The sequence below is a fragment of the Megascapheus bottae genome, chromosome 22 (assembly GCF_031878675.1).
Source record: "Megascapheus bottae isolate mThoBot1 chromosome 22, mThoBot2.hap1, whole genome shotgun sequence".
NCBI classification, from domain to species: Eukaryota; Metazoa; Chordata; class Mammalia; order Rodentia; family Geomyidae; genus Megascapheus; species Megascapheus bottae.
The window spans coordinates 17875265-17997160 of NC_143530.1; the positions used below are offsets into that span (position 1 = coordinate 17875265).

The 121896-nt window shown below is 41.3% G+C and overlaps 6 protein-coding genes and 1 non-coding gene across 12 annotated transcripts in view; 3 read left to right on the forward strand and 4 right to left on the reverse strand.

Annotated features, from left to right (window-relative positions):
• C22H6orf62 (chromosome 22 C6orf62 homolog) overlaps nucleotides 1–5394 on the forward strand; it is a 12158-nt gene extending 6764 nt beyond the window's left edge. For both annotated transcript variants that reach the window (XM_090356292.1, XM_090356291.1), the window contains exons 4-5: nucleotides 2388–2522; nucleotides 3998–5394. In XM_090356292.1, the coding sequence (XP_090212418.1) occupies nucleotides 2388–2522; nucleotides 3998–4123 (261 nt within the window). In that variant the 3' untranslated portion in view covers nucleotides 4124–5394. The remainder of the gene's footprint in view (nucleotides 1–2387; nucleotides 2523–3997) is intronic.
• A 3695-nt stretch (nucleotides 5395–9089) lies between these two features.
• On the reverse strand, nucleotides 9090–18208 carry Acot13 (acyl-CoA thioesterase 13). The gene is made up of 4 exons (XM_090356299.1): nucleotides 18088–18208; nucleotides 17795–17914; nucleotides 12415–12599; nucleotides 9090–9327 (listed from the first exon to the last, which is right to left on the reverse strand). The coding sequence occupies exons 2-4, from the start codon at nucleotides 17864–17866 to the stop codon at nucleotides 9171–9173; spliced, it is 414 nt and encodes a 137-aa protein (XP_090212425.1). The 5' UTR covers nucleotides 17867–17914; nucleotides 18088–18208; the 3' UTR covers nucleotides 9090–9170.
• On the forward strand, nucleotides 18195–31800 carry Tdp2 (tyrosyl-DNA phosphodiesterase 2). The gene is made up of 7 exons (XM_090356298.1): nucleotides 18195–18453; nucleotides 18531–18616; nucleotides 20375–20548; nucleotides 24236–24327; nucleotides 27921–28039; nucleotides 29089–29259; nucleotides 30692–31800. Exons 1-7 carry the CDS (start codon nucleotides 18301–18303, stop codon nucleotides 30968–30970), a joined length of 1074 nt encoding a protein of 357 aa, XP_090212424.1. The 5' UTR covers nucleotides 18195–18300; the 3' UTR covers nucleotides 30971–31800.
• Nucleotides 31801–37132: 5332 nt separating this feature from the next.
• On the reverse strand, nucleotides 37133–50232 carry Aldh5a1 (aldehyde dehydrogenase 5 family member A1). 3 transcript variants are annotated; one of them, XM_090356303.1, is made up of 10 exons: nucleotides 49888–50232; nucleotides 47032–47115; nucleotides 46170–46340; nucleotides 45265–45381; nucleotides 44483–44626; nucleotides 43865–44008; nucleotides 42969–43127; nucleotides 40619–40788; nucleotides 38166–38224; nucleotides 37133–37413 (listed from the first exon to the last, which is right to left on the reverse strand). In XM_090356303.1, exons 1-10 carry the CDS (start codon nucleotides 50230–50232, stop codon nucleotides 37208–37210), a joined length of 1599 nt encoding a protein of 532 aa, XP_090212429.1. In that variant the 3' UTR covers nucleotides 37133–37207. The 3 variants fall into 3 exon arrangements, with proteins under 3 accessions (XP_090212429.1, XP_090212430.1, XP_090212431.1); XM_090356304.1 differs by lacking the exon at nucleotides 44483–44626; XM_090356305.1 differs by lacking the exon at nucleotides 37133–37413 and having other exon boundaries at nucleotides 40568–40788.
• Nucleotides 49918–94319, forward strand: Gpld1 (glycosylphosphatidylinositol specific phospholipase D1). 2 transcript variants are annotated; one of them, XM_090356301.1, is made up of 27 exons: nucleotides 49918–50140; nucleotides 55377–55460; nucleotides 55766–55969; nucleotides 59996–60051; nucleotides 63532–63610; nucleotides 65478–65575; nucleotides 66101–66211; nucleotides 67126–67174; nucleotides 68237–68291; nucleotides 72166–72273; nucleotides 72511–72538; nucleotides 72627–72766; nucleotides 76231–76296; nucleotides 77772–77892; nucleotides 79092–79231; nucleotides 80511–80697; nucleotides 83474–83584; nucleotides 85313–85387; nucleotides 85495–85651; nucleotides 87080–87221; nucleotides 87941–88046; nucleotides 88129–88222; nucleotides 88840–89016; nucleotides 89389–89549; nucleotides 91184–91210; nucleotides 91331–91381; nucleotides 93636–94319. In XM_090356301.1, exons 3-27 carry the CDS (start codon nucleotides 55873–55875, stop codon nucleotides 93720–93722), a joined length of 2523 nt encoding a protein of 840 aa, XP_090212427.1. In that variant the 5' UTR covers nucleotides 49918–50140; nucleotides 55377–55460; nucleotides 55766–55872; the 3' UTR covers nucleotides 93723–94319. The 2 variants fall into 2 exon arrangements, with proteins under 2 accessions (XP_090212427.1, XP_090212426.1); XM_090356300.1 differs by having other exon boundaries at nucleotides 49919–50140; nucleotides 77769–77892.
• Nucleotides 94320–97699: 3380 nt separating this feature from the next.
• Nucleotides 97700–112923, reverse strand: Mrs2 (magnesium transporter MRS2). 2 transcript variants are annotated; one of them, XM_090356307.1, is made up of 11 exons: nucleotides 112619–112923; nucleotides 111090–111151; nucleotides 109394–109430; nucleotides 108046–108158; nucleotides 106606–106779; nucleotides 104834–104964; nucleotides 103173–103289; nucleotides 101101–101253; nucleotides 100768–100885; nucleotides 98680–98793; nucleotides 97700–98248 (listed from the first exon to the last, which is right to left on the reverse strand). In XM_090356307.1, exons 1-11 carry the CDS (start codon nucleotides 112821–112823, stop codon nucleotides 98138–98140), a joined length of 1335 nt encoding a protein of 444 aa, XP_090212433.1. In that variant the 5' UTR covers nucleotides 112824–112923; the 3' UTR covers nucleotides 97700–98137. The 2 variants fall into 2 exon arrangements, with proteins under 2 accessions (XP_090212433.1, XP_090212432.1); XM_090356306.1 differs by having other exon boundaries at nucleotides 111078–111151.
• LOC150048329 (small nucleolar RNA SNORA40) lies at nucleotides 111336–111459 on the reverse strand. The gene has a single exon (XR_016539375.1). It is a non-coding gene; the product is annotated as a small nucleolar RNA SNORA40 (small nucleolar RNA).
• Nucleotides 112924–121896: the final 8973 nt, after the last annotated feature.

Genomic DNA, 121896 nt, shown 5'->3' on the forward strand with positions numbered 1-121896 from the left:
GCCTCAGCACCACTTCCGGCTTTTTTTTTCCTATGTATGTGGTACTGAAGAATCTAATCCACCTGGGTCTTCGTGCATGCTAGGCAAGCACTCTACCACTAGGCCAAACTCCTGGCTCCATGAACACAAGTTTTTATAAATGCTAATTTTTGCTGGGCTAGTCTCATAACTTTATTCTCCTAACTTTTGCGAACCTGGGATTACTGGTGTGTCTCAGGTCATCTGATGGGATCTTTCTCCTTTCCAGCTTGTTTTTTTTTTTTTTTTTTTTTTTGCTGGTTATTTGTAGATAAAGAGTCTCATGGAGTTTCTGGCTTTGACTGGAAAGATCTGTTTCCTGAGTAGCTCAGGCTTTTGTCTGAGTCACCTATTCCTGTTTCTCTTTTCTTTTTTTTCTTTCTCTTTTTATTTTTTTTGGTAGGATGATCTGAGGCTTAAATCCTGGACTTCCAGCTTCTTTTGCTTGTTGACTTATGGTGGTGCTCCGTCACTTCAGTCATATCTCCAGTCTGGCATTTTTTGTTGTTTAGAATTTGCCTTTGGGAAAAATTTTTGTATTTGAGTTTCCAGTATCCTTTCCTTTATGATGCCTTAGTTGAAATTAATAGTCTTGTCTTAAGTCATGACTAATCCTTGAGAGATGGTGTATTGCGCTTTCTCCTAAATCTTTTTTTTCTTTTTTCTTTTTTTTTTTTTGCCAGTCCTGGGCTTGAGCTCAGGGCCTGAGCACTGTACTTGGGTTTTCTCAAGGCTAGAGCTCTACCACTTGAGCCTCAGCACCACTTCTGGCTTTTTTCTATGTATGTGGTACCGAGGAATCGAACCCGGGTCTTCATGCATGCTAGGCAAGCACTTTAACCACTAGGCCAAACTCCCGCCCCTCTCCTAAATCTTTTCATGAGGAATTTAATTTTTTTTGGCCAGTCCTGGGCCTTGAACTCAGGGCCTGGTCACTGTCCTTGATCTTTCTCAAGGATGGCGGTCTACCACTTGAGCCACAGTACTTCTGGCCTTTTCTATGTATGTGGTACTAAGGAATCAAACCAGTGTCTTTCTGCATGCTAGGCAAGTACTCTATTTTTTGGTTGGTCATGGGGCTTGGACTCTAGGTCTGGGCGCTGGCCCTGAGCTCTTCAGCTGAAGGCTACCGCCCTACCCCTTGATCCACAGTACCACTTCTGGTTTTCTAGTGGTTAATTGGAGATGAGTCTCTGTCTTTAGTGCCCAGGCTGGTTTTGAATCTCGATCCTCAGATCTCAGCTTCCTGAGTAGCTAGGATTACAGGCGTCAACCACCTCGCCTGGCCGTATTTTTTTTAAATTGTATTTTATTGTTGGTATAATGTATAATGGGGTTACGGTTAAATTCATCAGGTGGTAGGTTCATTACTTCTCGAACCTTGCTACTCCTTCTCATGGTTTTGTCCCCTTTCCCGCTAGTAGCTTTAGTATGCCCTTGTTTCTGGGCGATTGGGTAAATGCCAAGGAGTGGGATTGCTGGATCATAGGAGAGCTCTATGTTTAGTCTTTTAAGGAGTTGCCATACTGCTTTCCAGAGTGGTTGAATGAGTTTGTACTCCCACTAACAGTGTAGTAGCGATTCCTCCTGGCTACATCCCCACCAGCATCTGTTGTTATTTGATTTCTTGATCATAGCCATTCTAACTAGAGTGAGGTGGAATCTCAAAGTTGTTTTGATTTCATTTCTTGTATGGCCAGAGATGTCGAGCTTTTCTTCATGTGTCTATAGGCCATTTTTATTTCCTATTCAGAGAAATCTCTCTTAAGTCTTTAGGCCACGTTTTAATGGGATGGTTGCTTCTTTGAGGATTCGTTTCTGAGAGAATCAGTTTTTTGAGCTTTAGGTATATTTTAGATAGGAGGCCCATGTTGGTTGTATGTCTAGTGAAGATCTCCCACTCTGGGCTTTCTATTTTAACTTGCCATACAGAAGCTCTACAGTTTAATGCAGTCCCATTTGTCCAAAATTGTGTTTCTGGACCTTTATTAAGAAAGTTTTATCCTGTGCCAATGTATCTAGTGTATCTCCTGTTCCTTCCTGTAAAGTTTTGAGGGTGTCTGCTTTTACCTTGCCTGGCCTGGTTTTTGTTTTTTAAGACAGGTTCCTGTTGAGTAGCCTAGGCTGGCCTGTGAATTCTCAGCCTTCAGCCTCAGCCTTCAAAGCACTGGGATGGAAGTGTACACACATGCGCCTTCACGTCTGTCACAAAATGAATTTTAAATTGTGTGTAATTATAACTGAGTAGCCATATGTAGCCATTGGCTCACATTGAGTCAAGCAGATTATATGCATATGATGTATGGAGTAGTTCTTTCAGGTAGTCTAACATTTAAAGTTATACATAAATGTATGTATTTTGTAATTAGGCCAAATTTGAGTTTCATCATGGTGACTATGAAAAACAGTTTCTGCATGTACTGAGCCGCAAGGACAAGACTGGAATCGTTGTCAACAATCCCAGCCAGTCAGTGTTTCTCTTTATTGACAGACAGCACTTGCAGGTAAATTTTGGTGTGTTTGTTTTTTAAGACTACTTTAAGGCTTATTCAAGAAGTCTAATGGTTAGCATACTTTTCTGAATAAGATACATAATTCTGTTTTGCGCCCTTAACACAGGATTAATTTTGAACTTACTAGAAAACAAAGAACAGATATCCTTTTTTTGGGGGGGGGTAGTGGTCATGGGGCTTGAACTCAGCCTGGGCACTGTCCCTGAGCTCTTTTAGCTCAAGGCTACCGCCTTACCCTTGAGCCAAGCCCCACGTCCCCTCTTGTAGAGGTTAATTGGAGATAAGAGTCGCAGGTCAGGTCCTTTTGTGCCGGGCTGGCTTTGAACCTTGATCCTCAGATCTCAGCCTCCTGAGTAGCTAGTGTTACAGGCCTGAGCCACCGCCAGCCAAGAAGAGATATCTTAATCCTTATTCTAGAAGTTCTAAATTATTATTACTTTTTTTTTTGGTTCTGACACTGGAGCTTGAAATGGGCTTGATACTGTCCCTTAGGTTTTGCTAAAGGCTGGTACTCTGTCACTTGGAGCCACAGCTCCACTTCTGACATTTTGTGGCTTAGTTGAAACTAAAAGTATCACAGCTTTTCCTACCTCAGCTGACTTCAAACTAAGATCCTCAGATCTTAGCCTCCAGAGTAACTATGATTATAGTATAAACCACCATTGCCTGGCTCATATTTGTATTTTAAAAGCATTTCCCTCTTAAGCAGTAGTTTATTTTATTTTTTTTGCCAGTCCTGGGCACTCAGGGCTTTAGCACTGTCCTTGGGCTTTCTTAAGGCTAGGGCTCTACCACTTTTGCCTCAGAACCACTTCCGCCTTTTTCCATGTATGTGGTACTAAGGAATCGAGCCTGGGTCTTCCTGTATGCTAGGCAAGCACTCTGCCTTTGGCCTTGTATTTTTATTTTTATTTTTTATTTTTGCCATTCATGGGGCTTGAACTCAGGGCCTGGGCACTGTCGTTGGACACTTTTTGCCCAAGCCTAGTGCAGTGCCACTTGAACCACACATTACTTCTAGTTTATCCTGTGTATGTGGTACTCCTAGCTACTCGGGAGGCTAAGATCTGAGGATTGCGGTTCTTTAGCCAGCAAGAAAGTGTGTGAGACTCTTGTTTCCAATTACCAAAAAGCCAGAAGTAGAGCTGTGGCTGAAGTGGTAGAGTGCTAGCCTTGAGCAGGGAAGCTCAGAGACACTGGCAAATAATCTCTTGAGTTCAAGTGCCAAAAAACAAAAAAGTAATACTTAGAGATAGATTTACTTGATAATACTTTCATTTTCTTTTTGTCCTTAACCCTGAGATCTTGTATGGTAAGATTGTTCTCTTCACTAAACAATAAACAGGTTTGTCCTTTAGATTGTAAACTTTATTATTGTACTCTAGGTTCTTAATAAATTGTATAGAAGATTGACTTCAAGTTAAAATTATGTTTTTACATTAAAATTATTTTTCTTTCTCTCCCAGACTCCAAAAAACAAAGCTACCATCTTCAAGTTATGCAGCATCTGCCTCTACCTGCCACAGGAACAGCTCACCCACTGGGCAGTTGGCACCATAGAGGACCACCTCCGTCCTTACATGCCAGAATAGAGTATTAGCCAGCAAAATGGAGAAGATCAGAGAATGCAGCAGCATTTATTTTTCTTGTTTTCTTACCACTTTTATTCTTTCAGTTGTTTTAAAGAAAATGGACTCATGCACAGAACACTATGCATTTTGAACCTTGTTCATCCTGGATTTTTTTTTTTCATTTGTATCGCAGAACTTAAAAAAAATTAGATGTCTTCTGCACGGACTGTGTGAAGGAAGATGCTTTGCATGTCTACTGTACTGCATCAGCATCTTACTAAAAATGTGAAATGAAAGGACTATTGTACACTGAAATGCTTAAATGTATCTGAGAGCACAAGGTGATACTCATTTTTGATGGTCTTCCCATTTGTGCTGGTTTTTGCCTCTTTGACATCTGTCATCAGTATTTAGAGGGTGAGAAGTGAATGTAACAGGTATAAATAAGTTTGGTATTTTTTTGTTTTTAAAAAGCTTTGCTATAATCACCATTGTTTCAGAGCACTGTCAGATTCATTTTATGACTAGAAGTGGTTACTTAAAAAAAAAATGCAACCATGGGAAAGAAATCTTAAATGAAAAACCATCTCATTGTAGGCATTCTTGCCTCATGTTCTTTTTTTTTTCTTCCTTTTTTTTTTGATACTTATTAACATTTTTTTTTTTTATTCCCCAGATCTCTTTCCCCAAGTTACTGTTTTGAAAGTATTCTGCTGAGTGTATGTATGTATGCACTCTAAAGCAGATCTGGAGTCTGAAGTAGCCAAAGCAGCTATAAAACTGAGAAATACATTCATAGCTGCAGAAACCATGATAGGTAGAGGACTTTACATTTTTTGTTTTAGTTTTGTTTTTTTGGTGTTAAAGAGAATTTAATTACAAAAATAATTCAGTAAATTGTGCAGAAATACTTGTTTCTACACCAGCCTAAAAGAAAAGGAGAGTTTTTTGGTATAGAAAAAGTTATAAAAGTTGGGATCTTAAATTGTAAAAATAACCAGAGTGTCAAAAGTTCTAAAAGCAGAACTCATTTTGTGCAATGAACATAAAGAAAGACTACTGTATAGTTTTTTTGGTTTTTCTTTTTTTCTCCTTTTAAATGAAGAAAAGCTTTGCTTTAAGGGTTGCATACTTTTATGGAGTAAGTCTGAATGATCCTACTCCTTTGGAGTAAAACTAGTGTGTAACTAGTTTCCAATTGTATTTAGCTTTTTCTGGTTGGAATTTGAAAAAAAATGAAAACCTAAATAAAATAGGTGGAAGTTCCCTGACTATTCAGGTGAATATACAAAGCTTGAAGTGGTAACTTTATTTCAAGTCACTGGGTAGATAGATGTTGCTGGTCACTTTAGGGGATTATTTGGTCTATAGCTAAACAAAAATTTGGCAATTGAATTTGTGACTAATACCAGTAGGAAGCAAAGACCTTTCAATAGATAGTAGTCTGCCCTTATGCTTTGCTTTATGGAAAAACAAAACATGTCACTCTTAATCTGAAAATGTTTCTTCTTACAATCTATTTTTTTTTTTTTTTGAGGGTCATGGGGCTTGAACTTGGCCTGGGCTTTTGTCCCTGAGCTCTTCAGCTCAAGGCTACCACCCTATCCTTGTTTTCTACTTCCCGTCTTCTAGAGGTTAATTGGAGGTAAGAGTCTCAGATCCTTTTATACTCAGGCTGGCTTTGAACCTTGATCCTCAAATCTCAGCCTCCTGAGTAGGTAGGATTATGGGCATGAGCCACCGCACCTAGCTGAAATGTTTTTTATAACTACTGTTCTAAGGTCTTGTCTTACTCTTTACACTCCTGACAGTGAAAATACATGCACATGTTACTTGCCTAATCCAAGTCATAAATAAGGGAGGAATTAATTTAAGCCACCTGTCTCTTAGCCATTTTCTATAATTGAACTATACTTGTTATAGTCAGTATACTAGGTAATTCAGCCAATGCATTTTGGAATAATTTTAAAAAGTTAACAGTAATAGAAAATTTCCTTATAATCTCTGCCCGCGTTCTAATCATTGACACATTTATTTCCCTTCTTTGTATACTTGCATTTGTGTATGTCTTTTGAATCATTTGAGTTTATTGCATGCATTGATTCCTTCCCTTATGTACATTGGTTATATAGGTTCCTGTTTCATGTCCAAGGCTACTGTGGTTGTTGGTTAAGTTATTATGCAAAGTACAGTGATCAAACTCAGGGAATTTAGCACTGATGTACTTTCATGAAAGTTCATATTCTAGTTTTGTTAGTTTGAATGTATTTTCTATTTTTTGCTAGTCCTGGGGCTTAAATATCAGGGCCTGGGTACTATCCCTGAAGCTTCTCTTGCTCAAGGCTAGCACTCTTACCACTTGAGCCAAAGCTCCACTTCCAGCTTTTTCTGTTTATGTCGTTCTGAGAAATTGAACCCAGGGCTTTGTGCATGTTAGGCAAACAGTCTACCACTAAGCCATCTTTCCAGCCCCTTATTCTTGATATCTTTATTTTTAATCCCCCTGATAGTATGAATCGTTGTGTAGTTGTCCCTTGGTAAAAGACCTGGAATAGACACTTAGCCTTTATAATAATGCCATTTGGGGGGAGCAGGGGAGAATACAAGACAATTGCTCAAGGAAACTAGTGCTCACAGCCTTTAGGCCACGCTCTCGGCCCTAGAAATGTTATAAGCTATATCAATGTTTTTTGGGGGGAAGGGGGTTGTATGGATACTGGTTTGAACCTCAGGGTTTTGTGTTCATGCTCTTGCTCACAGCTGATGCTCTACCTCCAGTCCAGCATTTTGCTGGTTAATTGGAAAGTTTCATACTTTGCTGCCATGGCTGTATTTGAATCTTTGTCAGGTCTCAGCCTGGCAAGGATTATGGGCTTTAGTCACAAGCATCCACTTTTACCAGGGATTCTTGCTGCTGGACTAAACCAAACTTGATGGTTGTAAATTGGTGATTTTCCAAGTTCACCCACGCTTCGTTTTTTCTTCGCATTTTATACTATGAAAGTGCTATTTTTTTCTGACTGGAAGTATAGACTTGATTCCTCTATCATCCTGTATTAATGCCTCTTTTCATTTTCCAGAGATAACTTACAGCTTCTGTTGTGTACTAGCCTCTAGTACTAATGAGGAGCTTAAGTTCATTCTAGTGTGAATACTAGAAATTAAGATATGAGTTTCATATATGTTCACTGATACTAAGGAATGGTGTCCTAGTGAACAGATCGACATGAATTCTAGTTCACACACAAACACACACACACGTATTTGTCTTTAGTTTTTGTTGTACTTTGGCATTTGTGAGGCAAGTGGTAAATGTTCAAGCTAATTCCCTGGTCCTCAGCATGCATTCTAATACAGGTAATGTGTTAACATAGCTGTTTCCAGTCACTAAAACAAATACAATTTATGAGTTCCACAATCTAGAGAACTTTTGAGAAATTTGTTTTGTTTTTTCACTATAACAGATGAGGAAATTCAGTAAGGCTTAATAGATGCCAAACTAGAACAGAAAGAGGTATTTAGGTCATTTCTGGTACCACTAATATGCTTTGCTTCAAACTGGGCCACATAAATCGAAAATGGCATGGCATTTTAGAGCTGCTGTAGTCTGAGTATATTGCCCTAAGAATCCAAGGTGATACTTTTAGGTCTTTGGGGGGCTTTTTTTTTGGTGCCAAAATTGGCCCATGAACTCAGGACCCTGGGCCCTGTTCCTTGAGCTTTCTCAATGTTGGCACCCTACCACATGAGCTGCAGCACTACTTCTGGCTTTTTCCTGTGTATCTGGTACCAAGGAATGGAGTCCAGGCTTTTTTTTTTTTATTAGAGAATTTATTAACGTTGATTTTTACATCATATTTTAAATGACAAGTTTAACAAACAAGTGTTCAAGGAGGAAATCTATTTACAATCACTGGGGCTTAGAATTTAGAACTTAATCAAAATTAGGCTAAGGGTTTGTATGTCATAGAAACAATTTATGAAATAAAACATCTATAGTCTCATAGGTTTTTATGTCTATATAGTTATGTTTATATTTCCATTACCATGTCCATAGCTTTGGGTATGCAGTTATTGAGTCCTCGCTCTTGTACTCTTTGGATTTAATAGCCACATATTAAGGATACCATGCGCCTTTTGTTCCTTAGGTCTTGACTTGTTTCACTCAACATGATTCGCTCTAGATTCATCCACTTCCCTGCGAATGCCATTATTTTATCTTGTCTGTTGGCTATATAGAATTCCACTGTGTATATATACCACATTTTCTGTATCCATTCATTTGCAGTAGGGCATCTGGATTGTTTCCATAGCCTGGCTATTGTGAATAGTGCAGAGATGAACATAGCTGAGCAGGTGTCCTTATATCCTAGGTCATGATGTTCAGGATAGATGCCCAGAAGTGGTATGACGGGATCACAGGGAAGATCTATTTTCAGTTCTTTAAGAAACCTCCACACTGCTTTCCAGAGTGAGCCCAGGCTTTTTGCATGCTAGGCAAGCACTCCCAGGCCCTGGGAAGCACTTTAAGTAGCACCCTCATTAGACTTCAGAGAAACACTCCTTGATCATGTGACGCTCAACTTAAAGAAGACAATATGCTAGACCTTTTTAACCTCCAGAACAGCCCCTCCCAAAAATATCAATTTATATTTCTCTTTAGTGTTGAACATTAATCTTAGGATTGCTAATAAGAATGCTTTCTGTTTTGAAAATGCTTGAAGTTTTAAAAAAATAAAACTGAAGATACTTCAAATGAATAGACATGCCCCACTTTTTTTATACATTGTTTTCCACAAAGAAAAAAATATGTTTTTTGCCAGTTCTCGGGCTTCAACTCAGGGTCTGGGCACTGTCCCTAGTCTTTTGCTCAAGGATAGCACTCTACCACTTGAACCACAGCTTCTGTTTATGTGGTACTGAGGACTCAAACCCAGGGCTTCAAACATACTAAGCAAGCACTTTTATCACTAAGCCACATTCCCAGCCCAAGAAAATATTTTTTTGTTTTATTTTTAAGCTTGTTCATAATTTGTATTTAAATTCCTTTAAGTCATTTTGCGGTTTCTCAGTTTCCCAGGTGTTTTGTGTGTCGACCTTGTGCTACTAATTTTCCTGTGGCCTTGTTGATCAAATCTACAGAGGCAAATGCAAGTGTTCTTCCTTGCTTCAGAATATGTGCTGTAATCACTACTTCTTCTCCTATTTTAGCAGGTGACATGTACCTTTAAAGGAAATATTTCAATATGGTTAATGGCAAACTTAAAAGGGAAGTTTGTACAAACTTAACTGCTTTCCTATGTAACTTATTCCTAAAATTTCAAGCTCTCCTACCATATATGAATGGCTGTTCTTACTCTTATCCATCCCTTATTCTTTTCCTTCTTTTTTTTTTTTTAAAGGAAGTTGTTATTTTATTTATTTATTTATTTTGCCAGTCCTGGGCTTGAGCTCAGGGCCTGAGCGCAGTCCTTGGACTTTCTCAAGGCTAGAGCTCTACCACTTGGCTTTTTTCTATGTATGTGGTACCGAGGAATCGAACCCCGGTCTTCACGCATGCTAGGCAAGCACTTTAACCACTGGGCCAAACTCCTAGCCCCTTCTTTTCCTTCTTATATAATCTGTTTAATTTCCTAAGTGAAGTATATCTTGGTGTATATCTATCTTATCAATATTTAGACTTCACTAAAATGGAGAATAGTAATGAATATGAATAGTAATGGTGAAGGCTGGGAGTGGTGGCTCACGCCTGTAATCCTAGTGCTCAGGAGGCTCAGATCTGAGGATTACAGTTAAAGCCTGCCCAGGCACTAAAGTCCTTGAGACACTTATCTCCACTTAACCATTAGAAAAGGAGAAATGGTGCTGTGGCTGTAGGGATAGGGCAGTAGCTTTGAACTGAATAGCCCAGACAAAGCCCAGGCCCAGAGTTCAAGTCCCATGACCAACCAAATGGGGGGGGAGGGAGGGATATAATGATGAAGTCCTTAGAATCTTGGTAGGAAAAGTTGTGCCTTCATGAGTGACTGAAGTTTTTTTGTTTACAGTTCAAACAACTCATTCCAATCCAGCTGTATACTTTATATCATCTCTAATTAAAATATCTGATAGGCTATAAATGCTATGGAAGTAAGAGTGTATTGTTTAGGGAATAATGATAGGAAAGGTGAACATTTTAGAAGTTAAAGACATTTTCCAATTGAAGTTGGTTTTGTGGATACAGAACATATGGATAAACTGGAACTGGGTTCCCTTTGATTTGTGTTTGCATATGTTGATACTGGGCTTGATTCAAGGCATCCTCAGGTTTTTCGCTCAAGGCTGGCATTCTGCCACTTGAATTACACCTCTACTTCCAGCCTTTTGCTTTTAAACTGGAGACAAAATAAGTCTTGTGAATTTTTCTTCCTGGATTGGCTTTGAACAGCCATCCTTAGGATCCTGAGTAGCTAGGATTACAGGTGGAGCCACCACTATCAGAGACTTTTTTTTGCTAATTTTTAATTGTTACTATAACTAGGGAAAAAACAATGTTAATATTCTAAATGGAAATTTCTTTACACAATTTTTTTTTGCCGGTCTTGGGGCTTGAACTCGGGGCCTGAGTGCTGTCCTTGGGCTTTCTCAAGGCTAGAGTACTAGCACTTGAGCACCATTTCCAGCTTTTTCTGTGTATGTGGTTCTGAGGACTGGAACCCTGGTCTTTGTGCATGCTAGGCAAGCACTTTACTCCTAGGCCAAACTCCTAGCCTACAACTTTTTTTTTTTTTTTTTGTGGGTCATGGGGCTCGAGCTCTGGGCCTGGTCACTGTCCCTGAGCCCTTCAGCTCAAGGCTATTGCCCTCCCGCCTTGAGCCACAGTCCCACTCCCTGTTTTCTAGTGATTAATTGGAGATAAGAGTCTCATATTCTTTAGTGCTCAGGCTGGCTCACCTTGATCCTTAGATCTCAGCTTCCTGAGTAGCTAGGTTTACAGGTATGAGCCACTGTACTCCGCAACAAAATAATTTTAATCTATCTTTTATTATAAAGCAAGGACCTTTGAGAAATTAAATAACTTAGCCATATTCAAAATAAGACTTGTGTTTATGTCTGGGAGGTAAAAGATAGTTCAGACTATTGCTGGAAAGAACAGACTAATTAAAATTTATGTACTTCAATTTAAAGGAAATATGTGCCTACTTTTCATTATCTCCCCTATATTTTTTCCCCATAAGTCAAGAAGTTTTGCTAGTAGCTATTAAATGAAGGTAAGGAAAGCCAGCATAAATGAAAAACTGTTAAATTAAGAATTCTGGAAGCTGCCACTCTGTCTTATCCTAGAATTTCCTTTTTTCTTTTAAACCTTAACTTTTATCCAAGTCAGTCTGTGGCAGATAAGTCCTGTATATGTAATCTAAGACATAATATGGGGCTTGGAATATAGCTCAGAGTTCGAGTGCTTGCATGAGGCAAGGTTTAATCTTACCACAGGGGGGTAAAATGTGCAAGAGTAAATATGGTATCCTGAGTGGTGTATGGCACATGAGGCATTCAGTGACTGAAACACTTTTCAGATTTCCATGACTTATGACTACTTCCTCTAGACCATGTCTGTCCAGTGAATCAAATTTTAAAACTTGTAGCTCTTGGTAGCCAATGTTTTGGCAAGAGGCCTTATTCTTGAGTTACTAACAGTGAAGCCAACCTGGGCAGGAAAGTCCATGAGACTTTTTTTTTTTTTCGAGTCCTGGGCTTGAGCTCAGGGCCTGAGCACTATCCTTGGTCTTTCTCAAGGCTACAAGCTCTACCACTTGAGCCTCAGCACCATTTCTGGCTTTTTTTCTATGTATGTGGTACCGAGGAATTGAACCCGAGTCTTCATGCATGCTAGGCAAGCACTCTACCACTAGACCAAACTCCCGGCCCTGAGACTTATATTCTGTTAACCACTAAAAAACTGAAAGTGGTAGAATATCAGCCTTGAGTTCAAGCTCTAAAAGGGAGCACATCCGCCCCAAAATATAGGAGGATATGTGTTGAATGCATATATGTATGTGTGTAGGATATTTTTAGATATGCCATTGTACATAGATTAGATTTCTTTCTCAAGGTCTTGGGGCCAATCACCCAAAGATATGGAGGGTGTGAACATAATTAGAAAAGCCTTACTTCTAGGTTTGAAGATTATGGTATATGGCTATGGATTTATAGCTGCATTTAAGAAAAAGTAGCTAATTGTATTTCATGCTTCATTATCAAATGTATTTAGCCTTGTATAAAGTAAGCTATGGAATATTTAAAGCTCCGTTGGGCATCGCTTGGATACCTACGTTATATTCATGTCAACACTGACTCCTGGCGCTCCTCTTTCTGTGCATATCAGAGCTATGGTTGATATGGAATCTATCAAGGTTGCTGTCAGACCACCGTGGAGAGTGCCGAACTTATTAGTGTGCTGTTCTTCTACTTTCATTTCACAGACTAGCTTCTCAGGAGCAGCAGATACAACAGTCACCTAAATGTTTAAAGAAAAAGTAAAGAAAATTAGTTCTGTGTCCTTAGAAAAAATTCAGTCCATTGTGAGCAATCACTGGATGAAACTTAATTTCCCCCAAAAGTTGATTCAGAAATTCATTTAAGCCAGCCGCCAGTGGCTCACGCCTGTAATCCTAGCTATTCAGGAAGCTCAGGTCTGAGGATCGCTGTTCAAAGGTAGCCTGGGCATCAAAATCCATGAGACTCTCATCTCCAATTAAGTGGCTCTGTGGCTCAAGTGGTAGAGCGCTAATATTGAGCTAAAGAGCTCAGGGACAATGACCAGGCCCAGAGTTCAAGCTCCATGATCAACCAAAAAAAAAAGCTAGAAGTGGACTTGTGGCTCAAGTGTTTCAAGTGCTAGAGCATTAGTCTTGAGCAAAAGGGCTAAGGGATAGGGCCCAAACTCTGAGTTTGAGCCCTGCCCTAGGTACTGACACAAAACAAAACAAAAAGCCGGCCCGGTTGCTTATGCCTGTAATCCTAGCTACTCAGGAGGCTGAGAACTGAGGATCACAGTTCAAAGCCAGCTTGGGAAGAAGAAAAATCTGAGAGACTCCATCTCCAACTAACCACCAGGAAACCAGAAGTGAAGCTATGGCTTAAGGGGTAGGGCATTAGCCTTGAGCTGAAGAGCTCAGGGACAGTGTCCAGGCCCAAAGTTCATGTCACACAACCAACCCAACCAACCAACCAACAAAAAACCCACTTCAGGGCTGGGTGTGGTTGCTCAAGCCTATAATTCTATTTGGAAGGTGGGTATTGGGGCAGTTGTGGTTTGCAGTTAGCTTGGGCATAAAAAAGTTCTCAAGACTCAGTGAATGCCGTGTGCAGTGTTGAGTGCCTGCCATCCCTGGTCATGCAGGGAAGCACAAATGGGAGGATCGTGGCCCAGACATGCTGGGGCATAAAATGAGGCCCTATGCTATACACTTTATTGTCGGGGTCCTTTGTCCCCGGTCCCCCTCTACTAGTAGGGGGATGGGGAAAAACACACCCCGACCAGGCCAAGACACAAGAGGAAGGGGCCCAATGTCCTCCCGCACCCAGCCTTCTTACCCCGAAGCACGAACAGAGACGCCACACAACTTCATCAAGGCAGGAAGATCACTCTCTCTTTATTCCCTAAATCCCTCCTCATATTGGGTGAGGGAGCCTATCAGTATACAAGATGGATAGGACAAAGAGATCCACGTGTTTTATCCCTACTACAAGCCTCAGCAGAAAGTTATTAGACATGGCGTTACTCGGCCCCCAACACTTTATAAATAACACTAAGGGGGAGGTGCTAGAAACAGCACAAGTTGTTTAGCAAGTTCAAGGCCCTGAGTTTAATCTTCAGTACCATAAAAAAAAAATAAAACAATTCACTTAAAAATGAGTATTTTGAGAAGAAAAAAGAAAAAGCATGCTTGGCCTTAAAAAAAAAAAAAAGTCTCTGGTGTTGGTGGGCTCGTGTGGCTCATGCCTGTTTTCCTAGCTACTCAGGAGACTAAAATCTGAGGATCAGGTTCATAGCTAGCACAATAATAAAAGTGAGACTCTTATCTCCACCAACAAAAAAGCTGGCAGTAGAGCTGTGGTTCAAGTAGTAGAGCATAAGCCCTGAACACAAAAGCTTAGGGACAGTGACCAGGCCCTGAGTTCAAGCCCCAAGACTGACACAAAACAACAACATACATATAAATAACAAGTCAGGGTCCAGTGAGGTGACAAAAGCCATATTAATAGTTTAATATAATTTTATTGAAAAATATTCTGTATTACTGCATAATACAATGTTAATATAACGTATTTTTCATCCTAGCATATTAATATGCAACCATATGTTAATCTGCTGTCACTACATTTTGCATACTATGCAAGTATGGCATAAAAGATTTTATAAATTTCTTGGTACTAAGATTGAACCCAAGGCTTGCACATCTACTTATGAGGATATGAAGAGATCCCACAATTTGAAATAACGCAAAGTTCAATGCCAAGACAGTGCATATTTAGGAAAGGCAGTGCCAATTTAAGTAGGTTTTTTGTTGTTTTGCCAATCCTGGGGTTTGAACTCAGGGCCTGGGCACTCGTTAGGCTTTCTCAAGGTTAGTGCTCTACCACTTGAAACATAGCACCACTTCCATCCTTTTCTGTGTATATGGTACCAAGGAATCAAATCCAGGGCTTTGTGCATTCTAGGCAAGCACTCTACCACTAGGCCATACTCCCGGCTCAATTTAACTAGTTTTGACTCCAAGAAAAATCAAGAAATTTAAGAGAATAGTCTAAGTCAAGGTTCTCAGGTTTCTATCATTTAGAAAATTATGTGGTCTAAGTGACCCATGCAAGTTTGTGTTCTGTAGAATGTTAGAATTTTCAGCCTGTACCAATTAGACACCAGTAGCATCTCTCCTGCTCTATTTAAATTGCAAAGATCAAAAGTGTCTCCAGCAGAGCACTGGTGGCTTATGCCTGTAACCTTAACTACTCAGGAGACTGATATCTGAGGATTGTGGTTCAAAGCCAGCCCAGGCATCAAAGTCCATGAGACTCATCTTCAATTAACCAAAAAAACCAGAAGTGGTGCTGTGGCTCAAAGTGGCAGAGCTCTCTCTAGTCTTGAAAGCTCAGTGACAGCATTCAGGCCCTGAGTTAAAAATGTCCCCAGATAATGCCAAATGTACCTTAGGAAGCAAAATCATTTCCAATTGAGGACCATTTGTCTAGTAATGACCTTAAAATTTTCAATAAGAGGGGTCATGTCTACAATATGAATCACTATGCTTATATACCTTAAGCCCTAGCTTATCTGCCTACACAAACATAAATAACCAAGTCTTTTAGATTACCAAATACAGAGCATTTACTAAGATATGAACTGTGGTTTAATAGTCACTAGCTACATATCAGTACTGAGCACTTGCAATGTTGTGAGTCTGAACTGAGAAACAGTGCAAAGTACACATTGAATTTTGATGATTAAGTATGAAAACATTCGATCCTTTCTTTTCTTTTGGAGACAAAGTCTCAATAAGTAATGGAGGCTGGATTCAAATTTAACATCCACCCCTCCTAGCCTCTCAAGTGCTGGGACTACAGGGGTTTGTTACTTCACTAGGATGAAGTATGAGGATTTTTAAGTAGGTATCCATAGGTAATCACCTTATCATAAAATGATAGAGATTGCTGAAAGCTGTAGACTAAAAATTCTAGAGGAACCACAAAGGTTTTTTTGGTTTTTCATTTATTTTTTCATGGACTAGAACTGGAACCCAGGGCCTCACACTTGTAGGTGTGCTAACTTTTTTAAATAAGTAGCCCCTCTTTCTTTCTTTCTTTCTTTCTTTCTTTCTTTCTTTCTTTCTTTCTTTCTTTCTTTCTTTCTTCCCTCCCTCCTTCCTTCCTTTCTTTCGCCAGTCCTGGGCTTGAGCTCAGGTCCTGAGAACTGTCCTTGGACTTTCTTAAGGCTAGAGCCCTACCACTTGAACCTCAGCACCACTTCCAGATTTCTGGTGGTTAATTGAAGGTAAGAGTTTCACGGACTTTAGTGCCCAGGCTGGCTTTAAACTGCGATCCTCAGATCTCAGCCTCCTGAGTAGTTAGGATTATAGGTGTGAGCCACTGGAGGGAGGCTTTAGCCATAGAATTTTTATGGAATTCAAATTTCTCCTAGGCCATTACATCCTTTTCTAGATGATACATTTTTTTATTGTCAGGATAATGTATAAAGGGGTTACAGTTACATTCATCAGGTAATAGGTGTATTCTCACACACTGATAGATATATCTTTCTAAAAGATATAATATGCTCTTGGATCTTACAGAACTTTCTATTTGAAAGCATCAAACACAAAAGCCTGAATATTATTCCTGTTTTTCAGACTGATAATTATTACACTGTCCAAACACATCCTGATAGGTTTGTTCCAGGAGAAAAACCTATGAATAATTTTAGGTCATGAACAGAGGTATACCAGTAACAGAAAGCTAGTAACAGATTTAAGATTTCACTGTCATTTTTTTCTTTCATTAATATATATGACCTTTGTAGGATCAGATCTATGGGCAATGCTCTGCCCAGTGTCCTCTCTCTGTGTCCAGAGGTTTAAATGCTGGGCACTGTCCTTGAGTTTTTGTTTATTTTTGTTTGCTTAAAGCTAATGTTCTCGAATTTAGGCCAAAGCTCTGCTTACAGTTGGTTAATTGGAGGTAAAGAGTTTCACCTTTCACCCACTTTCCTGTCCAGGCTCATTTCAAACCAGTCTCAGACTTCGGAGTACCCAGGATTACAGACAAGAGCCACTGCTGCCACCACCACCACCATCCACCTCCTTAATCAGAAAAATAATCATGCATTAAAATATTCAGAACACACTTTCAGAGTTCTTAGGCTGAGTCCTTCCACTCTGACTGTGCACTTTTATCATGGATGCTTCTTCACAAGGGCTGCCAACACCTCCTCTTAACAGTGACATTGATAATTAACCTAGGTTTAGCTTGATTCAGTGAAATGGGACAGAGACACGAGTCCTGCCTAACTCAATAGCCTTTTTTTCTTTTTTTTTTTCTGCAGAGCCTGAGCCCTGTCCTTGGGCTTTCTCGAGGCTAGAGCTCTGACACTTGAGCCACAGCACCACTTTTCTATGTATGTGATACCATAGGAATCGAACCCGGGTCTTGTGGTGCATGCTAGGCGAGCACTCTACCACTAGGCCAAACTGCCGGCCGAGAGCATTTTTACCTCGCTGCTTCACCAAACACTTCAGTACCTTACAAGTACAGATCTCAAAGCTCACCTTTCCAAGGAGCTGCCTGAACACGCCGCGGGAAACCTCCCAAACTGCAACCGCACAACTTCTCTTCTCCCACCCGGCCTACGTGTCCTTGGCTTTCACAGCCAATCCTGACTACCGTGTAAAATGTACACGGCTTGTCTTTTGTTTTTTTAAGTGGGCACCCCACCTGCTCGTTGGAAGGCTCGAACTGGGTCTCCACGAGCGACCACCACACTTTACCTGCACGGAAAGCACCTGTCCGGAAAGACCCGGCCCATCAGAGGCTCCATTTAGTCGGAGTAAATCGACGGCTAACGTGGAGCGAAGGGGCAACCCCACAGAACCGGGTACGCCGCGCTCCCCGCCCGCTACACGCACGGAGCTCGCCTCCCCTTCCTGCCGGATTCAATACCTTTTCCAAAACTCGATCAAAGCCAGGAGCTTTGGCCATGACCTTCATTATTTCCCGCACTTTCTGTGCCATGGTGGACGGGCTGCAAGCTTCAGGGCTCCGGGAGGGAATGAACTTCACCTGGGACGTTCCAGGGGAAAATGGAAAAAAAAAAAAAAAAGACAAGGACGCCAAGGGTCAAAAGACAGGAGGGACTCGGCGCCCCTAGACGAGCATGCGCGTTCTCGCAGCCCGCGTCCCCCCCACCCCGCTCTAACGTTCCGCCCCTCCCTCCCCTCCACTCCCCTCGCAACCTCTGTGACCGAGTGCGCACGCGTAGTTTGTATGGGGTCGACCGTGGCAACTGAGTGGGCCGGGCCTATCGCCGAGCACGCTTCCTCGCCGGCTTGTTGATTCTGGAGCACTCGGAAAGCAGACGCGCCTGCGCAGAATCAAACGCCTGCGCAGAAGCCAAGCGTCGGCCGCTCCAGTCTCCGGTCCCGGCTGGGTCAAGACGCGGCGGACTGATGGAGCGCGGGAGCGGTCACGAGGCGGCGCAGGGGGACGGCGAGCCCGAGGTGAAGAAGCGGCGGCTTCTGTGTGAGGAGTTTGCCTCGGTCGCCAGATGCGACGAAGCGGTGGCGCAGTGCTACCTGGCGGAGAACGAGTGGGAGGTGGAGGTAGGTGCCGGGGGGCTCCGGCTGGGGCGTGCGGGGCGTCGCGGGCCTCCTCATCCCGGTGCCGTTGTGCTTTTCAGAAAGCGCTCAACTCCTTCTTCGAGCCGTCGGCGGAGGAGGACGCCCTGGACGCCGTCCCTGCGGGCGCGGCGGGGCCCGAGACGTGGTAAAGGAGGCGGGGAGGGGCTGGGGGGACGACGGGCTGCGGTGGGGTGGGTGGGGTGCGGTGGGACGGGGTTGGGGCGGCTTCACTTCGGCCGGCGTCCGGGCTGGGGGCGGGGCGGTGTCCGGGCGCGACGGCGGGGGTCGGGGAAACGGTCCGCGGGCCCGCGCGGGGCCTGGCGGTTTTCCGTCGGTGGCGCCGGCCGGCGTTCCGGCCTTCGGGCCGCGGAGCTGGGGGGCAGGTGGGGGGGGGGTGTCGAGGCGGCGTCCGCGTCTCCCTCGCCCGGACCCAAGTTCGTGCCTCGCCCCGGGACGGGAGACCCAGCTGGCGGTCGACACCGCCGTTCCCGACAACCTAATGGCGTGGGCCTGAAACGCCCGAGTGGCATTTTGACTTAAGAAACGCGTAAGCCCAGGTCTGTAGCCGAGCACACAGGACAAATTCTCTGCAGAGGAATGGTGGCTTGGAAGTCTCCTCTCTCCCTGTAGTGCCACCTCCAGGCAACCCAAACAACTTGTGTGTTTACATATGCAAATGTGCACAAGTGGTATGTTTACATGTAATATTAACTTAATACCTAAGCATGTGCATTGTGAATATGTAGTACACAAATATATTCTGCTTTATAAATTATAGTTATATATTTATTAAAATATAATTTCAGGGAAACATACTAAGATATGTTACTAATGGCCACAGAAATACTGTGTTTTAATATGGTGCCGCGAGTATTACTTTACAGTATAGTAATATAAGTACTAATAGAGTGCCTCTTTATGAATGTCTTATGAACATAGTAAATGTATGCATATGTGTTTATATTGTATATTATGCAATATCAGTTAAGTAATATTGGTTATATTGGTCTGTTGTCTCGTAGAACTTGCCTGCTAGAATGAGGTTTTAACCTTTTTCTTTTCGAGGGGGTGGGATTACAAGTATGCACTACCAGACCCAGTTGTAAAATTATGCTAATATGTATGATTGAAGGAGATTGTGTCCACTCTAACTGAATTGAGCGAACATAGGAATAACAGTTTCCTAAGTCATTGTCTTTTCCATGCGCAGATATTTTTAGGACTCTTAAATTTTATTTATTTTTGGGTCGGTCATGGGGCTTGAACTCTGGCCCTGAGATGTTGTCCCTGAGCTCTTCAGCTCAAGGGTAAGGGCTCTACCACTTGAGCCACAATTCCACTTCTGGTTTTCTGGTGATTAATTGGAGATAAGAGTGTCATGGACTTTCATGCCTGGGCTGGGTTTGAATCTTGATCCTCAAATTTCAGCCTCCTAAGTAGCTAGGATTACAGGCATGAGTCACCGCCCGGCTTAAAATTTATTTATAGGTTGGATATCCCTTACCCAAAATGCCTGGGGTCAGGAAGTTAGCCTTTTTTTTTAATGAGTTTATGGGGCTTGAACTAGGCCTGGGTGCTGTCCCTGAGCTCTTCAGCCCAAGGTTAACTGCCCTACCCTTGAGCCAAGCCCCACTTCCCATTTTCTAGAGGTTAATTGGAGATAAGGGTCTCAGGTCTGGTTGTGACCTTGATTCTCATATCTCAGCCTCCTGAGTAGCTAGGATTACAGGCTTGCGCCACCTGTAACCAGAAAAAAGTAGTTAGCTTTTGAAGCAGTTTGGAATTGGGTTTTCTGAAAATGGATGCTTAATCCCTGTTATATTCTAAAGGAGGGTGACAAATCAAAAAAATATGTCGATTTGTAGATTATTTGCAAAGTTGTATTTCATTCTGATCTTGCCAGTGTTGACCTAACCAATGAAGATACAACTGATTCAACTAGTTCTAAAAGCAACTCACTTGAAAGTCCTGAAATAGAAGATAAAACCATGTTTTCTTTCATTACCTGGAATATTGATGGACTGGATATAAATAATCTTCAGGAGAGGGCTCGAGGGGTATGTTCCTACTTAGCTTTGTAAGTATTGTCATTTTTTTTCGAAATGTTATTTTTGTTTTCATTTCCTTTTAGTTCAAATGCTAACATATTATTTTGAGATGATTATGGTTGGACAGGTAGTTATAAGAAATACTTCAAAGAGACTTCTGTTCCTTCACTTAGTTTCTCCCGCCGTACATCTTGCCAAGCTACTGGGCTATTTCACAGCAGGACTTTGCAAGATACCATCAAGGGATGGTGTTTCCATTGCCATGAGAGTTTTTCATTTTACTTTTCCATAGCCACAGTCACCAAGTCCCTGCCCCACTCTTTCCTTATTCTCTGGACACTGTCAATCTCCACAATTTTGTCTTTGCAGGCTGGACCCTCTGGGGATTGCCTTGATGCTTCAGAATCTTTGAAGATTCTTTGAAGATTGTCACATGTATCAATACTTCCTTTTTTTTTGCTAAATAGTATTCCATGACATGGATATACCACCATTCAACTATTTACCTGTTCAAGGATATCTGAGCTATTTCCAGTTTGAGCCACACATATTAATATGCACTATTTTGTGAACATAAAATTTTATTTCTTAAGGATCAGTGCATGAGAAGGAAATTGCTAGGGCATATTGTAACTGCACATCTAGGTTTTTATTTTCCAGATGGCTGCACTATGTTACATGTTCACTAGCCATGTCCTGGTAATGTTCATTAGCAGATGGAAGTGTCACTGGTTTTTATTTTAACTGTTCTTACAAGCATACAGTCATATCTCATGGTAGTTTTAATTTGCATTACTCTAGTAGCTATTGGTGATGAAATGATTTTATGTTTATTGGGCAGCTGAGATATCCTTGCATGTCTTTGGCTTATTTCTAAATTGGATTGCTTCATTTCTTCAAAGGTTGAGTCCTAAGTTGTTTTTTTTTTTTTTATATGGATTCTACGTTCCACTTCTGTCCGATAGATAATTTGTAAGTCTATTCCCAGTCTGTAGCTCATCTTTCTACGTCCAGCCTAAAGCCTGTCACAGGACAAAAGTCTTAAATAGTGACATAGTCCAATTTATCTTTTTTTTCTCTTTATGGACCAAACTTTTGGTGCCAATTCTAAGAACTTTCTGTCTAGCTCTAAATCCTGATGATTTCTTTGTCCTAAATTTTGTTGTAAATGGTTTATAACTTTATATCCTTACTAGTTTAAAATTGTATATATATATATTGTTTGGTATGTCCAATTTCTCCAGCCCAATTTGCTGAAAATGCTCTTTTTTCTCCATTAACTATTGCTACACATTTGTCAAAAGCACTGAACATGGTTGTTTGGCTCTATTTCAAGATTCACTCTTCAGTCTTGTTGATCTATGTATCCATCCTTCCACCAAAGCCCAACAGTCTCCATTTCAGTAGCTGTGAATAAGACTTGTAAAGCTGAATCTCATTTTTTTTGTTTTAAATATTTTAATAAATCCAGATTTAATTCCCCTGTAAATTAAAATTCCAGCTTCTTTATTGTTTTTGTACCTATTGAGCCAGGGTTTGAACAAAGGCCAATTGCAGTATTTCTGAGCTTTTTGGTTCAAGACTAGTAGTGCTTTATCACATGAGCCATAGCTCCTCTTCTTATATTTGTGGTGTTTAATTGAAGGTAAGAGTCTCAAACTTTTTTTTTTTTTTTGCCAGTCCTGGGCTTGAGCTCAGGGCCTGAGCACTATCCTTGGACTTTCTCAAGGCTAGAGCTCTACCACTTGAGCCTCAGCACCACTTCTGGCTTTTTTCTATGTATGTGGTACTGAGGAATCGAACCCGGGTCTTTATGCATGCTAGGCAAGCACTTTAACCACTAGGCCAAACTCCCGGCCCGAGTCTCAAACTTTCTTGCCAGGGTTGGTTTCAAACTATGATCCTCAGAATTCAACCTACTGAATAGCTAGGAGTATAACCTTGAACCACCAGCAACCTGGTTCACAATTTTATGCTCTTATAGCACGTAATAATTGCAATGAACAAGAACTTTTAGGATAAAATTTCCTAGGTTTTTCCTCTCCAATGTTATAAAAGCACATTTAAAAAAATTTTAAGCTGCTTTTTAAAATTTTATTTTAAAGGAGACATTCAGTAAGAATTGTACTTATTTTCTTATTTATGTAACTATAACCCCTATATATATCACCTTTATGCAAAGTTTTGAGTAATACATTTTTTCCATGCTTCTGTGTTGTTAAACATGGTACTTCATCTTCCAGTAGTACCATAGCTTTTCATTATTAGCTTGTTATTTTACCTCTGGATTCACTTATTCAGATATTTCACTATTTCCATCTGCAAGTATTGTCATTTTTTAAAAAGTAGTTTACTTTGATAATTATCTACGAAGTTAGAGGTGATGATCTCTTGAGTTAGGTGTCTGGTTGATATAGTACCATTTTTTTTTCTAGAATTGTGTTTTTTCTAGAATTTCTGTTTTCTAGGATTTTAAGTTCTCTGGCACTCACTTTCCTTTATTGTAGATGACAAGCCTACCTACCTTCCTCTCTCTCTCTCTCTCTGTCTCTCTGTCTCTCCCTCCTTTTCTCTCTCTTTCTTTCCTGCCTCTTTCTTTCTTTTCTTTTCTTTCTTTTACTGGGGCTTGAATTCTTTCTCCCCCCCCTTCTCCTCTCCCTCTCTCCTCTCCTCTCTCTCCCCCCCCTTTCTCTCTTTCTCCCCCTTTTTCTTTCTCTCTTTTTTCTCTCTTTCTCTTTCTCTCTCTTTCTCTCTCTCTCTCTTTCTCTCTCTCTGTCTCTCTCTGTCTCCCTCTCTCCCTCCCTCCCTCCCTCCCTCTCTCTTCCCCTCCCTCCCTCCCTCCCTCCCCTCTCTCTCTCCCTCCCTCCCCCCTCTCTCTCTCTCTCTCTCTCTCTCTCTCTCTCTCTCTCTCTCTCTCTCTCTCTCTCTCTCTCTCTCGTTCGTTCTTGGCTTGAATTCCAGGCCTGAACACTGTCCTTAGGCTTCAAGGCTAGTGCTCTACCACTTGAGCCACAGCACCACTTCTGGCCTTTTTGTGTATGTAGTATGGTGGAATTGAGCTTGGTGCATGCTAGACTAGCACTGTACTGCTATGCCACACTCCCAGCCCTGTGGATAATGTTTTTAAAGATCAAAAGAAATAACATTGATAGCATTGCAGGCTCTCAGTGTAGTAGTTTCCATTTTCATCACTGTTGCCTTGTTTGGTGCTGGAATTGGACTCAGTGGCTTTACACATATATGCAGACAGAGTTTTACCAAAGGCCCCCACCCCTACTATTTTTGTTGTTGTTGTTGTTGTTGTTGTTTGCTGGCCTGCTTGAACTCAAGGAGAGAGCCTTAGCTCTGTCCTTGAGCTTTCTGGGCTCAAGGCAAGTGCTCTATATTACTTGAGCCACAGCTCCATTTCCAGCTTTTTTTGTGGTTAATTGGAGATAAGAGTCTTAAGGACTTTTCCCACTGTGGCTGACTTTGAACTATGATCCTCGGATCTCAACCACCTGAGTAGCTGGGACTATACATCTCAGTCGCTGGTGCCTTTTTAATAATCGCAATACTGTGTGCTAAATAACAGATCTTTTATATTTAGAAATAGAAACCTTGAATGCTAGGTGCCTTGGAGGGTAACAATGTGTGTTTCTTTTGTCTTGGAATTTCCTTCTAGATAGCTAGAAATGAAATAATATGTTGGTACTTAATTTGATGCTTTTAATTAGGTACTGTCCAGATGTGGTATTTCTACAGGAAGTCATTCCCCCATATTATTGCTACCTAAAGAAGAGAGCAACTAGTTATGAGATCATTCCAGGTAACAATTTTCCTATAATTTAACCCGTTTTTTTCTTTGAAAGAAAATAGATCAATGGAAGTGATAAAGTTAACTGACTGGACTGGAACAAGAGAAGAAAATGCACAAATAAATGAGAAAAATGAGCAAGGCACAGGATAGTATAAGAATTAATGGAATATTTGCAGCTAATGGGAAAATGAATGTGAAAAGGATTGAAATGAAGGATTTTTCAGAAAATACTAAAATTTGAGATACTAAGTTGCATCTTACTAAAATTAGTTGCTAATAATGTTTTGTGTACCTCTCTATATATACTGCGAATAAAACCAATAACCTTGTGCATGCTAAGCCTGTATAATGACTGTTCACTCCCACAGCTCTATTGTTAAAACTTAAGAGTGTGAGCCAGGTGCCAGTGGCTCATATTCTGGAATCCTCGTTACCTAGGATATTGAGATCTGAGAATGAAGATTCAAAGCCAGCTGGGTAGCCACTCTTATATTAAAGCATTTAAAAAAAAAAGTCAGAAAGGGAGCAATTGGGTCAAGTAGTAGAGCACCAATCTTGAGTGAAAAGCTTATATGAAACAGTGCCCAGGCTCTGAGCTGAGTACAAGTATACACACATAAAAAAGACTTCAGAAAGTATTAATTTCTTCTCTCCCCCATTTTTTTTCAGCATGATTTATTTTCCGTTGACTTTGTTTTTGCTAAATACATATAAAAGTAGCACTTTAGGGTTATCTAATGACTTTCATCTATTGTTTTATTTTGTTTTATGCCAGTGATGGAGCTTAAACTGTAGGTCTGGATACTGCTCCTGAGCAATTTTTGCTCAGGTCCACTGCCACCTAAACCAGGAGAAGAAAAAAGATTGGTTACAGAGCAAATTGCTTGTTCACTGGGATAGAGACTCTCAACTATCAGTGTGTCAGTATATAAAGGCATTTCATCTGAGGGTATTGAATTTCTTAAAGAATTCCTAGCCAGAGCTGGGTGTGGTGGCTCATGCCTGTAATCCTAACTACTCAGGAAGCTGAGATCTGAGAATCATTGTTCAAAGCCAGCTGGGGCACAGTCAGTGAGACTCTTATTTCCAGTTAACTGCCAGAAATCCAGAAGTGGCACTGTGGTTGAAAAGGTATCGAGATAGCCTTGAGCTGAAGAGCTCAGGAACAACACGTAGGCCCACAATTCAAGCCAAGATTGACCACAAAAAAAAAAAAAAAAATTCCTAGCCAGGCATGATATGTGACATGGCATGGCGTGTCTATATTCCTGGCTTTTCAGGAGGCTGAAATATGAAAAAAGACAAGTAAAACCATTGAGGATAAGATCTCAAGACCAGCTGGACCAATTAGCAAAACCTCACTTCAGAAATCAAACAAAATGCTGGGTGGGTGGCTCATGCCTGTAATCTTAACTACTCTGGAAGCTGAGATCTGAGGATTACAGTTAAAAGCTAGTCTGGGCGCTAAAAATTTTAGTCTGTGAGACTCTTATTATCTCCAATTAATCACCAGAAAACCAGAAGCAGCACTGTGGCTCAAGGGGTAGGGTGGTAGACTTGAGCTGAAGAGCTCAGGGACCAATGCCCAGGCCAAGGGGTAGGACAGTAACCTTCAGCTGAAGAGCTCAGGGACAGTGCCTGACCCAGAGTTCAAGTCCCATGACCCACAAAAAAAAATCAAAATGCCAGGTGTCAGGCTTGTGCCTGTAATCTTAGCTACTCAAAAGACTGAAGGTCAAGGTTTGAAGTCAGTTTAAGCAGGAAAATGTGACACTTGTCTCTAACCACCAAAAAATTAAAAGTGGAGCTATGGCTCAAGTGGTAGTGTACTAGCTTTGAGTGCAAAAGCTCAAGGACAGTGCCCAGCCCCAGGACTGGCCTGTGTGTGTGTGAGTGCGCGCACACATACACACACATAATAAAGCAAAAATAAAAATAATATTCAAGATTTTGAGGGGTGTGTGGTTGTCTTGCCTACCTGTGGAAACAGGTCAAAGAAAGAAGCAGCTCCCTGTCTTAAGTATGCTTTCATTTAGTTGGTTTTCAGTCCCATACCTCAGCTTCCCCCCGCCCCCTTCAACTTTCCTCTAAAACATACCCTTTCCAGTAGCTTGTGACTATCTGGAGCCTCTAAAATTTAGTCTCTAGTTAGTAGATGAGTGATCACTTTGTTATAGAGGTCTGGGGAAGACAACTGGATGTACTTAACCCAATATGCAGATGTCAAACTATGTACTGTTGATACTCAGCACATTACCTTTTGTTCCAGTGGTTTTTCTGGATTTTGGTAGCCAAATCTACTGGCTCTGCTATAAAGCACTCAAGTGGCTTTTTTCTGTTCTGATGAAAATTTGCCTTGGTGTTTTCTGAAAAAACTTGGATAATTTCATTCACTGTCCCTCTACTCTTTTAGGTTTGTTTTTGTTTATTTGTTTTAATTTTAAAATTCATTTACTAGGGGCCAGGAGTTTGGCCTAGTGGTAGAGTGCGTGCCTAGCATGCATGAAGACCCCAGTTCGACTCCTTGGTATCACATACATAGGGGGGAAAATGCCAGAAGTGGTGCTGTGGCTCAAGTGGTAGAACTCTAGCTTTGAGAAAGTCCAAGGATGGTGCTCAGGCCCTGAGTTCAGTCCCCAGGACTGGCAAAAAAAAATCATTTACTGTAGTTTTTCTTGTAGAAAATCAACAGTGAATGCCTGTTAGTTTTTCTCAGTTTTAAGTTGCCAGAGCTCTTGTCAGAAATTTCTCACATTTTCTCATTGGCTATTAATAGCAAATTAAAACTATATTTTGGTATTCATATGCATATACCACACACATTTTTTTCTGGTGCTGTGGCTTGAGCTCATGGCTTCCCACAAGGTAAGCTAATTCTACTGAACGACGTCCCTTGCCCCATTCCTGGGGTTTCAGCTCAGGGCCTGGGCACTGTCTTTTGCTCAAGGCTAGCGCTCTACCACTTGAGCCACAGCATCACTTCTGGCCTTCTCTGTGTATGTGATACTGAGGAATGGAACCCAGGGCTTCATGCATTCTAGAGGTAAGCACTCTTACCACAGGGTCACACTCCTGGTTCCCCCCACCTCTTTTTTTTTTTTTTTTTTTTGCCAGTCATGGGACTTGAACTCAGAGCCTGAGTGCTGTCGCTGTCCTTGGACTTAAGGCTAGAGCTCTGCCACTTAAGCCACAGCACTACTTCCAGCTTTTTTCTATGTATGACATACTGAGAAATCAAATCTGGGCCTTCATGCATGCTAGGCAAGCACTCTACCACTAGGCCAAACTCCCAGCCCCTCCTTGCCATTTTTTAAAAAAAATTCCATATTTCTGGTTAAATGCTGGGAAGAGACAGGTAGATAATGAATTTGATTGGCAAATTGAGTTATTTTGAATTAATAGTTTAAAGTTTTAGGCCATCTATGTATGCATATCTATATATGGATGTATATATATATATATATGGTAAATGTATGTGTATGTATGTTCATATGTAGGTGGATATCATATATATCCCGTTACAAAGTCTTTAAGTGGGGAGCTTGGGGTAAACTCAAATTACCCATAACTTCAGCCTAAATTTTTTTCACAAACACTTGAAGGTCGTGAAGATGGATATTTCACCGCTATAATGTTGAGGAAAGCAAGAGCGAAATTAAAAAGCTATGAGATTATTCCTTTTCCAAATACCAAAATGATGAGAAACATTTTGTGTGCTCATGTAAGTAATTTATATATTTCAGTTTTCTTTCTTTCCTTTTTTTTTTAAAAAAAAAATCAGTCATGGGGCTTGAACTCTGAGCCTGTGTAATATCCCTGAGTTTTTTAGCTCAAGGACCACACTCTACTACTTGAGCCACAGTTCTACTTCTGGTTTTCTAGTGGTTAACCGGAAATAACAGTCTCCTGGATTTTTGTGCACAGGCTGCAATCTGAGCTCCTGAGTAGCTAGGATTGGAGGCATGAGCCACTGGCATCTGGCTTTGTTTTTCTTGAAAAATTAAAAAATAAGAAACTTTTAAAAACAATTCTGTGGTGTCCTTTTATATGCCTCTAGAGAAAAATTTGTTCCTTACATGTAGTTTTTTTGTTTTTTTTCTTTTTTTTTTCTTGCCAGCCCTGGGGCTTGAATTCAGGGCCTGAGCACTATCCTTAGAGCTTTCTGAAGGCTAGAGTCACTTGAGCCACAACACCACCTCCAGCTTTTTTCTATGTATGTGGTCATCAGGGAATCAAACTCTGGTCTTCATGCATGCTAAGGAGGCACTCTATCGCTAGGCCAAACTCCTGGCCCCAGCTGTTTTAGTTTTATAGAACTTTTATAAAGTTGGCAAACCTGTAAGAAATTAGTTATTAATCTGTTAAATGATGCTCATTCATTCACTTAACATGTTTTAGTTACTCATATACTCTAGACTTAATGTGGCAGTAAGAAAGAATTATGCATGTTTACAAATGACTCATGGCTTCATAGGAGGGAAGTAGCTGTGCTTTTAATTCAGACTGGGGACATTAACAGCAGTCTCTCAAGTATCAGTAGAATTCTAGAGAAGTGAGTCACTGAAGTCTTGGGGATACTGTAAGACCCATTGATAGTAGAGATGAATTGTGGACTGAATCTTGCTTTACACTTCTTTTCACCTGGAGTGATAGTAGTGCTGGCTATACTTGTGCAGTTGAATAAATAACTACTGTTTGAGTAGGTTGGTAATTTTGTTAGCAGAGTTGAACATTGGTGATTAGTGACTGACCAGTTTAATTCTGTTGCAGGTGAGTATGTCTGGAAGTGACTTTTATCTTATGACTTCCCATTTGGAGAGCACCAAAGAACATTCTAAAGAACGAATGAGTCAGTTAAAAATGGTTTTTAAGAAAATGCAAGAGGCTCCAGAAGAAGCTACAGTTGTATTCGGTGGAGATACAAATTTAAGGGATCAAGAAGTGAGTAACAGGTTATATTACTATATTATCAGAAAATATTATTACAGTGATATTGAATTTAGGTTCTCTTTTTGGTGCCAGTAGGTAGAGCACTAGCCTTGAGCAAAAACATTCCAGGACAGTGTCCAGGCCCTGAGTTCAAGCCCAGTATTGGCCAAAAAAAAAAAAGGAAGTACCTAAAGTAGTTATTTGTACACATGTTCACAGCAAAAGGATGCCAGCAATTGAAGTGTTAAAAGTATGGATATAAACAAAATATAGTCTGTTACATACAATGAATATTATTCAGCCTTTTACAAAAGGGAGTTTTGATATGCGCGACACACAGGTGAATCACTTATATAAGGTTAACATAGTCAACAAAGGAAAAAAATGCATGATTCCTTTTATATGAATTTCCTAAATTAGTCAGATTCATAGACAGAAGGAATGGTGGCCACTAAAAACTGATAAGATAATGGCGAACTAATTTTCAAGGAATGTTCCAATGAGAGAAGAGGAAAGTGTTCTGGAGGTAGATGATGGTTATATATACAAGAGTTATAAAAGTATTAGTCCGGCAGTTGTGCATATGAAAACACTAAAACGATAAAAAAAAAAATGTTTTGTTGTTGTTGGTCATGGGACTTTGAGCTCTGAGCCTGGGCAATGACCCTGAGCTCTTCAGCTCAAGGCTGCCGCCCTACCCCTTGAGCCACAGCACCACTTCCGGTTTTCTAGTGGTTAATTGGAGGTAAGAGTCTCTCTCATGTACATCATGTCTGGGCTGGCTTTGAACCATTGATCCTTAGATCTCAGCCTCCTGAGGAGCTAGAATTGCAGGTCTGAGCCACCAGCACCAGGCTAAAATGATACGTTTTATATAGTGTTTACCACACTCAAAATTTTAGGCTTTTTTTTTTTTTTTTTTTTTTTTTTTGGTGCTGGGACTTGAACCCAGGTTATCACACATGCTAAACATGTATCTTGCTGTAAACTTACAATCCATAAAGTTTTAAAATCCTGTAGTGCTAGTGAAAGAAAGCAGAATTAATATTGGTAATTAAAATAGAACTGTGAGAGTAATAGATATTATGGGGTTGTAGAAAGGTTACACTTGTAAATGTATATAATAATGTAGTGTAGGAATTTTTTTCAAAAGTTTAGTTTTTAAAAACCAATAGCAATAACAGTTCAGTCTTTTGAATTGTATCTGTATGCAGTTATGTACCTGCTTACAGCTAAGGCACATATTGCTACCTTCAGCTTTTATATTATGCTTATATTGTCTACACTGTGCTACCATGCAGCAATATACTTTTAAAATATCTTACTTAAATTTTTTGACATTATGGTTTAAAAATAGCACTTATAGAGGTATTAATGACCAAACACACCTTTTTAAATTGTGGGAAAAGATGTAAATCTTCAACAACATTCTTTTTATTTTCAGGTTACTAAATATGGTGGTTTGCCTGACAACATTATGGATGCCTGGGAATTTTTGGGCAAACCTAAACATTGCCAGTACACATGGGATACACAAATGAATTCTAATCTTGGAATACCTGGTGTTTGTAAACTTCGTTTCGATCGCATATTTTTCCGGACCGCAGCAGAGAATCCCATTATTCCTCGAAGTTTTGATCTCCTTGGGATGGAGAAACTGGACTGTGGGAAATATCCTAGTGACCACTGGGGTGTTTTGTGCTACCTGGATAAAATATTTTGAAATGCTTGTCAAATGTAACTTCCAGATGTTTTGAGTAGTTCTGTTCTGACTTTTGGCAAAAATAAGTTCTATCTATCTGGAAAGGTAGGCTTAATATGGAAAAATTAATGTAATGGACCATTATTACAGAAAAAGCCTAATGTTTATTTACACTTAAGCATGCCTGTGTTTCAAATGTAATGAGGCCTTTTGATAAGAGAGCACTAAACTTTGTCAGCTCATATCTGGATTCCATAAGGGCCCATATTGTCTCAGGGTTAACCTTTATAGTATTTATTATTTCTATTAGGCACCAAGATTATATTTTTTAAAAAGTACCAGAAGAAAAAGTCAGAAGAAACTGATTTTAGGGACTGGATTTAATCATACTTCACAAATTCAAATAATCTTAATTGAAAAGGCCATAATCATCTGCAATTAAGTGGATGACAACTCTCCTACATCAGACCTAATTTTTGTCAGTGACTATATAATTTGTATAATTGAAATCTTAAAAATTTAAATCTCTTATTTTCTGATTCATGTTTGTAGTGAAGTTGCTAACAAGCAAAGTTTGGCTTGATAATGATTAAAATCTTTTATGATGTCAGTTTTTTTTTCTAGCACAAATACGTTTGTAAGAAATAACGTTTTAGTTTTGCTACTTGTGAAATGCAAGTACTTTACAGGAAGTGAATTTTTTTATTTCTCACTTATTAAAATATTAAGGTGTACAGAAGGGTTACCATTCCATAAGTTCATTCTTTTTTTTTTTTTCCTTTAGGGTAGTTTAAATGCTTTAAAGAAAAGCCCTTAAGAGAAATGTACTGTAAATAAATTCCTTGTTTATAGATTGGTTTTGTGTGTCTATGATGGAAAACAACTGTGGGGAAAATTAAAATGAGAAGTGCGATGCTGATGGCTTAGACCTGTAATCTTAGCTATTTCTGAGGTTTCAATCTGGGTATCTTTGAAAGTCAACCCAGGGGAAAAAACAAGGTGGAGGTGTGGCTAAGTAGTATGTAGAGTGCCAGCTTTGAATGGAAAAAGCTAAGTATGGATTTCTATGGAATGCTGAGGAAAGCCATGAAACCTAGCATGAGCTCCAGTAGGTTGCCATTGGTAAGAGTGATTGGAAGGAGAAAATAGGCACTATAATAGCCAACTAAGGAGCAACCACATTTTCTGTGATTCATATTTCTTCCCAGAAGATACAAGTGTAAGCAGAGTGCACACTGGCCACCCAGATTAAAATGGGCAAGGCCTAATGGTCTGATAATGTTCCTGTACACAGATATCCTCCATCTGAAAGCAGCTTGTGCTCAAAAGAAGATGTATGATTCAGAGGCCCTGAAGACTGGAGGAATTGGTATGTGGTGACTTTTTTTTTTTGCCAGTCCTGGGCTTGAGCTCAGCGCCTGAGCACTGTCCTTGGACTTTCTCAAGGCTAGTGCTCTACCACTTGAGCAGCCATAGCACCACTTCTGGCCTTTTTCTACATATATGGTACTGAGGAATTGAACCCGGGTGTTGTTAGTGCATGCTAGGCAAGCACTCTACCACTAGGCCAAACTCCCGCCCCCCCCCTTTTTTTTTTTTTGCTTGAACTGGACTTGAACTGGGTCTTGAGCTGCTTTTGCTCAAGACTAGTGCTCTACTACTTGATCCAGAGTCATTTCCGGCTTTTTGTAAGCAGTTAATTGGAGACGAGTCTTAGTGCTTTTCCTGCCCCTTGCTGGCTTCGAACCCTGACCCTCAGATTTTGCCTTCCTTAGTTGCTAGATTACAGCCATGAGCAATCAGATCCTGGCTGGGGTGACTGGTGGATGTATTTGCAAAGGATGTTTGCCTGTGGCATGGGAGTAGGAGTGTTTACCCTCTAATCTACTAGGAAGCACGGCAGTGGAGAACAGGTTGGTGTAGATGTGGGAACTGACCATCTACCTGGCTGCCTGGCTGTGGGAGGTGGAGTGGGAGCGCTGGCTGAACCCAGCGGCATGGTGTGCTTTCCTGGCCCCCGCTGAAGCTGCCCTGGGGGTGGGCAAGGTCTGTTAGAGGTAAGTTGGCAACAGCATCCCTGCCATGTCTGGGGTGTGCTCCAGTCACTTCTGTGCCCAGGCCCCCTGGGGAGAAAGACAGGGCTCTGCTCTATTGGGTGGGACCCCTGGTTGCAGACATCTGCAAAAGGGTGTGTTACTCTGTGCATGTGTGTGTGTGTGTGTGATTGGGGGCGGGCAGGACCACGAAGAGCAAGTGTGACAGGTGAGGGATGCCCCCATGCAGTAGCTTACTTCCCAGCCCAGCCAGCTGATGGCCAGCCAGGGAGGACAACCAAGGAGGCTGGTGATGCCCTCAGCTTGTTCTTTACTTCTAGGAAAAGGCATTTCTTGCATAGACGGTTTTATCTATAGTTTCTTAGTGGAGTGGAGTCCAGAAAATTTGTATTTTCCTAGCGTCATGAACTTCATTTCTTAGAGTTCAAGAATCATTTTGATTAAACTCCATTGAGTACTTGGCTTACATTTCCTCTGTTTCTGTAATCTAGTTTAAGACTCAGGTGCGTGTGTTGTGTGTGTGAGCACACGCACTCAGGGAACTTTGTTAGTCATGGGGCTTGAAATTGGGGCCTGGGTGTTGACTCTGAGCTCTTTTGCTCAAGGCTCGTGTTCTATCACTTTGAGCCACAGCACCACTTCTGGTTTTCTGGTGGTTAATTTTAGATAGGAGTCATCCGGACTTTCCGGCCCAGGCTGGCTTTGAACAATGATCCTCAGATTTCACTCTCCTGAACAGCTAGAATTACAGGCGTGAGACACAAGCACCTGACAGGAACTTTATTTCACTCACATCCAAATGGCCACCTGGTAGAAAAAGCAACACCTTAACACAGAATCAAGAGATTTTGTTAAATTTGCCATTTATTAATGCCACACATATTTCTAATGACACTGAAACCATATCAAAAACTAGAAAAATGAGTTCTGTGCACATGTTTTAAAAGCAAAATATATTCACATTTCACTAATTCTCAAGTTTTATCCCATAAGGAAAAGTAAGAATCACAGTCATCAAACTATTATTCAAGTAAAATGCTATTTACCATAGCTGAGGAAAAAAAGTTCTGTGGCACAATTTGAAGGTCCTGTTACGAGTTTATGATAAAGTGGGGTTGTGGATATCTGCTTCTGATCTTTATCTTCATGCAAAAAAAATTAGGAAGAGAGAACAAACATGAACTAAGATGAGATTTACATCCCTCAAACGAATGAAGACCCAGGTAGAAAGAGACTAGCTCTTGAAATGGACCCTTCACGGCCAGAGGAAATAAACAGAAGTGTGTTTATCAGGACCAGTAGCCCCGTTACCTGGGTAATTTCATCTGTGTTATGTGACTGGGAAGTTCTTGTGAGAATGTGCCATAGCAATGGCCAGAAAAGTACACCACACAGGAGGTGTTCCCTAAAGCTGGTAATGCCCAGTACACCATGGGGAGGTCCATGGCGCCTGCCTGCACTTAACCAAGGTCTGTCAACCTTTTTCTTGAGCTATACTGGGGCTTGAACTCAAAGTCTTGTGCTTGGCAGGCAAGCCCTTAGACTTAAACAACAACAAAAAAAATAACGTTACTTTTGGGGCCAGGAGTTTGTCCTAGTGGTAAGAGTGCTTTGCCTAGCATGCACAAAGGCCTGGGTTCAATTCCTTGGTATCACATACATAGAAAAAAGCTAGAAGTGGTGCTGTGGCGCAAGTGGTAGAGTTCTATCCTTGAGAAAGCCCAAGTCAAGGCCCAGGACTGGCAAAAAAAAAGTTACTTTCTTAGATAGGGTCTACTATTTGCCAGAGCTGGAACAAGGACCTTCTTACCTGTGCCTCCTGTGTAGCAAGGATTAAAGATGAGACCCACCACATCATGCCTGTTGAGATGGGTTCTTGCTAAGTTTCTCGAACCATAAGCTTCCTGAAACATAAGCTTCCCAATCTTGATTTCACAAGTATAGATATAAGCCAGTAATCCCAAAGTTTCTGGCCAGATTGTCTTGTTCCAACAATTCAACTCTTATCAGGCAAGCAGTCACCGACTATTCCATAAGTGGATGAGTACAGCTATATTTCAATATAATTTTATTTATGGACATTGAAATCTGAATTTCACATACTTTTCTATGTTACAAAATAATGCTGCTCTTTATAGTTTTCCTCAATCCACATGGAAATATAACAAAACTTTTAGGTCATGTGTTATACAAAACAGGTGAAAGGTTCGATTTGGCTGGTAGGGTTTGCCCTGTTTTATCCAGTGTGTGTGTGTGTGTGTGTGTGTGTGTGTGTGTGTTTAATGTATTATATATGGTTACTTTTATTAAAACAATAACAGAAAACATTCAAATATACTTCTGGTCTGGTTTTCCCAGCTTCTTGGGAGGCTGACATAGGAGGAAAACTGGAGCTCACAAGTTCAAAGGCAATCTGAGAAACATAGCAAATTCCCATTTCAAAACAAAATAAAAAACACCTTTTTTTCCTATAACCAGAACCATTTTACTAATCAATAAGCTATTTCTTTTTCAAATCTTTATTTTCAATTTTTTTCAGTGGTGCTGGGGCTAAGTCCAGGCTTTTCCACCAAATCACAATCCCAGCTACCCTAAATTATTTAGAGCATGAAACTGAGTTCAGATACTGATATGACAATAAGTCTCTGACCCTCAGTTTATGAACCCAGTAAGTGAAATATGCAAGAAAACTAAAAATTGTGCAAGGAATTTTTTCTAAGAGATAACAGAACACTTTTCTAATTCTTAATTGAGAAAAGATATACACATACAAATGCCAAAATATTAGAATAGCATAGAAAACCACTTAAAAATTATACTGACACAGAGCAATAATGAGCTGTCCACACGCTGTGGAGGTGACTCTCACAAGGCTCATTGCTGCTTTTTCTTCCTCAGGTTTTAGGGAGACGGAAGTTGTCCTGGCATGCAGCAGCAGGATTCGAGACACCCCCGTGTGCACAGGACATTACACTATATGGACAATGGCTTAGTGAGGGTGTTGAGGACTGGTGGGATTCAGGAATAGCTGCGACTGGCACTGCCCTTGAGTTTCCCTCCTCCACTCTGAATCCAAAGTGGCTCAACCCACAGAGGGAGAGAAGGGGAGGGGAGAGAGGGAAGGGATGTGATCACTGCCGGCTGGAGCCAGGCACAGCCTCTAAGTAGATAGGAGGCTTGTCTAGAATTGTCCTAGTTAAAGTTTTTATTTTAGAGTAAGAGACAATTCCTTGGTTTGGGATTATGGTGGTGCAGGTGGTTTGTGCATTTGCAAGTGAAGATGCCATCACAGCCACGAAGACTTCTCAGGATCAGGCCTACCCCACTGTGGCAAAGCCACTGCCAGTGCACAGGTGGGAGCTGCCTGTGAGCTCAGGATGAAAATCACCTGCCCCTGGATGACCACTAATTCCACCATTTGGGGAAGTGCTGTCTCACTTTTCAGGCTCACAGTGTGCACAGAAAACCCAGCTGGAATCTCCATGCTGCGCTAGCGGTGGGCAGGGAGAGGAGAACAGCATGAACCAGGGAACAAAGTGGCTGAGATCACCAGCCTTCCCTCATGCCACAAGCATGGCTCGTGCTCATCTTCTAGAGGAAACACAACGAAGCTTAAGACAGCGAGACTTCAAAAGCAGCCCAGAAACAAGGCAATGCATCTTCATTATGCACAGAAGAGCAATTCTGTGCAGTTTAGAAGGGCTTAAAACAGAAAACATTAACTTCGCCTCTGCCCTAACACCTCCTACATGCAGTATGGATCTTCAGTGCTGAGCTACCAGATGACCCATCATCTCTGGGCCTGAGTTCTGGTCAGGAATGGGTTAGCAATGACTAGGCAGTGACCAGGCCTTTGTAATGGGCCTGGGGGCTGGCATGTGGCACGCTGCATCCTGTTCTGAGGCAGCCAGAGTTGTGCTAGGGTCCCGGGCTCTCTCTATGAACACAGTACGACTTCTCTCAGGGTCTACAGTGACAGGCTTGTGGCATGGATTGGTCCCTGGTTAGGTGATGAGAGGGGCAGGTTTTAAGAGGGCAAGGACTGACTGAGCTTTGGACAAGTTCCTACTTCTTAGAACCTACTAGTTTTTTTGTGTGTTGTTTTTGGTTTTTTTTGTTTGTTTGTTTGTTTTTAATGATGGATGGCATGTCCCCATTTGTGTCAGCAAGCTTCTTTGTGAAGTGTTTCAAGACCCGAAGACTCCTACACGCTTCCGTAACACACATACTTGACTTCCAGATACTCATCGATACCATATTTGGAGCCTTCTCGCCCAAGGCCAGACTGCTTCACCCCTCCAAAAGGGCACTCCACCGAGGAAATAATGCCTTCATTAACACCCACCATGCCCACCTCTAGCTGTTCCGCCACTCTCCAGATCTGGGCTGGGTCTTGAGAGTAAAAGTAACCTGGCATGGAGATAAAAGGAATACATGCATCTGGTTGCAGGTGGCACGCACCTGTAATCCTAGCTGATCAGGTAGCTGAGATCTGAGGATCAGGGTTCAAAGCTGGTCCAGACAGGAAAGTCTGTGAGACTCCAATAAGCTACTCAGAAAAAGCCAGAAGTGGTGCTGTGGCTCAAGTGGTAGAATGCCAGCCCTGAGCAAAAAGAAGCTCAGGGACAGCCATAACCTGGCCTTGAGTTTAAGCTCCAGGACTCGTAGGAAAAAAAGAAAGAAAACAAAAAAAGAAAAAGAAGAAGAAAAAAAGACATGCTACATGGAAGACTCCTTGGAGACACTGTGCCTAAAGTAAAGGAAACCACTGTTTGCCTAGTTAGTATGAGAGTCTGGTAAGACCTTGCGGAGGTCCTGTCCACTTCATCCTTAGACTCTCTTGCTCATGTTCCTCTCTTGCTGGGCTCCCATCTTCAACCCATCCTGCAGTGGATATTTTTGCCCAGATCTTTTGGTGATTCCTCATTATCTACATATTGGGCTAAATTCCTTAGTAGAGGACCAAACCTCCTTACTAAAGTATGGTTTTGATCAGCTTTACCATCCCCTAATCTTCAACCGTCATCACCAAAATGCCTAGCCCTCATTCTCTCCCTTTCTTACTTAGCTTCTGATCTCCCTCCCCCCACCTCTCTATCTTTAAGCAGAAATTGCTAGAGACCGTGAGCAAGTGCTGCTGCTGAATGAGGATCAACTCCTACCTGCTAACCCAACATCAGTTGCATTGGCGATTGCAATGGCCTCTTCCTCTGTATCAAACCTGCCAATGTTAAAAGAGGACATGAGCAAAATCTGGGAAGAAACGAGTATAGAAAACTAACTCCCGTTCCTCCTAACTTGTTCCCCAAATAATGACAAAAAGCAAACCAGTGTTTGGCAAGGACAGCCAAGGACAGAGTAAAAGAAAACAGCAGCAATCCCTGAGAGCCTCACTGCTCACAGCGGCCATTCAAAGTACAAACTGTTCTAAGTGAATGAGGTAAAAGCATGCCAGCATGCCAGCAGAGCCTGGACCCAACCAGACCATCAGACATCCTATAAGAAAACACAGCAATCTTGGCAACTCTTTAGGTGCAATCATCATGCAGAAGGAATCCACAGGGGTTCAGCAGCCTCTAAAACAGGCTCAGCCACCTCCTAGCACTGAGCCCTGTCAGGGTGCCAGGGGTCTGTCCCTCTCTAACATGAAGGCATTAATGCAGAGTTCTCTGTGATAGAACGTAAGGACAGAGGAGCAAAGCCTGAATGACACCTATGTCAACTAACTCCATAGATGACATCTTTCCAGTATCCAACTGACACATCCAGTTCACTCTCCTTTCGTTAAAACAGGACAAACATTCTTCAAGTGGTGCATTCTCCCACTAGGGAAGTAATACATGAAGGAAGGAACAATCCTGCTCCTCACAAGGTCCTCTGGTCCTGGACAGAACGCCACAGCCAGCAGCACCAGTGCACCATGTGAAACCTATGCCAGAGACACCAGATGAGAGAGAAGGAGAATCATGGCTCAACAAACACACACTCAGTCACTGATATTGACAACTGCAAACTCCTCTGGAGTCCAGGAAGGTGACTGGGTCTTTGAGGGAGTGAGGCCTCATGGGAGAGAGCTGGGAGGCCACCTGTGTGGAGAGTATGCACAGTAGGGAGGGCCACAGAGCCTGTGGCAGTAGAGGGACTGCACTTCCCATCCCATCAGGGGATCAAATGCCTGGATGTATGCTATGTAGCTAGTGCCTGAGTCCCTACGAAACAAGTGTGGGTAAAGGCGGAAGGCAGCAGCCTCTGTCCCCAGCCTGTCACAAGAGAGAGAATTACTTTTATCTGGGGCTGAGGGAAAGCTACCTGAGCAACTTACGTGGAAGTTGAAACTGAATTTTAATACTAGAGGTGTTAACATCTCCTCCCTGCCTAAGGCTCAGTCTTTTGCCTTTTCCAAACATATCAGAAGGAGCACAAATGGAGAGTTGAGCTCTTCTTTTAGCACAATCTCTTATCACCAATGACAAGCCCAAGGCTGCTGTTGGTTCAAAGATGAAAGCTGATTTCCCAAAGAAAAATGACATCTACAGAGCTGCAAAGCTAAGGACAATAATCAGCAGCACAATGGAATGGCATAAAGTGGAGGAAAATGAAAATCTCCACAGCAGGGTGAGGGAGGATAATGAAATAGGAAATGTTGGTTATGGGGAAAAACCAACTGGAACCATCAAGGCTGCAAAAATTAGTTGTGGGATTAAAGAAGTGCATCGCTGGGTTGTGTGGAGAATGAATGAGTAAGATGGCAGGTGGATGGAGAAACCTGGAGAAGTCCTGGGCATGAATAGAGAGATGGGTGGGCAGACCCGCTAAGGGAATGGAGGACAGGATAGGGAAGCATCACTTGTAATGCAGTAGACAATAATGCAAGGAAAGAAGAAAAATATTTAGAGAAAGAAGGAGCAAGAGTTTCTAGGACTGAGAAAGCACATTAAATATTAAAGAAAGATACTAAGGATCCCAGACTGGATGAGCTCCCAGCATAACATTCTAAAATTATTATAGCAGTAAAATGTAAGAATGTCAAAGACCAAGAGAAATTCTAAAATTCTCCAAGAATGTCTGGTAAGATTGGACATCAGATTTCTCCATCATAACCCAGGATACGTGCAGATAAAGGAGTAGCATTTTCAGAGAACTGGACCTAAAATTTTTTATCTAAGAAAATTATCATTTACTTGTGAATATGAGATGAAAAGACCATAAAAGGTTGTGGACAATTCATTTCCTCTGGGTTTCCTCAAATATGTACTGCATTAAAAAAAAGGAATAATAAGTTCAGCAGAAAGGAAGAAGAAAATAAAGAGTTGGAATGATTTTGTGCTCTTTGCTGGATGGTAGCACATGCCTATAATCCTAGAATTTAGGAGGCTGAGGAAGGATTGTTAAGTTTGAGGCCAGCTTAGGATATATACAGTTTAACGTCCTGTCTCAAAAATCAAGTCAACCAAACAAAAACAACCATAAACTGAAATCTCCCCTTTCATGGTCTGGCCCAGCCCCCTCAGTGTTCCCTCCTTCCCCATTCAGCCCTCCAAGTAGCACAGCCATTTCTCCTTACATCTGCTTTTCTACAGTTTCTCCTGTCTTCCTTCTGACTGCAGGATCTTACTTGATAACTGGCGCCAGAGGCCCAAAAGTCTCTTCACGGGAACAAAGCATGTCCCCAGTGACATTGCTGAGCAGTGTGGGCTCAAAGAAATTTCTTCCATACTGGTGCCGCTTCCCGCCTGTCACAATGGTGGCCCCTTTGGACACAGCATCAGTCACGTGTTTCTCTACCTGCGTAATGAGAATAAGAAGCTGGGGAGGTTGGCTTATGACACTGTCTAGTGGGGCACACGCTTAGCATGCTTAAACTGCAGAAGACAAATTAGGTTTCTTTCTTATTCTTTTAAAATCAGCTAAAAAATGAGCCACCCTGGTTCCTTAGGACCAACAATGACAGAAATATAGGTAATGGGAAGGAACATGATGACTACCCATCTTTGTCCCTACCCCCTAATTTCCGGGCTGTGTGTGGTCTATGACATACGGATTTCTTTTTCAGCTGTTTTCCTGGGCTTCACTTACACTGCGCATTGGGAAGTTTTCCAGTGTCTTGGATGCCATGTCAGTCTTTTCCTGGGCTGTACTTGCCAGCGTTTCGATATATCTTCTTCAAGCAGTTACCCACTGCTCAACAACAGACATGCATCCTGTCCCCACAAATGTGTCCCTGCCTTATTTTGCCTGGCTGATGTTTTATCTTTTACTCCACCTAACTGATAATTTAGCTGATTATAGAATTTTGACTCGAAATAATTTTCTTCAGAATTTGGTGCTGGGAGTTTGGCCGAGTTGTAGAGTGCTTGCCTAGCAGGCATGAAGACCCAGGTTCAATTCCTCAGTGCCACATACTAAGGAAAAGTTGGAAGTGGTGCTGTGGCTCAAGTGGTAGAGCTCTAGCCTTGAGAAATCTCAATGACAATGCTCAGGCCCTAGGACGGGCAACAAAAATTCTTCAGAATTTGAGTGTATTTCTTCTAATATTGTGAATGAACCATTTGAGTCAAATATACTGCTTCCTCTTTTTCTGAGGCAGCTTCATCCTCCCAAGTGGAGGCTTCCAGGATCTTTGTTATGTCCTGTTTTTATTGGCTAATTGGAGATAGAGTCTCATGGATTTTTCTGTCAGGGCTGGCTTCAAACTGCAGTCCTTAGCTCTCAGCCTTCTAAGTCGCTAGGATAACTAAACAATCAGGAGAAATTTATCAGAGCTCTGTCAGCCTCAGTGCTTCCTTGGGGAAGGTGACAGGTTTGGGTTCCGCTGACCTGACTGCACACTGTCAGGGCAGCCACGGGTCTGTCCTTCACCCTCAGGCCCTCAGGTGGTCAAGGACTAGTGGTCAGGCTGTGAGCCCTGGGTCTTGAACTCATAAACCAGGCTTGAATTCAGGGCCTGGACAGTGTCCTTGGACTTTTTGCTCAAGTCTAGTGCTCTGTCACTTGAGCCACAGTAACACTTTTGGCTTTTTTCTGAGTATGTGGTACTGAGGAATCGAACTCAGGCTTTCATGCATGCTAGGTGAGTACTGGGCTAGGCTCCCGGCCCTGCACCCAGCCTTTTTTTTTTTCTACCTACAAAGACATCCTAAATGTTTTCTCTTTGTGGCTGTCTCTAATCTCAAATGTGGCATCTATAGTTCTATATCCCTCTGTTGGGATGCTTTCCTCAGGAATCCTCTAGAAAGGCATTTTGTCATCAAGGGGAGAATTATCACCACTGTAGCAGAAAAACTGAGGGAGGACAGCATAAAGGACTGGAGGGACCAATCTTACATGGACTCAGTGTAATGACCAGACACTGCTCCCATCCACTACTTGATGTAAATTCATTAAAAAAAAAAAATATTCCATGGGGCCGGGAGTTTGGCCTAGTGGTAGAGTGCTTGCCTAGCATGCACGAAGACTAGGGTTTGATTCTTCAGTACCACATACATAGAAAAACGCCGGAAATGGTGCTGAGGCTCAAGTGATAGAGCTCTACCCTTGAGAAAATCCAAGGACAGTGCTTGGGCCCTGAGCTCAAGCCCAGGACTGGCAAAATAAATAAATAAATAAATAAATATTCCTCCAAGCCAGGCACTAGTGGCTCAGGCCTGTAATTCTACTCAGGAGGTTGAGATCTGCGGATTGCAGTTCAAAGCCAGCCTGGGCATGAAATTCCATGAGACTCGTATCTCTAATTAACCACCAGAAAACCTGAAGTGGTGCTGTGGCTCAAAGTGGTAGCCTGGAGAAGCAGAGCACAGGGACAGCGCCCTGGCCCAGAGTTCAAGTCCCCCAATCAACAAAAAACAAAACAAAAATATTTCTCCAAAAGAGCTGGCTGGAAACTGTACCAAAGCGTATTTTGCTTGGTTAAGCTTTTGGTTTTGAAACCATAAAATTTCTGTTCACAGACAATAAAATGAACTTACCTTTTCCACTGCTTTCTCATTAATTAGTGGGCCTTGAGTAGTTCCCTCCTCAAATCCATTACCTACACGCAGGTTTGTATTTATTGCTTGGGCAAATTGTTTTACAAAGGAATCATGGATGCCCCGTTGCACTAAGAACCGGTTGGCACAAACACAAGTCTAGACAGAAAAACAAAACAAATCCATGGAGTTAGGTTTTTCAGAAGTCAATGATTCAACCAAAAAATGGGGCCATGCTACCACCTCACAACTTCACTTTGAAAAAATGTCTCTTATCTAGAATTGATCGTATCAGCTCAGCAGAGAAAAGTTCAGTAGAGAAACTTATGAAATAATCAGCTTTGGGCTGGGATATAGCTCAGTGGCTTGCCTTGGAAGGGAATGTCTTGGGTTTGATTCCTAGTACCAAAAATAAAAGAAAAACAATATAGTTAATAGACAAACAAAAAGAAAAGAAGATTTAACTAGACTAATTTCTAGTTTAAGAAAGGCTTTACTTCTATTTGGACTCTATGCCTAGCAAAGTACCTACCACGAAAGAGGCACCAATTGGATGCATGCTGAAGAAAGAAAAAAGGAGGAGGAGGAAGAAGAGGAGGAGGAGGAGGAGGAGGAGAAAAAGCAGGAAGTGGAAGGAGAAGAGGAGGACAAAGGACAAAGAAGAAGAGGAGAAAGGAGGAAGATGAAAGAGAAGAGGAGGAAGAGAAAGAAGGAAGAGGAGGAAGAAAAAATAGGGAGGAGAAAAGAGGAAGATAAAAGAAGAGGGAGAGGAAGATGAGGAAGAAGAAGGATGGAAGGAACTCAGGAGATGAACAGATGCGCAGGTGGCCAGATCTTTGTAAAACACACACATCTATTTTCCATCTCTAAACCCTGAAAACCCCTCTGTCACTCACCTGTCCAGCATTTCTAAATTTGGATGCCATGGCCCCTTTGACAGCCTGGTCCACATTGGCACTGTCAAAGACGATGAATGGGGCAAGGCCCCCTAGCTCCATGGAGACCCTTTTCACAGAGCTGGCTGCATGGTGCAACAAAATCTGCAGGAAGGGAAAATGCTGTAAGTAGGGAGACCACCTGCCAGGGTGTTTGGGTTTGGATATAAAGTATCCTTCTGCCCCCCCAAAAGGCACACGAATTGAAAGTGGTCCCCAACTGAGGCACTATTTAGAGGTGGCTGGATCAGGCGGTCAGAGCTGAATACTCCTAGCTGGAGGAAGTAGGTTGCTGGTGTGTGCCTTTGAAGAACGGATCTGGCTGGGGGCCCTCCCTGACTGCTTCCTGGCTGCCCAGAGGTGAGCAACTTTCCTGTACACCTGCCCATCCACCATGATTATCTCATGCAACATCACAATAGGGGACTACACCTTCAGCAATTCAGGGGATGATCAGACGCCACTACAGGAGACCTTTGAACACTTTGCTGAAAAGTCTTTCTAAAACGGGTGATCAAGATAAAAGAGGAACATTGTGCTCTTAAGACATTGGATTTGTTGGAGACTTCACTCTCATACTTTGCCTGTTGCTGTTGATCCAGTGAAGGAAATTTTGGACACCAGTGGGTCAGTGCAGAGTGCTTCCCCAACTTCCTTGGCCTTGGCTCTGGAGCAGGGAACAACATTGTAGACACCAGGAGGGATTCCTGCTTGGTTTGCCAGCTGTGAAGACAGCCAGCAAGCACATGTTAACTAAGTATTGACTGGAAAACATCAGAAAAAGAAAAAATAGATGGCTCATCCAAGTAGCATGAGGCCCTGAGTTTAAAAACCCTTCTTTTTTTTCTCTACATGGAGCAACAAACATCTGACCTAAAATAATTGCCAGCAAAGTAAAGCATGAGAATACACATGTGGGTAGGCAAATATGGGGACTCCAAAACTGTTTCTGTCCCTGATAAAAATTCACTGTGGGCCCAGGACAAGCAATTGTAGCAGCTCAGGAGGCAGAGATGAGGATGACTGTAGTTTGAGGCTAGCCTGGGCTAAAGTTAAAAAGAAACTTTCGCCATGAAAAAAGCCAAGCATGGTCACATGCACTTGTCACCCCAGCTATTTAGGAGGCATGAAGTAGAAAACTTGGTCGGGCCAACTGCAGGAAAAGCAATACAGTGTGTGTGAGTGTGTGTGTGTGGTTTCAATGGTAGAGACTCTGAGTTCCAATCCCAGAACTATGAGAGAAAAAAATCCACATGGAGACTTGTTTGGTTCTGAATACAAAGACATACATAAATATGTACATACATACATACATACATACACACACATACATACATACAGATACACACACACACACTCACCTGGGCCAAGGCCAGGGCGGAGAAAGGTGTATCTTCAGCAGGTTTTACCACCACTGTGCAGCCAGCGGCCAGGGCAGCCCCCACCTTCCTGGTTATCATGGCACTGGGGAAATTCCACTGGGATTGAAAGGGCAAAGGAAGTATGTGAGAGGACTGCCGCATTATCCACCTCAAGGCAGGTCAGAGAGTCACTTCCCAAATTCCATTGCACAACTGACTGGCAGGCCTGTTCTCCACCTGCCCAGGTGAGTTCTCAGAACACCTGGCCCTTACGGGAGATAAAGGCTTATAAAGACAAGATACATTAAGACATTTGGGATTTTTTTAATGCTTTGTTTTTTTTTAATGCTCTGTCACAACTACTCAACTAAACATAATTTAGTTTTACAAACTATGGTGTGATAAAAAAAAAAGTAGGGGGGCGTCCTAACTTATTGGGTGCTGGTGATCTGAGGATTGCAATTCAAAGCCAGACTAGGCAGAAAAGTCCATAAGACTCGTATCTCTACCAATAAGTTAGAAAGAGAGCTGTGGCCCTAGCTACTAGCTAGGCCCTGAGTCCAAGCCCCTGTTATCAACACAGAAGAAAAATGGGTCCTGTCTTTAAAAACAAAAAGATTCTCAAAGATCTTTCCAGTGGTACTAGGCAACGTGGGTCAGAAATGCCGTTGGGTCTTTATGTGGTCAGCACAGGGCAGGCAGGCCTCACCCTGCCTCCCATCCACAGATATCTCAGAGGAGGCGGAAACCAACCTCTGCATCCAGCAAAGGAATCAGAATATCAAGGAAAGGTGATGAAGCCAACAGCCAGGGCACACTTGCTCACCTGGAAGAACAAGTCATTTCCTGCCTCTCCACCCAGTTCCCAACCCTGGGACCACGAAGGTCCTGACATCCTGACATACCGGCGTGATGATGGAGGCCACACCCAGGGGCTGCTTCAGGACCAGGGCTCGCCTGTCCTTTGAGGAGGTAGGAATGATGTCTCCATAAACGCGACGAGCTTCCTCTGAAAACCACTCTAGGAAAAGGGCGGAATAGACCATTTCTCCCTGCGCTTCTGTCAATGGCTTTCCCTAAATCAGATCAGAAAAGAACGCTTATGGCCTTCTAGTAAGTAAACATGACTGTATTTTTCAATTCTTCAAGGCTACAAAGGAATGTAAAACTCTCTCATTAAAATGCACAGGGTTTGGGGGGAAATTTAGAACTTTGGCATGAGTCACAGACAGCAGAATTACAAACAGTGCAGGGGAGGATGGTGGCTGAGGATTCATCCACATCCTCTGTGCCTTCACAGCAAGGGAGGGTCACTCAAGCCATCTGCTAATTGCTTCCCCACTTCTAACATTGAACTCCTAACGGTTGAAGTATGGTATAAAGTCACTGGCTTCCATTAGTGTTATTCTGTAGCTAAAGAACGTAGTTCACCAGGCACTGGTGGCTCATGCCCATAAACCTAGCTACTCAGGAGGCTGAGATCTGGAGGAGGGTCAAGGATAAAAGCCAACCTGGGTAGAAAAGTGCAAAAGACTCTTCCATTGAACCAGAAAAAAATGTTAGGTTGGAGGCATGCTCACATGGTAGAATGCCAGATGAACAAGCAAGCTGAGCAAGCTTGAGGATCTGAGTTCAAACTCTAGTATCAGCACAACAAACACATTAGAACACAAAATAGCATGAACAGAAATAAGAGGCCTTCCCAAGCTTTAACCTAAAACCTCCAGGATTGTTCCTGAGGACACTGAGGCAGGATCCTGAACTTACACTCTCAGCTGTGATTATTTTTGCAAGGTCGTCCTTATTTTGCATCATTAAATCATACCATTTCCGAAGTAATGAACTCCTCTCCTGAAAAAGAAATAACAAGGCAGAGAAGTAATAAAATGTGGAATAGAAGACGAACTAGTAAATATTCTGCTCTTTCTTGGCATACTAGCTGTGTGGCCTCATTCTTGGTGGGATGGTTCAGCTGGCACATTAATGCTAACCCATTTTAGACTTTTGACAGTTAACACCACATGAGAACAAAATCTATATTGTTTCCAGCTGCTAAGCTTGTGGATTTTTTGTTTTTAAATAGCAGCCACAGGATGCTAACACCTAACCATCTGAGGTGGCCAGCAGATGCCAGTTCCCTTCCTTCCATGTCACCTATGAGTTCATGAGATAAAGGTCAGGAAACACATGAACAGAGGGTAAAGTTTATGGCCCAAGGCTGGGGGTCTTTCTGCCTCTGACAGGTTCAAAGGCAGAAGTTCCGCATGAATAGGCCTTAAGGGGTGGGATGTGAATGGCACTGGAGAAAGGAGAGAAAACCGGACCTGGGGAGAAAGACATCACGGGCCCAGAAGTAACAGAAGTGTGAACCACAGAGCTACCTTCCAGATAGTATTCACCATTCCCTAGCTTGTACCCCACTGGCTCCCACCTGTGTGGGAGCCCTGAGGGAATACAGCACTCCTCCTCCCTTAGCAGATGACCCAGGATTCAAGACTCCCTCCTTTCAAGAAGGTTGCTTCCTTGTGAAGACTGAGACTTCTTGTAACAGGGAAGCCATGATGTGTTCCATGTTGAAAGGGCACAGGCCTCAGGATGGGTGGTAAGATCATAGAACCATACTGGTTCCAATCACAGCCCTGCAGTTGCCAAACCATCCGTGCACAGTGACATCACTGTGTGGTGGCCTCTAAGCTAATGCTAGAGAGCCCAGGAATCAGGCCTGACACCTCCCCTTCCCCTCATCCCCACAGCTGGGATACACACCTAGTACATTGATGCATATCACCCATGTTTATATCTCTAGCTCAGCATTTGCTTCCAGACCCCAGCTTGTACATCCAGCCACCTGCTTTCCATCCTCATTGTGGGGGGGATTCTAACGGACATTCTAATATCTCAGAAGCAATGTGTCCCAAGCTGAGCTTCACACCAGGCTATTTCACTCATGCCCTCCCCCACCTCAGCACGCCATTACTCCGAATTTCCCTTTCAGTTGCTCAGGCTAAAAGTCCTGGCTTCAACATCAATTTCTCTTTTGCTATCACATCCCTTAAGACTCCATCAAGAAGTAACTCATCCTTCAGAATATTTCCCTTATGGGACCACTAGTCAACACCTCTATCACCACAACCCTGGCTCAGGACAACACTATTTTTCACCCATATCATGGGGTTAGTTTAGACATTGGTTTGTGCTTCAAGAGTTCTTATGCTTGAAGCTTGGTCCTCAGTGCTGGGACAATAAAGGGTCAAGTCTTGTCAGTCCTTGGGTCATTTCTAGGGTGTATGTGGAAGGGATTAAGGTAGGTTTCATGGGCTCTCAGGAGTTAGAGCTTGAGAATGGGAGCTGTTATAACATGGAGCTGGATCCTATGTGATCACAAGCTCCCAGGCCTGCTTTCACCATGATGCCATCTCCAATAAGGCCTTCACCAAAGGTGAACTCTCTGGTGGCCTCCTGACCTTGGACTTCCACCGTCAAAAGAGTGTGAGCAAAATAAACATCTTTTCTGCATTAAGTTTGGCCTGCATCAGGAATTTCCCCATCAACAAAAGTCAGACTAATACAACTCCCCTCTTTCAGTTTATCCACAGCCCTGGGCCAGAGTGTCCTTTCAAAATGTCAATCAGATCACACCTTGGCCCCAGGTATTATGTTCCCTTTCTCAGTCCACTGTGGCTTCCTGGCCACTCTGCAAACACCACAGACATGGACCAGCCTGGTATTTACCTGAAGTCCTTACCCTTTTTTTTGGGGGGGGGGTGGTCAGTCAAGGACTAGGTGCAATCTCTTGAGCATTGGTGCTCAAGGTTTGTGCTCAACTACTGTGAACCACAGCTCCACTTCTGATATTGTGGTGGTTAGCTGGAGATAAGAGTCTCATGCCCTTTCCTGCCCGGGCTGGCTTTGAACTGTGCTTCTCATATCTCAGCCTCCTGAGTAGCTAGGATGACAGGTATGAGCCACCAGCCCCTGGCCCATAATTCTTTTCAATCTTTCTACCTAGGAGGTCTACCTTGATGCTATGGATTGAAAACTGTCCCTCCCAAAGTCTTACATTCTTCACCCTCAGTAGCTCAGAATGGGACTCTTTGGAGACAAGTTCTTTAAAGAGGCGATGAAGCCAAGGTGAGGTATATATCATCCAGTGACTGGTGGCCGAAGGTGGCAATTAAGACAGAGATATCCAGAAGACACAACATACTTGTTTGCCTTGTTATGAATAGTTTGGCCCTCCGGTCCCCTCCCCTCCTCAAAGCAGCTTCCTGGGGCAGCCTCTCGTTGGCTAGAAGCACATCACCCAAGCCCCTTCACCAGTGTGTGACACAGGCCACACACATAGGTCCACAGTCGCAGGTGGCCAGACTCCGATCCCGTGTGTCAAGTGCAAAACCTCTTTCCTCGGGGGCAGTCCACATGGTGAGGTTTGTACCTGAACCCACAGGCCGAGGCTCCAAAGTTGTGTGTGTGTGTGTGTGTGTGTGTGTGTGTGTAACCCTGTGCGTGCTGCACCCCGGGAAGCGGAGGGGAACGAGGCACACTCCCCCGCTGGATTCACTTTGGGGTACCCCCATCCCCTCCGCGGGGGTCCCCGCGCTGCCCGCCCAGGCCGGCGCTCACCTTGGCCGAGACCCCTCTCCAGCTGTGGAACGCCTCGTAGGCCGTGCGCACGGCGGCGTGGGCTTCGGCCGCCCCGCAGTCGGCCACCATGCCCAGCGTGGCGCCGCTGGCCGGGTCGGTCACTGGGAAGGTGGCGGCGGCCGGGAGCCAGCGGCCACCCACGAAGCTGTCGGTGCGCAGCAGCTCGGGGGAAAGGCCGGCGGGGCCCCGGGCATAGCTGCGGAGCTGGGCCCGGTCCGGAGCGGGCCCGGAGGTGAGCCCCAAGCAGCCGGGACTGGGACGGAGGCGGCGTCCCGGAGGCACCAGCGGGGCCTTGAAACTCCGTAGCCGTAAGCAGGTCGCCATGGCGGGGACCGCGGCGGCAGCTGGGGCCGCAGGAAGCCGGCGGGCAGGAGCGCGCGGAGGAGGGCCGGGGTGCGTGCGGCGGGAGCGCGCGCGGCAGGGGGCGGGGACGGGGCAGGGGCGCCGGCAGCAGGCATGCGTGGGGGCGGGGGATGGGGCAGGGGTGCAGGTAGCGGGCATGCGCGGGGTGGCGGAGTCGGGGACCGAGGGGCAAAGGTGGCCGAGCCGCCAGCGACCTCTCTGGGCACTGCGGAGAACATTGACCTTGGTCGGATCTGGAGGGCAAAGATTGGACTGGGGATGGGGAAAATGACGTCACGTTTTCTGCTGTGGGGTGGGGGGGAGCCTGCAGGGGGAATTGTTCCCCTGTAAGACCCCCAAATCCTGGGACCACCGAAAAAGCTGGAAGGGAAGCTGTGGCTCAATTCGTAGAACATTAGTTTTGAGTGAAAATAGCTCAGGGACAGCACCTAAGCCCTGAGTTCTAATTCCAATATCAACACACACACACTCACAGACACACACACACACTAGTCTTGGGTGAAAATAGCTCAGGGACAGCACCTAAGCCCTGAGTTCTAATTCCAGTATCAACACACACACACACACTAGTCTTGGGTGAAAATAGCTCAGGGACAGCACCTAAGCCCTGAGTTCTAATTCCAATATCAGCACACACACACTCTGACAGGAACAATACTGCATAGTTCATTGTGAGATGAGATATACTGGTCATGCTAACTGCTCTAGCTCAAGACACAAGGATAAACTTTGGCTATCAACGAGCAAAGAAATCATTCATCAAAATAGGGCCAGCAGATAATAAAAGGCTGAATGTACTGTGATCATTTAAACTACATTCTTTATCTATTCAAAAACTAGGCCTGGGGGCTGGGAATGTAGACTAGTGGTAGAGTTCTTGTCTATTATGCACAAAACTCTAGGTTCAATTTATTGGTACCACATACAAAGAAAAAAACCGGAAGTGGTGCTCAAGTGGTAGAGTGCTAGCCTTGAGAAAACTCAAGGACAGTGCCCAAGCCCTGAGTTCAAGCCCCAGGGATGGAAACAAAACAGAACAAGCAAAATTCCCTAGGCCTGGGCTCCAAATTCTGGAAGCAGATAGAAGATAAAGAAAACTGTCTATACTCAGTATATGTGATTTGTACCACCCTATCAGCCCCATGCATTGATCAATAGTTCTAATGTGTCTTCCACACTCAATTACTACAGAGTTGTGAGTGTTATTACAGGTTCAGGAGCCTGTGGGCTCTTTTGCCTTTCTCTAGGATTCTATATTCTCAGCAAAATGCCAAGGCATTTTTGACTTTATCCAAGTCAGATTTACTCAATCTTGAACCAGTCACATCTGGCAGAAGCGGTAACAGCTGAATTTAATTGTGTGCATATATTTCAACATTTTTTGGTATATTTTAGTGTAGTAATTGGAGAGAAAGAGGAATACTGATCATTGTAACCTCCAGTGGCTGTCACAAAAGAAATTGGGGAGCCGAGGGGCTCACAACAAGGGGTAGAGCTGTAGCCTTGAGCTGAAGAGCTCAGAGACAATGCTCAGGCCCAGAGTTCAAGCCCCATGACTGACCCCAAAAAAAGTAACAACTTTAAGTGGAATATTATTACATAATCTTTATTCCAATGTAGATGGCTACTTATTATTATTATTATTATTATTATCATCATCATCATTATTTATCTTATGAAGGATGAGGCTCCCAACAGGCAAAAGTGTCAACAACCTAAGGAATCCCTAATGTGATCTTTCTCATTGCTATCATGTTTCCTGCTACATGTGACCCCCCATTTAGAGTGGGAAAATTCCTTCCTGATCCCTGTCTTTCCAGAACCCTGGTGATGTCAGCATGGCCAGGAAAGCTCACTAGGCGCTACAGAAGACAAGTTGGGTGATGGAACTTTCCCTCCTTTTCTCCTTAGACTGCTCTTATCCTGATCACCCTCTCAATCCCACTTTTATCCTCTTCCTTATTTTCTATAACGATCCTCTGATGACTACAACATACTAGACCTGTGTCACAGTGAGATATAATGATCTGCTTTAATCTCAAAAAAGTTTTGGACACTAAGTCACATTTCATTTATCTATACAAGAAGGAGATGTTACATTACTTTTCAATTTTGCTTTATACCAGCATCTAAATTATTATAAAAAGATATGATGTTGAATATTTGTGGGAGAGATATGTTTCTTTTCTTTTATTTTATTTCTTTTATTTTTCTTTTTGCCAGCTCAAACCCAGGTTTGAGCTCAGGGTCTGAGCACTGTCCTTGGACTTTCTCAAAGCTAGAGCTCTACCACTTGAGCCACAGCACCACTTCTGGCTTTTCTATGTATGTGGTACCGAAGAATTGAACCCGGGTCTTCATGCATGCTAGGCAAGTACTCTTCCACTGGGCCAAAATTCCAGCCCGGAGATACCTTTCTTGATTACAAAAAAAAATGTTGGGCTGCACCAGAAAAAAAAAAAAGTCAGCAAATGAGCTGGGTGTGTAGCTCAGTGGCAGAGGTGTTAGCTAGTATGCATAAGGCTCCAAGGTTCAGTCCATAGCATTGCAAAAAACAAAACCCAACAAAAAGGTAGGTACTTAATAGAAACCTGTGGTGAATCTTTTCTGTGAGGAAAATTTCCTTTGGTTAATAGTCAATCAACATCTCTTGAACTCTTACTGTTTGCAAGATTCTATTCTAGATATCTTAGATATACTTAAGGAATGTATCAACTCTTCACAATGAGATATAAGGCATACATTTTATAATCTACTGTATTATTGGTTATTATTTCCATTTAATAAATAAAGAAATAATAGTATACTGATTTTTTTTTTTGCCAGTCCTGGGCTTGAGCTCAGGGCCTGAGCACTGTCCTTGGACTTTCTCAAGGTTAGAGCTCTACCACTTGAGCCTCAGCACCACTTCCAGCTTTTTTCTATGTATGTGGTACCAAGGAATCGAACCCAGGTCTTCGTGCATGCTAGGCAAGCACTCTACCACTAGGCCAAACTCCCGGCCCTAGTATAGTGATTTTTAATGACATGTAAAGATTACATAAATAATAAGAAACAGAACAGAGATCCAAATGAAGCCCCTATTTACCCACCGATTCCTACTAAGACTTCTGACTTGACTTGCTATCTGGCCTCTGAAGAGGCTTCAATGATAGCGTCACACTATCTCTTAATAAACACACCTGTATGGGGAGAGGGGATGTGATTCATTATTTGTCAGATAGTTTTCTTAATCCCATGAACTATACTTGAAGGCACAGCTTTGATTTTGTTTTTGTTTTTCTGTTGGTTGTAGGACTTGATCTCTGTGCCTGGGTGTTGTCCCTGAGCTCTTCAGCTCTACCCCTTGAGCCACAGCACCACTTCTGGTTTTCTGGTGGTTAATTGGAGATAAGAGTCTCACAGATTTTAGTACTGGGCTGGCTTTGAATCAAGATCCTCAGATCTCAGCCTCCTAAGTAGCTAGGATTACAGGCGTGGGCCACTGCACCCAGCTTTGCTTTGATGTTTTTGAGGTCCCAAAAGTCATACAAACTTCATAAAAATGCAAGCAATATTATCACATAGAGTGATTTGTAATTTACATCATCCTGAACTTTGTTGTTAAACAGTTTGTCTTGTCTACTGACTAAATCCATTTCCTTTTTTGGTGTTTTTGGATGCATTGTTTTTATTAGATCTGTTTAGATACCCTTTTCTGAAATATTCTCACCATCCTGCCTCGGAGCCTCTGCAAGCCTATTTCTGGTTTTATTATTGATTGGTTATTCTTGGGTGCTGGGAGTTTGCCACAGCAAATTGCAATTTGCAATGGCAACCCTGTCATCTCTGGCTTTAGGAGGCACAGAAAAGAGACAGGCAAACCCAAGTCTCTGGTGTCCAGAAGGGTCATGGAAATGCAGACGCGGTGTGTGGAAGCTGAGCACAGAGGATGTGGAGGAGAGCTCACAAGGGAATGGCATTTTAAGAAGCCAGTTCTCTTAATGTATTTAAATAATTGATCTCGATTTCTCTGTGGAATTTTTTTTCTTTTTTATTTAAAAACTTGACTTAAATTTATAAATCACCATTAGCCAAATGAAACATATTCATTTGTGGCTTCTGGCCTAAAAATGGTTAGAAGCAGCTCAGCCTAATTCCCCCAAGGTGAAGAGGAAAGTGCTTATTGTTTAGGGCTTTGTACCAGGGCTTAATTAAGGTTTTAGAGGATTGGAAGTGTGGACTGAAGTTCCTGCCTAGCAAGTGCAAGGTCCACAGTTCAAGGCCCAGTACCAGCAAAATAAGTAAGTAAATAAATATTACCGCACAATACTGACATAAGTGTCTCAAATCATCAATTTTTGTTCTTTCATCTCTTCCTAACCCCCAAATAAATATGGTTCCCTCCCACTTATGTGTTTGTGTGTGTGTGTGTGTGTGCCAGTATTTTGACTTGAACTCGGGGACTTGAATTCTCACTTGGCTTTTTTGTTCAATCTAGGCATGCTACTAGTTGAGCCATAGCTCCATTCCTCCATTCATGGCATATTCTGTCTGTCTGTCTGTCTGTCTGTCTGTCTGTCTGTCTCTGTCTCTCTCTCTCTCTTATACACACATACACACACATGTTTATTGGAGGGCAGAGTCTCATGGACTTTTTTGCTTGGGTTGACTTTGAAGTGTGATTCTCAGATCTCAGCCTCCTGAGTGGCCCCCAGCTCCCCATCCAGCTTTTACTGTACACACTATACATAATTACAACTTTAATATCACCATTCTTTCCATGAAGAGCTTGACCTAAACCTTACCCCTCCCATGGATTACGGACCATTCATTGGCTGCCTCATGAGATGTGCATTCAGCATCTAATATTTTCGAAACCTTTGTTTTCCTGGTTGGAATCTGCTGCTTGTCTCCACCTCTCAAGTGAGATGAGCATCTTCTACTGGGCTGTAGGAATCTGATCTTGCAACAGGTCCCAGAGAAGCCCTAATGGAAGAGCCAGAGATAGAAGACCAGGAGTGGCTACACTTGTGTAATCCTACACAAGTGTTCATACCTGTTGCCAAATACTGAAAGAGAGCCGGTTCTGGCTGTCCAGCTGATCACTATAAATGCTTTCCCAGAATGCACTTGCAGCTGAGGAGGACAAAGAAGCAGGAGGGCCTGATAAGTGTGTGGAAAGGATGTTGAGACATCATCCACGTAAGGTAAGACTGAATAATAGACTATCAGTTTGCATAGGTGACTCTAGCTTAGAGAGCAAGACTAGATGCATATTAGTGGAAAACGACTTTCCTCTTCCTTTCATGTTACAATTAAATCCAGGGGAAACCTCAGTCCCTGGGAAGATGGAGAGCTTTCTGGCTAGAAGCTTTTAGGTGTCGGTGGATCATTTGTTCCCTAGTCCCAGGCAGACAGTCTTGTTTGCTTTGTGGCAAAGCTAAACAGTAGCTGAACAGTTGGCTTCACTGGAAAATATTATTTCGAAATTCAGCTTGGTTTCTTGTGTCAGTGATCTGCAGAGAAGGACTTGCCCGCTCTGTGCCTGGAGTTTGGAGTGGAGTTGCTGCACTGCTTGGAGTGGTCCAGTCGCCAGGGGAACCTGGGAGGAATGACAACATGTCTGCTTTCAGTCTGTGGTCTGCCCTGCTGCTTATGCTGGCGTTTTTCTGCTCTACAAGTTCACCGTGTGGTCTGTCAACACACATAGAAATAGGTAAGAACTGGGGTCGTGATGTGGCAGTAGGAGTAGAGATAAAACTTTCTCTTCCCTGGTTGAGAGGCCTCACTGTGGAGAAAAGAAAGCCAAGAATGGAGTCCTGAGGGGATCGGGAGTGGGGGGCCCCCTGGCAGGTAGGTTGTGTGGTGGTGCAGCTAGGCAAGAAAGCTAGAGCCAAAGTGTCTGTGAGTGGCTGAGTGGGTGGGTGGAAGGGGGACAGCAAGGAGTTTGATAAAGTGAGATTGTAGAAAAGCAGAGGAGAGAGGATATGATGGGCGGATTAGAGTGGGAGTGAGCGGTGTATATTTGTTCCTTTGCATTTCCAAGATAGGCAGTTCTAAGTATTTGGAGAAGGGCACACATAGGTGTGTGGGGTCTCTCTGACAAGTGGTTTTAAAGGTGTGTGGCTTGTGGCAAAACAAGAAGGCAGGAGGTAGGCAAGACAGGGGTACACTGGGTAAGGGGAGAAGAGAGAATGATAGGAGATGCACTCTACTCAGAAGTTGTCATGTGGGATTTAAAGATAACTTAAAATACTCATCTGAAAAAAATGGGTGGTATTGGGAGAAATGGGGGGAAAGGATGGAAGGGGTGAGATGGACCAACATGTGTGGTGCTCAAACTGAGGTTGAAGTAGAAACCCTTTTGTAGAGCTGCTTAAAGATAATTTTGTTTTAAAGGACAAAGATACATAAGCTAGGGTCCTTGATCTCATGGACAACGATATAGTAGGCAGACACACATTCACACACACACACACACACACACACACAGAGACAGGGAAAAAATAAGATTAGATGTAGGTAGGTAGAAGCACAGAAGTATTCAATTTTTTTTCAGCTTAGGTGAGATACAATTGATAAATACAGCTTGTGTCGATTTAAGGTGTGCGATGTGATGTTTTGAATAGCATGTATGTTGTGAAATGTTTGCCATCTGGAGCTAATTAAAATCTCCACAGATTCACATAGTTATCATTCTTAGCCTGTGTGGTGAGAACACTGAAGGTTGTCCTTAACAATTTAGTTGTTCGTGTGTGTGTGTGTGTGTGTGTGTGTCTGTCTGTCTGTCTGTCTGTCTGTGGGTCCAGGGGCTTGAACCCAGGGCTTAGGTGCTCTCTGAGTTTTTTGCTCAAGGCTGGAGCTCTACCATTTGAGCTACAGCTACGCTTTTGGCTTTTTTGGTTCTTAAGTTGGAAATAAGAGTCTCATGAACTTTCCTGCCCAGACTGGCTTTGAATCTTGATGCTCAGATCTCAGCCTCCTACCTGGATTATAGGAGTGAGCCACCAGCACTTGGCTTGATTCTTAAAAAAATATTATGTATTATCTTTAAGGAACTGTACAAAGGGATTATCATTCAACACATAAGTTTTATGTGTAATAAGTTTAAGTGATCAATATTGCCTTTTCATCATTCTTTTCCAATTTGGTTCTTCTATGAATTTGGATTTGTAATATTTTTAACATGGGAAATATGAGCCAAGTCATAGGTAAATTTATCATTGGGATGATTATATGATTACAAATATACTATAATTTCTGGGTTTTCTTTAATTCTAGTAAATATACTATTTCACCACCTCCAGAAATAAAAATACAAATAAAATATGAAAATTTATCAGTTCGAAGTTGGCCTAGAGCTATAGCAAATAGAACCCATGAGCTCCTAAATTTTAACTGTTTGAAGGACACAGCAGAGGTCACTGAAGCCACGTCCTTTTGCAGACAAGGAAACTGATTCTATGGAGTTTCATAGCTGCCTTGCTTATGTGTAACACTGAGCAATCTGGCCTATAGCTCCACATCCTGACAGCTCCAAATCCTGACAGCAACTGCAGTGTCTGTTACACATTTGTTGCCAGACGGGAGTCAGGACATACTTGAGAAAGTCAGCCTGTGGTTATTTTTTTTTTTTTTTGCCAGTCCTGGGCTTGAGCTCAGGGCCTGAGCACTGTCCTTGGACTTTCTCAAGGCTAGAGCTCTACCGCTTGAGCCTCAGCACCACCTCTGGCTTTTTTCTATGTATGTGGTACCGAGGAATCGAACCCGGGTCTTCGTGCATGCTAGGCAAGCACTCTACCACTAGGCCAAACTCCTGGCCCAGTCAGCCTGTGTTTTAAAACTTCACTGCTGTCAACCAGACATGGGGCTCAGAGCCATCTCTGCATCTCTCAGTCCCTCCATTAAGAAATGGGAGACTTGAACTTCTCATTGAATTCCAGAGTCTTTCAACCATAAGCTTGGTGAAGCTGTAATAACTAAAACTATTTAAGCTGAAGAGGAACAAACATAAATGACAATGCTCAAGTTTTTAATTTTAGAATTAAAAAAAAGTGTACAGGAGACATGCCAAGGAAAAGTCCTAAGGGTTATTGAAAGATACCTGCATGTGCATATATTTGGGCATAATTAAAGATATCTCCTGAATAGCATCCTCACAGACACTAAGAATTTCTCTGTAAGAAGAAACTGAAATGCAAGCCAGGTGTGCTCATGCCTGTAATCCTAGCTACTCAGGAGGCTGAGATCTGAGGATCATGGTTCAAAGGCAGCTTTGACACTAAAGAATGTGAGACTTTTATCTCCAATTAACCACCAGAAAAACTGGAAGTGGTGTTGTGGTTCAAGGAGTACGGCTAAGGGACAGAGCCCAGGCCCAGAGTCCAAGCCCCACAACCAACAAAAAAAGAAAAAAAAAGAAAAAGGAAGTTCTATCATCCATTTACTAATTGCCTTACGTGATGCCATCAATGTCACAGTTGACATTTTCCTTGTCATGGAATTTGTATAACATTCATGTAAGCAAATTGGCATCATTCAGGTGTTAGGATTTGTAAACCATCAGTTTTCTATATGAATTGTTTATGTTCTAACTTGCCTCATGATATCAAAGCTTACGTTATACACTTATGTTGAATGAATTTTAAAACTAGAGGCTATTCACCATAGATATAAGTGTTACCTTTGCATGTTTGTGCCCAGGAGTGTTAACTTTGTTTTTAACTAGGGGTTTGAACTTGCTTGCTCTATTGCTACAGAGACACCTCCATCCAGCCTTTTTTTGCTTTGGTTATTTTTCAGCTTGAGTCTTGTATTTTTTATTTTTATTTTTTCTGCGGCTAACCTTGGACAGATTGTTCAATCTATACTTCCTTTTTTTTTTTTTTTGCCAGTCCTGGGCTTGAGCTCAGGGCTTGAGCACTGTCCTTGGACTTTCTTAAGGCTAGCACTCTACCACTTGAGCCTCAGCACCACTTCCAGCTTTTTGCTATTTATGTGGTACCGAGGAATCAAACCCGGGTCTTCGTGCATGCTAGGCAAGCACTCTACCACTAGGCAAAACTCCCGGCCCCTCAATCTGTACTTCCTATGTAGTTGGGATTCCTTGCATGACCCATCATGCCAGGCTCACTACCTTTTCTTTCATCTTTTTTATCTTTGCCTCTTCCATCGCTGGATGACAGGTGTGAGCCAGGAATGTTAGTTTCACTCGTGGTTCTGTTTGTATCTTGCTGTGTATGCAGAGTAGGTGGCCTTCTGAAATTACTTGGTCTTCCTAATGAGTTCCAATGATGATCATTTGGGGACTATGAATTTGCCTATGGATTAGGGCTTGTATTTTCTATTTACGTTTATCCTGAGACAAAATACAATAGTGAGTGTTTCTTGAGCCCCTCCCATTGGAGCTTGAGTGACAGTTTCTTTTCTGTGGTTTCTCTCACTGACCCTTTAAGGTAAGTATTACTGCCTTACTTGTATCTAGGCAGGAACTGAAACCTGGAGAGGCTCAGTTTACCCAAGGCCACAGAGCTAGTTCACCAGAAACTGTAAATCATCATGAACATTTTATTGTATTCTAATAATATAGGCATATGTACAGAAAATTCCCAGTGAGCCCAAATTGATTTTCCTTTTCTACTTCCTGGAGAGTTTTCAAGTTCACAGTTAATACATTTCATCTCCAAAATGATCTCTGAAAGTACAGAGGAACTTAATCCAGGTATGAACTGATTTCTTTCAGGACACAGAGCTCTGCAGTTTCTTCATCTGGAAGATGGGCGTGTTAACTACAGAAAGGTAGAGATCTTGACTGTTCTCTGAACACCTACTCCCCCAGTGGTTTCCACAGATACTTGAACCAGTTTTAGAACTATGTTTGTTTGTTTTTTTTTTTTTTTTTGGCCAGGCCTGGGGCTTGAACTCAGGGCCTGAGCCCTGTCCTTGGGCTTTCTCAAGGCTAGCACTCTACCACTTGAGCCACAGTACCACTTCTGGCTTTTCTATGTATGTGGTACCGAGGAATTGAACCTGGGTCTTTGTGCGTGCTAGACCAGCACTTTACCACTAGGCCAAACTCCTGGCCCCTATTTGGGAGTTTAGGCTAGGGGTATCCTATTGATGCCAGCAGTCTTACACTTTCAGATAAGGTCAGGGGTGAAGTTTTCCAGAGAACAAAGAGAGATCCCGGTGTGGTGGGTGATCAGTGACCCACGGGAGCAACGAGAAGTTAGGAGAGCAGGGCAGGTTCCCATCATAATGTTACGGTTTAAAAGTGTATGTTTCCACCAATGCCACTGGAGTTTAAAACTGGGCGTGTGTGTGTGTTGGTGGGTCTCAGGGCTTGAATTCAGGGCCAAAGCCCTGCCCCTGAACTTTTTGTGCTCAAGGCAAACACTCTACCACCTTATGCCACAGTTCTATTTCCAGCTTCTTGGTGGTAAATTGGAGATATGAGTCTCATGGAGTTTTCTGCCTGGGATGGCTTCACATTGTTATCCTTAGATGTCATCCTCCTGAGTAGTTACTATTACAGGTGTATGCCATCAGTACTCTGCTCTCTTTTTTGTTGTTGTTGTTGTTGTCCTGGGAATTTTGTTAATCTGATAAAACTCCTTTAAATGCACAAAATGATGATATTCTTTTTTTTAAATTGTAATGTATAGAGGGGTTACAGTTATATTCACCAGATAGTAGATGCATTACTTCTCACACATTGATACTCCTTCTCATGGTTTTTTTTTTCTTTTTTTTGCCAGTCCTGGGCTTAAGTTCAGGGCCTGAGCACTGTCCTTGGACTTTCTCAAGGCTAGAGCTCTACCACTTGAGCCTCAGCACCACTTCCGGCTTTTTTCTATGTATGTGGTACCGAGGAATCGAACCCGGGTCTTCGTGCATGCTAGGCAAGCACTTTAACCACTAGGCCAAACTCCCGGCCCCCTTCTCATGTTTTTGTATAGAGGGATTATAGTTACATTTGTCAGATAGTGGATGCTTTACTTCTTAGCCATTAATACCCCTTCCCATGCTTTTCTCCCACTTTCCCTCTCCCCACCCCTCCCCAATCATCTTGTTTGTCCCCTTCCCTTCCCAATTTCAAATCTTTTTCTTTTTCCTTCAGATTTCAAATATTTTAGCAATCAGAATCATTATTTGAAAGTGTATCGTTAAAATGTTCTCTCAAATATATCTTTATAAAAAGGGAAATCATACTTAGAGAAATTGCTTATTCTCTATTCTTTATTGTGGTGTGTTTATACAATGTCATCAGGAGGAGCCAGGAAATTTTCATTTAACTTTCCTATTTTATTTTGTGTTGCTGGAATTTGAACACAAGGCCTTGCACCTGTGGAGCAAGCATGGTAGTTTGCCTAGTCTCAGACCAGGAAGCAGATGTCTTGAGATCCTCTCTCTCCTCCCACCACACTTCTGGCAGGACTACCTGAGGACTCACTTCTACTCATTCACACTTTAGTTGAACCCGTTCTGACCCTGTGCTAAACAGTATCCAGGGTCGCAGACTATTTTAAAAGACTTATATTTGATAGGAGTATGATAATTTCTGATGTCAACACTGTGGTAATTCCGTATGACATCAGAATTAGATCAAATTACGACTAGTAAATCTTGATAATCCAGTGGGGAAAGCAACATTAAGGGAATGGAAACATTATATCCCCAAGTCACTGAATCATAAGAGTTCTGACTTCACAATGTAACCAGCCTTATAGAAAAGCCTAGCTTTTGTATCTTGATTGACATTTTTGTTGACCTTGATAGAAAGTACATCCTAGCTACTCATGAGGTTGAGATCTGAGGATCATGGTTTGAAGCCTGGACAAGAAAGTCTGTGAGGGGCTGGGAGTTTGGCCTAGTGGTTAAAGTGCTTGCCTAGCATGCATGAAGACCCGGGTTCGATTCCTCGGTACCATATACATAGAAATAAAGCCGGAAATGGTGCTGAGGCTCAAGTGGTAGAGCTCTAGCCTTGAGAAAGTCCAAGGACAGTGCTCAGGCCCTGAGCTCAAGCCCAGGACTGGCAAAAAAAAAAAGAAAGTCTGTAAGACTCTTTAATACACGACCAAAAAACTGGAAGTAGTGCTTTGGCTCAAAGTGGTGGAGCGTTAACCTTGCATGAAAAATCTCTGGGACAGCATCTGAGTTCAGGCCCCACAACCAAAGGAAAACAAAACAGAAAGATAAATGGAAAAAGCTTTAGTTATACAAAGGAATTTCCATGCAGCAAAGCAGGTTATAAATGTCTTGATCAAAGTTACCTCTTGCATCATTTTCCCCTCCCATCTAAACTCCTCTCCTCAATTTTATTAATTTTGTAGAACCTGTTGAATTTTATGATGGTATTTGTGCCCCAAGATTTGCACTTTTGGGAATTCCACTTTGTTAGTATATCCAGATTGGTTTTCTACTGTGTACAGAGTGTCTGTTCCCCTTTCAGCTCCTTGGGGTCTGCAGCCAGCAGCAACTGCTTCTCACTGAGTAAGGATTAAAATTTAAAGCCAGCTTGGGCAGACAAATCCCAAGAAACTCATCAATTAACCAGCCCCAGAAGTAGAGGAGTGGCTCAGTGGATACAGTGCCAGCCTTAGACGAAAAGCTAAGTGAGAGTGGGAGGTATTGAGTTTAAGCCCAGTACTGGCATGCCGGGGCACACATGTGCTTGCATACACATGCACAAGAACCTGAAGTTATATGCTGTAGGGTGTTTCATATATATAGTTTGTGGGTCTTAGAACTATGGGCCTGGGCGCTGTCCCTGAGCTCTTCAGCTCAAGGCTAGGACTCTACTACTTTGAGGCACAGAGCCACTTCCAGTTTTCTGGTGGTTAATTGGAGATAAGAGTCTCACAGACTTTTGTTGTTCCCTGGGCTGGCTTGGAACTGCAATCCTCAAATCTCAGCCTCCTGAGTAGCTGGAATTACAGGCGTGAGCCATCAGCGCCCAGCTATCATGCATTTTTTTCCCCAGTCCTGGGGCTTGAACTCAGGGCCTGAGCACTGTCGTTGGGCTTTCTCAAAGCTAGTGTTCTACCACTTGAGCCACAGCACCACTTTTGGCTTTTCTATGTATGTGGTACTGAGGAAAAACTCCCAGCCCAGACTATCCATAAATTTTGATGAGTGATTTCCTTACCCCTGCCTGCTTTTTCCTTTGTGCCATCACCCCTGAAGTTCTGGCATCTCCTTGCTGCGAGTTTGAGAGGCCACATTTCCCAAGTTGCTGACTCCGCCCCCTAATCTTATGTGTTTCCTTCTCTCCAGCTGCTGTTAGAGCACCAGGATGCCTATCAAGCTGGGGCTGTCTTTCCTGACTCCTTCTACCCTGAAATTTGCAAAGGAGGTAAGAGGAAGATTTATAGACGGGACCATAGCACTTTTAACTCTGTAATACGATTGGAGATAGATTTTAAAAATGGGCAATAACAACGTGGTATGTTTTCCACTATTGTGAGCCAATGATTTACCTGTGTAAATATAGAATTTTTGAAAATTTTGTTTTCTGGTGAAAAACTTAAGGAATTTGCCTATGGATTTATCTTAGATTTTTAGGGTTTTTCCTTCTAAATCTTTTTTTTTCATATAATTTTTATTGTAATTAATAGAAGGGTTACATTATATTCACCAGATAGAAGGCGCGTTACTTCACAAACATTGATACCCTTTCTCATGTTTTGGTTCCCACCTTCCTCCCTAGACCCCCTTCCTTCCAAATCTTTTGTCTTCATACATATCTAATTTGGTAGCAGCTTTTTCTTCTCTCCTGATTCACTTCTATTGTGCCTTTTGGAAGTATGTGACTTTCTTAATTGCCAGAGGAAAAGCACATATAAACCACCATATTTGTCTGAAATCAGATTAATTGATATAATCAATTTAACAAGGATGAGTGATCTAAATGGGTTTAGAAAGAGATCCAGGGGGGGCCTGGGTGGTGTAAAGTAAACCAGCACAGACAGAGGAGATGCGCTTTGGCCTTGGGGTCAGCATCCAGTTCACCCAGAAGAGCTGCTTTTGCTTCTAGTCTGCAATGAATTGCAAACTGAGTCCTAAGATTACAAGCATGAACCACCAGGCTCAGCCTGATTTGTCCTCTAAGCTGAGATTGTTCCAAAGAATAACTTCTATGTTTAATTCTACAATTTTTCTGTATTTGGGAGGCATTTACATTTTTACCTCTAACAAACCTGTAGCAATCAACTTTTTTTGTTCTAGCTTCTTTGAAAATCATTTTCAGGGGTGAGTCTGGTCAAGGGACCTTGTTAAGCATATGTAGACATGTCCAAATGAGTTCCCCCCATTCAACTAATTGATACTAAGAAATGTGGGGAAAATTAAATGATTAATTTTTTTTTTCCTGGGGCTGGGAGTTTGGCCTAGTGGTAGAATGCTTGCCTAGCATGCACGAAGACCCAGGTTCAATTCCTCAGTACCACATACATAGAAAAAAGCTGGAAGTGGTGCTGAGACTCAAATGGTAGCTCTAGCTTTGAGAAAGTCCAAGGACAGTGCTCAGGCCCTGAGCTCAAGCCCAGGTCTGGCAAAAAAAAAAAAAAAATTCCTGAAAGGATTTGAGCTATGGATTGTTGCTTTCACTGGGTTTATGATTGGCACTCCATAAAGAACCTATGACACTTGGGAAGTTTAGAACAGTTTGAGTGTCACACCCCTGCTGGGGGAAATAAGATGGTACACGGGGTACTAAGCCCACTGCAGTGGTGTTTGGGTAAAATATTCACTGGAGCCTGTGCAAATTATAAACAATTACATATTTCAAATATTTCAAAGTCTATGGATTTGCTTTTGTGTATGTCTGTGCTCTTAAGTAGCACAAAAAAAATGTTGTTCATGAAGGTATTGAATCCCCCCCACCCCCCACCAAATCTAAACAATCCAAACTTGTGTCTCAGCTTTTTAACGCACCGACATGGAAATCCAGCTTCTCTTGTAGCCAGACAACATGGCGCTTTGTAAGCCAGTGTTGCTGTTTCTGGAGGGCTCTAGCCTTCACGCCTACAATCATCCCTTGCCTGCTTCAAAATGGAGTCATCTTGTGACCATCAACAGAAGAAACAAGTCAGGGAAGGGGCCATTGGGAGGAGAGATGGGAAGGGGGACTTAGCAGCAGGGTAGACAGGTAGTGGTGGGAGGTGGGATCTGGAAACTCTTCCAGCTTCTAAAAATTCAGAACACTGCCTTTGTTTTGTCAGGAAAATACCATGACGTGTCAGAAAGCACTCACTGGACTCCGTTTCTGAATGCGAGCATTCATTATATCCGAGAGAACTACCCTCTTCCCTGGGAAAAGGTAGGCAGGGTCTCTAAACCTCAACTAGTTTCATCCTGGAGCTGCCATGCTCTGATTTTGCATTTGTACTTACCCTCTGTGACTGCCCCACTCCAGGCCCTAATTAAAATTAGATTAGTTGTTAGTGCTCTAGGAGTTGCATTTATGTGAGTTGGGATATTTGTTATTTAGAGACATTGAGCATGAATGCTTTCATAATTGGTGACTGCTTTGAGGCCAACTATGGATTTAATATGGTGATAGTGATTAGAACGTCAGTATCTCATCAGTAATCAAGATGCACTAGGTGCCCAGTTAGTATTTGAGTAGATTGGGAAAAACAAGTTTGAAAGTACATTAGTTCTAGACACTCACTACAAATCTAAATACATTCTATGTAGCTTTGGTATCTTGGAACTATAATGTATATGCCTCTAATTTCTCATTGAATCTCAATAGCTGAATCTCAATAAGTCATCCTTATAAAAACCTTTTATAGAATTGTTTTATCCCAACACACATGGCTCTAACTTGCTTGTTTGGCAGGACACGGAGAAACTGGTAGCTTTCTTGTTTGGAATTACTTCTCACATGGTGGCTGATGTCAGCTGGCACAGCCTGGGGATTGAACAGGGATTTCTTAGGACGATGGGAGAGGTAAGTAATTATCTCTATGGCTGATGACTTTATGAGAATGTTGTGGTCACACTGATGATTAAAAAAAAGGACTTTATGTATGTATGCATATATACATGTGCCAACATTTAGGCCTAGTGCTGTCCCTTGGCTTTTTTATTTGAAATTGGCACTCTACCACTTGAGATACAGCTTTTTGCAGGTTACTTGAAGAGTCTTAGGGACTTAACCTGCGCCTGCTGGCTTTCAAACTCAATCCTCAGATCTTAGCTTCTTGAGCAGGTTGGATTACAGGCATGAGCCACTGATGCCCAGCTCAAAAAAGACTCTTAAAAGAAAGAAAAACTTTAGGTTGCTGTAGTCTAATGTTATATGGAAACAAGATTTGTTGCTGAAATGGTTTGTGGTAATTTAGAATTCTTCTATTATATTCATTCACTTTTTTTTTTGATAGTACTGGATTTCAATACTGCTGATGCCCTACCACTTAAACTACATCTCTCAGCCCAATTAATTCCTTTCATTCATGTCACTGGAGCAAACTGATCCACAAGAACTAAGTGACAAATGTATATTTATAAAAGTAAAAGGTGTGATGATTTCTTTAAGCTGTGTATCTCAAGGATTAAAATGGCTGCCACTTAGCTCAATTTAACTTTTTTTCCCCCCTATCCTCCAACTTGGCTTACACAATGGCTTAGCTGCTGAAAGACCCTGCTATCCTGAATCGATAGGAATCTCATTTTGATAGAAATGTAAACTGGGACTCCATTAGGGATTTTGTATATACCCTAGAAAGGACAGTAGAGTAGCATATTATTTTTGGTGCTTCTCAGCATTCACTGGGGTAGGCTAACACCTCCCCACTGCTGTCTTGATGGGTGACACTTTGGGTTACAGCTGCTGATACACTCACCTGTTTCTTTCTTTCACAGATTGACTTCCATGGCTCCTATTCTCAGGCCCATTCAGTGGGTGATTTTGGTACTGTTTACATTTGTCCTGTTCCCGCTGCCCCCTCCCCCCACCCTCGTAGCAATAGTTCACTTAGAATGAAATCACTATCATGCTTTAGGTTTATTGTATTTTGTGAGTAATGTATGCTAACTTTATATTTTGTGAGTAATGTAATCACTTATAATGAGATCACTATCACGCTTTATGTGTATTATATTTTGTGAGTAATCTGAGTATGTGTGTGTGCACACGTGCATGGATGCATGCATGCACTTCAGTGCCAGTATTAGGGCTTGAACCCAGAATATCACACTTTTGCATGATATTGTTGTTGTTATTTTAAATTGGAGGTAAGAGTCTCATGGACTTTCCTACCCAGGCTGGGACAATCCTCAGATCTCAGCCTCCTAACTACAATTACAGGTGTGAGCCATCAGTGCCTGGATTTGCATAGCTTTTTTATGCTCAAGGGTGGTGCTTTACCACTTGACCCTCAGCTTTTTGCTGGTAAATTGGATGTAAGAGTCTTACAGACTTTGCTGCACAGGCTGGCTTTGAATTTTAGTCTTTAGCTCTTAGTCTCCTGAGTAGACAGGATTACTTAAATGTTGTCAGGATTACTTTAATGTTGAAGTCTATTTAGAGTACAGACATAGCTCACTCAACAGAGAAATGTGTATTAAAATCCATACATTTTATCCATTTTAGAAAAATTCTCCTTTTATATCAGATTACAAATCCTTAGCCAGTTATCTTTTAATCTATTCCATGTTAGTGTTAACTTGGTAAAGTCTGTATTTTTTTTCCCTGTAGTTTAAATATACAAGTTAAATGGTGAATGACATGTAAAAGAATACTTACGATCTACCTTTTCTCCAAGCAAAAAGAAAATTAGTTCTTTGGTTTCAATAGCTAGGATTTTTAAAAGATCATTTTTTTTTCTTTTGGGAAAAATATACCTATACATAGAACAAGAGAATCATGCAACCATGTGGAGAATACTTGGTCTGGTTTGTGAGACCCTGAGTTGAAAGAAGTACATAATGTTGTCACTGATCCAAAAATGTTAATTTCCCTTTTGCCACATAGGAGGAGATGTGATGAGCCAGTTCCAGTTTAATTTTAATTATCTTGCAAGACGCTGGTAAGAACAGTGGACTTTGAAAAAAATTAGCGAAAACTAATTGTACACAGAGATTTCATTGCAATTTTTGTTTTTGAGCTATTTTTAAGCATAGAGTATATGATTAACTGTAGTCACCACCCTGGATGGGACACCAGAGCTATTTCTCCTACCTCTAACTTTGTACCCACTGACCCCATCTCACCCTCTTTTACTTTGCCCAATTTCTGGTAACCATTGTACTACTCTCTGCCTCTACAAGACTGATCTACTTTATTGATTCCATATATGAGAAAGATCATGTGGTATTTTGCCCTCTTCTAGTTGATTGCTGGTATATAGGAATGCAAGTGGGTTTTAAATTTTTGAATTAAATTTTGCATTAAATTCTTGTATTAGAAACATTTCTAATCTATGTTATTAATCTAAGAACTTAATTGGGATTCTTTACAACTTACAGACGCACTATCGTCTAAAATTGTGGGCCTTTTCTTATCTTTTGAACTTGCATACTTTCAGTCTTATGTTCTTGCTGTGATACTCTGGCAAAGGTCTCACGCACAGTGCTAAATGTAGTAGTGAGACTAAACATACTTATTTTGTTTCTGATGTGAAAATATTTTCAAAGTTTCAGCATTGTCTCACTAATATGATTTTTTGGCTTTCCTTTATTAAGAAAGTATGTTAACATAATGAAGTATATTAATCTGAATATTCAGCCTTACTGTCCTGGACAAACCCATTTTGTCATGGTATCATATCATTTTTGTATTTGTTGCATATGTTCTATTTTAGGGTATTGTCTGTGCTTTTATTGGTGAGCTTATACAATCATTTTTTTCTATTTCTGTATGATTTTAGTATCAAAGCTCTGCTGGTTTCATGTGTACAGATGAGGGGACTGTCCTTTGATGTTCTCTGAGAGCTTGTGTAATATTAAAAATGTAATCTCTTGAGTGTTGGATGGATTTTTGCTCATAAAGCTACTTAGTTCTATTGTTTTCTCTGTAAGAACTTAAAAATCTTTAGTGATAAGATTATATATAGTTTTCAATTCTTTCTTCAGTTTTGTGTTTTTCTAGGACTTTTCTATTTTTGGAAGGGATCAAACATCCTAAGATTGTTCATAATACTGGATTATTTGCTTTTGTTTCTTTTGTTTTTGTTTTCTGTCAGTCATGGGGCTTGAACTCTGGGCCTTCCAGTCCTGGAGCTGGAACTCAGGGTCTGGGCACTGTCTTTGGACACTTCTTGCTCAAGGCTAGAGCTCTGCCACTTGAGCCACAGCGCCACTTCCGGCTTTTTCTGTTTATGTGGTATGAGGGCTTCATGCATGCTAGGCAAGCACTCTACCACTGGGCTATGCTCTCAGCCCCTCAGCCTCTTGAGTAGCTAGGATTGTAGGCATGAGCCACCAGCAGCCGGCTTTGCTGTTATCCATTTATTTTTATCCTGCTTTTTCATATATATACATATGTATATGCATATGTATAAATGTATATCTGTATTTAGTGTGTGTGACTGTGTTTGTACAGGTGTCTGCCAGTCCTGGGACTTGAATTCAGGCCCCAGGAACTATATTTGAGCTTTTGTGCTCCAGGCTAGTGTTCTACCACTTGAGCCACAGCTTTACTCTGTTTTTGCTCATTAATTGGAGATAAGAGTCTCACAGACTTTCCTGCTGAGGCTGAATAAGAACCAAAAATCCCTCAGATCTCAGCCTCCTGAGTAGCTAGGATTATAGACATGAGCCACCAGTGTCTAGCCTCTCACTTTATTTGAAGTAAAATATAAATTTTATATTGTACTGATGGTATTATAAATTCATTTCTCTATTTAAAGTCTTCTATTCTGAAATCTATTTTTTTCTATCTTCTTTGGGTTTCTTTTTTTGTTGTTGTTTTACTGGGGTTTGAACTCAGGACTTTACACTTCTACCCCTAACCATGCCTCCATCCCATTTGTTGTGTTTCTATGATATTTGTTGAGTCTTGTTGAGTCTTGATTTATAGCCCAGAATATCAATTCTTGTCTTTTTTTGTGCAGTCCTGGGCCTTGAACTCAGGGCCTGAGCACTGTTCTTGTATTTTCTTAAGGCTAGAGCTCTACCACTTGAGCCACAGCACCATTTCTGGCTTTTTTTTAATGTATGTTATACTGAGGAATTGAACCCAGGTCTTCGTGCATGCTAGGCAAGCACTCTACCACTAGGCTAAACTCCCTGCCCAGAATATCAATTTCTATGCTAATTGTAGTAAATATTACACAAGAACTGGAAAAATATTCCATAAGACTTGGAAAAAAGTCATTTCTTCGAGTTTGATTTATTGCTAATGATTATGTTTATTATCTTAATGGTTCTGTTTATTATTTGATTTATTCTTGGGTTCAAAAGATTTGTACAGTTTAAGTACTCTTACCATTTTCTTTTGTCTGGGTGATCTAACAATTTTTGACAGACATTAATTTTAAAATTAAAATTCGTTAAAATCAACTTAAAATTAAAATTGATGGTGGATTTTCCAAGTTTTTCTTATGTTCTATCAGCACTTATCTTGAAGATAGAATACTAGATGAGAATACTAGATGCATTCAAGTTTCAAGATGCTGTATTTCTGGTGAACTGAATTTCTTTTTTTGTTGCAAAAGTGCTTGTTTCTTTCTTTAATGCCTACTTTACCATAGGACTATGGTTCCACTGGTCATCTGTTGTTTTCCATGCTGCTTGCATTACTTGGGGCTTGAGTCAGGCTTGCATTTCTCCAGTGAGGGAGAGTTAGCCATGCATTCTCTAGGCTACCTTGAGGCACTGTTAGCTGGAACCCTGTTAAGCAACATTCAACCACAGAAGCTTTCTGACTGTACTGATAACATGAATGCAAGACAAAATATTCCTGGGAGTGACTACCAATTTGAAGTGGTAAAGATTGGGTTGCCATTTCTGAGGACATTTCTTTACATTCCAGGATGGATATAGAATGCCATTTTTTTCTAGCCTTGTTTTTTGTTGTTGTTGGTTTATCCATAATTCATGTGCATATTGAAAGTAATAGGGTTAATGTAAATATACCTTCTGAGATGGCCCACCTTAGGCCACTCAGGACACTCTTGTGTCCTGGCTCTTGCTTGTCATAAAAGGCTTTCAGGTCCCCAGGTTTAGAAAATAACACGCTTGTTATTAAAGCCCTTCAGATCCCCAGGTTTAGAAAATAACACGCTTGTCATAAAAGCCCTTCAGATCCCCAGGTTTAGAAAATAACACCAGGGTGAAAGTTGGCCCACTTCTCTAAAGTTTGCAGTTCTTACTTATTTTTTGTATTTGGAAACTTTTTGCTGTCTTGCTAGCTTAGTGATTCATCAAAACAAATATTTTTGTTATTTTTCTCTAGCTTTAAAAAATTTGAGAACACTATTCTGGCATTCTTACTTAAAAAAGGCTTCTCAATCTCATCTTTCTTATAAATAAACATGAATCATGTTTTTATTGGTTGTGATTTTTTCTTATGTGTTTTGTCTTGAAATTAATGATGATTTAGTGTAAATCAAATTATAAAACAACTAACCTTCCAGCTGAAATAACTAAGATTGTGAACCAAAAGCTGGGAGTCATTTCCTGTCTGTTGTAATTTCCAGTCATTCAATGTACCTTTACAAATACTTGATGTAGAATCACTGAACAAATTATATAATATCTTGTGCCTTAATGTCCACTGAAGAAAAATGGTGATGTAATAATACTAACCATCATCATCACTGGAAGGATTGAATTACTAACCTGTAAAGACTGTCATACAATACCTGACATATAATTATTGGGTGCTGTTTCTTTTGAGGTTCTTGCTATCTGCAACCAGGCATCGGAACATCCCTTATTTTATTCTAATGCATTACCTAGGTACATACCCGTCACAGACCTCCTGGGAATTTATAAGAAACTCTATGGTCGCGATGTCATCACCAAGAATACCATTGTTGACTGTACACACCTTCAGTTCTTGGCAATGTAAGTGGAACAAGAGGAAAGCCTGCAACTGATTTTACAGGACTTTTAGGATGCTTTTTATGTTTCAGTTTTTAGGATACTTTCGTATGTTAGTTCTGAGTGTGGGTTTTGGATATATAGATTTTGCTTATTCAAAGGTAGTTGCATGAAGTGGTATCAGGTGGATGGAGCTTTTTCTTATTTGTTTTATTTCCTTATAGAAATTGCAAGTCACTATCATTATTGTTTATATTTCAGGTATGGTGAGATGTATGCTGTTTCCAAGGTAAAGATATGCTTCTTGCATAGTTTCATTTGAAAGGATTACATAGACCACAGGAATGCACCTTACTTTATTTTTCTTTCTGCTGCAGTTGTATTCCACATACTCTACCAAGTCCCCATTTCTGGTGGAACAGTTCCAAGAGTATTTCCTTGGAGGCCTGGATGATATGGCGTTTTGGTCCACTAACATCTATCGGCTAACTAGCTTCATGCTAGAGAATGGGACCAGGTGAATTATTATTCCATTTCTTAAACCAGTCACTCTGAACCTTGGTACACTGAGCAGAACGCTCAAATTTTTCTGTCGATCAAACAAAAGCAAAACAACTTCATGAAGTGTTGCCTTAATCTACCTAAGGAGGACAAGAACAGAAATTAGGTCATCTGATTATCTCAAAAGCCATCCAGCTGGCTTAGCTAATGCCAAGGTAGAGACACAGGGACTGTGAAGTTTGTGGCCTATGAGAAATAACTCAGGTAGGAAGGAATCAGCCTCTCCAGGTGGCACTCCATCTTTTGGGGAGCACATTTAGGGGAGGAATGCCATCTTTCCCACTGATTGTACTCTAGTGGTTGCTTATTTCCTCTACACCTGAACTGACCATGTAGGATTGGGGAGAGCTGTTCCAAGAGGGTATTTTCATCTATCAGTAAAAGGACAGAAACCACTAGAAACCTAGCCATATTGCCCCCAGCTCCCAAAATAAAATTAGAAAGAAATAAATCAAACACAGTCTTCTGTGGATCTCTGCCCCTGAACACAAATAGGACAGCTGGTCAACCTCCTTGTCCTCTTCTTAGCAGGTCAGGATGAGAGTTGGAGATGCCATGTACAGTCCAGAGTGAACAGGCGCAGCCCACTCCCAGCTGCAAGAGAACTCTTAAGAAAAATCCACCTGTTGTTCCATGGGTGCCAGGGTTCCTCTGGGAACCCCTTTGTCATTCGTGTTGGACACACCCCACCACTCCATCACAGTGCATAGTGTGTCAGGCAGGGAGTGGTGAGAAGGGCAGGAAGCAGAGACTGATGCAGGGCAGGGTGGAGCCAAAGCTCTGTCCTCATCACCAGCTGTAGAAACATGAGATTCCCTGGTCAGGGGCTGAGTCTGGGAGGCAGTTGTAGGGCAGGATTATAGGAGAGTGGATGTTTGTAATTAGTGGCCTGTAGGAGCAGAGCTTCAGAATATAATGGTTCGAATGATGTTTTACTGCCCTCCAAAGAATGTGCTAGTATTCACATAATACTGTAATTTCATATTTTGTTGATTTGAAATAAGATTCTCTTTATTCAATTAGTACACAATAAACTTTTTTTTTTTCCAGTCCTGGGCTTGGGCTCAGGGACTGAGCACTGTCCTTGGACTTTTCTCAAGGCTAGAGCTCTGCCATGTGAGCCTCAGCACCACTTCCAGCTTTTTTCTATGTATGTGGTACCGAGGAATCGAACCGGGTCTTTGAACATGCTAGGCAAGCACTCTACCACTAGGACAAACTCCCAGTCCAATAAATTTGTTTTTAAAGGATTGTGAGCAACAACTTGGCAGGGCTAGTCTTACTGGAGCTGGGTGACAGGGGCTCACACCATTTAAAGCCAGCCCAGGAAGGAAAGTCCATGATATCCAGGTAACTACCAAAAATTGGAAGAGATGCTGCAGCTAGAGTTGTAGAGCTTTGAGCAAAAGAACTCAGGGGCAGCGTCTAGGCTCTGAGTTCAAGCTCCAGGACGTGTGTGTGTGTGTGTGTGTGTGTGTGTATGTATGTGTGTGTGTGTGTATACACACTCTTCCCCTCTTAATAAAAATGTCATTTTCCATAGTGAAAGAAATCTTAAGTCAAATCCCTAATCCATCTATCATAGCTATGGACTTTTAGGTACATGGTTGTAGAGAGGTTGGGGTTTGAAATTTGGGAGATTTGCCACTTACATGTGAATCATCTGAAAGGAATTGTGAAATCTCCCCAAGCCTTCATTTTTTTCTCTCATCTGTAAAATGGACACAGTAATCCTTCTATTGTTATAAGGATGCAGGTAATAAATGAATATTAATTCAAAGGGTTTGGTATGAGTAAGCATTTAGAAAATGTTGGCTACTATTATTATAAAAATTATGAGGAAGGACTCAGCACCGTATTGTGTTGAGTGAATGACCTGCATTTTCATGTTTGGTTTGCATTTGGCTCTGCCATAGCTAAAGGAAGATGTGTAATTGAACCACCCCCTTTGATTCAGGATAAATAATTAAGAGGAACAGAGTTCTTGTCTCTTGATCCCTGTCCTAATTTACCAGATATGCACTTCAAATTGTGCCCTTACACATAAAAAGATTGGTCTAAATTTATACAAATTCATGGTAAATTTGGCAAGGACTTCAAAGAAAGAGAATAAATAAGTTTGTAACAGAAAAAAATACAAATATTTTCATCTTACACACATCTTCCAACTTACGAAAAATAGTTTACCTCCCAAAGGAACTTAATGCTATTTGAAACCTACAGTTTCCTAAAAATATAGTGAAATAATGAATGGCAACCATGACTATGTCCTCAGTCAGACCTCTGCTTATCTCAAAGTGGGTTTGCAAGATTTACCAAGCTGCCTTCTTTCCAAATGATGGCAGGGAAACAAAGAAGACTGGGAGAACCTTTAGCTCAGCTCATAGCTGACATGGAAAGCTTACCTTTGGCTTCTGAGGCCGCTGGAGGTTCATGTCTATGATGCGAGCTACTCAGGAAGCTGAGGTCGGAGGATCCCAGTTCATAGCCAGCTTAGGAAGAAAATTTGTGAGACTCTTATCGCTAATGAACCAGCAGAAAGCTGGCAATGGAAGCGTGGCTTAAATGGCAAAGTGTCAGCCTTGAGCAAAAAGCTAAGTAAAAGTTAGAGGCTACTAAGCACTGGTGGTTCACACCTATAATCCTAGCTACTCAGGAGACTGAGATCTGACTGAGGATGGCAGTTTGAAGCCAGCCCTGGCAAGAAACTCTGTGAGTTTTATCTCCAATAAACTACTCAGAAAAAGCTGGAAATGGTACTGTGGCTCAAGTGGCATAACAGTACTAGCCTTAAGCAAAAAGCTCAGGGACAGAGCCCAGGCCCTGAGTTCAAGTCCCAGGATTGGCACATGCACACAAAGAAGTTAAACCATGAGTTCAGCCTTAGTTCACACACACATACACACACACACACACACACACTCTCTCTCTCTGTCTATATCCCATTCCTTACTGGATCTTTCTGTTCTGGATGGGAAAGCCCTTCTTAGAGGCCATCCTTTACTTTCTCCAAGATCAAAAGGGGATATTTCATTTCCTTTTTACCGAAATGTAGAATGTTTTATTGAAAGAAGGAAATTGAGCCATTCAAAGAAATTTGGACACATGGATATCACCAGGCAGAAGGCAATGTACTTGGGACCCAGTTTGTCATCGTCTCTAATTCTTGGGATATTTTGCATTAACATTTGGCAGCCCAGCAGCGAGGCAAGGGAAGGTATGAGTTAGAGGTGAGAGTTTATAGTATTGTCACTAACCTGTCAGTGTAGAAAGATTATGGCCTTTCCTTGGTCCTATATGGTTAGGTAAAGGACACTTTAAAACCTTTCAAAGGTGGTTTAAAATGCCAGTTATTCTTGGGTCAAATTTTTGGTTGAAAAGACTATAGAATAATGACTGACTTGTGCATCTCTTTCCCAGTGACTGCAGCCTACCTGAGAACCCTCTCTTTATTGCCTGTGCTGGCCAGAAAAACAACAGCCTCAGGTAAGTGGATTCCAAAATAATTTACAGGAAAACAACATCCCATCCAGTGGGACTTCCCTTTCAGTGCTGAATCATATATGCATTTCTAAGACAGTCAGGGGTTCGTGTTTTAGCTTTGCCATTCACAGCCATGTCAGTTACAAATTGCTATATTTTTTGAGCTATAACTTCCTTTTGTTTAAGGGAACAGAGATGAAAATTACGGGTTATGTGTGATCATGAACATGAGGCAGTTTGCACAGTCTCTGTGAATTGTAGTTTGTGTTCTGATTGCTGTTATGATCATTGTCATATATATCTTATTCAGACTTCATCCTGAAAAAGCATTTTATCAATGAGACAGGACAGGGAGGTGCCCTCTCTGCACATTCCTGAGGAGGAGGCCAGAAGGCCAGGTTTATAGGAGAATTGGAATCTCCTGTGAGAGCCAGGACCAACCATTCATTCATTCATTCATTCATTCAATAATGTTGAAGGGTAGGGGGAGGGAAATGGGTACAAAAGCATAAGAAGTGATATCAATGTGTGAGAAATAAAGCACCCACTATCTGGTGAATGTAACTGTAACCCTTGTATACATTGCCTCGATAATAAAAAATAAAATAAAAAATAATGTTGAAGGCTTTTGTTCTTGTTGCAGCACTTTGAGACTGTAGGAAATATCAAAGTTTTTTTTTTGTTTGTTTTCTTTATATCTTCAGTGCAGGAGTTGGACCGAAAGCTATGAACACATTTACACAAACATTTTACCACTCGTAGTCTAAGCTCTAGAAATAACCAGTTTTTAGAAGGATAGGGTTTATGCCTGGAAGTTTTTTATAAGATTTTTCCATAGTGCAATCTTTTCTAAAATTTTGTTGTTCTGAATTAGTCCATCTTTTTCGGGGGAAAGGGTACGGGGGGTGTCAGTCCTGGGCCACTGTCCCTAAGCTTTTGTGCTTAATGCTAGGGCTCTATCACTTGAGCCACCGTTCCACTTCCAGCTTTTTTGGTGTTTCATTAGAGGTAAGAGTCTCATGGATTTTTCTGCTTGCTGGCTTTGAACCATAATACTCACATTTCAACCACCTGAATAGCTAGGACTATAAGCCACCCGTGTCTGGCTTTCTTCAATCTTTTTTTTGTTGTTGTCGGTGGTTGTGGGGCTTGAGCTCTGGGCTTAGGTGCTGTCCCTGAGCTCTTCAGCTCAAGGTTAGTGCTCTACCACTGAGCCACTGTACCACTTTTGAACTGTGATCCTAAGATCTTAGCCTCTTGTGTAGCTAGGATTATAGACATGAGATACCAATGCTTGGCTTCTTCAATCTTTCGGTATTACAATTGTGTGATATTTTTTCAAGTACTGCGGTGAGCATCCTAGGTGGTGCTCTCTCACTGAGCTGTATATCCTAGCTGGAAATGTTGACCGTGTCGTCTTCTCAGTGAATTTTTTTTCCCCTTAGTGAACCATCTTATTACTCTGCCATTTTCAGCAGCTCCAAAGGTCAGAAGAGTGATTTTCATAGGAATTGGAATACATCTGTGAGTAAAGATATTAGAAAAAACATCAACTACACTGGAAGAGGAGTGTTCTTCAGCGTGGACTCCTGGACCCCGGTGAGAACCTCTTTATATTCATGGAGAAACATCATGTGGTTTCTCTCATTAACTTGTTCTGTAGAGTCTCTGGAGATTGGCTCTCTAAGGACCATTTAATAACCAGGGCTTGTGCCAGGCTGAAGACTAGACTTGGCTTCTAAATGTACTATGTTCCACAGAACTCCTAAGATGTGAGTGTGTACCTGACTAGCCTTTGTCAAGTTTGGTGGAGTCCTGGGAAGCCTTGGGTGGGTGCTGTTTTGGCCTTAATCCAAGTGTGTCAGCAATGTTGAAGGTTCCCTGTGTCCTGTGCACAGCCATGGGGTGAGAGACAATCCTGCATATGACATTCCTCCACAGGGCCTGGAAGTATAAAATAAGGAATCAGACTTCATCTTTGGAAATTCTCACCCTTATGAGGAGTGATAAATATATTTTTTAAAAAAAGGAGCCATGATACAGTAATACACAACAAATACCGTGCTTCCATTGGGGGGCTGGCAGATATACATAGCAAGAAGGTAATTTTTCTGTTAGTAGCTATTTTATAAAGAAAGTGATATTTGAGTGAGGCCTTGATGTAAGTATGACTCAGAGGGTAGTTTTGATATCAAATACAAGTATAGTTCTAGTCTGAGTGGACTTGGCTTTTTGTCTGTAAATATTCAGATAAGCTCTGCAAAACAATTTGGTTGGTTTTCAGTATGTCCAAACTCACTTTTCCCATACATGTCCTGCCCTCTTGGGTTATAATTCTACATCGCTCACTGTAACTTGGGGGGCATGAAGTTACTGTAATTGCCTGTTCTAAGTGATCTTGTTGCTAGGAATTCCTGTTTTATTTTTGTGCATGTCCCCAGACTTGAACCTAAAGGATATGCATTGTCCCTGAGCTTTTGTGCCAAGTTTAGCACTCTACCATTGGAGCCTTTTGGCTTTTTGATGTTTAATTGGAGATAAAGGTCTCATAGACTTTCTTGCCCATACAGTCATCTTCAAATCTCAGGCTCATGAGTAGCTAGAATTACAGGCAGGAGACACACATACCTGGCTCCTGCATTATTTTATTTATTTATTTAATTAATTAATTTATAACACTGCTAGAGTTATTTAGCTCATTTGCTTTACAAAAGCCCAGTCACTTTATTGATGGTACTGTGTGCCTTTCCTTGTCTATTTTGACTGCCCACCCTTGGTTTTCTTTTTTTTTTCCCTAGGATTCTGTATCCTTTGTATATCAGGCTTTGGAAAAGAAATTACGGATGATGTTTTCAAGCAGTTCCTGGGAGCCACTGAAGCATGTCTCCAGCCCCTCGGCCTCTTACTTCTCCTCAGTTCCTTACGCCAGGCTTGGTTGGTATGTATACTATATGACCGGACTTGTGAATGTCACTATCAGTATTCCTTTCATTCAGCCACTTGTGAGGAGTTTTAAGTGGCATCTGTTGGTATCCTATTTTCTTCTCAATTCATCACCCCCAAATTATTAATTTAGTGGGTAAGATGTAGTGTCACTGATGTGCTTGGACTTGGCACAAAGATTTGGGAGGTGAATGATGTCTCTTCATTTGTGGCTGTTCCTGGTCTCCTTCCTCAAAGAGCTGAAGAAGGCTTCCTGTTAGACTGTCAGCCACACAGCCCCAGCCCCAAGATCTCCTAATCAGTACTGACCCTCTGAGGGACAAAGAATGTAGTGACTCCTCTGGCCTTTACCCCTTTTCCTGTGACCATGCCATGTTTCTTTTCCTTTTTCTTTCCTTTTCTGTCTTTTTTTTTTTTTTTTCGTGCCAGCACTTGGGCTTGAACTCAGGACCTCATGCTCTCACTTGGCTTTTTTGGCTCAAAGTTGGCACTCTTCGACTTAAGTCATACTTGGTTTTCCAGCTTTTGAGTGGTTACTTGATTGGAGAGAAGAGTTTCAAGGACTTTTCTGCCTAGTAGGCTGGCTTTGAACCATAACCCTTGTAATCCCAAGTAGCAAGGACTGCAGATGTGAGCCACTGGTAGCTGACTTTTGTCATGTTCCTTTATATGGCCATAAAGACTTTTGGTCTTTACATTTTCTATTTTATTTTAAAGGTTTGAGCCCTTAAAAACTGTTCAATTCTGTCACTGGCAAATCATGAATCTCATTTAAAAGACTCCATTAAATATGTGGGATATCTAACACAGTAAGAGGTGTTCTGCTTAGCTATGGTAGAAATGAAGAATTTCTAATACGAGGTCATGTTCAATTTGATAACATTGGAGTAAGCAGGTTAGAAAATGGTCTGTATCACTGATGGGATTTGCTGGGTATATATATCCTATCTTCTTTCTCAGGCCAGCCTAGATTGTAAAGTGGCTACTCTGCTTTGGCACAAGACTACTTTTCACCTATTTAGGTTATGTGGTCCAGAGGTCTTGATTTGTACGTGGCTTATTTATTTATTTATTTATTTAGTGGAAAGTGAGAGGGTGAGGCATTCAAACAGTAGGGTTTCCAAAGTAAATATTTATAGCAGCCACAGAGGGAGGAAAGCCAGTGAGAGAAAGCTAAATCATTGAACTCTTGAAAGGGAAGAGGCAGGTGCCAGTTTTAGCCATACCCCTCAGTGGACTGCAGTGGCTGTCTTGTTCCCCTCTTTCCTCTTAAGGGCAATGATCTCTGCGGATCTCAACCAGGATGGGCACAATGACCTCGTGGCAGGCGCACCAGGCTTCAGCTCTCCTGGCCACTTCCAGATCGGGCGTGTGTACCTCATCTATGGCAGTGAGCTGGGCCTGCCCCCTATTGACCTGGACCTAGACAAAGAGGCCCACACGATCCTCCAGGGCTTCCAGGTGAGCTGTATATCTGTTGTTTTCCTCAGTGGTCTCAGGAAGCTACTGCCTCAATTCTGCAAAATGTGTTTGTTTTTATGTTGCCAGCATCCCAGCCTCAATTGCTCAAATCCTTTGGCAGGTTCTTCAGGAATAACAAGCAGTAACAAGAATAATTCCAGAAATATTTGGTAGCCTACAGTTGTGGCCTATATTTTTATCTTCAAAAACACCTATGCTATTTCTCTCACTCTGTCATTAACTCTTGTGTATTTCATGTCTTGCTTTCTCAAACACACACACACACACGCGCGTGCACATACTGTGTAAGATACTTTGGGTATCCAGGGGCATTGTGATATAAATTTTTAAAAAGTTAAACAGAATGTTTATTTCAAAGTAAAAGGGGAAAATAGCTAAACTCTCCCCAAATAAGAGTCCTCTCTCCTCTCCTCTCCTTTCTTCCCTCTCCCTTCCTTTCCCCTCTCCTCCTTTCTTCCTTTTTTCTCCCCTCCCCACCTTGTAAGAAAATAAATTTAGCTATACAGAAATATTGTAAAGACAGAAATTCCATGTACTCTTTTCTTGAGTTTAATTATAAAAAAAAACAACAAGAGTACATTAGTAAACTCTACTCTTTGTGCAGATTTCATTCCCTTCAAGTAGCTTTTCAGCTCTTAAACCCCTCATGGTTATACAGCTCCTCATGGAATGTGGACATGATTAATTCAATAAGTCCTTAGGTCCTGAAGTACTTGTCATGAGTCACTACAATAGTAATGAAAGGCCAGGCAGAGAGAGCTCTGCTATTGGTCCCAGAGTGTGCAGGCTGAGAAGGACACTAGCCATGTACTGTGGTGCCTCGGTTCCAGTGCTGGCGTTGGATCAGAGTTCTTTCCCTAGAAAAGCTGTGTCTTCACCTACAGTTAGTGGAGAGAAATCAGGATGCCTACTAGAATACCTATTTAAAAAGCACAGAAAAGTACAATGGATTTGATGAAATGAGCACCGATTCTGAGGTTGTCTGGTCAGTATATGTGATCACACAGTCTTGAGGAAAATTTCCAAAAGAAGTGAACACATTGCTGTTGTTTCTTAGTGGTCCACGCTGCCTGCCAGACTGCCGGGTAAAATCTAAATAATCCATTGGGCTCAGGTGGACAGGGGAAAAAAGGTAAGATGAGGTAAATTTTCTGGAAGTTTACTTGGTTGAGGAAGGAGCTGGCTCTAGGTTCCTCTCTGTGGTGAGTGACTGTGGGTGATTTGGAAGATGGCAGGATTAAGGCAGATACTGGAGATGAGAATCCTGAGCCCCAGCTCTGGGCTGCTCCCAGCTCTTGTGGTAGAGGATTATCTATAATGGAGGATTAGGGTTCTCAACAACTTGCCTTTGTTCTTCACTAAGAAAACCTGGCTTGCCTGCCAGGGGTTTCCCAGCATGGCTGCTGCTGATGGAGCAGTCCTTGTTGTGTGTGTGTTTGGAGGGGGTGGGTTGGGGGTGGAGAGGAGGGAAGAACTAATCTCCACCCTGATCCAGCATGCCTCAGTCTTCTTGTTTGTCAAGTCCATGCCTTGTTACAAGGGGAAGAGTTTACAAGTGCCATTGCACATGGAGATTTGCCAATGAATGATAGATGGGGTGCTGGGGAATGTCGGGTATTGGCAAGCAGCACTGTGATGTGAGTTGTGAAAGAACTGGAGCCAAAAGAATCGCTGTAAGGTTTAGGTTTGTGGTAGACAGTAGGAAGAATAGATAGGTATGTGTATATGTATGCAGTAGTAGGATATGTATGTATATGCATATGTATGTACCCTATCTATCTATCTATCTATCTATCTATCTATCTATCTATCTATCTATCTATTTCTAGCTATCTCTTGCTATCTGTCTATTTATCTATCTATGATTACCTTAAGGGAAAACCTGAAAACTGCCTCTGAGCAGGCATATTTCCAGCTGTCATTGTGGGTGTGGATAATAATTACTAGCTGCTTTAATCCATGTCAAGGCACTTTGGTCCCGTGGGTCTCTGGCATAATGGGACCATTCTGTAGCTGCTTTGTGCAGTGTCATGACCACTAAGCACTGGTTTCAGAGCACTTGAAATGTGCTGTGAGTGCAGCTGAGGAATTTTAAAATGTTATTTTTTCTGATCGCATTTAAGGTAGTTGCCCTACTAATTCCTTGGACAGTTGGGTCTAAAATGTCCTGAGTATCTCACGGGTGTCAAGCTGTGGCGTGTGATGGCTATTTTAGATACCTTTGAAGGAGAGTTGGACTTACGATGAGGTGAAGTACACACAAGATCAACCTAGTTCTCCTATGAACTGACCTCTACTTTCTTTTCCCTTAAGCCCTACCCCCCACCCCAAGTCAGACAGACAGACATGCCTAGAATACCCTCAGGGCAGAGCTGCCCAACCCATGAGTGGTAAAGGTTGAGTATTTTGGCCTTTGGGCCAGGGTCTCCATGCAAAAGATCTCCAGTGTCTGGGTTTTGGTTTTTTTTGTTTTTGTTTTTTTTTTTTTTGTCGGTGATGGGGCTTGAACTCTGGGCTTGGGCACTGTCATTGAGCTCTTCAGCTCAAGGTTATCACTCTATAACTTTAAGCCACAGCACCACTTCTGGTTTTCTGATAGTTAATTGGAGATAAGCGTCTCGTGGACTTTTGTGCCCAGGCTGGCTTTGAACCTTGATCCTCAGATCTCAGCCTCCTGAGTAGCTAGGATTACAGGTGTGAGCCACTGTGCCTGGCTCCAGTGTCATTTTGAAGGCTCTAACTTGTGACTCTTCAGCCCTCAGGTCGGTTTGGCTCAGCCTTGGCTGTGTTGGACTTTAACAAGGATGGGAGGCCTGACCTGGCTGTGGGAGCTCCCTCTGTGGGCTCAGAGCAGCTCACATACAAAGTAAGGTTGCTGGTGGTGGGAAGAATGGGTGAGGGAAGGGGAAGGGAAGGGAGGAGAACAGAGGGAGGCCAATGGTGGGGAGCTTACAAGTAGGAACCCCCCCTCCCCCAAGTACTCAGAACAATCGTTTCTGCACAGGCGAGTGCAAGCTCCCATTCAGGCCCTTGGCATAGCCATGTGTTACCTCACAGCACTGATCCTGCCTCCTTGGCCCGATTTTGGCCTCATGGTTTGCCAGTTCTACCAAAAGCTTTTCTTCATAGTGCTGAAAGCTTAGCAAGAGAGTTCAGCTAACACCTGCATAGCTTTCTGTCATCACAGTAAAGAGATGACTTCCCTGGGCCTCATCTGTTTCCTGATTTCTTACAGAGAACAGAGATCCGGGACCCAGGCCCCTGGGTGTCTCTTTCCACAAGTTCTTCATACCATAGAGCTTACTCCTTGGCCCTTCCTTCATACTCTGTTTCTAGAAGGATCTGTTACGTCCTGAACCCCACCCACCCATCTGGCTCTCTCTTATACTAGGACTTTTGCTTAACACAGGGTCCTCCTCCCAGAAAAGCCTTTCCCCTCACTCTGGAGTGACTTGTTACTTCAGGCAGGAAGTGTGGTTTACCTCCTGGGTAAAGCCAGGCTTCACAGAGCATCCTGGATTGGTACCTGCCCTTCTATGCTTCCTAATCCACATTACCTGTCTTCCAGCATTTGGAGAAGAGATGGGTCTTACCTGTCATGTAGAATGATTGGGGATGGACACAAACTGATTCAGCAGAGAAAATCAAATAGCATGTGTGGACGATGAGCAAACTCAGGGTTCTGTTCAGAGGTGCAAGGGGGTGTGCGTAGGGAAGAGGCGGAAATGGAGCGGGGCCTTAGAGCAGGGAGGAGCTGAGTAAGTCACTCTAATCCTGAACTGTGGTGTCTGACGTGTCCTCCCTCTGACAGTGAGGAGGCAATGATAAAAACAGCATTTGCTGCTTGGTGCTGCTGGCTCACGCCTATAATCCCTAGCTACTCAGGAGGCTGAGAGCTGAGGATCACAGTTTGAAGCCAGCCTGGGCAGAAAAGTCTATGTGATTCTTATCCTCTAATTAACCAGCAGACAGCCAAAAGTGGAACTGTGACTCAAAAGTGGCCAAGTGCCAATCTTGAGCACTTGTCTAGGTTCTTGAATTCAAGCTTTAGTTCTAACAAAACAACAAAAACCAGCCAAGAAGAAAACACCACCACCACCAACAAAAACCCAAACCCCAACAAGGACAAAAAGCACTTGTTGGGGCCGGAAGTTTGGCCTAGTGGTAGAATGCTTGCCTAGCATTCACAAAGACCTGGGTTCGATTTGTTGGTACCACATACATAGAAAAAAGCCAGAAGTGGTGCTGAGGCTCACTTGGGAGAGCTCTAGCCTTGAGAAAGTCCAAGGACAGTGCTCAGGCCCTGTTTATTTGAAATAGTATAGGGAAGGGGAGAAAACTAGATGAGGGGAGCAGGTGAAGGAGGGAAATGGGGACAAAACATGAGAAGGGGTAGCAATTGTTAAGTATTGCACCTTCTATCTGGCGACTATAATGTAACCCTTCCATTAATTACAATTAAAAAATACAAAAACAACAACAACAAAAGCACTTGTTTTGGGCTCTCATGGTCTGATAGAAGTGACAAGTTAAGAAAATTGTCAGTGCCAGGCTGGGTTTTTTGGCACGATGGTCTGCCCCTGTCCTTGTGTAGGGGGCAGTGTATGTCTACTATGGATCCAGACAAGGAAGCCTGCCTTCTTCCCCGAACGTCACCATCGCCTGTCAGGTATGTTCATCATGTTATCGATGGGGTCGGAGGGGGTGGGAATGAAGGTGGCTGCGCCTCAGTTGTCCCAGGGCTCAGTAGAGCATGCACTTCCGGTCTCTCTGAAGGATGTCTACTGCAACTTGGGCTGGACACTTCTGGCTGCAGACATGAATGGAGATGGAGAGCCGGACCTGGTGATTGGCTCCCCTTTTGCACCCGGTGGAGGGAAACAGAAGGGAATTGTGGCTGCATTTTATTCTAGCCCCAGACAGAGTGACAAAGGTAGGACCTGATGAGGAAGGGGGCAGACAGCCATCACATGTGGGATAAAGTCCTTATTTCGTATCGTTTTACCAAGATCTCCCTCCTTCCCTTCTTCCCTCCCTTCCATCTTTTCTTCCTCGCAGTACTCCTTTGTATTTATTATTGTTGAGCCTGGGCCTTGCTTTTTGCCCAGGAATGTGCCTGAGCTGCCTGTTTTAGTCTTCCCATTACAGCCGGGATGACAGGTATACATCACTCAGCTGGGATTGAAGTCTCTTGAGTTTTTTGTAGCTGGGTTGGTCAGTCTCAGTTTCCCAAGAAGCTAGAATTACAGGCATGATTAAACTAGCACCTGGCTTCACCTGCTTTTCTAACAGTCTCTTATCTTTACAGATGGTCTAGCAAATGACATAGATAGGTTCACGGAGCAAAGAAAAATTGTCCTAATTTCATCATTGTAGGTTCTAATGGGCCAATAAATTATTCATCCATTAGCTCATGAGAATGAGACCTGGGAATGTAATTCTTAATTTTGTAGGATTGCACTGAATTCTTGGCTGGGTTCTCCCTCCCTTTTCCTCTTCATTCCTCCAGAAATATACTTTTCCCTTCTGGTCCTAGGGCTTGAACTTTGGACCTCAGTGCTGTCCCCAAGCTTCTTTTGCTCAATGTTAGCACTCTATACTGAGTGAGCTGCAGCTCCAGTTCCAGTTTTTTCTATGATTAATTAGAGATAAGAGTCTGATGTACTTTCCTTCCTGGGCTAGCTTTGAACTTCAGTCCTCAGAACTCAGCTTCCTGAGTAGCTAGTATTACAGGTGTGAGCCACCAGTGCCTGGCAGAAATGTATTTTTTTTTGCCAGTCCTGGGGCTTGAACTCAGGGCCTGAGCACTGTCCTTGGGCTTTCCTCAAGGCTAGAGCTCTACACTTGAGCCTGAGCACCATTTCCAGCTTTTTTTTTTTCTATGTATGTAGTACCGAGGAATCGAACCCGGGTCTTCATGCATGCTATGCGAGCACCTTAACCACTAGGCCAAACTCCTGGCCCTAGAAATGTATTTTTTAAAAAAATGTGAAGTATGGGCCAGGAGTTTGGCCTAGTGGTAGAGTGCTTGCCTAGCATGCACGAAGACCCGGGTTCGATTCCTCGGTACCACACACATAGAAAAAAAAAAGCTGGAAATGGTGCTCAGGCTCAAGTGTAGAGCTCTAGCCTTGAGGAAAGCCCAAGGACAGTGCTCAGGCCCTGAGTTCAAGCCCTAGGACTGGCAAAAAAAATGAAGTATGAGATCTATTTCTGATGTTTTGGTCCTGGGATTGATAGGAGGAAAGAATTCTGGCAAAGATTAAGCACAATGACCCTGATTTTTTTTTTTTTGCTGGCCTACAAACAGGACCTGTCCTGGTAGTTCTTACCTTTCAAGAGAATGGGTATCTTTTTTCAGAGATGCTGAGTGTGGAGGCAGCTGATTGGCTGGTGAGAGGTGAGGAAGACTTCTCCTGGTTTGGATACTCCCTTCACAGTGTCATGGTGCACAACAGAACCTTGCTGCTAGTTGGGAGCCCAACCTGGAAGAATATTACTAGGTAAGTACTGATACTGGGCTGTGGGGACCACTGAACACAGAGAGGCAGATGCTGGCTGCTGTAGGAACTCAGCAAAGGTGAGTGCAGGGAAAAGGGTTGAAGGAAAACCACTGAGACTTTGGGGGAAGCTTGCATCTACTCCATGTTAGAAATTAAAAATACAGTAGGTAAATTTGCTAGAGCTGCCATAACAAGGTGCCACAGGGCTGGGTGGATTAGATAACAGAAATGTATCTGTCTCATGCTACAGCTGGAGGCTGGAACCTAAGAGCAAGGATTGATGTCTCTCTGGCTTATAGATGCTGTCATCCTTTCCCCTATGGCATAAAGTGATATTCCCATGTATGTCTGTGACCTTCTCTCTTCTTACCAGGATACAAATCAGACTGGCTTATGACCCACTCTCTTTTTTTAGTCACCTCGTTAATCAACCTCCAAATACTGTCACATACAGTGGAAGTTAAGCCTTCAATCTAGGAATGTGACAAGAAGCAATGGGGCTTCTAACGGCAGGATCCCTGTGTGAGTCGTCAGTTGAGAGGTGCACTAGCTGTACAAGGCCTGGAAAGCCTCCATATGCTTGATGGAATCTAGTGCTCCGTCTCTTCCAGGATAAGGGCACAGGGACAAGAGAGGGAGGGAGGAGTGATGGTGGCATAGCTGTGTTTTCTTCCCGTGGAGCTGGACCCTTGGCAGCTGAGCCCACTGTTTCTTTCCAGGCTTGGCTATTTATTCCACAGCGCTAGTGAGAAAAAAAGCCTTGGAAGGGTATATGGCTACTTCCCACCAAATTGCCAAAATCAGTTTATCATTTCTGGAGACAAGGTATGGCCATCCCTCCTTCCCCAGGACAGCAGACATGGTGTAGTTTTCTGGCTGTGCATTACTGATGGATGGCACTTCACAGGAAATGGGAAAACTGGGTACATCGCTGTCGAGTGGCCATGTGATGATGAATGGGATCCTGACACAAGTGTTGCTGGTTGGGGCACCGACTCACGGTAGGTCATGTACCATGACTTTGCTTCCTTTCCATCCTGTGCCTCCTTGACCCTGTCACATAGCCAGAGTTCAAGTCCCAGAAGTGGCACCAAAAAAAAATTGCCCATTACCCAGTTATTTAAAAACCACAAGTTAATGGTATGGGAGTTGTCACTCTTGAAAATTTATATCTTTTTTTGTGTGTGGGGGAGGGTTGTTGAACTTAGTATCTTGTGCTTGCTAGGCTGGTCTACCACTTGAACCATGCCACCAACCCTTTTTGCTGGCCACAAAGGCAGTAGCATCTCCTCTAGATAGGGAGGCAGAAAGGTCAGCCAAGTCCTGAAGGATGAGCAGAGTAGCTGGCAGAGGTATGAACAAGGGGAAGCAAGGGGCATGGGGCAGGCAGTTTATGGCTAAGCGTCTAGATTTAGAATTGTTTCAGGTTCATTGTGTGTGCAAAGCAAGCAGTGGCAGGAACTGTGTTAGAATTCTTAGAACTACTTAAAACTTTAACCTGCCAGAGTTGAGCAGGGACAGAATCACTTGTACACACAAATGAGGCAAGGATATTCTATTGTTCTCTATGTCCTGTGCCCACTCTTGTGATGCTAAGGAGCACTGTGGCTTGTTTCAGATGACATATCTAAAATGGCATTCCTGAGAATGACCCTGCACCAAGGTGGAACCACCCGGCTTTATGCACTAACTCTCAACACAAAGCCCTCTCTGCTGAGCACCTTCAGTGGAGACCGTCGTTTCTCTCGCTTTGGTGGAGTTCTACACCTGAGTGATCTGGACAATGATGGCTTAGGTAAGAAAGGAATTTAGCCTGGATAACTTCTCTTGCTTCACAGGCCAATTCTGATTGGATAAACCAGAATCTGGCCTCTTAATTGAAAGCCCAGTAGCCCTGGGGCCTTTAGATCTGAATTGGGTAAGGATGGAACTGGATGTACAAGACCGAGGTGGACTTCCTGACGATGTTCACGTGAGAGTCAGCACGTCAGTTATTGGTGAATGACAAAGTAGGAAGCAAAGGCTTTTTAAAATTACTGTGCCACGAGGAAATCAGGACAGACTAAGGGGTACGTTATTTGTGGGAAGCTGGCTTTAGATGAGCAGTGGAACAAGGAAGGGATGATGGCTGTCCATACCTTATTCTCCTGGTTTTTACTGTTTACAGATGAAATCATTATGGCAGCCCCACTGAGGATAACAGATGTAACCTCTGGGTTACTTGGAGGAGAAGATGGAAGAGTTTATGTTTACAATGGCAAAGGGAACACCCTGGGAGACATGACAGGAAAATGCAAATCATGGATAACTCCATGTCCAGAGGAAAAGGTGAAAGTGTCTTACAAATTCTAATAGCACATTGGTTAAAGAATACTATCTATTGATTTCCGGGTAGCCCAGGGCCACTGTAAAACTTAGTTTTGCCTGAATTCCCAGGTCATGGGGTAAGGACACAATCAGCTACCTGCAGTTCTTAGCTGTGTCACATTTGCTTTTAGACCTAAAGTCCTGCCAGACTTAGAAGCACACTGGTGCTTGCCACAGCAGAAGAAAGAAAACAGACTTTGGCTGTTGGAGTTTCATTAAAACTTCTGGACTTTTTTTTAAAATGCATTTTCTTAGGTTGGGTTTCCTTAAGTTATATTTCCTGGACTTCAAACATTGGCCGTTAATTGCAAAATGAAGTCATCTACCTAGAATTCTACTCTGCAGAGTTAATGCCTGTTAATCTTAATTTTACCTTTTTAATATTTTCCATGCCTTTATCTGTTCCTATGTGTTCTGCATTATTATGCACATGCTGAGTACTATATATAATACCTCTCAATGCTATGAAGTTGCTATTTTGCTCATTTGCAGATAAAAGAAGTTGAAGATCAAAGAGTGTAAGGTCACATTGCTAGATGGTACAATAGGGGTTTAAATCAAGATTTCATTCTAAAACCTTAACTATTGCTGAGTGCATGTATTTTTATTAACATATATTTTGCATGTACAATTTTGCAAATGGATTTAATGAAATAATAAACAAGGGTAAGCTTCCTCAATCAAAAATTATGAAATGCTCCTGGTATCCCTAATATGTGGCTATTAAATCCAAAGAGTTCAAGAGCGAGGACTCAATAACTGCATACCCAAAGCTATAGACATGGTAATGGAAATACAAACATAACTATATAGACATAAAAACCTATGAAACTATAGACGTTTTATTTCATAAATTAATGTTTCTATGACATACAAACCCTTAGCCTAATTTTGATTAAGTTCTAAATACTAAGTCCCAGTGATTGTAAATAGAGATTCCCTCCTTGGACACTTGTCTGTTAAATTTGTCATTTAAAATATGATGTAAAAATCAACATTAATAAATTCTTAAAAAATTATGAAATGCTCCAGAATCTGGAATGTTTTGAATACTGACATGACAGTACAGGTGGAAAATTCTACATGATGAAACTGTTTTTAAAACAGATTAGAACACTGCATAAAATTAGCTTCAGGCTGTATATATAATTCATGAATAGATATAGCTCATGTTTAGTCCAGTCCCCAACACACTTTAGATATTACCAAATCTGAAATCAAAAGTATTGTGGGAACCAAACTTTCTGGAGAAGGGATTTGTGATCCATCAAGAGCATTTTATGATATTCTAATGTCAGATATTAATGTATTTGCCAGCTACCTAATATTTTTCATCTATGAACCAGTTTAAATATTAAATGATGATTACTAGTTATAAATCATTAGTCACTTTATGGCAAATAGTCACATAGAAACATTTTTATACATCTGACTATATTTTTCCAAAGTAAGTTCCTATAAATGCAATTTCAAGGGTCAAAGGGCATGTATATTGTTAAGTGATATAAAGGTGTAATAAAGGTGTAATTGAAACTCACTAAAAAAAACCATACAAACAGTAATAGCACTGTTTTCCTTTTCTCTCCCTTTTTCAGGCCCAATATGTACTAATTTCTCCTGAAGTAAGTACCATCTGAAGGACTGAATACTAGAAGAAAGACAAAAAGGCCCATCCCTTAGTATAAGGGACTAAGTATGGCCTGTTGTTTATCAAAGACTCATTAACAGAGTATGTTTTACAGGCAAGTTCAAGGTTTGGGAGCTCTCTGATCTCGGTAAAGTCAAAGGAACAGGTGAGTTATAGGGCCTACACGGATGTCTGTATTCTAATGCTAGGATTTGATGATTTCATTATTCAAGTTTTAGATTTCACCCAAAAGAAAGTAACATGCACCCATGCATTTCACTATTTTTTGGAGGTGTAAAGTTTTCTTCCTTACTCGTTTTATCCTCAATTGCAGGGGTTGGTAAACTACAGCCTGCGGGCCAACTACATTTGGCTTTTTTTTTGTAACCATGAACTAAACATGGTCAAGATAAGACATAGCTCAACAGTTGGAAAAACATTTTGTGATGAGAAATATATATGAAGTTAAATGTCAGTGCTTAGACGCTGTAATTCTGTTTTTCCTCATGCTGGACAAGTGCTCTAGCACTGAGGTGCATCCCTACCCCTTAAGTTTCATTGGAACACAGCCATAGTCATCCTCTCCTGGACTGCTATGGTTTGCTGCCATTCTACAATGGCAGCTTCAGAGACCTATGTCTCCCAGAGTCTGAAACAGTCATTATTTGGCCTTCCACAGAAAATGTTGTCTTCCTTGTCTTATAGGATAATCTTTAAATATTTTGCTGTTTTTTCCCCCCTAAATTTTGATCATTTTTATATGATTTTACAAAAAACTTCATTTTCATGTGCTATATTTGTCATGTCCCAGACAAGTACACAGAGCTTTACAATGCTTGGTCTACCTGTGCCACAATTTCAGTTCTCAAATTCACTTTCCCAAAGATATTTGGGCTATTTCCGTTTTGGTGCGCATTCTCACATCTATGTTTTTTATAATTGTACAAATATCCTTGTAGGTTAAGATCTAAGAAGTAGTACATTTAAAAATGTAATAGATACAGAAAGTTTTACTTTATGCCTTAACACCATTAATTTGACTCATTAACTTTAATATATGGTATTGTATAGAAGTACTATGCTAGGCTGTGAAATATAAACATCCCTGCTCTTGAAAAACAAGACTTTAAAATACATCTAAATGAAATAAAATGCATATTGGTGTAGGATCGAACGCTAAAGAGGACTGTGAGTAGTAAATGTTAATGGTGTGACAAAGTCTGGGGAAGCCCTCTTACATTTTGGAGTGGTAGACATAACCAAGTCTGTAAGGCTTGGTAGATGCTCCTGCTTTTAAGAATCCTGGTGAAACTGCCCTCTAGTGGCCAACAGTACATGTGTTATAGGCAAGGCTGATGGCAACATTTAGGTTCTACAACTCCAAAATGGATTAATAGCTATCGGAGGATTTCCAGAGGAATACTTTATAAGCCTGATGTTTCAAAATTTTGTGTATTTTCTACAAACTGGACACTTGAAAATGTATGTATTAGAATAAAAAATATCTCCATAATTAATACTGTTTAAGGACAGGGTGGGATATAGAGCATCTAAAAGTAATACACTCCAAATTAATATTAAGAGATTATTTGGTATTGGATTTTTAGCCTACCTGTGACCAGAGGAGCACTAACACATTAGGAGTATGAAGAAATCAGAAATTATGTTTAAATAGTGGTCACTGACAGTCTGAGAATTATCAGGGTATAGCCTTTCCCCGAGTTCCCTTTAAACTGGGTTATAGAAGGTAATACAAGAAAAGGACTAAGGCCGATAATCTGACAAAAAAAGGCTCAGTACATTTTAGCTATTATTTCTAGATTGTCAGTAATGTTCAAAACTGAATCAATAAGAAACCACTAAAGTATGTCCCAACCAAACAGTATGTCCTTATCAAAATATATCAGCCAAATATATATACATATTTGATCATGACAGTTCACTCATCAGGTTGGGTCTGGGTTTAGAACAACTCTTGACAGTTTCCAAAAATCAAATCCCCCCACACACTGCAGATTTTTCCCACTGTATAACTAACAGCTTAGGGTTCAAAGGCAATCCTGGAAGATGAGTCGTAACATTTCAAGCAGCAGAACAATGTGTAAATACCTCAACAGGTGTGTTCTATGCTGCACAATCGCTAGGATCCTAGAATGCACTTGCATAGTTTTCTTTTATTCTTTATGGGCAAGAGGGGGTCAGGGTGCACTTCCTCAACTGTGGGGTTTGTTTTGTTTCCCTCTTCCCCCAAACTCGAGAGGGAGGTATCTAAAGAGAGAAAAGCATTTAAGTTCAAGCTGTGTTCTGACCAGTGTCCTAGTCCACGTTTTTATTTCCAGGGCACGGCATGATGCTTGGTCTATGGGAGGAGCTTAGTAGATAGTATGAATGACTCATAAATTGTGTTACATCTCCTACAGAACCAAGTTGTCATTGCTGCTGGAAGGAGTTCTTTGGGAGCACGACTTTCTGGGACACTTCATGTCTACAGCCTCAGCCCAAATTAAAGACACTCCAGTTTCCTATTTTACCCTTTGCTCTTCAGGGAGACCCCTCTGGTGGGCAAGCTGGCATGTCCAGTGGCTGACTCCTGCAAGAGACATGCACTAACAGCCAGGATATCTGCAAATATGGTAAAGTGCATGGCTGCACTAAATATATGTATTCCTCCTCACTTGCTTGTTTTTGCATCTAGACATTTGTTCTTTCCACCTGAGCACCTGTGTCCCTGAGACTTGGAAAGGTTTGGTTAGGTCTTAGGATAGCCTTTATGTAATTCCTCTTTAAAAAACAAACAAGCAAACGCCTCATCCTCCACTTTTTTATTGTTGTTGTTGAGGTGGCTGATCTTAAATGTCTCCCAGAGCTAATATGTTGAAGGCTTGGTCCCTGCTAAACTGTTGGGAGATGGTGGAAACTTTAAGGGTGAAGCCTGATTGGAGGAAGTTATTCTGAGACTCCAGCCTTTTCTTTCTTCTGCTTCCTATAACAAAGCTAGCAGCTTTTCTCTGTTATGATGAATTGCCTCACTACAGGCCCAAAGGAGCAGGCTAAGTGATTATGGATTGCAACTGCGAGGCAAAATAAACATTTCCTCCTTGAAAGATGTTATCTCAGTTATTTTGTCACATTCATAGTACACAAAAAGAAAAAAAAATTGGGGGAGGATATGAGGGTAAGATAACCTCCTACTCACAAAATTACTGTGCTTTGGTTCTTTCAATGACTATTGCATTTACCACGTTTTATATAATGGACAAATAGAACTAAGACTCAATTACCTTTCTGTGCTCTCACATGCTTATGTGGAAAAAAAAGGCTGTTCTAACAAATGATGAACCTCCTCTGCTAGTGTTAAGTCATTTCTCCAGGGACGTTCGTTGAGCCACGTTGCTACAAGCTGTGTCAACAGAACTAGAGTGGAGAGGAGTGGCCTGCACCACAGCTTCTATGAGGAACCAAGTGAGTACGAGTAAAGGCCTGGATATCACGTGTTCTTGGGATGTTTTAAAAGTTTCTGGCATTACTTCTGTAGAAGGTAGCTAGTTTAGTTTATCAGAGAAGCCCTTCTGAACTGATATGGAAAGCAAGACTAAAGCCTTTATCATCTCAGGAGACAGATCGGTAAAAATGTATTAAGAAAAGCTACTGTGATTGAGTGTAAGGTGAGGAAGGTGACAGGAAATGGGACATACTTAGACCCATCTGGATCTCTTCCAGGACTATCTTAGTTTTCACAGAAGTTTGCTAACTGCATGGTTACCTATGCGTACGTTACCTTCATATTGCCAGATAAAGTGTCAATGCTTTGTTGTTGGTTTTTTTTTTTAATGTGACACTGGGGGTGGACTCCAGAACCCTGCATGTGCTAGGCAAGCAGTCTACTACTGACCTATTATAAAAGTGTCAGTGTGTTTATGCTTTGCTAAAATAAGATCATTATTGACCTCAATTACAGAACAAACCAGATAGCAAGTATCAGGTGAAGGTGAAAGATGGAAGCACATTTTCAAGTTTACAGTACATTTACTCATACTATTGTCATATTCATACATTATCAAAATGAAGTAAAATGTTTCTATTGTTTCAGGTCAACTTATATGGTATAAAGGACAAAAATATAGTAAAAGTCTAATGTACTATCCCAGTAGGTAGACTGAATTTATTCCACTAAATTACAGTTCTAAGCAGCAACTCTGAAATGTTTACTAAGATGGAAGTAGCTTGTGGAGTTTTCTCATTCACACCAATCTGAGTTTCTTCAACAGTAGTGCAGGTACCTTTATTTGAAGACATTCTGTCTTTCTACTATCCAATAACTTCAAGATATAAATGTTTTAGATCTTTTTTTATCACAGACTTTAAGGGATAAAAATAATGTGAACTAGGCAGCAGACCTCAAGTCTCTGAAGTCTTTATTCCACATGGAATGACCTCTGTAACTATTTTACTAAAGAAAGGAAATCCTAAAGTCAGAGTGTGACTTTAGTATTGATTGCCATTCAAAATAAGTCTGTGCATAACTAGTGGAAATAAATCTTTTTTTTTTAAACAACTTATGGGAAGGTTTTATTTTTATTTATTTATTTGCCAGTTCTGGGCTTGAGCTCAGGGCCTGAGCACTGTCATTGGACTGTCTCAAGGCTAGAGCTCTACCACTTGAGCCTCAGCATCACTTCTGGCTTTTTTCTATGTACATGGTACCGAGGAATTGAACCTGGGTCTTCATGCATGCTAGGCAAACACTCTACCACTAGGCCAAACTCCGAGCCCCAAAATAAATATTTTTAATATGAAATTTCTTAGGGTATTTTACAGCTTGTTTGTCAACAATACATCAAGAATAAAGCAAGGGCTAGTAGATGTCATTATGACATCTGTTTTGCCCAAAGAGGTCTTCCAAAAGGAAAGCTGTTTTTTTTAGAGTGCCATACCTTGATACTTCATGCGCTAAGAGGGAATATGACTAGTCTCCTGTTAATGTGTTCTATTAGTTCAGGATTTTAAATCTTTCATTTTGTTTTATTTATGAGAACTATGTGATCATTCTGGAATAACCAAAGTAAAGCCAGATGACATAGTAAAATCACGTATGATCTAACTACCTTTAAGAAACTATTAACTTCCTTTTATGCGACGTATGAGGTAGTTGACCTCTTTTCCCTTTATTGCTGGGGTATGACTTATCTTTGATTCTACAGCTGACCTTCAATCAAATTTTTCCCTCTGGAATTCCAGTATTCCAGTTAAGTAATATCTACTACCTAATTACAGTGATAAGACCAAAACTAACAGAATGTTTTCAGTTGTGCTGAAGAAGAGTGCCCCGTCGAATCCAAGTATTATCAAAGGTATTCTTGAAAGTCATCAAAAGGACTCACGATACTAAAGATACAGAAATATTCGCATTTGGCATCCACAGCACAGATGTGTTCCTACAAGATGTGGTGCTTAGTGCCCACTTGGGATCCAAAGACTAACCAGTGTGTCTCCTTACACTCCACTCTCCAGCTTTCCTCCAAGGGCTTCCTCTCATCACACAGGGAGTAGAAGAAACATTACTTCTGTCACCAAACTTGCAAGGGAAGTTTATCACACTGGGATAATCAGATACCCTAATAACATCAGAGCAGGCCTATTTATCCTTTTTTATTACTCCTGCAATTGACGATAAAAGCTGATCTTGCCATTCAAAAGTCTTCTATGCACACTATTTTCTACATTACATAAGGACCTCCAGAACATATATGAAGGCTGGAAAGATGTTAAGTAGGTAGTATTTTTGAGTGCTGCTATCCCATGTTTTAAACTTCATGCCTCTGATTACAAAAACAAAAAGAAACACTAGCTATTTATTTCCAATTCATGCCTCTTTTCTGATGTGTGTGTGGTGGTGGCCGTGGTGGTGGGGTGTTCATGAGGCTCAAACTCAGGGGCCTGGGTGTTGTCCCTGAGCTTTTTCATTCAAGGCTAGCATCCTACCACTTGGAGCCACAGAACCACTTCTGGTTTTCTGATGGTTAACTGGAGTTAAGAGTTTCATGGATTTTCCTATCCAGGCTTGCTTTGAATCATAATCTTCAGATCTCAGGCTCATGAGGAGCTAGGATTATAGGAGCGAGCCATTGGTGCCTGGCAATTGAAGCTTCTTACTATGAAAATAAAACAAGTCCAACATTTTTTACACTCTTGATTTAGATATCTATCGATTAACTTTAGAGGGGGCAGGCATAAGATTAGCTAGGTCATATGTGTTTTCAGGGAGATTGTCTTAAAAAAACCTCTAAAAATTAGGCAATAATACAGTAATAAAACAGTAACAATAGAAATATACTTCCTTTCAACTTTATTTCAAAAGGCTCTTTATAGCCAAACAAAGAAAATAGGTGAAAGATGTGAACTATACTTTATAGTATATATAAATGCTGATATACAAGAAAATAAGGTGATTTTAAGGATTAATTTTAGAGCACAAACTTCCAGAGTTTTTCTTTAAGATTAACATGTTATACCACCTTTCTAGTCCCAGGGGCCTGGCTGAACCTGATTCCCTGTGCTTAAGAACTATGGCTACCTGATTTCAGTGACTGTGGCTCCTTAAGCTTCTGGGCTTCATTTGACAGAAAACGACACTTCATATAAATATTTGTATAAATTAAGGTTTAAAGTCCATATAACAATCATCTCAAAATTAGTCTGTTTCACAGCTGTGTATAAAAACAGTACTTTAATATATAATTTTGGCCTTTTACAAAGAAAGCACTTCTTCATATTCTGGAAATGCAATCAAGTGGTAGCATTAAGAATGCTCTATTTTTAATAATCAAATCTACATATCTCTCAAGCATATGACTTGGTAAGAGAAAGTAAAATATCTGAAGTATAAAAAAATATAGAATACTGCCCCACCCCCAGGTTGATGTTAGCGGTTTGTTAAGACATTTGTGCTTGATCCAAGTCCATCTGGCTTCAGGCTGCTCTTCACATCCATCCTTCTATCTGCCACAAGGGCCTTCTTAGGGATAGGGGCCATCTAAATGAACCAAGAAACAAGCCACGGGTAAAATGACAGGAAGAACTGGAAGCCATCTTATCACTACTTACTCCACAATGGCATCTAATACAAAGAAAAACATCATACCCCTCAACAATACACATTTTCCTGCATTTGAATTTGATTATGACAAAACCTTGCACCATCTGTCTCAATGTATCATGCTTGCTAGCCTTTTTTTTTTTAAACACATTTCTAACCAGGCACTGTGCTATACATAACTCATTTTTCTCCCAAACAATCCTACGAAGTGGATAGTGATGACTGACTGAACTGATAAAGTAAGGGAGGCTTAGAGAAATAAGTTGTACAGGCTCACAAAATCTATGACTTCCTAAGCCCAGAGTACCTGACTTTAGAGCCATGGTTATAACTCTCTGCAAGATGGAGCTCAGCCATACCCTTCATACCTTAGGAGGCAATGGGGATTCTAGCTGTCGTCCAAGGAATGAAAGCAAACGCCTCCAGATGAGTCCACTTCCCATAAACATAATTCCCGTAATCAGCCAGAACACTCGATGGTCCTGAAACAGAACACAACGTTCATGATGAAAGGGTAGGGTGCTTAGAGATCTTTGAGTAGGCAACCTTGTTAGCTTGCTCACTGACTACTTATTTCTCATAACAAGGATTGCATGTAATCAAATCACAAAGTGATTTATTTAAGCCAGAGTTTTGCTATCGTGCCCAGGTTAGCCTTGAATTTCTGGGGATAGGAAACCCTCTTGCCTCTGCCTCCCAGGAAGTGTGTATAGAATGGAGTTAGGGTATTCATCCCATACTCCATAAACTTTCTCCAAAATTCTCAGGGTCAGAGGTATTCCAGACTCTGGAATATTTGAATGTATAAAATGACATATCTTTGGGTGTCTAAACACAAAATTAACATTTCGCACAATATTTCTAGTGAGACTGCATTTTGACAGGACCTCTCACTTGAGGTCAGTAATGAAATTTCCTACCTCTGGAATATTGGTGCTCAAATTACAGATTCTAGACAATTTCAGATGTTCACCTATGCACATACAAATGACACTGAACGCAAAAGATCTGAGCGGTGGGCTGGAGTTAACTAGACAAAGGTGGAAGTGAAGAGAAGGGGCCAGAGGCAGTACACCTAAGAAGCAAGGATGGACCTGAACAGAGTGGCTGCAGATACAGGGATCTGAATTTGTGTGAAGGTTAATCAAAAGCTGTGTGAGTGAATGCTGGACATGACTGACACCTGTAAGCTTTGCTGTGGAGAATAGATGGGAAGATTCCTGTAGTTGAGGACATTCGGGCCAGACCAGGTAAAAAGTTATCAAGATCCTATCTCAAAAGATGGCTAGGTATGGTGGTTTACCCTGAGAAGTCCAGCTATGTAGGAGGCAGAGGTGGGAATCATAATCGGAGGCCAGCCTTAAGCAAAAATGTGAGATTCTACTTTAAGAAGCAAAACATTCTGAGGGTATGGCTCAAGTAGTAGAGTGTCTGCCTAGCAAGTATGATGCTGAGTTCAAACTCCAATACCACCAAAAAATAATGACCACTGAATGCTTGTATGCATAACAGTGACAATCAGATTTATATCTTCTATTATTTTGTAGGGATTCTGGGGCTTGAACTCAAGGTTTTGGATATCTCTTGGCTTTTTTTCCACTAAAGGTTGGCTATCACTTGAGCCATAGCTCCACTTCTGCTTTTTTAGTAGTTAGAGATAAAGGTCACAGCCTTCCCTGCCTGGTCTGGCTTCATACTACAATGTCAGCATACTGAGCAGCTAGGATTGTAAGTATGAGTCACTGGTGGCTGGCCAGACTTATATCTTTCAAGACCACTTTTTAAAGTTCACAGTGGTCCTCAAGAGAGATGATATGGGCTGGACTAGGATTTGGTCTCAGAGACAGCAGGCTTGATAAATTAGAAACACAAAACTGTCAACCACTCTTTCAGATCAGCTAGAAGTATTACAGTAAATTGTTCTCTGAAAACACAAGGTTATGGAAATTTATTAACACAAAAGGGCAGGAGAGCTGAGTAGAAAATACAAGTCTTTGGGTTGAAATACTAATGCTTATTTTCTAGATTTGTGTCTGGGATAAATTCCTTAAATTTTCTAAGTCTCTGTTTTTCTTATCTACCAAGTAGGGATGATATATCTACTTGCATAAAGTTGCAATATTGAGCCCAATAAAGTATCATACTTCTAGTTCCACTGACAAATAAGAACTAATGTCATCAATTTTAAGTAAATTACACTTCATATTTATTTCACTATCTATGGGAATATGCATATATGCTTATACCCATTAAAAAACGGATCTTTTCCAGGCATGGTAGTGCCAGTCCCAGAAAAAAACATGAGATCTTATCTGAAAAAGCCAAAAGGACTGGGGGGTGGTCTGTCCCAAGCGGGAGAGCACCGAGTTTAATCCCAGCACTAACAAATGTATTTTCAAATCATTTAGAACAACCTCCCCCCCCCCCCGCCAAGTTATTTAAAAATACATTCTTACCTCTTCAAGGGACGATTCCAAATTCATTCCAAAAGCAACTCCCATCAGTCCAAAAAGAGAAAGAGAGAAGGTTCCCATGGTCAACTGTAGATTTAACCTCATCATCACATTCCGGTGGCTGCGAGGGAGAACACCAACTCAAAACACAAGACTTACGAACCATGTACTAAATAATACAGATTACGTGGACTTGCTCTGCATTTCTGAACATACCAACAAGCCTGTGTGGTAGTTACAGATGATGATGGTGGCATAGATCCTTAAATGCTTTTTTAAAACCTTTACAATATTTTATAAGGAAAATACACAGTGTTTTACATAGTGATTTCTTACCTATCTAGATTGATGAAGATGATACTCTGTGAGTCATCAATCAGTACCCTGAGTTCATGAGCTTCATTAGAAAGATCTTCAGCCAATCGGTAGTAGTTTTCAAGGAGCAATTCCATCTCTTCTGCATGGTCAATTCCAGTACTGCTCTTTTCACTTCAAAGAGTTAACATAGTTAACATCCTCTCAATAAGTATATCACGTATTTAGTGCCCAAAACTTCAGCCATCATTTTAAAAAATAGCCTTTACCTTTTCTACTCTTGTAACAAGTGACTCTAATGAGAGGCCATGTCAACTGTTCCTAAATATCATACTACATAGGTAAATTGAGGACTAAGGTTCCATCTTTACATAGGCTAGTTAGCTTCACTATGGCCCTTAGCCCCAATCTAAGATTCATATGTTCTACCTGTCAAAGATCAAATATTAATGTTGAAGAGTTGGATCTTAAGTCACTACCAAGCAAAATAAAGCCCAAACTAGAAATGAACATAAAGAAAATTTCCTTTTCAAGGTGAATCTATAATGTAATTTTCACAAATGAAGAGGAAATTCTTTGTTTTTGGAGACATGTTCTCGTTATGCAGCTCAGGCTGGCCTTGGACTTGAGACTCTCCTGCTTCAGCCTTTCAAGTGCCAGGAAAATAATAGGCACGTGTGACCATTGCTGGTCTAATACACAACTATTTGGTTCTCCTTGACTTATATCCATAATTCCTATCAATAAAGAGGATAAAGCTGGGCGCCGATGGCTCACACCTGTAATCCTGGCTACTCAGGAGGCTGAGATCTGAGGATAGCGGTTCAAAGCCAGACCAAAGCACTAAAGTCCATGAGACTTTCATCTCCAATTAACTGCCAGAAAACTGGAAATGGTGCCGTGGCTCAAGTGGTAGAGAGTGAGCCTTGAGCTAAAGAGCTCAGAGACAGCTCCCAGGCCCAGAGTTCAAGCCCCATAACTGACCAAAAAAAAAGAGGCTAAAGCTGGGATCTGATAGCTCACACTTATAATCTTTGTAAGCTATTTAGGAGGCTGAGATTAGAGAATTGAAATTCAAAGCCGGTGTAGGTAGAAAAGGCTATGAGGTTCAATGTCCAGTCAACCAGCAGAATGTCACATGTAGGTGCAGCTCAAGTGGCCATCCCTAAGCAAGCATGTGTGATCACACAAACAAGATGATATACTATGTAAAACATGTCATGAAGCATGGAAAAGACTGATCAGCCTAAAGAAAGCAAATATGAAGCAGTGAAAGAAATTTCATTACATTTAAATGCTATCCACCAAACATCCCATAAACTCTTTAATTTCATTCCTTATTACACTATAAATAACCAATTGCTCAAAAAATGCTTAAAGAATCGGTACAGACCATGAATCCTATATAAATTTTTTAAAAAATGTCTTTCATTTCTGATACTGTTCTGCCAAGAACAAAAATACTTTTGATATTTAAAAAGAAACTAACTGGGCAGAAAGCATGGCCTAGTGGTAGAGTGCTCTCCTAGCATGCATGAAATCCTGGGTTCAATTACTTGGTGCGATGTACACAGAAAAAGCCAGAAGTGGTGCTGTGACTCAAATGGTAGAGTTACCCTTGAGAAAAAGGGTGTCTAAGGACAGTGCCCAGACCCTGAGTTCAAGCCCCAGGACTGGCAAACAAACAAACAAAAACCCTAAAGCAACCAGAAGAGTAATATTTCTAAGTTCACAGGAGATAAAGTTTGTATGCATTTTATATTAGACCAAACTTACAGGATTTATGCTGATGTCTTGTCCCTCTTATCCCCCCCCTCACCCTTCCCAGCTCCTCACTCTAGGTACATGCCACTTTGCTGGTTTGTCCCATGAAAATGAAGATCTATCTTTATATTCATCCCAGCCCAGCAAGGTTGGGATCCAGTGTACACTCAACATGTATTCCTTACATAAATCAGAGGCAAGGGAAAAAGTGACTGAGGAGGAAATGCCCATATTCTCTATTCTTGAAAAATATTCTCCATGGAATATCACACTGAAGAAAAAACATGGACGAGTCCATGAGGAAAGAAACAAGGATAGAGTCTACTTACAAGACCTGTGGGTCACTCCATTTGGTCAGACAAAGCTCTTCTAGTAACTCCTCATCATCCAAGATCTCCAAAATTGACTCTTTGAAAGTTTTAATATCTGTTTCTAACTCTGACAGACTGTAAGAAGAGTCACACAGAAATACAATGGCATAAACTGGTAGTAAAATTTCCTTCTAAGAATAGTGCCTTTTAAGGATATCCTATCAAGTAAATCCTCATCACTCAAAGGGAAACAATGACTAACAAACATTTTGATAATTTTCGTGCAAATTAGGAACAAATTCCCAAACCAAAACTAAATACATTGGCAAAATGAATTAGTAATAAGAAAATATAAGTTTCAGCTGGAGGCATGGCTAAAGTGGTAGTAGTACCCACCTACAAATATAAATTTTAGCATATATATCTATCTCCCAGAAACATAACCATTTTTAATTTAGGATATTTGTACTGGAAATTTATTTTTATTAATAATATGTCAAGACCATAAACTTTCATTTTTAAAATTTAATTTTTGTGATGCTTGGGATCAAATATAGGACCCTGTTGCACAGTAACCAAGTGCTTTATCATCAAGTTATATTTCTGCCCCCTGACTATTCGATGTTCCTTCCATACTAGGTAGGAACTGACTGAGCCATGGGCCTCAAATATGCTATGTCAAACATTTTACCACTTGGGCCACATGATTAACCCCTTTGCATTTTTTCTTTTTGTCACTACTGAGATTTAAACTTAGGGCTTCCTGCTTGCTCAGCTTGCTTGTTTGTAAGACACACCTCCAGCTGTGATGCTTTTTGCTGGTTATTTTGGAGATGGAGTCTTGAGGCCTCCTATTCATGTACTACAATGCCTGGTTTATTGGTAGGGATGAGATCTCACTAACTTTTTATTTGAGCTGTCCTCCGGATGTTAAATCTCTAAGTAGCTTGAATTACAGGTATGAGCCCTTTTGCCTGGCCTACTTATTCTTTAAGAAATTTTCTGACACTATGTTTATTTATTGAAAAAATTCTAGAAAAAGAGAACATGGACCTGGGGGTGTGTGCAAGAACAGGATTTGAATTTAAATTTCATATATGAGCTTATCAGTTTAGATAAACTACTTAAATCCTAAATTCTCATCTTTAAAATGAAGACAACATGGTAACTAAGTGGGAACTTACAAATGGATGAGCAGAGTCAATATCACAGATGAGCTTCACTTATAAAATATTTCACGCAAAATATCTCTTCTGCAAATATTATGTATTGTGCCTCATTTAGCTAAGCAGCCTACATGTTTTTTTTTTTTTCCTACATGTTTTCTTAAAAAATGTATAACATTGGTCCAGGAGTTTAGCCTAGTGGTAGAGTGCTTGCCTAACATGCATAAAAACCTGGGTTCGATTCCTTGGTACCACATATATAGAAAAAAGCCAGAAGTGGTGCTGAGGCTCCAGATGGTAGAGCTCTAGCCTTGAGAAAGTCCAAGGACAATCTTGGCAGTGAAGACAAAGTAAATCATAAAAAAAGGTCATTACTGGTAGCAAGACTAGCTGATATTTAAAAAAGATTCTAGAACCATTCTAATGTTATATATGAATTTATGTTAAATATTTCACTAATAAGAATACTGAAACAAATTTTAAGAAATTTGTCTTTACAACATTCATATTTACCTTTTACCATTCTGTAGTAGGATATGCAATTTGCTTCTGTCTACAGAAGAATGTTTGGGATCCACTAAAGCGTCCAATGTCTCAAGGATGAGTGGCTGCAAAATGCGGTGTTTCTCTTGAAGAGTACTGACCTAGACAACAACATGACCTTTCATAAGAATTAACCTTTTTTAGAATTCTTGGGGTTAGCGAATCCTCTGATTAAATACAGAAACTTGTTATAGCTAGAACTGTTAATATTTCAGATTCAATGATGGAATCATCTATGGATGATTCAAAAACTATACCTCCTGAGTTAAGAGAACTACGCTCAATATTTTCCATCAGGCTGAGATTTGGTTGAAAGAGAAGTAACTCAGACAAGAGTTCCCCCGAGCTGGGCATGATGGCTCACACTTGCAATCCTACTCAGGAAGCTGAGATCTGAGGATCGTGGTTTAAAGCTAGCCCAGGCACTAAAGTCTGTGAGACTCTTATCTCCAATTAACCACTAGAAAACCAGAGGTAGGGTGGTAGCCTTAGGCTGAAGAGCTCAGGGACAGCACCCAGGCCCAGAGTTCAAGCCCCATGGATGGACAAAAAAAAAGTTCTCCCTACAGATTACTATGAAAGAATGAGTTTCATTATTTCTTCCTCCTCCTCCTCCTCCTCCTCCTCCTCCTCCTCCTCCTCCTCCTCCTCCTCCTCCTCCTCCTCCGCTGCTGCCGCTTTTTTTTTTTTGTACTGGAGACCAAACTCAGTACATTGCACTTGCTAGACAAATGCTTTGCCATTAAGATACATCCCAGCCTTGAGTCATTCATTTCTTAAAATCAAATCTACTATTCCATGATTAAAACAAATTTTACCTTCAGTATATAATACTTCTGTTCTTTATAAAGAGAATACAGTTCAAGATTCTAGCTACTTAGGAGGCTGAACTCTGGGCCTGGGTGCTGTCCTGAGCTCTTCAGCTCAAGGCTACAGCCCTACCCTTGAGCCAAGTCCCACTTCCTGTTTTCTAAGGGTTAACTGGAGATAAGAGACAGGTTTTTTTGTGCCCAGGCTGGCTTTGAACGTTGATTCTCAGATCTCAGCCTCCTGAGTAGCTAGGATTACAGGCGTGAGCCACCATGCTTGCACCAATTCTTGCATGTAGTTAGCTCCTAAATACTACTGAGGGGAAAAAAGAAAATGAGAGTGGTAGAGACCAGTAGTAAACCACTCTCGTTTGGGGCATGACAGGATTCCAAGACATCCTTTACTATCAATTTATGGTGGAGGCGGGGGGGGGGGGGGGGGGGGGGGGGGGGGGAGGAGGTGGAATCACTAGAAGAATTATGTATGGTTTTTGAGTAAGTCTAGGTCTCAAAGTGAGGCATTACTTAGCAACTTCGAAGGATCTGCACAATAAACAGAAAAATGATTAAATAATATATATGTGTAGGCACAAAATATACATAGTTTAGAGAGAAAAAGGAATGCATTTAAAATTTGACTTTTAACATATATTTAGGATTAAGTATTTTCAATTCGTGCCCTACATTACAGTTGTTATAATCATATAAAAGGAGCCAACTTGAAATGTGCTTCATTAAGTGTTATACACTCTACTACACCTAGAGTCTTTAGTTCTCTTTGAGAGGATCATGAAATTTAGGAATGAGTACTATCTCTATCAGGACCCTTAAAAATATTTCTGACTGGGAGAACATCACTGAATATCAACTTATCTCACCCTCAGTAGCATTTAAAACCCAACAAAGTGAAGGAACTAAATAAAACAGGCTTACCCAGTATTGTAGGAGTGCTTCTATTGCTCTGAACTCAAAAGGTAAAGGGTATGTGACAAGCTGACCCTCTCCAGCCAGTTGAGATGGGAGTTCCCGGAACAGCCATTGCTCTAAATTTAAATTACGATAATCTAGTATTAGCAGACACTCTGGAGTTACCACAGCTTTCAAATACTGTAAAAAGAAAATTAAAAAGTATATAAGTATGTGTATCTATTCATGACAAACATTTATATATATGTGTATATTCATATGTATCCAAGTGATAGAGCTGTAGAAAACAATAGACTGCATATCACTGGGTTTAACATGTTACCGATTTTGTGTTACAACCAAATCAAATCATATTCTTTTTAAAATGAATGAATACTAAAATATAAATGTCTTGATACCTCTAATTCACTTTCGGGAGAAATGGAATTATATAATGCGTATGTTCATCAAGACTTGTAATTGTGAGAAATACAAGGAAAGATAAAGACTTTTTAAATATCATCATTTATTAACCTAGTTAGAAATCTTACATATAAAACTTAGCTTTGGAGCTCTTTTTATTTAGAATGGAGTAGGAAATCAGAAATATCTCTAAAGCGAGATGGCATCTTTTATGTTGCGAGATTTAGAAGTAGCCACTGTATTGGTCACATAGAAAGTAGGAATGGTTTTATTTTTGTGTGTTATTTTCAATTATGAAAAATTTTTAAATAAAAAGTTAAAAGACTATATAATGAACATAACTTAGACCATATAAGCAATAGTTTATTAAGTTTGTTTTCTAGAGAAGAATCACCTGGATTATTTTGAATAACTCAAAAATTATTGAATGTTAGATAAATGGACAAAAATCTGCCCTCAAAGATATAAAAAAACAAGTACACACCCATTTCAGAGTAAATACCAACTAGAAAAAGTGTCTCTTGATCTATTTTAGGATGCTAAACTTTCACACAACAGAACAATTATTGTCCATGTTAACTCTGAATCACTAAGGAAAGTCAAATTTCGTGTTCTGAATAGGCAAGGGAAATTCAATATATTTTGGAAAGCTTTAAAAATCTAAATTAAGGTTTCAAAGTCTGATAGATCCCGGCTATTCGAAAAACCAGAAAACAATAACTATACTGCAATCACACATAACTGAAGACAACCAAAATATAACTATTACAAATCAAGATTCTCTTATAATTTCAGAAAGTAGAGACTACTTCATTCCAGTAGAGAATGAAAACCACAGTCAGATTTTTCCCAACATAAAATGGAGCAGTGATATACCTAGTTAATATAATCCATGTGAGAAGAAGTCTGCTAATAATGTATTAGACTACACAATGGTCCATTTTTATTCTGAAATTACTTCCAACCGAGCCATTGACCAGAATGTCTAGAAGTAACATTGCAAGGCTGTGGCAGAAGGTTGTAGATGAATGTAATGCCCCTTACCTCCATTCTCATGATGATCCTGTTGTTTCTGGTGGTGATGCTCATCACGTGCTGAAACCTCAAATCTCTGGCTTGAAGACCTAACTCCTGATATAATTCTGTTTTCTTCTTTTCTATTAAAAGAAGAGTGGGCTTAACTAATAATTTGGACAGTTCTATTATTCCCATACCCAGTTTCACATTAAAAAACATACTCAGGCTAACTTTATTCCCTTCTCATTTTTTCTATACTTCATAACCTTGTTGGGACACTGGTAATTTGAATATGAATTTTGTACAACTATGTTCTGTAACTACAAGATCATATTCAATATGAAACATCTGTGAACAATTAAGTGTGATTTTGTTCTTCTCCAAATACAAAATGACTGAATTAAGTCAGTTCTCACACCAAATTGTCCTACTTGAAAACTGTTTATTACCTAAGAGAAGTTTAAGATATATTGGTTGTAGGAGTATCTGTACTTTTAGTGACATTTATTTATTTATTTATTTATTTATTGACAGTCTTGGGGCTTGGACTCAGGGCCTGAGCACTGTCCCTGGGCTTTCCTCAAGGCTAGAGCTCTGTCACTTGAGTCACAGCTCCACTTCTGGCTTTTTCTGTGTATGTGGTACCAAGGAATTGAACCCGGGTCTTCGGGCATGCTAGGCAAGCACTCTACCACTAGGTCACAATCCTGGCCCTTGTACTTGTAGTGACAAACCACACCTGTGATAGGGTTAAAACTAGGAAAATCTTTTGAAGGGGATATTGAATGGAAACTACACTATGACCTTAAAAATCTGAAGTCACACTGGCAATATCTGCTTTTCTCCTCTTCCTCTTCCTTTCTCCCTCTCCTTCTTCTGCCTCCTTATTCAGTGGTGCTGGGGATTGAATTTAGTCTCCCATTTGAGCTATAACCCAGCATCTTCATTTAATTTTCATAAGTAGCTATTCACAGGGCACAGGAGTGGCAGAGCTTCACGAGACTACCATTTCCCCTAATACAATGTCAGAGATATAATGGGATTCTATCCTAACATGCTTTGGAATGAATTATAAGGGAAACTGACAGGATAGGGCCAACTGAAAAAAGTGTCTGTGTTCTACCTCTATTTTCCAAAAGTCTCCTTCAATACCATGTTGGAGTCAGTGTGGCTCCTTCCAGAGTGAAGTAATTCTGGGAGAATATGCCTAGTCTAGGAATTATCAACTTTACTTAGGAATGAAGGACAAATGCTGGGCAAAGACCCCTACACATCTGTATATAGAAAGAATATTCTTGAAACATGACAACTCCCAAATTTCCACTAGACTCAATAACTGATTTAAAAAGTGACTTAGAAAAAAAACCAGACTTACCAAAAGAAGTAACATTTCCTTCTTTGTCAAATTTTGTCTGAGTATAGAAGAAAATCGAGTGTTATGTCTCTCTAATTAGTTTAAGACATTGAATTATATTAAAAATACTGAAACCACAAGTGACATTCTCTACGTTAAATATAATTGTAAGCACTAAAAGAAAACTCCCCTTTTCCTTTGCTAGGGTAAACTTGACCTTGAGTTAACTTTATCTTGTTTTCTCTGGAAATCTGATAAAGGAGATCCAGTGGTATCACTAGGTATCACTTGATGTTGCTCTAGTTCACTTCTTGGGTTTTACTTCTCTTTAGACAAGAAATATGGCTTGTCATCAATCTAAGTGTGCCCCTTGAGGCTAAGAAGTCTCTACACACCAGATGTGTAGAAATGGTCTATTCAAATAGTTTGAAGAGAGGATGTGATGCATAAATTATACCCTTTTCCTAAAGTAGAGGTATATTTTTCTGTAATACCTTTCTAGAATTTGAATACTAACAAAATGACATGTAAAAAATCTAGACAGTGGGGCCAGGAGTTTGGCCTAATGGTAGAGTGCTTGCCTAGCATGCACGAAGATCTGGGGTTCAATTCCTCAGTACCACATACATAGAAAAAGCCAGAACTTGGTGCTGTGGCTGAAGTGGTAAAACTCTAGCCTTGAGAAAGCCTAAGGACAGTGCTCAGACCCTGAGTTTAAGCCCCAGGTATGGGGAAAAAAAATATCTAGGTAGTGGACTGTATTATTTACTGTGAAATGCACTTTTTTTTCCTAGAAAAAAAAAAGTAGCTGTGGGCAAACCAAGTCTTGAGTTATGTGGAAATATATGAATGCTGTGTTAGTAAGAACACAATAGAAACCCACAGCATACACTTTAGCTTGCGTCTCATGACTCAAGATCAATATGAATATATAAGTAGCATAAAACATCCATAGTAAGGGGACGTTTTATTAAAGGAAGTTTTATATTTGTGTAATACAGGTTCTTCCATCCTTGGGATTACTCCATAAACATGTATCTACTAAAGGCAAATTTATAAAATAAAACTATTCAGTTACATGCCAGGATGAATTTTAGAGAAAAACAAGTTAGCATTTTACTGAATGTTTGTTTCTTTTTCAAATAAAAGACATTCATGATACACCTAATTCTTTACACGCTCTATTTCCAACAGCATATACTAAGTATATTATGCGTAATTTTCTTTCAATGAGATACCTTAAAAATATTATATAAATTGACTTTCCCAAAGGTTTACTTTATATTTAGTTTGTTTCCTAAACACATTATTTCAAGTAACGTCAGTTGATGAAAAAAGGTAAAGGAGGATAAATATGAAGAACAAATTTTATGCTTACACTAACCGTTATGATTTGTTAAACTTACTAACACAGTATAATTTTAAATACATGAGTTACTTTAACCCTCACAACAATTTTATAAAGTAGGCTTATTCCTACTTTAACTTATTCCTAAGTTAACAAAGATGTAGTCTACCTAGTTACTAGCAAAAGGTAGAGTTGAGATTGTAGTTTAGGACATTTGGCTCAGATCAAGCACTTACCTTTAAAATCAAACTTGTAGAAAAGCTTATTTAAAAAAAAAAAAGCTGCAGAAACACATCCGGTTCCTATGTAACTTGCATTCGGGCTACCCTCATTTTATCAGGTATACTATATACTCACCACAGTAAATACCTGGGCTACACTGGCTAACGTGGCTTGAGAGACATCAGATGTTCTGAACCGATGCACTTCACCTAAGAATTACAGAATTCCCCATGATCACACAATTGATATTCATTCACAGAACTAAAATACAATTCTCATACTGAGACTTCAGAATATTTTTCCCCATGCTTCTAAATGATCAACTTTAGTCTTGGAGCCACCTTGAATGGATATATCAATACCCCTACCACTTCAAACTATCTTAGAAATGATCATATTCCTTCTTACACGTATCAAAACTCACTCTGAACCATGAGTTTGGGGTTGCAAAAAAGGATTTACTTTTTGCACTTGCTTCTAAGTCTTGGTCTACAAGTTAAACACACAGAGTAGTGCTAACTCAGATTTTTTTTAAACCCTTTTTCCTGAATAAACATTTGTTAATTTGCTAGGTAAATTGTGTTATATTTGGCAGGCCACACACACGTATCCACGTTATCAGTACTGCTTTCCCCTTTCATTTATATTTCCTAAAGCTTCTTTGTTTGTCAGAGCTTGAACTCTGGGCCCTAGGCATTGTCCCTGAGCTCTTCAGCTCAAAGATACCGCCCTACCCCTTGAGCCACACCAGCACTTCCGATTTTCTAGTGGTTAATTGGAGACTTTAGTGCCAGGCTGGCTTTGAACCGCGATCCTCAGATGTCAGCCTCCTGAGTAGTTAGGATTACAGGCGTGAGCCACCGTGCCCGGCAACCTAAAGGTTTCTTTTTTAACCTTTACTTTTTTAAAAAATGTGTTGGCGGTGGGCTTTGTCCTTAGCATTTTTGCTTAAGCGTAATGGTGCTCTACCATTTGGGTCACAGCTCCACTTCCGGCCTTTTGCTGGTTAACTGGTGTGTGTGTGTGTGGGGGGGAGTCCCGTGGACACATTCCTGCCAGGGCTTCAAACCGTAATCCTCAAATCTGGGACTCCTGACTGGCAAGGCTTACAGCGAGCGTCCAGCAAGAGTCCCGCTATCAGGCTGTCTGCTAAAGATCATTTAAAACAGTCTTCTCCAGACGACTCACCATGTGTCTTCAATTCCTCGGTGTCCCCCCCCCTCCCAGCCCCCCTCCCCTGTACAACGGGTACAACTGTATACATGTGTCCGGGAGAAAGACACCGAAAGCAGGTTAGAGAAATTAATCATCATCATCCGTCAGGAAGCATATAGACGAAATTCTAGTATTAAAACACCTCTCCCAAGCGCACGACCGTCGGGTGACGACCACGGTGACGGGTGAGTACGACAAACGGCTCCCACTAAGGTCACCAGATTGGCAGTGGAGGGGAGAAGGCAGAGGTCAGGGCGGGTGGGTGGCCGGCAGGGCCCCGGCGGCCTCAGGCTCCGGGCACTGGGCCCCCGCTCCGAGCCCACGGGACGCCGCCCGCTGCGGGTGGTCCCGGTCCCTGGTGGAGTGCGGGAGAAGGGGGGTGGCGCCCAAGGTCGCGCCGAGGCCGGTCGCGGGCGCCGCGGGGCTTCGGCCGGTGGGTCCCGGGCCTCGGAGGGCCGTACCTGCGCAGCCGGGCCGGCGGAGCCCGCGTAGCGGCCAGGCCCGGCTCCTCCCGAGCAGGTGGGCGGCGCGGCCGCCGAGGGCAACCGGGCGAGCCACAGGGGTCAAACTCAAGGCCCAGGTACACAGGGTCCTCCGGGAGAGCCCCGCCGCGCGCGGCAGGAGCCCCGTCAGGCAGATTCCAGTGAGGCTCCGCAGGCATTCCATGACGCTGGAGCGACAAGGACAGGGTAGCCAGACCACAGCCCCTCATGCCGGCCGGTAAACTGCTCGGGCCGGCACCGTGGGACCCGGCGCTGCGGCTAGAACCGGGGCTGCTGCCTATGGGGCATGCGCAGACTCACGAGTTCCGGAGTGCGGGGGGGGGCGGGGGGGGGCGGGAAGCCACTGCGCATGCTCTGAAGTGGCCTGCGAAGCGGGGAGGCGTTCCCTACATCCGGGACCTTCTGAACCTGTTACCTACAAGGTTTAGGGACAGACAGGCCCTTGGAGTAGGTGAGATACACTGTTGCACATATGGAGACATCTAAATTGGGTGCTTCATCTCTTGGAGTGACCAGGATCACTTGCAAAAGTGTCAGTTATTCCTATTAGCTAGCAGTTATCAATGTGAAAAGGAAACCACTGGTGGCTCAGGCTGGCCCAAGCTTTGCAGTTTCTGACTATTTTCTTTTTTTTATTATTTTTATTGTAATTAATGAAAGGGTTACATGATATTTGCCAGATAGAAGGTGCATTAATTCACATACATTGATACCCTTTCACATGTCTTGGTACCCATTTCCCTCCCCCCACCCACCACCCTGGACTATTTTCATATAGAATGAAATCCACGATTTGGAAGTAAGGTGCTTACAACCATCCTCAAATTACTCATAATTTTTATGTGGTCAAAAGAATGGTGTAAGAATGGTGGATGGTGGGAGACAGGGACAAAAACATGAGAATGGGTATCAATGTGCGAGAAGTAATGCACCATTACCTGACGAATGTAACTGTAACCACTCTATACATTACTCCGACAAAAAAAAAAGAAAAGGAAAAAGGAATGGTGTACTAAACTTTTACTCGGGGAGACTAGCACATAAACTGCATGACTTAGACTTTATATTTAACAACATGTAAGGTAGCATCCGTTCCAAGCTACTATTTTGGGTGCCACTGAGAAAACGAATAGGTTATACTTTCTAAATACACCAGTTATAAGGCATATCCTAATTTCAGTCTTTATGAAAATAGTGATAATTTATTAGAGTTTGTGCATCTTTTTTTTTTTTTTTTTTTGCCAGTCCTGGGCTTTGGCTCAGGGCCTGAGCACTGTCCTTGGACTTTCTCAAGGCTAGAGCTCTACCACTTGAGCCTCAGCACCACTTCCGGCTTTTTTTTGTATGTATGTGGTACCAAGGAATCGAACCTGGGTCTTTGTGCATGCTAGGCAAGCACTTTAACCACCAGCCCGAGTTTGTGCATCTTTTTATGAGTTAATTAATGTATCTACCTTTCCACAGAAGTATTACAAGTTAGATGTGACTTTCACAGATTTCCATTGGCTGTGTGAACATGGAGTTAAGGAGATTCTTAGACTATTTTACAGGATCTTGGGAACTGGGATGAATGGAACAGGAATGGCCAAAGACAGAGAAATCCTCACAGAAAGAAACCAAATAGGATTCTATCACCAATCACCTGAAACACTTTGGACTGAGGCTTGGAGCGTATAGGACTCATGTGGTGTAATCATAGAAGCCACTTTATTTTTAACCTTTGCAATTCCTTTAATTTTGCTTATAGAAATAGTTCTTCCCTTGCAAACTGGGGCAGGTTGCATGACTTTTCTGGACCTACTGTTCTATGTTCTGCTTTCAGTCCATTAACTTAAAATATTTAGCCTATGTATTAGTTTCAGTTTACTAGTTTGCAATATTTAATCTTCATTCTCCCCAAAAATGTTTCTGTTGAGTCATCATGCTGTGTAAGCACGCTAAATATTAAAGGCAACTCATTCTACCTTAACAGAAGTACCTACATCCCTCACCAAACTCAGCAAATGCTTTTGTATTTCTTTCATTCATTTGTTCATGCAGTCCTGTATTTCACTAATATTGCCTGAGAATAAAAGATGCACCTAATATGAATCTAGGTTCAGGGAATACAAGCATAATGAAACAAAGACTCTGTGTGTTGTAGATTTGCTCCCCCTAAAATTATGTCTATCAGGAACTTCAGAATGAGATTCTTTTTAGGAGCAGAATCATTGAAGATTTAATTAAGGATGAAATCACCTAGGATTTAGAGCAAGCCTATGGAGAAATAAGTTGTTTCATTTTTGATCATTAGCCATATTTCTTGAAAGCAGTCATGTTCTCTAATCATTCTTTATTATTTCAATAAAAATGCACCTTGTACTGTGTTCATTCTTGGGCATGTAAGATGTTATTGATTTTCAGGGAACTTATATATTAGACAGTCACTCAAAACCTGGTCATACTGCTAAATGAAAGGACCTCTAGGATATAGAAACAAAAGCCATATAATGAGTGATTGTTGTCCTTAATGTACTATGTTATCTCTCATCTCTTTTGCTGTCCCTTGGTTATCTCATATTGTTACAGTATCTCACTTTGTTATCTGATATATTGGATATATTTGTATTTGGTTATTTGAAATAGGATAGGGAAGGGGGGAAAACAAGATGAGGGGTGGGGGGGAGGGAAATGGGGACCAAGACATGAGAAAGGGTATCAATGTATGTGAAGTAATGCACCTTCTATCTGGTGAATATAATGTAACCCTTGTATTAATTACAATAAAAATATATGAAAAAACTGGTCATATAGATAATTGTTTTATTTCACTTCTGATGAGTGCTATGAAAAGACAGGGCAATGTTATCAGGATATGTCTGAGAGTGCTTGAGCATAACATCCATCTGAAAGCATGTGGACCTGTGTTCAATCTCCAATATCTGCACACATGTACATGGACACACACACACATACACACACACACACACACACACACACACGAGTGAGCCTAACATGGGTGGTCAAGGAAAGTGGGAAGTAATGTTTAAAGTCAAACCAAAGGAATATTTGAGCATCCACATGCAGATGAGGACGAGAGGCTGAGAACAGTTTCCAGCAAGCAGGGAGGAAAATATATGGGCGGGTACGTTCAGGAACAACTTCCAAGGTGGCTATGCCCAATAGATGAAGAACTGAAGTGATTTTATATGAAACCAGAGGGCAGACAGGAGTTAGCTTGTGCTGAGCTCTGTAGTTCAGTATAGGGGTTTGAAGTCAGGGTCTTGAACTTGCTAGGCAGGTACTCTACCACTTGAGCCATGTCTCCAGCATAGTTAAGGAGTTTGATTTTATTCTTTGAGATATGAGGAATTCTTGAAATATTGTAAACAAAAGACAAACTAAGGGAGTTAAAGTTAGGTAATGAGTACATTTCTTTTTGAACAATGTCTTCCCATTCCTCATTTTCTCCCAGGTTTTTTTTTTCCCCACCTGACCCCCTTTCTTCTCCTCCCCCTGCAAGTTGGATAGTTCATTTACAACATAGTGTCTAGTGAATTGTTTGATCATTTCTAGTGCAGCAGGTTTCTACTTTTTGTTTATGTAGAAAGGACTAGAAATGTGTGCCATGTTATGTCAAATGCATTAGCTTCTTTATAACAAGAAGTGTGTAGACCTGTTCATTTAGTGAGCCTAATGTATTTTATTGTAGAGAAATGCTCCAGGGTTAGCACAGAATTTTCTAAATGTTGCAAATAGATTTTAGATTCTTCTTGTCTTCATAAGAGTCTCAGGATCCAGGGATGCTAGACTAGAGATGCTGGTCCTAAAAGAATTGCTTTTTTTCTTGGTTGCTGGAAGGATGAATATGTCACAGTTAATCTATTCTCCTTTCCTTCTCACTCTCAAAGTATCTTTTGCTAGGAGGCATCTTCTTCTAATAAAAACATTCAGGCCCACTTGCAATTTGTTTAAACAATTTCATTTTCCTGTATTTCTCCTGGGAACAAGAATATCTGAATTTGTATCTCAAGGCAACTATCAACCAAAACACATGAACATTGTATTTTGAAAAAAAAAAACACAATGACTAAAAGTGGAAAGTATATTAAGAAGCAAAGAAATGGACTAAAAAATGCAATCAAATCTGTGATGTGCTTTATGAGAATCATACTTTCTGAATTTCTGGGTTTTGTTGTTGTTTTTGGTCACTGGGATTTTAGTGAAAATATTTGGTTTGGCACTTGATAAATAAGTACAAATAGAAAGTTCACAATTTTATATATTTCTCGTGAAAGAATTGTAGAATATTCTTAGAGCTCCTCAATTTCAATCAGCTCTATTGGTATTTTGGTTTAGAGAATTCTTTGTAGAGGACGAGAGATGTTCTGTGTATTATAGAGTATTTAAAAGAATTTCTGAATTGTACCCACAGGACCCTGTAACAACTGTTTGATGAAATATATCTCCAAATATTTCCATTATGTTTACAAGATCACTTCTGCCTGATATTCACTATCTTTTACAATAATAAAAGAACCACTGAACCGAAGACCATTTTTGTTTCTTTTAGAAGATACATCCTTTTTTGTGGGTCATGGGGCTCGAATTCTGGGTCTGAGATACTCTTATCTCCAATTAATCACTAGAAAGTGAGAAATGGGACTGTGGCCCAGGGGTAGGGTAGTAGCCTTGAGCTGAGGGGCTCAAACACGATCAGACTTTGGTACTCTTAAATTTTATTTTAATCTTAAAAATTGTTATGTATTTACGACCTAAAAATAGTCCTTTTTTTGTGTGTGTGTCTATTATTTGTGTTCCTCATCCCAAATCGGAGGCCAGCTTTCTGAATGACAAGTGGTGAGCTTCTCCCAGGTCCTGAAGTCTTGAGGCTATTTCCCTTATGACTGGAAAGTTTCAGAGTTTGGCCACATGGTGGAGCACTATTCCTAGCTTTTCTTATTAACTATTTTAATACATGCTCATTGGAGAGAGTGTAGCAGTGCAGGCAATTTATAAGACATATCAGAAATACATCTAGACTACACATTAGTATTCTAAGTGCACACTGATTTATTTATTTATTAGTAACTACTCAAGAGGCTGAGTATCATGGTTCAAAGCAGGCAATTCCATGAGACTCTTACTTCTAATTAACCAGCAAAAATCTACAACTGGAAATGGAGATATGGCTCCATTGCTAAAGTTCCAGCCATGAGTGAGTGAGAGAGACTCAGGCTCCAGAACTAGCACATAAATAAATAAATAAGATTTTACTTGCGTCAAAATGTTTGAATTATTTTTTCTTAATAGGGCACTGTAGTTTATATCCATAATCTCTGCCACTCAGGAAGTGAGATTGAGAGGATTGTATCTCAAGGCCAGGTTGGGAAAAAAAGGTTGTAAGATGGGGCCAGGAGCGTGGCTTGTGGTTGAGTGCTTGCCTAGTTTTGTCTAGTACACATGAATCCCTGGGTTCCATTCCTCAGTACCACATACTCAGAAAAAGCCGGAAGTGGTGCTGTGGCTCAAGTGGTAGATGGCTAGCCTTGAGAAAAGCCTAAAGACAGTGCTCAGGCCCTGAGTTCAAGCCCTGGAACTGAGGGGGAAAAAGGTTACAAGAACCATTCCCCCATCTCAACAAATGAACTAAGCACTGGTGGCTCATAGCAGTCACTCTGGCTCTGAAGAGGCATAGACAGGACAATTGCATTTACAGGCTGATTCTAGGCAAAACAGAAAACCCTATCTGGAAAAGAACTAAAATACCCCAAAGGACTAGGAATGTTGTAGAGCTTCTGCTTAGCACCAGGCCCAAGTTCAGACCTTAAGTGTACAAGTATATGCATCAAAAACAATTGTATAATTATAATATGCTTTATGATCAATGCGTAATTATCACAAGCTCCAAGCCTTGAATTCAACGTCCAGTACTGCCAGTAACAAAGAAAAAGCTAACTGTCAGAGGTGAAGCTGCATATGAGGAAAACTTGCTAATGACATATGATACTATAGGACAACTATGATTGACAGCAATTATTTCAAAAAGTAGTCCAGAAGATTTGATTATTTCCAACTGAAGAATTGATAGATGCTAGAGGTATTAGATGTGGTAGTACATGGATCTGATGACCTTCTATCTTACATAAATGTATTGAAGTTTCACACTTTACCCCTCAAATATGGGAAATTATTTATGTATCAATTGAAAAAAAATTAAGTCAATTATAGCTAATATATGAGGTTGCAAGTATGCACATATCTCACATAACCCAGAGACAATATTAACAGTACAACTGAGTTCCCACTGCCTCATGTAACACAACCATGTCATGGCCTGGCCATCCATTGCAAATGTCACCATCTGTAAGATGTATCCTGATTTGGGAGATCTGAAGATATGTTTAAAAAGAATGCATCATTGAAAAAATGAAATGTGAAATTTGTTTCTTCCTTCTTTTTGTTTCAAGCAAAATTTTTATCTAGCTTGTTTTGGTTGTTTCTAAGTCAAATCTCATAGTTAAAAAAATCATAGACAGAGATCAGAATATGAGGTTATGAGGTTAAGGTTTTATGCTGTTTTTTGCAATATTTAAAAATTTTATTTTATAGTTGGGGTGATGTACAGAGGGGTTACATCACATTCACCTGGTAGTGAATACATTACTTCTTGAACATTGTTACCCTTTCCCATGTTTTTCTCCCACTTTCTCTCCTCCACACTTCCATTCTTACTGTGTTTTCAATATTCTTAGTACCTTTAATTTCAGAGATGCTTTAAAAATATGATGTGGTGTGGTGTGCGTGTGTGTGTGTGTGTGTGTGTGTGTGTGTGTGTGTTGGTCTTGGGGCGTGAATTCAGAGTCTGGTGCTATTCTTGAGCTTCTTTTGCTCAAAGGTAACCACTTGACCCTCAGCTCCACTTTCAGCTTTTTTGGTGCATAATTGAAAATAAGAGTATCATGGACTTTCCTGCCTGCGCTGTCTTTGAAATGTGATCTTCAAATCTTAACTAGTATTATAAACATGAGCCACAGGCTCATATGTGGTAAGCGCTCACTGCTCTTTCTGAAAAAATTACTAGAAAGTGATTAAATTTGTTATAAAGCTGAGAAGCTGAATAACATTACATTGTACAATTAGCTTATGACTAAGTTATAAATTGATCTATGTAAGTAGAAAATATTAATATATCTAGTTTTCATAATACTCTAATACTTCCTGTGCTGGTCATAGTCTTACTGACTATTAGAAAGTTTTTGAGTTAGAATTTCTAAACTGTAAATGCTATTCCAACATCATAGTTCATTGCAGCTACTCTTTCCATTAATTCTAGAAACTTGACCCCACTTAACCAATAACTTCTGTATCAATGATATAATTTCCTGCAAAAATGCTATTTTGTAATGGCTCTCTTGGTTGATAGTTTTCTTTTTGTCAAGTCTTCGGTTTATTATAATTCATTGATACTAAAGACATTTCACTCTAAAACAAATATCACAAACAAAAATCTTCCAGGTATTAAGAGATAGCATTACCTGTAATCGCCAATGAACTAAGAATAATACTTGCAAGCTACTAAAAATGAATAGTCCAATATGGATGTGTAAATTTTTCCTGTCCATATTCTTTGGATGGTGATGCAATCAGACCTGTGGCCATCTAAGCACATTTTCTGGTGTTGGAGGACAATGGGAACCTTCTGACCTCACAAAATGAGAAGAAATGATTATTTTTTAATTATGAAGGTGATATATAGAGGGGTTACAGTTTCATAAGTCAAGTAATGAGCATCTCCCTTTTGAACCACGTTACCCCTTCCCTTGCTCTCTCCGGGTTTCCCCTCCTATCACTACCCACAGGTTGTACAATTCATTTTCTACATAGTATCTAGGGAGTACCATTGCTGTTTTCCAATCCTGGGGCCTGAACTCAGGACCTGGGTAGTGTCCCCGAGCTTTGTTTACTAGCATTCTACCACTCGAGCCACAGCATCACTTCGGGCTTTTTCTGTTTATGTAGTACCCAGGAATTGAACCCAGGGCTTCATGAATACTGGGCAAGCACTCTACCACTAGGCCACACTCCAGGCAACTGCTGTATTTGTTCACTCTATGTCCCACCTTTTCTGTGCCCCCCCAATAACAAACAAAAGGGAAAGACAACTCCAACAGAAAAATCATAACAGCAAAAATCTCTTGTTTTCATTTCTTAGAGTTCATTTCATAAAATATTATTTTATGTGCATATAGCCATCGAGCCTTTGTGATCTGTTCCTATGAATATCCTTCTTTGGTCTTAGTGTGTGATTATCTAGAGACTTATATAATTTATCATATCCTGGGATATATATATATATGTATCCCCAACTATATATGGGTATATATATATATATATATATACTTACCATCCAATGTGTTTACTTATAGATTTATAGGCATATTCAAATGAGGAAAATCATGCAAGCTATGTTTCTTTGGGCCTGGCTTACTTTGCCTAATATATTTTTCTCCAAGTTTTTCCATTTTCTTATGAATGGTATCATTTGTTCTGATGGAAGAGTAGAATTCATTGTGTATGTATTACACATTTTCTTGATCCATTCATCCACTGAGGGGCATCTGGATTGATTCTATATCTTGGCTATGGTAAAACAATGCTGCAATGAACTTGACAAACTGTCCAACATCTCTGGCCATAAAAAATGCAAATGAAAACAACAGTACGATTTTACTTCACTTGGGTTAGAATGGCCAGTATCAATAACAAATGCTGGTGGGGATGTGGCCGAAAGGGAATGCTACTACACTGTTGGTAGGAATGTAAACTTGTTCAGCTGCTCTGGAAAGCAGTATGGTGACTTCTCAAAAGACCAAGTGAAGAGCTTCCCTATGACCCAACAATTGAATTCCTGGGCATTTATCCAATAGAACTAGGCCACACTAAAATGACCAGACATAGGTTTTTAAGAGCTTTCTGCTTCGGTAGGAGGGAAAGGATGCTCGTGGACTTACCTGCCTATAGTATGGCTGTAGGTAATAATAATTTCACTTGTGGGAAGAGTCTCAAGTTGAATTTCCCAGATACAGGAACCAGCATAGGAATTTATTATGGAGATGTTTCCAGAGGGCATAGGGTTAGATTTGAGGCAATGTCCCACCAAGAACAGCCCCAGTTGTGCCCCAAAGGAGTTCTCTAAAGTATAAATTAAGCCTTGGTATGAACTTGATTTAATTTAGGGCACGTGTGGGTGGGGG

Coding starts and splice junctions, on each gene's coding strand:
- Acot13 (XM_090356299.1), bottom strand. CDS start 17,866: ATGGCACAGAAAGTGCGGGAAATAATGAAGGTCATGGCCAAAGCTCCT. Junction 12,600..17,794: donor TTGATCGAGTTTTGGAAAAG/GTATTGAATCCG, acceptor TTAAACATTTAG/GTGACTGTTGTATCTGCTGC. Junction 9,328..12,414: donor AGTGTTGACATGAATATAAC/GTAGGTATCCAA, acceptor TTTCCTTTAAAG/GTACATGTCACCTGCTAAAA.
- Tdp2 (XM_090356298.1), top strand. CDS start 18,301: ATGGAGCGCGGGAGCGGTCACGAGGCGGCGCAGGGGGACGGCGAGCCC. Junction 18,617..20,374: donor GCGGCGGGGCCCGAGACGTG/GTAAAGGAGGCG, acceptor TGATCTTGCCAG/TGTTGACCTAACCAATGAAG. Junction 24,328..27,920: donor TAGTTATGAGATCATTCCAG/GTAACAATTTTC, acceptor AAACACTTGAAG/GTCGTGAAGATGGATATTTC.
- Aldh5a1 (XM_090356303.1), bottom strand. CDS start 50,232: ATGGCGACCTGCTTACGGCTACGGAGTTTCAAGGCCCCGCTGGTGCCT. Junction 46,341..47,031: donor AAATAATCACAGCTGAGAGT/GTAAGTTCAGGA, acceptor GATCTGATTTAG/GGAAAGCCATTGACAGAAGC. Junction 45,382..46,169: donor TGGCCTCCATCATCACGCCG/GTATGTCAGGAT, acceptor TTTCAATCCCAG/TGGAATTTCCCCAGTGCCAT.
- Gpld1 (XM_090356300.1), top strand. CDS start 55,873: ATGTCTGCTTTCAGTCTGTGGTCTGCCCTGCTGCTTATGCTGGCGTTT. Junction 89,017..89,388: donor TCTGGACAATGATGGCTTAG/GTAAGAAAGGAA, acceptor TACTGTTTACAG/ATGAAATCATTATGGCAGCC. Junction 91,382..93,635: donor CGGTAAAGTCAAAGGAACAG/GTGAGTTATAGG, acceptor CATCTCCTACAG/AACCAAGTTGTCATTGCTGC.
- Mrs2 (XM_090356306.1), bottom strand. CDS start 112,823: ATGGAATGCCTGCGGAGCCTCACTGGAATCTGCCTGACGGGGCTCCTG. Junction 109,431..111,077: donor TAGCCCAGGTATTTACTGTG/GTGAGTATATAG, acceptor TTCTATACTCAG/ACAAAATTTGACAAAGAAGG. Junction 101,254..103,172: donor TGGAGTGACCCACAGGTCTT/GTAAGTAGACTC, acceptor AACTCTTTGAAG/TGAAAAGAGCAGTACTGGAA.